This window comes from Carcharhinus amblyrhynchos, chromosome 6, assembly GCF_965287045.1.
Source record: "Carcharhinus amblyrhynchos chromosome 6, sCarAmb.v2.hapA, whole genome shotgun sequence".
In the NCBI taxonomy this organism is placed as follows: domain Eukaryota; kingdom Metazoa; phylum Chordata; class Chondrichthyes; order Carcharhiniformes; family Carcharhinidae; genus Carcharhinus; species Carcharhinus amblyrhynchos.
Window position 1 is genome coordinate 91,812,285 of NC_137329.1, and position 106,052 is coordinate 91,918,336.

Sequence of the window (106,052 nt, forward strand, 5' to 3'; positions counted from 1 at the left end):
CCCCACTTCCCTTCCTGCCCCTTGTTCTGCCCCTCAACCTCTTCCTTCCTCCTTTCTTCCCCACTCTCCTAGCCCCTGTTCGCCGTCCCCCCCCACCCTTGATGAAGGTAAGGGGGCGCGGTGGGGGGGGCGGGGGGAGGCAAGAGGAAACATTGAGGAGACGCACTAATGGTGAGAGATGATTCCAATAGCATTAAACTGAACTGAGAATTTGACATTCTTTGTACCAGATCAGTATCTGGATATACATGGTTAGTTGTGGGAGTATTTTGTTAAACTTTTAGTAGAATTGTGAACCCAATGTCAACAATTTAAGCCACACACTTTTCTCAGAATAGTTTCACACCACAATTTGATAGGTCAGAATTTTCAGTGCTGTCTGGTCAAAGTTCAGTTTTGATCACACGTGTATCCTGAGGCATTGGGAAGGTAGGTGATACAAGTGAGAACCTTTTCTTTGGCAGGTTTAAGATTTGGAAAATTAGATTTACAAATCTCTGAGTTGACAAATGCGTGAGGAAGACAGTGACCTTCCCAGAGTGGTTTATTTCACGTACATACAGGATTAACTGCTCACTCTGCACAAGTTTATCAGCGCGGTAAAATAAATAACCAGTTAACTAATGACAGCGATTCGCCAGATCATTTAACCCGTACACCCGGGACGGGCGCACTGTTAAAATCATTGCTCAATAACTGGACGGAAACATGCAAAGTCGAAAAGGGGGCGGTAGTGGTGGAGCGGGAATCGTGTTCGGGAAGAGACATGAACACAAGCTGAGACATTTCGATATTGGAGCCTGACCCTCAGCACACTCATTGCCAGCTGATAAACTCTGCAACAGAAAGGAAACCATTGTGTTAGGGTTAGCTTGTAGTTAGTTACAGGTCAACTCATAGTTAGTTACAGGTTAGCTTGTATTTAGTTACAGGTCAGCCTGTATTTATTGCTGCCTCTTTCTCCTGTTCACCCAGTGTTTTTTTGTTAAACAGGGAAGGGGCGGGGTTGGTTGAAGCAGGGACATCCCTCAGGGTTCCCTATACACTGGTTTTCAAATATCTCATTCCTATTACAGGATGAAAAATGAAAAACCTTCCATCTTAAAAAGACATTTCAATTTGGATTAAATTGAAGTACTGCCAAAAACATTTTGTATTTTCCGTTTTTCTTTTGTTACCCTTCGGGTCGTTGTGTTCCAGTCTTGGTTACATCGCAATGCTTCCTTGCATTTCCTGTTTTTATTTTTATCAGTTAAGTGATTGCCATATGCTTCATTCTCACAGACTATCTCATTTGACAGGCGACGCTGCTGAGGGGGTTGTGTGATGAAAATAGTTTTATACTCCTATATTGTTAGAGTGCAGCAACTTAAAGAACTTGGCTCTAAGATAATTCAAGCCTCATTAACTATATGGACTATCTACCCTGTGAACCAAGCAGTCCTAACACCCAGACTCAGTAAATAAAGTTAGCTTCTTTTTGCAAAATATACTTTATTCATCATATATCAGAAAGAACATTTCAATAATTTCAAAATGGCCATCACAAAGTGCAATAATATTCAGGTTCTCTGCAGATCATGTTGCACTCCTAAGCTGCTTCAATACAGTCAAAGAAACATTGGATATTTCAAAATGGCTGCCGCAAATGGTGTAATGGTACTTAAGTTATCTACCTACAGCAAGTTGCCTTCCAAATTGCTTCCGTACAATTGTGATACACATGTGTTCATCATATACATTCAATGTGAGTTTACAGCTCAAGGAGGTTCTGTACAATTCCCCTCCCCTCAGTTCACTATGGTTAAAGGGTCTTAGACAGCAAACTTCCCCTGCAGCAGCTGCCCCAAGCTTTAGTGCATCCCTCAGAATGTAGTCCTGGGTTTTGGAATGTACCAGTCTGCAACACTTGGTCACAGACAACTCTTTGTATTGGAAGACCAACAATTTTCAGGCAGACCAAAGAGCCTCTTTTATCAAGTAGATGATCCTTCAGCAACAGCTGATGTTTGTTTTGGTGTGTGAACAACTCGTAGAACATAGGGTCCTGTGTAACAGAGTTGCTTGAGATGAACCTCAACAAAACCACCTCATCTGTCTCCAGATCTTCTTTGCAAAGGCACATTCCACATCGAGGTGGACAACAATCTCTGACCCACCAATCAGCCCAGAGTTTCCTCCTTGCAAGTCAACGCAATTAGCTGAAACTGCTAATCAAAGGTGATGCTGTGTGGTGTAGCATGTTCTTGCTAATGCACCTAAATGTCAGTCTAGTCTTTGTGCTCTCAAGTCTTTCTCCTTGTTTGTTTTTCGAGGCAATTTTGTTAATGATTTGGAGTTTTACAGTCAGCAAGGGAGTTTAATTTAAACAGCCCTGATATTTTTCGTTTCACCACCCACCCATGAACAGAAAGGTGATTTTCCTTTTTATAAGCGGTGATGCATTTCCTGACCGCTCAGTGATCCAATTTTCTATTAATAGTGATTCTGGTGAGTGCCCCTTTAAGGGCAGCACAGCAGAATAGGATCACCTGGTTTAGAGGAGCAATTAGAGTGAGAGTGGGTAATCACTACAGGGGTGGAGTCCTATCTTAGGCAGCAGCCATCTCTAGAACAGCGGGGGGCTGTTAGTCTTTTTATAAGTTCTTTCTTGTAAATAAATACCATTTGTGTTCCTGACAAAGCCTGAAGTATGCACATTACAGCAAATTTGAGATAGGATAAACAAAAGGGTTAGTTTATTTGCACACAGTGTGGCATCCTTTATATTTATAGAGTAAAAGAGGAACAAAGAAAAGAACGGTTTACAGGGCAAAGGCCACAGAATAAAGACTTACTGTTTCATGTGAGTCCAGGGTCAGAGTTCAATGGTATATTCCTTCACAGAGGCCAACAAGCTAAAACTGATACTGGATAATCCACTTTTTAAGTAGAGATGACTTCCACAATGATGCAAATTAGTTTTGTGGGTGATGGTACAGAATTTCTAGTAGAAACAGTGAAGATAAGGCTGGGAATTAAAACCTCGAACAAAGCTCCAGTTCTGAGCTGCTACTTGGTTGAAAAAGATGGTATTCTAAGCTTTGCAGCTCCACAACACAACGAAACTGGTTCTCCCAGATAGGAGAGGGGTCTTCTGATACATAGAACATTACAGCGCAGTACAGGCCCTTCGGCCCTCGATGTTGCGCCAACCTGTAAAAACCAATCTGAAGTCCATTTAACCTACACTATTCCAATATCATTCATATGTTTATCCAATGACCATTTAAATGTCCTTAATGTTGGCAAATCCACTACTGTTGCAAGCAGGGCATTCCATGCCCTTACTACTCTGAGTAAAGAACCTACCTCTGACATCTGTCCTATGTCTTTCATCCCTCAATTTAAAGCTATGTCCCCTTGTGCTAGCCATCTCCATCTGAGGAAAAAGGCCCCACTGTCTACCCTATCTAATCCTTTGATCATCATGCATGCCTCTATTAAGTCACCTCTTAACCTTCTCTCTAACAAAAACAGCCTCAAGTCTCTCAGCCTTTCCTCATAAGACCTTTCCACTATACCAGGCAACATGCTGGTAAATCTCCTCTGCACCCTTTCCAATGCTTCCACATCCTTCCTATAATGCAGCGACCAGAACTGTACGCAATACTCTTAAGTGCGGGTGCATCAGAGTTTTGTACAACTGCAACATGACCTCAAGGCTCCGAAACTCAATCCCTCTACCAATAAAAGCTAACACATTGTATGTCTTCTTATCAACCTGGGTGCCAACTTTCAGGGATCTGTGCACATGGACACTGAGATCTCTCTGCTTATCCACACTACCAAGTATCTTACCATTAGCCCAGTACTCTGTATTCCTGTTACTCCTTCCAAAGTGAATCACCTCACACTTTTCCGCATTAAATTCCATTTGCCACCTCTCAGCCCAGCTCTGCAGCTTATCTATGTCCCTCTGTAACCTGCAACATCCTTCCACACTGTCCACAACTCCACTGACTTTAGTGTCATCCGCAAATTTACTAACCCATCCTTCCACACCCTCATCCAGGTCAAAAATGACAAACAACAGCGGCCCCAAAATAGATCCTTGCAGTACACCACTAGAAACTGAACTCCATTCCCCAATTTGGTGTGGACAAAGGATGTGTATTCCTATGTCTAGACTCTTGAGATGCTTAGTGTTAATAAGTTTAAAATTTCAACAATGGTTTCAGAGCTTTTTGCCCTATCAGACAAATAGTCTCTATTAGCTGGGGACTGGCCTTAAAACACAAACGTCCTTTGTACAATCCCCTTGGATTTGAACTTTGCAGTAACAGGGGTCATTTGGTGCATCTTCAGAGATAATGAGATGGATGCTATTCTGAATGTCAGGAAGTTCCTTTTGTTTGAGTCATAGCCAGATATGGCTTTAATCATTTTAAAGTCTTTGTCCAGATTTTAAGATTTCATAGATTAGCCATAATGATAAATAAATATTTTATAGAAACATGGCGTGAGGTCTTAACCGCCAATATTTTTGTTTATTCATTTGTAGGACATGGGCGCTGCTGGCTGACCAGCATTTATTGCCCATCCCATTTTTGGGCACCACAAGTCCTTGAAAAGCTAAAGTAAGGGATTTGATTGCTTCAGCACGTTGGAGTGGTGGAGAATGTATTTGGGTCCTGCAAGTAATTAAGAATATTGGGAATTGGGCAACCTTGAGTCACAGCTCAAGAACCAAGTTACTGACTTCTGTCATCCTGAGCATTTTGTGAAGGCTTGAGTGTTGTCAGTCTTGGCTCAGTGGCAGTATTCACCTCTGAGACAAAAGGTCACAAATTCAAACCCCATGAAATTTTTTCGAAAAAATTGATATATACATATAAAAATATATAATCATACATATTGCTTGTCTGATGCTGGCTGGAATTTGAAATTAATTTTTAGAGCAGATTTGATACTGACTTGGTCAGAATCGACTTGATCTAAAACTTCCATTGTAAAGAAAGCTGATGCGTAATTCTCAAACTAACATGCATTTTCAGGATGAAGAATTCCCTTTGGATTTAACTGAACTACTCTAATGACATCACAAATATTCCCTCCTAAACTAAGGTACAGTCATTTTAAAGTTGATCAGGAGGAATTAATAAGATGTTGATGACTGATCTGACTTTGCTTTCCTTCTCCTCAGTGCCTGCTCTCACTGGAGAATGATGTTTAAATGCATCTCTGTCTTGACCCACACACCTTGTGTGGCTCTGGGCTTTGCCATTGCTTGGAAACGTCTCCATGGTTCGTAAACAGTCATCACTACACAATTCCTTCTCTGCTGCTGAGCTTCTGCTGCTTTGGTTTTCTGTGCAATAGGGGTTTGTTTTATGATTGCAGTTGGTAATTTATTGTTCCTTTTTTAAATTCGCTAATTCTAGCTGTAGTTTTTTTTAGCTTATTTATCACTGTCACATGCAGGCTTACATTAACACTGCAGTGAAGTTACTGTAAAAATCCCCTAGCGCCACACTCAGGCACCTGTTTGGATTCACTGAGGGAAAATTTAGCATGGCCGATGTACCTAACCAACACATCTTTCAAATGGTGGGAGGAGACCAGAGTACCCAGAGAAAACCCACTCAGACACAGAGAGAATGTACACATTCTGCACAGACAGTGGCCCAAGCCAGGAATTGAACCCGGGTCTTTGGCGCTGTGAGGCAGCAATGCTAACCACTGTGTCACTGTACCAATGAACAATACATTTTTTAACCTTTAAAATTGGACCCTCTTTGGCAATTCAGTGTCAAAACTGTGGATTGTGAACTTGTTCCATTCTGCTCCAATTATTGTACCTTAAAGCACCCTGAACACTGGAATATGCTGATTATATTCTTACACCAACTATCCTTATTGTTATCTCAAAGGACAATGAGTTTGGGATACTTTGGTGATTTGAATCCTGGCTCTTTCAGATTCATCTCATATAGGATCCTTACAGTAGGCGGAGAGAGAAAGAGGATTATCAGTCTTGACTAGATGAAAGCAGATTCTGGAGATAGAAGGATTGTTTTCTATTCTAAGAAAAACCTACTCCAATTAGCAGGCCTGTAGTCACCTACACCAAACATACAGATGAGATGTTAACTGCTGTATTATGTTGCGTGCTGTATTAACTGCTGCTTAAAGATGATACAGCATCTTATCTTCAGGATGTCCCAAAACATTTCACACTAAGTTCATGGATTTGGAAGTGTAGTTTTAAAATGCAGGCAAATATGGGAGCCAAGCTGTGTACAATGTCAGAATATAAAGGTGAACTACATGATCACTTCATTTGGAGGTGTTGGTTGAGGAGGAATGCTGACCACATGAGAGGTCCTTAATGTTTAAATAATGCAATGAAATCTTTTATATCCCCTTGAACAAGCAGATGTAGCCTCTGTTTAAGGTTCTGTTGAAAACATGGCACCTCCAATAATGCAATACTCCCTCCGATTTTGTGCTCAAATCTGAAAATGGGGCTTGAACTCACAATCTTCTGAGTCGGAGATCACACTGTCTGAGCCAAATGGAGCTGAATTGATCAAGTCAGCAGGCCAGAGATGTCACCCAAACTGTAGTGTAGAATTTGGGGAGCAATAAGAACCTTGAGTCTTTCCTATCTCCACAGCAATCACTGTTGTAAATGCAAATTTGGGAACCTGTGTGACACAGGAGTGGTGTAACTGAGACTTTATACAATTTTAAATACATGAAAAATAATTGAAGTGTATTGCTCAATTGTTGCTTCATACAGATGGACTAGTTAAACTTCACCCAAAGGTCTCAGAAGCGATAGCCAATAAGAAGGCTGTGCTGGCTTTGGAGAGCACAATAATCACACATGGTATGCCACACCCTGCCAACCTAAGGTATGTGGACTGTTTCAATGCATTGGGTTCAGAGAATCTGGGGAACAGCAACTTTTGCATTTGGAATCATTAACTACTGCCAGGGACCAATTTGCCTCTTACTGAAATATTTTAAATGAGTGCTGTGAATGTCAGGCTTATTGATCAGTAGAGTTACTGAGCTGGGTTAATGTCAACAAGGCTACTATTTTGTGGTTTGTAGAATGTAATCCTCAAAACACCACAAAAAATCTTGGAAAATTCCAGAGTCCCAGTTAGTAAAAGTACAAATTGTTTGAGCACACCAAAGATTTGGTGGGCTGATTTTAATTTTCAGAGATGGCAGTGGATCAGCTGATTGACATTTCTTTTCACCATGGGGCGGAACATCAAGTTGTTTTACACACTCTTGTTGCTGGCCAGAATTTTTAGGCTATCATTAATAGGCTGTCAGTCTATGGCTAGGCGAACTGCAGAAGCTGTGAGTGGATTTTCTATTTGTCACTCTGAAGTGTGGAGGGACAGTGGGAAATGAATTTGATCCTTAGCAATTTTATTCACGCATATGAAAAGCAGTGAATCTTGAAGCAGGGCAGGCAGAATGTGGATGTAATCTCAGGGGTTCAGACCTCGGGGCACCATATTTACAGGGCTCTGGACAGGTATCCATTGTCTGTGACACAAACACAGCTCCCTTCATCTCCAAGCACTACCTTTGGAGGTTCACCATCGGTCTGGATAGATGTCTGAAACCAGACAGCCTGTGGCCCCATGTTTTAGTGACACTTCATTCCAGGCCCTCCAGCGTAGGAAAAGTGACTCCTCTCTCAGAGGCGGTAGCAGGGGCAAGACCAAAGTGGTTTGGATGGAGGTAGCAGCATGGGTGAATGGCCATAGATCCAGACGAGAATCTGGCTCTGGTGCTGCTAAAAGAATAACTGACCTGTTGTGTGCTGCTAGGGTAAGTGCCACTGTTTACACAATGCAAAGTCACACCGACAGGAGTATGAGACATCATATGTCTGCGACTGCAGAGAGTTGCCACACAAGTTTGGATGGCAGGCCCCATGTGGGCTGAATGTGTGCTCCAGATGTTCCACATCATTGTCAGTGAATCTCATACCTATGCAGTGGTTTAAAATAATAATAGAAAATTCTGGAAAATACTCCGCAGGTTAGTCACCATTGTGGAGAGAAACAGACTTCACCAGAACAAGGAAAAAATTGAGATAGAATAGGTTTTGAGAGGAAGATGGGTGGAACAAGGAAAAAGGTGAAAAATGTGACTTAACAGTTGAATAGAACAGAGAAATCCCATGTACAGAGATGAGATAACGTCTTCCATTTTCCAAGTGATTTAGCTTTTTGTGAAAACAAGAACAGCATGTATTCAACAGCCAGCACTGTTCAAATTCCCCCGAGCAACTCCTTCTCACCAGAAAGGCAGGCACAGGACAGAACCTTCTAGTGCTGCCCCACTGGCGGATGCAGAGAGCCGTTCAAACATCTTTTAACTTTAGCAGAACTGGAAGATCCTTCTGACAGGAGGGGCTGGAAAATCCCAGCTGCAGAAATTGATGGCTGTAGGGGCTGCTGGAGAATATGTTGTCCTGAATGGTGTGAAACTGCAGGTGTTCCCATTTCTCTGAAAGCTTTTGTCTGTCTGCAGGGGAAGAATGTGCACAATAGGTAGGAACATACACAGACAGGAGGAATGCTTGCTGTCAGGATCCTAACCCCAGTCGAGGAAGGAGCCACAAAACTGTCAGGAGATGAGGGTGACCTGCCCTTGCCCAAGGAGCATTTGGAGTTGTCCGGTTGTCTAGTAAGAATGCCTTTTGTCTGTTCTCCCCCTGCTGAATGTGAAGCAGCCTTATACATATTCTGTGTAAGCTTGCAACACCAATAATTCTTCATCTCCTTCAATGCAGTCTCTGAAGCCCACTCCCTCTCAGGTCATAAGAGGACAATACCTGTAATCCAGCCCCACCTCTGGAGGAGGAAGAGTTGGGACCTTCAGAGGGTACATAGGCATGATGTTCGTCCACAGTCTCTAGCAGCACAAATGTTCACCTTAACTGGTAATCCCCTCCAGTGTAGGCTCAGGCTCACAGTCTGGTACACATCATGGACATGGGTCCACAGCTGGCAGAGAAAATGACAGACCAGCTCTCAGAGGATTGCTGAAGACTAGGCCCTTTGCTGAGCCCCATCCAGATGATGAGCCTATGGATTCAGCCAGAAGAGACACATTGAGATGCAGAGATGGATGGGGAACATCAGGCAGCGATGCCAGAGACCATGTGCAGATTGGAGGAGTCTGTCCATGATGTCAGCTTGTGACACGAGAGTGCTTAGCTGCCTTCATGGAAAGTGTGCCTTGAAAACCCAGGTCTGGTGGAACGCAGAGATTGTCAGACATGCACTTGGATTTGCACTCTGTCACTCGTGCCATGAGTACCGTGCAGCAGTAGTTAGGTGAGAGGAGGAACGAGGCACACTGACTACCCTCCAGGTGACCCTGCTGCTCAGGGAGAGGTGTCATTTGGTACCCACAAGGAGAAGCACCAGCCAGGCACCCTGCGTACTTCGTCCCAGGACACTCCAAGGATGCCCTTCTTCTGCTTGTCAGTGACCCCATCCCCTCCAGCAGATCAGGCCAAGGAGGGTTCACCTGCACTTAAGTTGCAAGAGACTCTTAGCAAGCCAGAGCCCTCTATTCCTCGCATCAAGAGGACAACCACCAAATCATCAGACTCAACAGGACATAGCAGTCAACAGGCTGCCTCTATCTCAACAATGGGCATCTGGGCTGCACCTAGACATAAGTGGAATGGGTATCCAGTTATGATTCATACATTAATTCTATGTTTAATTGCATTGTGTTCAGGTTTGCTGTATTCTCATTATTCTGCTAGATTCTGCAATAGTCACAGATATTTAAAGGTATTGTACTTTGTTCCAATGTAGTGGTTCTAATGATACACCATTTAATGTCTCACATCATCAAGTGTGTCAATGAGTATTTGGGCATGAGTATGTTTCAGTCAGAGCATTGTTTGTGACTGTGCAGCCCAGGCACACATCGGCAAGCCAACAGACATTGCTCAGCCAGCTTTGAGCCCTCTGAGTAAAATGTCTGCACAACGTTCGCAGTCAATTCATTACATGTCCTGCTGGTGGTCTGATGTGAGAGGTGAGGACCTCAATGGGACAAGCTGGGTGAGTGGCCAGGAACGTGGTAGATAGAGTATGAGGCTCAAAAGCCATGAGACTGTCCACTGTGTTCTGAGGAATAAGTAGCAAATAAGAGTCTTTCCTAGATAGTGATATAATGGGAGCTGCAGATGGTCAGAGGAATCCCTGGCTGTCATTGTTCAAAAGTAGGTGTAAGCTGACATGCAGGTGCAGATGGCAAATATGGAGATAATTGCAAGTATCCCTTGCCTGTAAGAGGGATTGAGTTTAGGATTAAAGAAGTCTGGCAGCAGTTGGCTGTAGCCTTGGTGAGATCTTACCTGGAGTATTATCTGTCCTATACATTCCCTTACCCAGGGAAGGATTGACTTTGCATAAAAGTTCACCAGACTTACCAGGGACAGGTGGTTATTCCATGAGGTGAAATTACTGCAGCTCGCAATCTTGATGTTATGAGATCCATGAGTCAGAGCAAACTTGTTTCCATATGAGATTCACCATAGAGAGGGGAACCCAACAGAGCATCGGGGTGTCCCATGATTATTAGCATGTCCCTTTAGTTGACCAATTGTATTGACCTTTAACTCCACCTACAAAAAGACCCTCCTCCCAATTCCAATGATTCCCCCTTTCAGATCTGCTGTTTTTGACAAACTTTTAAAAAATGGTGCATGTCACATTTCAAACATGCTGCAACCCCTCCCCGTGTCACCCACCAACTTCCACCCACCATCATCCTTGACCCACTCAATTTAACCATTCCTCTTTGCTCTGTCACCCTTCAACCTTATCCTGTTAGCCTTGCACCTATAACCATCACCCTGTATATACCTGCTCTCCCTTCTGATCCTTCAACCATTACAATTCCCAAGCCCACCCTGACCTTCAGACCTCCTGGTATCTGACCCACCTGTCTATTCCATTTTTCTGACCTGTTAGGGTACCAGATCAAGGCAGACTAGACCCCAACAATTATCTATTTTTGGCATTGTTGTGAGGATAGGATGTTTCATTCCAGGCGCAATTCTTTTAACATACTTAGAAGCTTTTACCAAAGCAAGCTTTATTTAACAACTCAGTTTACTATAACAAATGAATTAGCTTAACTTTTAACAATTGAACAATACTTAAACATGACAGGATACAAGTCTTAACGCTAACCTATCACCGTGAATTCCAATCAAGCAATATTACTCCCGTAGACTTAAACCTCTCTCTAAAATTAGTTAACAAAACATAGATATACTTGCTTTGAGATAGGTTGCCAGGATTTAGAGCTTTTAGAAAGTTGTTGGAGATAGAGAGAGACATTGCTTTTTTTCTGGCAGCCCAAGCAGCAACTGCTTGTACTTTACAATGAAACTGGAACTCTTTATTTCCTGCAAGCTTAGCTCCTCCCATTAACTACATGACTCTATCTCTGTCAATCAACCTAATCAAAACTCTACTCTGAAACCCCAGGGGAACTTAAGTGAACATAAATTCATTAGCTCTGCTTAAACAAAGACTCCATGTCTAAAATGCATCCTTATCTTGTTCTCTCAGCCACTAACTTAAAGGTCTTCCAAGACAAATTGTCATCTTGCAAAACAGATCTCAATTTTAAATATATCCCTTACAAGAAGCATAATATAAATATATTTCTTAAAGTCAATGTATCATTACAGACCCCAGCTACCCAATCATTACTTTGGAGCTGTCACCCTACCACATCCCACGAACCCCATTGTGGATGTTACCTCTGTTGCACAGTATCCTCAGTTCAACCACTAGAACCCCACCATCGACAGCACTGACCCTGCATTTTAGGCCTATCTCTCTCACTATCTGTGCCCTGAAACTCCCCTCCACATGACTTCCACAACCAACATACAAGGCCCTTCCCTCCTTCCCACTTTTCTGCACCCTTTGTATTCCTTTGCTGCCTCACTCCCTGTTTTGGACATCTAGCTTCCTTCCCCAAATATCCTCCCACCCTGTCCCACTGACCCTCGTACCTCTACCCAGGCCCAGTTCCACCTTTCACTATTGAATCTTCTTGTCTTGTTCAGCTTCACTCAACCCAGGAACACCTAAATAACATAGTCACCTATGTCAGACTCCTATTTATTGACTATAGGTCAGCCTTCAACACTATTATTCCCACAAAGCTCATCTTCAAACTCCATGGCCCAGGCCTCGGCACCTCCCTCTGCGACTGAATCCCGAACTTCTGAAACCACAGAGCACAATCGGTAAGGATAGGCAACAACACCTCCTCCGCAATCATCCTCAACAGCCCCACAAGGCTGCGTTCTCAGCCCCCTACTATACTTCTTATACACCAATGAATGTGTGGCCAAATTCCCCTCCAATTCGATTTTCAAGTTTGCTGACAACACCACCGTAGAGGGTTGGATCTCAAACAATGATGAGACAGAGCACAGGAATGAGATAGAGAATCTGGTGAACTGGTGTGGCAACAATAATCTCTCCCACAATGTCAACAAAATGAAGGAGATTGCCATCGACTTCAGGAAGTATAGTGGAGAACGTGCTCCTGCCCCTGTCTACATCAACAGGGATGAAGTAGAAAGGGTCGAGAGCTTCAGGTCTTTATGTGTCTAGATCACCAACAACCTGTCCTTCCCCCCAAGCTGACATTATAGTTAAGAAAGCCCACCAACGCCTCTACTTTCTCAGAAGTCTAAGGAAATTTGATGTGTCAGCTACAACTTTCATCAATCTTTACAGATGCACCATAGAAAGCATTCTTTCTGGTTATATCACACTTGGTATGGCTGTTGCTCTGCCCAAGACCCCAAGGATCTACAAAAAGTCATGAATGTAGCCCAATCCATCACACAAACCCGCCTCCCAACCATTGAATCTGTCTACACTTCCTGTAGCCTCTGCAAAGCAGTCAACATAATTAAGGACCCCACGCACTCCGAACATTCTGTCTTTCACCTTCTTCCGTCAGGAAAAAAATACAAAATTCTGAGGTCATGTACCAACCGACTCAATAATGTCTTCTTCCCTGCTGCTATCAGACTTTTGAATGGATTTCCCTTGTATTAAGTTGATCTTTCTCTACGCAATTGCAATGACTGTAACATTAGATTCTGCACTCTCTCCTTTTCTTCTCCATGAATGGAGTCTGTATAACATGCAAGAAACAATACTTCTCACAGTATGTTAATACGCGTGACAATAATAAATCAAATTCCTTGACCTTTGCCTAATAGACTCCATCCTCCTTTCTTCATTTTCCCCAAACCTTGGACAACTGACACCTGAACTCAACCATAGTCTGCCATAGAAGAACGCTGTTGAAAGAAGGCCAGGTGTTAGAGGTTAGTCACTCCACAGTGCAAGAAAAAGCCTGCCTTGCTTGGTACACACCTTTTACATATGGTCAGATTCTGAAGGCAGGTTTTTCTCACTTATGATTAACAAGATGGTAACCATGCATATAATATTGGTGAGCGGGGGTTTTAATAAGCATGTGTAATGAATGCAAAAGAGTTTCTCCACCAATACCATTGGAAATATCAAGCCACCCTTAGCCTTCTTCCATCTTAATCCCAAATGTTTAACCCTCCCTCGGGAAAGTGAAAATAGACTCCAGTGTAATGAAGCTCCAGACAATCCTGAGAAAATCTTCCTTGTGTGAGAGCAAGATGAATGCGAGTGAGTCCAGCCTTAATGATGATACCTTTCACTTAGCTCATTCACATTGAAGGGATCAGTACGATTATCAGCAAGCATCACTTGGAACAGAAAAGTCATTAAAAATGTTTTAAAAGTAGCAGATTGAAAATTCAGTATTTAAAAAAAAAAATTCAATATAAAAATGATAAAAACATTTACCGGTGATCAGGGTGTAATGAGTAAATAAAATTGATTGTTGGAATGTGTAACTTTATGTGAGTGGCGAACTAACTAGAAACAGTGAACGTGCAAAAAACCAGCAATACGTAGCTGGATACAAATGGCTGTGTTAATGGCCCCATCCATATGGTGATAACAATTGTATAAACCTTTAAGTACACAAAATACAGCCATCCAAAAGACCACAGACAGAAGATGTTAAGCAAATTGTCCCACCAGCCACTTATACAGTTCCCCAATTCTGAGTCCAATCTGCCTGTACAGCTAATGGATCAAAGTGCAAAGTCCATCCAAAAAATGGAAAAGCCAACAGGCAATTTTGTGCTGGTGTTTTGTCTCAAAATACACGCAAATGTAATTTGGCTCGATGTTTCTCTGATTTGTTCCAGCACTGCTCAAGAGGTTGAACAGATAGTGAAAGAACATGGGGTGGTTCCTGCAACAGTGGGCATTGTGAAAGGCAAGATTCACGTAGGATTGTCAGACAGTGACCTGCAGTACCTGGCAGAAACCAAAGACAAAATCAAAGCATCTCGAAGAGATCTACCCTATATCATCACCAAAGTAAGGCTACAGGAAGTGTAGACAGATTCAATGGTTGGGAGGCGGGTTTGTGTGATGAATTGGGCTACATTCACGACTTTTTGTAGATCTAATTTCCCCAATATGGTTGTACATAGTAAATGGAGATGTTAGAAGAATGTTTATATGCCCAAGAACTCATTAGAGCTTAGAACTGGTGACCATTAAAGCAGAGACAATTACAACAGATTCCGTTTTTGTTACCCACAAATCTATTCTCATACACTTCCTTGATCCTCTTTTCTGTTTTCTCTGTACTTTCTGCACTCAGCTTGTTTCTCTACTGAATTATGAACCAAACTTTGAATGTAAACTTCCTTTGTCTGTTTAATTTTAACCTTTAATCACCCTGGGAGCTCTAGCTGAAGATGTCCTCCCTCTTCTTTTTGGGAACATGTCTATTCTGTGTGTGAACAACCTCCTCTGTGAAAGCCTCACACTGTTCACTTAGGCTTTTATTTGCAAATCTTTGATTCCATTTCTGTTTGGCCAGATCCTTTTCAAAATGATTTTTTTCACGTTTTATTTCCCCTTGTCCGTTGTCATAACTACTCTATACTTAATAATATTATGATCAATGTTTCTCAAATATTCTCCCACTAAAACATCTGTCCCACTTTATTTCCTAGAATCAGATCCAGAACTGTCTCCTTCCTCTTTAGGGTAGAAACTTTATCTTACTGCCATCTCTCTTGACATCTCCGCTGTTGCTAAGCTATTAGGCTGCTTATCCGATATCCGGAAATTTCCTCCAATTAAATATCGGAAAGACTGAAATCATTGTCTTCAGTCCGTGTAGTGACTGACTCTGTCCCTCTGCCTGATAACAATCGGAGACTAGACTAAGCTGTTTGCAACCTTGGTGCCATATTTGACTCCAAGATGCACTTCTGGCTATGTATCTACACCATCATTAAGACTATCTATTTTAACCTCCATAACACTGCCCGACTTGGCCCGTACCTTCGCTTATCTGCTGCTGAAACCTTCATACAGGCCTTTTGTTACATTTAGTTATTCCAAAGCACTCCTGGCAAGCCTCCCACATTTTGACCCTCTGTAAATCTGAAGTCATCCTAAACTCTTGCCACCCATGACCTTATTTACACCAAGCTCTGCTCACTGACCTATACTGGCTCTCGATGAAGCAATGTCTTGATTTTAAAATGCTCATCCTCGTTTTCAAATGGCTCCATAGTCTCACCACGCCCTACCTCTGTAATGTTCCCCAGCCCCACCATCCCTATGCTCAACTAATTCTAGCCTCTGGATCATTTCTCATTTTAATTGCTCCACCAATTAAAGCTTCCTTTAGCTGACTAGCCCCTAACCTCACAGAATCATAGAGGTTTACAGCTCGGAAACAGGCCCTTCAGCCCAACTTGTCCATGCTGCTCTTTTTTTTAAACCCTGAAGCTAGTCCCAATTGCCCGCATTTGGCCCATATCCCTCTATACCCATCTTACCCGTGTAACTGTCTAAATGCTTTTTAAAAGACAAAATTGTACCCACCTCTACTACTGCCACTGGAAGCTTTTCCAGACACTCACCACCCTCTATGTGAATAAATTGCCCCTCTGGACCCTTTTGTATCTCTCCCCTCTCACCTTAAACCTATGTCCTCTAACTCTGGGAAAAGATATTGACTATCTAGCTGATCTTTGCCCCTCATTATTTTATAGATCTCGGTAAGATTGCACCTCAGCCTTCTACGCTCCAGAAAAAAAGTCTCAGTCTATCCAGCCTCTCCTTATAACTCAAACCATCAAGTCCTGGTGGCATTCTAGTAAATCTTTTCTGCACTCTTTTTAGTTTAATAATATCCTTTCTATAATAGGTGACCAGACCTGTACGCAGTATTTGAAGTATGGCCTTACCAATGTTCTGTACAACTTCAACAAGATGTCCGAACTCCTGTATTCAGTGTTCTGACCAATGAAACCAAGTATACTGAATGCCTTCTTCACCACTCTGTCCACCTATGACTCCACTTTCAAGGAGCTATGAACATGTACCTTAGATCTCTTCATTCTGTAACTTTCCTCAGTGCTCTACCATTAACTGAGTAAGTCCTGCCCTGGTTCAGTCTACCAAAATGCATCGCTTCGCATTTGTCTAAATTAAACTCTATCTGCCATTCGTCAGCTCACTGGCCCGATTGATCAAGATCCTGTTGCAATCCGAGATAAACTTTTTCACTGCCCACTATGCCACCAATCTTGGTGTCATCTGCAAACTAACCATGCCTCCTATAATCTCATCTAAATCATTAATATAAATGACAAGTAACAGTGGACCCAGCACTGATCCTCCAGTTTGAAAAACAACTCTCTACAACTACCCTCTAGCTCCTGTCAAGAAGCCAGTTTTGTAGCCATTTAGATACCTCATCCTGAATCCCGTAAGATTTAACCTTATGCAACAACCTACCATGCAGTACATTGTCAAAGGCTTTGCTAAAGTCCATGTAGACAACATCAACTGCACTGCCTTCATCTACCTTCTTGGTTATCCCTGCTAAAAACGCAATCAAATTTGTGAGACATGATTTTCCACTCGCAAAGCCATGCTGACTGTCCTTAATCAGTCCTTGCAACTCTAAATGCCTGTAGATTCTATCTCTCAAAATACCTTCCAACAAGTTACCCACCACAGATGTGAGGCTCACTGGCCTGTAATTCCCAGGCTTTTCCCTGCAGCCCTTTTTAAACAAAGGCACAGCATTTGCCACTCTCTAATCTTCAGATGCCTCACCTGTGACTATCAATGATTCAAATATCTCTCTAGGGGACCCGTAATTTCCTCCCTAGCTTCCCACAATTTCTGGAAACCCTTCATCAGGCCCTAGGGATTTATCTACCTTGATGCGCTTTAAGACTTCCAGCACCTCCTTCTCAACAATATGTACACTCCTCAAGACATCACTGTTTATTTCCCCAAATTTCCTAACATCCATGCTTTTCTCAACAGTAAATACTGATGAGAAATATTCATTTAGGATCTCACTTATCTCTTGTGGATTAGCACATAAATGACTTTGTTGATCCTTAAAAGGCCCAACTCTCTCCCTAGTTGTTACTCTTTTGCCCTTTATGTATTTGGAGAAGCTCTTTGGATTCTTTTTTGCCTTATCTGCCAAAACAATCTTGTGTCCCCTTTTTGCCCTCCTGATTTCTCTCTTAACTCTACTCCTAGACCCCCTTTACTCTTTAAGGGATTCACGTGATCCCAGCTGCCTATTCATGTCATGTGCCTCCTTCTTCTTCTTGACCAGGGCCTCAATATCCTGAGTCATCCAGGGTTCTCTACTTTTACCAGCCTTACCCTTCACTCTAAGAGGAATGTGCTTATCCTGAACCCTGGTTAATACACTTTTGAAAGCCTCCCACTTACCAGACCTCCCGTTGCCTTCCCACAGATTCCCCCAATTAGCTTTTGAAAGTTCCTGCCTGATAGCATCAAAATTGGCCGTGCCCCAATTTAAAATGTTACTTCTGGGCCAAATCTATCATTCTCCATAGCTATCTTAAAACTAAGATTTCTGTTAGAGGCCCAGCAATCTTCTCTCTTTTCTCCCTCGGTAATCTGGGATAGATGCTTCTGGCCCTGGGGATTTGTCTACCTTAATGCTTTTTCATACATCTAATACTTCCTCCTTCCTAATGTTAACTTGTTCTAGAGGGTTTACACATCCCTCCATGACACCATCAATCAACGTGACCTTCTCCTTTGTGAATACTGAGCAAACTATTCATTAAGGATCTCACCCACTTCCTTTGTTTCTAAGCATAATTTCCCTCCTTTGCCTTTGAGTGAACCAACTCTTTCTCTAGCTACCCTCTTGTTCCTAATATATGTGTAAAATGTCTTGAGATTCTCCTTAATCTGGCCTGCCAAGGACATTTCATGACCCCTTTTTGCCCTCTTAACTCCTTGCTTGAGTTGTTTCCTAGGAAAATGCTTCATCTGTTTTTAGTCACCTAAACCTTAAGATGCTAGAAAGACTCAGCAAGTCTGGCAGCATCTGTGGAGAGAGAAATAGAGTTAACAGAGTCTGAAGAAGAGTCATATGGACTCAAAACATTAACAGTACGGATATTTCTCTCTCCGCAGATGCTGCCAGACTTGCTGAGTCTATCCAGCATATTTTGTTTTTATTTCATATTTCCAATATCCAAAGTATTTTTGCTTTTATAGTAACTGACATAAATTCTGTTTTTGTTTCAGACATAAGAATAGGATTAACCTTAGCGCAAATTCCAGGATTGCATCTTTTCTAGTCAGGTTCTTGCATTTTATTTTGCATGTTTTGAGGAATTTAACCAAATGCCAGTAACGTTGCTTTCCTTTGGTTTGTATCAGGGTTTATCTGCTGGTACCACAGTTTCAGCCACCATGATGATAGCACACAAAGTTGGCATTTCATTGCTTGTCACTGGTGGGATTGGAGGAGTGCATCGTGATGGACAAAACAGTAAGAGATTTGTGAGATCTGCTTCATATATTCAAGACTCAGACTCAGGCATAAACTCGGGTACATTGTTAAGCAAATGTAGTTACTTAATGAGACAGCCACACAGCATCTAACCTTTAGTTAAGTTAAAAAGCAAGCAGGAACTCAATCAATGGTATTACAGTAGAGTACTCTCAGTGCAGGGGAGGGCATTACAGTATGGATACAGAGATGCTGGTAGAAGGTATTACAATACAGATACACTCAATCTGGGAGAGAGCGTTACAGTACAGGTGCACTGACTTGGGGAGAGGGCATTACAGTATGCTTGCACTGACTTGCTGTTTTTAAAAGGCACCGTGATCAGACAAAGAAATAATCTCCCCCAACCCCACCACACAGATCTCAGGGACTCCTCCTCTCCTCTTGCCCACCCCCACACCAGTGATCAAAACATATATCCCCCCATATGCCTCACAATCAAAGCAGGCATGCCACCACCGCACCCCTGCACCCCCCCCCCACCCCCTGTGATCAGTGCCGGCATCCAGCATCATCCTCTATCTCTCCCCCCACCCACCAATAGTCAAAGCCAGCATCTCCCTCTCCCTGTCCCACTACACAATGCCCCCTCCCACCCCCACAAATGAGGCTCCTCCTAGGGTTGGCCCTGGTACAGGTTGGTACTGGCAGATAGGCAATGCCATCCTGTGCCAGGGCATTACCCCAAAATGTCCCTCTCCCCGAGGGCTGTACTCACCTTTACGTCCCGGGCAGATCCCCACAACAGATTGACGACTGGGTAAGGCTGTTGTAAACATCACGCTGGAGAGGTTTGGAAATATGGCGAGGGGGGCCTGTTAATTATACTAAAGTACGTTAAAATGAGGTTCTCGACCCTTGTAGGCGTGAACCTCACGACATCACCAGAGGGGAGTGGGGGGATTGTGGAATGTGACCTTTCCAGAGGGAATTGCGTTTCCTGACTCTTTTCAGATTTTCAGCCCACGTCACAGTTCTTTCTGACAGCAACTGTGTGCTGAAAATCACTCCATATAACTTTGTGTAATGCCTGTGATTTAGAATTGAGTTGAAGGGTTCCGGGGAATATATATTACCCATTACTCATTTGAGTTATAATTACTATTCTGTGAACAGCTGAAATATAGATTAAACAAACCTGGAACCTTTTGCCATCATGTTGGGGAGCTCCAACACGTAATTAAGCAGACTTTACATTAATAGTTATTAGGAATTGTTATGTGGAATATTCCACAAGACTGGTGTTGGAGTAGCCTCCATGAGCCTAACAGATGATACCATTGTTTTAATTTTACAGCATTGGATATAAGCACAGATCTGACTGAGCTGGGACGTAATCCTGTTACTGTGATCTCAGCAGGAGTCAAATCCATCCTGGATATTGGACGAACACTGGAATACTTGGTACAGTGGCTCATAGGTTGTCATTTGTAGAGAAATATTATCCCATCGTGGCTGACTTTGAATTCCGCCTAGTCCAGCTTTTTCATTCTTTATGCAATAAGTTTGAATCAATCTTGTAACAGTTCAGAGTAAGTGTAAATCCACAGTGGAAACAGCAAATAATTTAACACAAAATTAATATTAGAGCTGACACCGCAGTAAAAACAGGAAATGCTGAAAAACTCAGCAGTCTGCCAGAGAGACCTGCCAGAGAGCTGGAGAGATAAACAGAGTTGATGTTCCGAGTTTGTACAACCCTTCAGAGTTAAAGAAATTGTTGAGATGACTAGTTCGGTGTATGGGTGCTGCATGTTGTTGGAAAAGGTTTTATTTTGCACCTGACCTGGGGTACTTACTGCTGATAGTGGATGGTCAGGGGTGGGTGGGGGGAAGTTACATATGATACATACTTAGCCTTAATTGGCCAACACTTAACATTTTAAGTGGACTCTGTGATACCAGCAGACTAAGGGATACAAGTGAGAATGTGGACAGATGCCTCCTCATTTCTCCCAAGTCTTAATGTGAAGGTATGACCCAGCTCCCTGAAAATATTGCTGATCCTTGCTGTGTCAGTGACTGTCAGGTTTCTGAATCCCTCTCCGGTCAATTTCCCATGTTTTTATCATCCAAAGAAAGTGGTAGCCTCATTCTTATTAACCCTTCCCGCATTCCTTATATATTTTATTTTCTTCCTTTTCGATAATTCTTGGAAATTCATTTTTCCCGCTTTGCTATGTCTCCTTATACAAGTACAGCGTTGGAAGGTGTGAGTGCTCTCATTGAAATAGATCTATGGATGATGGGAAATGAAAGTGAAGTTTCAGCAAGCTTCTGTTATTTTGGCTAATTTTCTCTGCTTTGGTTGCTGTAGGAGACACAGGGGGTTTGTGTGGCAACATTTGGAGAATCACGTGACTTCCCGGCATTCTTTCTTCCAAAAAGTGGTTTTCAATCTGCTTTCAATGTCAGTGATGAAGAGGAAGCAGCCCAGCTTATTGGTATGATTGCTCGATTTTACATGGGATTACAGACCATATATTGTAAACTGTTCATAAAAATCTGCATTGCATCCATTAGAGTCTGTGCAGAAGGAGTCAAGAAATTGCCATGTGTCAGTGATTACAACTGTTCCAATTTGTTGATTTAGATCACAAATTGATGAATCTCTCCAGTAGGTGCAATGCCTTGTGTCACAATGAATTATGTAAACTGGAAAAATCCCTAATTCAATCCCCCCAGCCACTTTCTGTTGAGTTAACTTTCCAAAGCAGCCATAAGGGTATTACTGTTGGTTTAGGGAAAGGGGATAAGTCATGGATTCCACTCCATCCCTACAGTGCAGAAGAGACTCATCGAGTCTGCACCGACTCTGACAGAACATCTTACCAGGACCTCCCCTCTGTCCTATCCCCATTATCCCATTCTTTACCATGGCTAATCCACCTAACCTACATGTCTTTGGACATTAAGGGGCAATTAAGCAAGGCCAATTCACCTAACCCAGTGGGAGGAAAAAGAAGCACAAGAAGAAATCCGCGCAGACAGAGGGAGAATGTGCAAACTCCACACAGACAGTTACACAAGGCTGGAATTGGACTCAGGTCCCTTGCACTGTGAGGCAGCAGTGCTAACTACTGTGCCACTGCGTCACCCTGATCTGTGCAGTTAGTTTGGGCTTTGTTGTGTTTTCTGCCATGGTGGAATAGCCTCCCCACATTCAGTGTGAAAACTTTGCACTTGAGGAAAGTCACTTGGATGAAGTACCAGAAGACTGTAAACTTGATCCCAATGCCTTCAGGAGAAGAGGAGAGAAAAAGGAAGAGGAATTCCTTCCTTTAACATATTTATTGATGTCAGTGCACTTACCGAGGGAACATTTGTTGTTTTGCGTTTGCTCCTGCTCTCCTACATTGATGGAAAAGTTTTAAAGTTTAAGTTTTAAGTTTATTTATTAGTGTCACAAGTTGGCTTACATTAACACCAATGAAGTTACTGTGAAAATCCCCTGGTCACCACATTCCAGCGTTCGGTCAGGGATCCTGAGAGAGAATTCAGCATGGCCAATGCACCTAACCAACACATCTTTCGGACTGTGGAAGGAAACCAGAGCACCCGGAGGAAACCCACGCAGACACAAGGAGACTGTGCAGACTTCACACAGACAGTGACCCAAGCCAGGAATTGAACTCAGGTCCCTGGCTCTGTGATCAGCAGTGCTAACCACTGTACCGCCCATATCAGATGAGAAATGTGTGATTTCAACCAAAGCTGTCCTGACTATTACAACATTGGAAATAGTTCAATGATGAGCAGAATGGATAATCATCTTAAAGATTTGTCTCTTCCAGATAGAACAAGGCATGAGTAACTGACCAGCTGTGTATAGGTTGCAGAGTAACCGATGACCATGCCAGGGACCATTTGGCTTCAGTTGTCCAGCTGAGTTTGTTGAAATTCATGTAAATGTGACGTAGCCAATGCTGCCTTTAAGGTGATAAGTTTGAGAGGTGTGTAGCAATTATATCCAGTCTCCTTTTAAAAAACATTGAAAGGAAATAATTTCCCAACAGCCACCAGTAATGCAAGCAAATGGAATAATTTTAACCTGAATTCAATGTTCTAATGGCCAATTTATGTAAATCAGAGATTTCATAACTTTTTAAACAGCCAGTCATAGTTTTCCTGCATAGCTTTCTGTTTTTATGGCAAGACTGACAGCTCTAACCAACTGAGGAACTACGATGACTGGTAATAAAGTGAAAGTATTTGTTATTTAATTTGAATAGTCAATGCCCATAAATTTGGCCAAGGCAGCAGTGTTCTGATAGCTGTACCTATTCCAGAGGAGCAGACAGCATCAGGTCTTCTTATTGAAGATGCAATCCAGCAGGCTGTGGAAGAAGCACGGTAAGAAACACAAACAAAATTTTGACAACTCTTTGAGTCAGCAGTGATATTTTGGGGGTGAATTTGCACAGGGATTTCCCTCACTAGCCTGCATAAGAACAACCATGGAAACTCCCAAAAACTGGTGCAAAAGGTGCTTAATCCCAGTTATCTTTTGTACAGCTTTTTCTGCTGAATTTACAGCAATCAGAAAATTAATCACCTAAGTCTCATCTTCGTGCACTTTGTCTGGTTGGGTTGGTGATTACCAACAAGCCTTTGGGTGCAGGTCTCGCGAGGAGCCATGATTTAACTGTGGCAGGTGTAACCTAGCTGGCTAATCATCCCCAGCACCAGTAGGGAAACTGTTTGGGAATTTGATCGGATTGAAGGTTGATAAATCCCCAGGGCCTGATAATCTAATCCCAGAGTACTTCCTAAAAATAACACTGTCAAATGCAATGAAAATCTCCTTTGCCAAGAAACGAGGGGTTGGAAGGATCGAACTGGTTAATTCTGGCTTTGTTTTCAAAAGCTGTTGTTTCTTTTTTAAAACTGCAGTAACTGGTCTGTATTAAGAATTAAAGGCGATCATCCACCAAGATTCTATAAATTCTGGAACAGTTCCTACAGATTGGTGGGTAGCTAATATGACCCCACTATTTAAAAAAGGAGGTAGAGGGGAAAACAGAGAATTATAGACCAGTCAGCCCAATGTCATCATATTGGAAAATATTTAAAAGATTTAATAGCAGAGCTCTTGGAGAACCGAGGATTGGTCAGAGTCAGCATGGATTTACGAATCATGCTTGACAAGTCCATTGAATTCTTTGAGAATGTAATTACTAAAGTTGACGAGAGGGAACCAGTGGATGTGGTGTATTTGGACTTTCAGAAAGCTTTTGACAAAATCCCACATAAGAGATTAGCATGTAAAAGTAAAGTGTTTGGGATTGGGGATAGTGTATTGAGATGGCTGGAAAACTGATTGGCAGACAGGAAACAATGGGTAGGAATGTTCTATGGTTCTATAGGTCAGTGGGACTAGGCAGAAAAATGGTTCAGCATAGCCAAGAAGGGCCAAAAGGCCTGTTTCTGTGCTGTAAATGTTCTGTGGTTATCCTCGATCTGGGAGTCAGTGGTTCCATTTGCTTGAGTTATGGGGCTTCCTGTTCATAGCAAAAGTCATGTTGAAATCTTCCATCTCTTACCGTCTTCACTTATGAGAAATGCAATGAATAGTGCAAGCTGCATCTTCAGTCTTATGTTCTAAAGTGGAAACCCTCCAGCCACTGAATTTGTACAAACAGTGCAATCATAGGCCAGAATACAAACAGATCCTGCTAGAAACATTCCTCAGATCAGATCATGTCCAAAGTATATCCATCTGTTGGAGGCTTCTATTGAAGATTGCTTTCCTGATCTATTTTGTCTCTTTACTTTAAATGTAGAAATCATTTATAACAACTGTAGAAAGAGCTCTTGCTATGTAAGCTAAATCATAGAATATGATTCTGTATCACTATATGATTCTTTAGCATTGATTTCACAATAAGAACTTAGGTATCAAACTTCACAATCCCAGCCTGACCACAGCAAACAGTGGTTTACTCAAAACACACCAATCCTCCCTTTAATCTCTACTTTCCACGCATATGAGCACTAAATTGAAATATGTTAAAAAACAGAAAATCAGATAACATGAAGCCAAGAAGATACATTTCTGTTCATCCTAGTCTCTCCCATTGATTCTGTTCTCATGATTAAATAGTCCACTTCAGCTATTCAATCACATTATTACCATAAACAGTGACCAAATCAACATGTCCCACACCCTTAAGGTATGGATGAAGGCCTTTCTTCTCCAGACTTGCTTAGCAAAGGATCTCTGTCAGCAGAACTGAAAACTGTTTCATCTCATCACATGCTGATCACAAACAACGAGGAACATGGACAATGGGAACTCACATTCTGACACCCGAGAGTCAGAAATCTCCCTCTCAAAACAGGCAATAATTGAATGTTATGTTTATCCATATCACTTATTGATTGGTTTGTTCTGTATGAATGTTGTCAACTTGCAGGTTCAGAAAAAGCTTGTCCTCCTCACTCTTTCAATCAGAACAGCAATGTCTGTTAGTCTCAGCAACTTGAGAAATATGCTAATTTAAGGGACCATGAAATTAAACTTTTATATTTGGCCCCTGAAGCTCCACAGAGCTACTTGTAACTCTGAAAACAAAGGGCCCTGACTTTACCAGCACGGCCCTGAAATTGGGGTGGGCGAGGCTCGCAGAACGGCATTCCCCGTTGACATCGGGCGTGATCTTACGAGCCTCAGGAGGCCGTGCCAGTAAAATCAGAGCCAAAGAATTTGGACATTTCTGATTGAGAGAGGAAACTGAACATGACTATGACCTTTCTTGTTTCTCCTCCACCAGGGATAAAGGTATCCTAGGCAAAGATGTTACTCCCTTCATTCTGAGCAGAGTTGATGAACTCACCAAAGGAATTTCTTTGACTGCCAGTATCCTTCATATTTTGAACTATTTCCAGACTGCAGCATGTCTTTAACATGATTCACTTCATATGGACAAGAACATGAGCATAGGAGAATTATGTAGAGCCAGATATACAAATTGAACACTTTGCAGGATTAAGTCCAACACTTGATTTTTATGGTCATCCCTGTCAAGTTAGTCACCTAAGAGGAACACAGGTGATTTCAAAGACCATGCTCATTGAAGTACAAGTCTATTTGGAATAGTTATATGCATTAGAAGTGAAGGGATGAATCTTCATTCGCAGATACTGTCATTTAACAGGCATCTTCAGCCTCAGTGGTTGCAGTATAATTACAAGATTGACTTACAGGAACCAACTTTAAAGATGACAGCCAATGCAGTTACTGAATAGTTAAATATGGACTTGGTCTGGTACATTTTTATAATATGTTGGATGGGGCAGGCCTTTTGCTTTGGTGGAAGAAATAATAGAGATTCTGGGGTTATGTGTGCGAGTCAGATTATTCATTTCTTTTGTCAATAACTTCAAAGTTGTTAATTTACATCCCTTAGTAATTATGCCATTCAGTTAAGTGACAGATTTGCCTGGGTTAACTGTGTCAATCCCTTTCAGTTTTGCAAACATTGGGCAGGCTAATTGGAGGCTAAGAGGAGATTTAATTAAGGTGTATAAAGTTAGGCAGGGCTAGATAGAGTGGATAGGGAGGAACTATTTTCATGAACAAAGAGGTCAATAATCAATAAACTAATTGGTAGGAAGATTAGAGAGAAACTGAGCAATAATCTTTTGCTTTGAGATGGCAAGGGTCTAAAAGGGTGGTGGGGGCAGAATTCTTCATCATATTAAAGAAAACTATTAGCTATGCATCTGTAGTGCTCTAACCTACACAACCACACACCTTGAGCTAGAATTGAGGCTGGATTGCTTTTTGCCTGGCGTGGACAACATTGGCCAAATGATCTATATCTATGCCATAAATATTGTTTCAATTAAGTTATTCAGTGAGAATACAGATTCAAACACAGTTGTGTTTTCTCTTCACAGAGTGGTGGCTTTGTGAAAGTAGAGTTCCTGCTTTGATTAAGTTCAATGTAAATTCAACATTATATCTGTCCTCCTTTTTATAATCTTCATTCCCATTCCTAAACACATACTTTATGGAAAGTGTGTTTTCTGTATTTCCAATGGGAAAAAACTGTTTGAACCCATATTCTTATTTCCCAGTTTTTACTGTTCTTTCATTCTGGGCTGTCTCAAATGGAATGAAGATGGTTGAAGAGCTGTTAAGTTTGGATTGTGAGAGTGAATCAATATTGTGAAGGTTTATTAGAATATGGGGTGAGACAAGAATTTCACCAGCTGGTTGGGTGTTTTTCTACTATTCCCCTCACCTCCCTACGGATATTGTGGAATCACAATAGAACACTGGAGGGATTTGATTTGATGAGCCATACTTCTAATAATTTACCAGATAACAGCACTTGATTCACTTTTAATCCTTAACCATGGAAAAGACATTGCTCTCATCAAGAACAATGCAAAAGTGGGCAGCCGCATAGCATGTGCCCTCACTAGGCAGAGTTCCCACAGGTACAGCACCCTGTCACAACCACCAAGGGAAAAGCTTGATGCCCATGAACAGCCAGTAAGTTACAGTCATATTAAGCCACTTCCTCCTAACTGCTTATGTAATACCATAGCAAACATGATCATTTTGCCAAAAAAAACCACATAACCAGCTTAAAGAAGATGTATTTTAATATCCATTACAATGTCTGCAGTTGACCTGACCCATGTGTGATGGAGAAATCCAATGTGTAACATTGAGTCTCTACCAGAGTTGAAGGGAAGACATTGGGTGGGATTTTTCAGCCATGCTCGCCCCAAGAATAGAAAATCCCGCCCTAAGTCAGTGGATCATTACATAGTCCATGTCCCGCCCACTACGATTCCCGTGGCGGGTGGGACGGGAAAATTCTGCCAATTGTGTCTTCTTCTTCAGAAAGGACAGTAGGACTAGGGGGCACAGCCTCAAGATAAAGGGGGGGGTGCGGTTTAGAACGGAGTTGAGGAGGAACTTTTTCACTCAAAGGGTGGTGAATCTCTGGAATTCTCTGCCCGTTGAAGTGGCGGAGGCTACCTCACTAAATATTTTTAAGAAGCGGGTTGATGGGTTTTTGATAAGAGAGGGGATTAAGGGTTATGGGGAGGGGGCGGGAATGTGGAACTGAGCCACGACAGATCAGCCATGATCTTATTGAATGGCGGGGCAGGCTCGAAGGGCTAGATGGCCTACTCCTGCTCCTATTTCTTATGTTCTTATGTTCTTTATGTTCCCATGTTGCATTCGGGAACCAGTGGTGCCAATGGCCTATTTGTTGTTGGCAAATGTGCTCAAAATTAAAAACTTTGATTTCATTTAATGAATCAGTTACCATCTTACCCATGTAACTGTCCAAATGTTTTTAAAAGACAAAATTGTACCTGCCTCTACTACTACCTCTGGCAACTCCTTCCACCACCCTGTGTGTGAAAATATTGCCCCTCTGGATCCTTTTGTATCTCTTTCTTCTCACCTTAAACCTATGCCCTCTAGTTTTAGACTCCCCTCCTTTTGGGAAAAGATACTGACTATCAACCTTATCTATGCTCCTCCTTATTTTTAGACCTCTATAAGATCACCCATAAGCCTCCTAAGCTCCAGGAAAAAAAGTACCAGTCTATCCAGCCTCTCCTTATAAATAAGACCATCAAGTTCCGGTAGCATCCCTAGTAAACCTTTTGTCAAAATCTTGATTTCCGAGTTTGACTTTAACACAAGCACACATTAATACAAGATACTTAACCGACAGATTGTCTTTATTTTATTTGCTAGCAAGGGGTAGTTTCTCGATACAGTGGATCAGAGACACCACTCCACTGGACAAAGAAAATCATCTTGGTTTATACAATTCTGCAGCTCACAATCAGTTGGACACAATCCAATCAAAGGTGTTACAAACGACATACTTTACAGATTGATCCAATAGAAAAAATACTGCACCATCCTGATCTGTGAGATCACAATATCTCATGAGTACCCCAATATACCATCCCCGAGCCTGAACTCTAGTCTCTTAGTCAGATATCATATCTCTATTTTTGATAGCAGCCTCACAAAGCATCTTCACTAAAACAGTCTTACATGGGCATCTTTTAATTGATAAAGGTGGCTTACAAAAGCCATTAGTATTTTATGGCCTTATCAGTGAAGTTAACTGAATCTCTAAGGGATGTGGTCAATTCAACTTGCTGTCAGGATATTATAACCCTGAAAAGTTATATTATTGCCAACATAAGGAAATACTGCTTATCAGTTCAATGACTGAGCTTTTTATCGCCACCCACAGTTTCACGGTGTATCATCATGTTACCATTAATTCTTGCCAGTTCCCATTAAGTCCTTGATCATAACTCTTTCATTAGCTGAGATGTTATTATCTTTCTGACTCTGTTGTGATTAGAAACTTTGAAGGCAACTTCATTAAAACTCACTCTTGTATCAGTTGTTCCTGATAAGGTGGCTGGTGAGGCAATTAACTGTCTTTTATGGCCTTGTGATTCCAACAGTTGGGTGCTTTAAAGGGCTGTATCTAACATATGTTCAGTATCAAAGGGCACTCTGTAACTGTACATCAAAGTTTCTTTGTTTAATTTACATTTTTAGATGTATGGACTAATTAAAGGTATTACATGTACATTTAAAACTACAAAGTATTTAAAACACCTCATTACAATTACTAACAAACTTGGTCCCAATTGATTTAAAGTGAATTCTACATCTAAGTTGATTAAACAAAAACCCTAGTTTCTATCTTTCTACACTTTTCTACAATCTTTCCAGTTTAATAATATCCTTTCTATAATAAGGTGATTGAAACTGTACACAGTATTCAAAGTGTGGCCTTACTGATGTTTTGTACAACTTCAATAAGACGAACCAACTCCTGTATTCAATGTTCTGACCAATTAACCAGAGCATGCCAAATGTCTTCTTCACCACTGCTCACCTGTGGCTCCACTTTCAAGGAGCTATGAACCTAGATCTCTTTGTTCAATAACTCTCCCCAGTGCCATACCATTAACTGAGCAAGTTCTGCCTTGGTTCAGTCTACCAAAATGCATCGCCTTGCATTTATCTAAATTAAACTCCATCTGTCATTCATCAGCCCTCTGGCCCAATGGATCAAATCCCGTTGCGATCCTAGATAACCTTCTACGCAATGTTGTCTGCAAACTTACTAACCATGCCTCCTAAATTCTTATCCAAATCTTTAATATAAATGACAAATAACAGTGGACCCAGCACTGATCCCTGAGGTATGCCACTGGTCACAAGCATCCAGTTTGAAAAATAACCCTCTACCACTATCTTCTGTTGTCAAACCTATTTTTTATTCAATTAGCTACCTCACTCTGGATCTTATGAGATTTTACCTTATGGTACTTTGTCAAAGGCCTTGTAAACAATGTCAACCGTACTGCCCTCATCTGCCTTCTTGGTTACCCCTTCAAGAAACTCAATCAAACTCATGAGACATGATTTTTCACTCACAAAGCCATGTTGACTGTCCCCAATCAGTCTTTGCCTCTCTAAACGCCTGTAGATCCTGTCTCTCAGAATATCTTCTCACAACTTATCCATTGCAGACTTCAGGCTCACTGCCTTTAGTTCCCAGTCTTTTCCCTGCAGTCGTTCTTAAACAAAGGCACAACATTTGCCACCCTCCAACCTTCAGGCATCTTACCTGTTGCTGTGGTTGATTCAAATATCTTGGCTAAGGGATCTGCAATTTCCTTCCCAGCCTCCCACAACATCCTGGGATACACTTCATCAGGTCCCGGGGATTTATCTACCTTGATGCGCTTTCAGATTTCCAGCACCTCCTTCTCAGTAATATGTACACTACTCAAGATATCACTATTTATTTCCCCAAATTCCCTAACATCCATGCCTTTCTCAACAGTAAACACTGATGAGAAATATTCATTTAGGACCACACCCATCTTTTGTGAATCTGCACATAGATGACCTTGTTGAATAGGGCCTACTCTCTCCCGAGTTACTCTTTTGCCCTTTATGTATTTGTAGAAGCTCTTTGGATTCTCCTTTGCCTTATCTGCCAAAGCAATCTTGTATCCCTTTTTTGCCCTTCTGATCGATACCCGCCCAGCTGCTGAGGCATGTGAAATGCCTCCTTTTTCTTGACCAGGGCCTCAATATCCTGAGTTCATCCAGGGTTCCCTATTTCTACCAGCCTTGCCCTTTAGTCTAAAAGGAATGTGTTTTGAAAGAATCCAATTCTATGACTTGAATTCAGAGAAGGCAAGCATGATGCCCACAGATGTTCTCCCATTGGAATTTGATTGAGGTTGCTCACACATCATGCCCAGATGGTGCATTACAGCCTGATGTCCTATATGAGGAGTTGTGCTTATTCCTCTGATTTCCTGCTATTACCATATGGAATGGTCTGTGCGCTCATTCACAGGGAGGGAGGTAAAAATGAGGAAAAGAATCAATCTCATTCACATCCTCAGAGTAAACTTTACTTCTTACTGCCATTTATAACTGTTGGATCTACATTTTCTGTTGGTTCAGAATTGCTCAGGAAGAGGCCCTGTCACAGACATGCCCCAGCCCTCTCAGGTGTGGATCATACAGAGTGAGGAAAGAAACCTGACCCTTGTATACGTCCCTAAAGTACCAAGATAGTAAATCATCAAAAATATACAGAAACAGCCAATCAGTTTTAAATCAGATCATTATTAAAATCTCTCAGCAGACCCAACTAAAATGAGACACACTTTAATGAAGAGTACAGAATAAGCTCAGTCCATAATAGTGGTATGATAATAGACTCAGAGTGCATGCAGAGCCAAGTTGTAGGACTTTGGAACTGACAGATATAAAAGGAACATATTTAACAGCTTGTTCAAGGCACTGAATTACCCTGGATTCAAAAGACCAATTTAATGTTCAAACTTCAAGCATTTGAATTTCCTAAATTTGCCATAGTCTGTTCACGTATTTCCATCTCTCGTTTAGTCTCTGATGGGATAGAGAAATACTACCCATCTCATTAATTAATTAAGTGTTTGTAGTGGAAAAGGGGATTGGATATTTTTACTGTTTTTACAGACGAAGTAAATAAAGGCCCCTAAGATGTTGAATTTCCCAGATGGTTAATTCTGCTGAGTTGATACTATTCACTCTCACTGCTACAAGCAATGCCATGTCAGGAAACAAAATCAAAAAACAGTGGAATGTCTGGATAAGGAGCAGGATTCGGCCATTCAGCTCCTCAGGCCTCCTCTGCTATCAGATAGTAATCACAAATGTGCATCTATGTTACCCCTGATAACCTATCACTCCCTTGCTTATCCAGAATTAATCTGCCTCTACCTTAAAAATAGAGAAAATGTAACTCTTCTTAAACTGACACCTGACATTAATTATCCTTAAATTGTTTGTGTCTGAATGTATTAATCCATAATCCTCATGGTGTATTCCTGTTTTTTTCTGTATCTAAAGGTAGTGATTGGTGGCTGCAATGTTGACTTCATTGCAAAGGCGAAACAAGGCAATTTGATGGTATGTGAGTACAGCAGCAATATGTGAACATTGAACAAACTGTAACTCTTACACTCTGTTCTGGTCTTGTTTCTGAATCCAATGATCCAATCTGAAGTTTAATTTTTTAACCTTGTTGCCAATTCTATTTTTCTATTGATCTTTTCACCTCTTCCTCTTTCTTCAGCTTGTGTACTGCGTTTGTCTAACTTCACCATGAACCCCATTAGGAATTCTAGAGCAAAGCAACCAACTGCTCCTGAGGACAAATTCCCCTGATCCTTTCTTAGCTCCAGAGAAATGGCCACACCCTGCTCAGCAGCTTCCTGTAATGGACACAGAAAAAGTTAATTCAGTGTGTGGCAAATTGCTACAGGGCACAGTCAATGGGACATTGTAAAAGCTAAAGCCCCATTGGTGAACCCTCACTCCTGATATATTTTGAAGTCAGTTTCACCATTCAAACTGAACTAGAAATTCTAAATATTTTGTCACCTGATTAATATAAAGTCATAATCTAGAATAGTGGAATCAATCGAAATCCAATATAATATTTGATTTTTCAGCGTCAGATGATAATGTTGAAACATTTAGGCCTGAAATTTTGTAAAGATGGAGCATAGTGAAAATGGCACCAAAGACCACTCACTGCAATGCAGGGTTGCAGGGAGTCAGAGCCTATCCCAGACATTTTGAACTTTATTATATTTCATCCTAGCATAGGTCCTGTGGGCTGTCCAATTTGGATAATGGGTGAGTTGGAAAAGGATGGGGTATGGGTTGGCATAGGGGCTATGAAGAGCCATGGGAGGTGGATAGAGGATCATGGTTGGCATGGAGCATGTGAAGGGCCATCAGGGTGGGTAGAAATGTATTGGCTGGTGTGGAGGATATAAGAGGTTTTGAGGGAGTGGATTGAGGGAGTGGGGGTAGACGGGCATGGGAAGTGTTTGGGGGAGTGAAGCAGCAAGGTGGTGATTTGAGTTGATTATTGTCACATATTAATATACAGTGAAATGTATTGTTTCTTGTGTGCCAAACAGACAAAGCATACCATACATAGGGAAGGAAAGGCAAGAGTCATAGTATAGTGTTACAGTCATAGCTTAGAGCATAGAGAAAGATCAACTTAATATAAGGTATGTCCATTCAAAAGTCTGCTGGGTTTTTTTTAGATTGTTTTATTAGCTGTAAAATGCTGGAACACTGAGACAGGTCTTTCACCTCCCCCACCTCCCACCCCCAACCCCCGCCACTCACCGCCCCGCACACACACGTAACAGCCTCTGGGGGTAGCTCCAAGCTCTTCTGGCCCCCATTCTGTTAACGGTCCCACCCCCTCCCAAAAGAAATTCGACCTACTGGGGCACTTTGAGTGGGATTTGCAGGTTCTGGAATTTTCTTGATTCTGAGAGCGAAGATTCAGGCTTTAGAGATGATTAAAACCATCAAGGTTAGGTGCAGCTAAAGAGAAACAGCAAAGATGTGTGTGCTTCCCAGCTCCTGCCCAGCTCTGTGGAATGACCAAGTCTTGAACAATTGGATTATTTTGGATGTGTAATCAATTTTATAGAAACCAAGTTAACAGTAGGAGAGAGGTTCTGAGCATATACAAAGCATCCTCTGGAGTTCAATGGTAAGTGAAACTGAGACCAATTGAATGGATTTATAAAGGACTTAATGATTGACCAACTTTGTTAAGTGCATGTCCTGTTTAACAAATGTAATTATTTGTGAAAAGATGAATAATTGGATAGACAATGGAATCTAGTCGATATTTTGCTTTGGATTTTCAGGATGTGTTAGTTAAGGTGTTTCTTAAGAGACTTATCAGATATTTGATAGCACCATGGATAGGAATTTGGTTAAAGGACGGGAAAAAAAAGGTGTTGTTGGAAAAGGAAAAGGGTGCCTGCTGTGACCATTTTGGATTTGGACAAATGATGGAGAGTATAGACATGTAAGTGGAACAATTAGACGGCTAGCTAATAGGAACTGGAATAGATCATTCAGCCCCCTCATTAAGAAAGATAGTGGCTGATGGGTGATCTAACTCCATCATGGGGTGTATAGGGATGGAGAAACTGGGAAAGTGGAATAGAGATGTATCTCTGTCACATCTGCTTGAATGATTCAACCTTCCATACCAATGCTTCTGATGTGTCTTCCCTTCTCATATGTGGATTTTCCCACAGTGTAGATGGCCGTGTTCATTCTATTGCATAAACTTCTGCTCTAATCCCAGAACTATAATAGGGTTCCCCTTGTCCTCACCGCCAGGTCCACCAGCCTCCCTATTCCACCAGTCTGCTACCTCTGATCAAACACATCTTCTCCTCCCCTAAGCTTTCAGCATTCTGAATGCCCTGTTTCACAGAACACTTCCATTCAGGTCACAAGAATGACCTCAAGCTTCCTGTCGCCCGTTATTGTAATTCTCCAGCTTACTTCCACTCTGATGTTTGTGTTCTTAGCCTACTGCACTCTTCCAGTAAAGCTCAATGCAACTTTAAGGAACTGCACCTCAACTTTCAATGTGGCATTTCACAGCCTTTTGAACTCAATAATATTAGATTGTGACCTCTGCCACTATGTAGTTTTGTTTGTCTTTGCTGGTTTGTTTTATTCACTCTCATCTGTTTCTTATATTCTTGACTTTGCCTTCAATGGCAACTATTCAGGGTCCTGTCATTCACATCTCCTCTTGACATTCCATTTTCTTCATTTGTTCATTAGTCTTTGCATCATAGAATCTTTTGTCATTTAATCGCTCCTGCTTTTACTCTGTTTCTCTCACCATAGATACCACCTGACCTGCTGAGCATTTTCTGTTTTTATTCTTAGTTTGTGTGATCTCTCCTCATAATTTAACCGTTTGTATCCAGGTATCATTCTGATAAATCTATACTGCACTTCCTCTAGTCCCAATATATTGTTCTTAAGGTGTGATGCCCAGATGCAATTTTATATGGGTAATATTTTCAAATAAAATTAGAAATGGAGAAAAATTGAAATATGTGGATAAATAGAGACCTATAAATTTAAATACATAGTTCTCTCAAACTGCAAAAGTAGGTAATTAAACTTATAAAAATGACAATGGAATATTAAGTTTTGCCAATTACAGTCACAAAAAGTACTGAATTTGAGTAAAACTTTGAGTGGGCCGCAATTAGAGTATTTAGTACTGTTTTGGATTCCCCATTATATAAATGAAATTCAAAGCACAGTGTGTTTGGAGCATAGATTCATCAAGGTGAAGCCAAGAATTTAATGTATGCTGGAACATACATATATTAATGCACAGGGCCCTCTTCTTTGTAAACAGAAAGAACGTGTACATGCTTGGCATCTGTTCAGCTAAACAAGATAAGTTGCAGCCATTGGCTGCTTCAGTCCTCAATCAGAGGCAAGCTGCCTGCTTGAAATTTGAAAAGAAGCGTGGCAGTTAACTGTCAGTCACCATCAACTAGTGCATACTCTGTGGCAACGCGTCTACCAATCAGGGTTCACTTGCCAACCAATCAGCATTCTCTTCTCATACAGTATAATTTTGTTTTCTTCCTTCGATTTGTATTCTTGCGAAATGCCTTGATGAGTGCAAGACAAAAAACTTCAACAAAAGAATGTCTGTTTTCAACAAGACTGAAGAGGAGAGACTTAAAATGCTTAGGAATATTTAAACTGGAGCTTACTGGAGCAGAGAAAACAAAGGGGAATTTAATAGATTCTTTAAAATGAGGAAGAAATCTGTGATTAATAATACACCAGTGTTTGAGAATATGTTTGATAGGTGGCTGATTTAGAAAGGGATTTGGGGTCAGGCAGGCAAATGGAGTACTGAAGGAGTATGGCACTGATAGAGCTGTCAACTTTTGAGGAAACATTAAAGCCATGGACCCGCACATGGACGTAAAATATTCCCTGACACTATTTGAAGAAGAGCAGGATACCTTTTCCTTAACGTCAGTGAACGTATATTCTTCAACCAAAATTTAAAAGCAGATTATCCGACCGTTAGCTCATCGCTATTTGTGGGATCTTGCTGTGCACAGATTGGTGCTGCAATCTTCTATTATAACAATTCTCCATTATAACAATACTCTACTGCAGAAGTGTATCACTGCCTGTCAAGATTTTGCATTATCCCGAAGTCATGAATGGTGTAACAGAAATGCAGGTTCTTTTTGTCTGTCTCCCACGTGATAGGAGGTAGATTAGCTCATAACACGGAGGGAGAGAACTATTCCAAGAGTCCTCCTCTCTGCCTCCGTGGACCCGACTCAGCAGTAGTGGTAAAGGCTCAGGAACCGGATCAATGAGGCATGGCAAATCTGGCTCCTGAATGACCTGAGGGAGAATTGGTCAAAAGTCTCCTTTCTGATGCTGTTCCTTCTTCCCTTATAATAAACCAAACGCTACTGGGGTCACATGGGTCAGTTCAGTGTGATAGACACCTTGTCCTCCGGCTACAATAAATTGCAGATATGTGATTCTGATATTACACATTGTTTCCACTTTAAGTAGTTAGTCAAAATCAAAAGAACTAGCATATATCTCATGGAATGAAAACTCCTGAGTGTTGCTGTAGTACCTCATGTAATCACCAGAGGATATGAGCTGAGCTGGTGATTCTCCATCATTAGTTCACATTTTAAAATGCAGCTCCTCTTTCCCCAGCTCAGGCTAATGTGCTGCTTTAATCACAGTTGCCACTGGATGGCCCTGTTCCCTGACAATAATCACATGTTGCTCTTGCTGACCAGGGAGTTACATGACATACCGCAGGAATGAAGCAGTAATTTTATCATGAATAAGGAGGCATTGAGCAGCAAACTTGGGCTAACAGTGTCCACCAGTACCGAGGCATTGGACAATCAGAAACATTTCACTTTCGGCATGGACGCAGAGAACCCCTGAACTGCCACCATGAGGAACGGTCAGAAGTGGAGGAAATGTAAAAATTAGATTTTGAGTTGGGCAATCTGTTGCTCAGTTAAAGAACAAACTGACAGAGGGACAGAGTACAGGTTTGCTCAGTACTCAAGCTGAGACACAGACAGAATACAGATTCACTTAGGTATCGAGCTTTTAAAAATTCATTTATGGGATATGTGTATCGCTGACTAGGCCAGCATTTATTGCCCATCCCAAATTGTCTGTGAGAAGATGATGGTGAGCTGCCTTCTTGAATTGCTGTGGTTCATGTGCGGTAGGTACACCCACAGTGCTATCAGGGAGAGAGCTCCAGGGTTTTGACCCAGTGACAGTGAATGAATAATGATATATTTCCAAATCAGGATGGTGAGTGACTTGGAGGGAAACCTCCAGCTGGTGGTGTTCCCAAGTATCTGCTGCCCTTGTCCTTCTAGATGGTAGCAGTCACTGGTTTGGAAGCTGCTGTGTGTGTAAGATGCCTTGGTGAGTTCCTGCAGTGCACCTTGTGGATGGTACACATGGCTGCTATTATATGTTGGTGGTGGAGAGAGTGAATGGTTGTGGATGGGGTGCTAACAAACAGGCTGTTTTGTTCTGAATGGTGTTGAGCTTCTTGAATGTTGTCCGAGCTGTTTTTATCTGGGCAAGTGGAATGGAGGAGGAGGAGGGGGGGGGCCCTTGGTTTCTAAACAGTACAACATGCCCTCAGGATTGTACTGAAGTTTCAAACTAGACCATATACTCAGACTGGGGAGTGGACAATGAACCAACTCACTTCTGATTGCTACCACCACGCCAAATCTGACATCTAAACAGAAACTAGAAGCTTTGATCCACCATTCCAAAGTAAGCTGCTTTGCTGTTTGTCTCTTTTAGTTCAGTGGACCCACAAACCGTGGCACAATGAAGCAGTCAATCGGGGGAGTTGGCAGAAATCTCGCAGGTACAGAGACTTCTCGTTTCTGGGCTATTTAGGATTGAGAGATAAGGGAACAATTAAATGTAAGAAGTACAAAAGTAATCAGTTGGAAATCATTTCTTTACATTCCTGTGGTAATGCTATCAAAGACATTCATTTATCTTTTGCCACCATTTGATGCTATCACCCTGATGCTATAGAAGTTCCTGCACGCGGCAAATGAGCTGAGCGTGGGCTACCTGTTTTTGAAGTTGAAGGAATATTGGCCGGGATACCTGCAATTCAGATGGTGCCATGACAAGATCAGAGTTTTTGCAGCATAGAAAGAGTCCATTCGGCCCATCGGGTCGGTGCTGATGGTCACAGGAACAATTTACTGAGTGCCCCTTGTCCACATTCCCCACCCCCCCTCAAAGCCCCGCACATTCCTCCTCTTCACATAATAATCCAGTTCCCTCTTGGACATTTCCATTGATTCTATCTTCACCACATCTCAGGAACCGCATTCCAGATCCTGACCACTAGCTGTGTGAAGAGGGTTTTCCTCATGGCGCCATTACTTCCTTCACCAGTTACCTTCACTCTACGCCTCTTCTCCATACTTCCACAATGGGAACAGTTTCTCCCTATCTACTCCGTGCAGACCCCTCATGATGTTGAACACCTCTATCAGATCTCCTTCAACCTTCCTTTCTCCAAGAAAATAGTCTCAAACTCTCCAGCCTATCTATGTAAGTGAAGTTCCTCATCGCTGGAAACATTCTTGTAAATCTTTTCTGAACTCAGTAATTCCTTCACACTTTTCCAAAAGTGCGGTATCTAGAACTGCATGCAATACTTCAGTTGTGGCTGAACTTGTGTTTTTTATTCAGTTTTATCATAAGCTCCTTGTTTTTGTACTATTAATAACACCAAGATATTGCATGCTTTAATAACCATGCTGTCACCTGTCCTGCCACAATCAGTGATCTATGCACAGATGTACCCAGGTTCTTCTGTTCCTGCACCATCTTCAAAATTATACGCTTTCCTTTATATTGTCATTCCATTTTCTTCTTGTCGCTTCACCCTTCTCTGCATTAAATTATGTCTGCCACCTGTTTGCCCGCTCCATTAACCTATGGCCTTTTGAAGTTCTGTACAATCATCCTCTTACATCACAATGCTTCCAAGTTTCGTATCATCCACAAGTTGTGCCCATGGGCATGCCCTGTACACCAAGGCAAAGGTCATTAATATATATCAGGAAAAACAAGCGTTCCAATACCAACCCCTGGGGAATTCCACTACAAACCTTAGTCCAAAAAACATCCATTAATCATATTCTCTGTTTCCTATCTCTCAGCCACTTTTATATCCAGATTTTACTCTCCCTTTTATTCCATGAGTTTTAAATTTGTTCACAAGTCTGTCATGTGGCACTATATCAACTGCCTTCTGGAAGTCCATATACACTACATCCACAGCATTATCCTCATCCATCCTTTGTGTTACCTCATCAGGTTAGTAAACCTCATCCAGCAAGTTAGTTAAGCATGATTTTCCATCACAAATCATGCTGACATTCTTCAATTAACCTACATTTTCCCAAGCGACTATTAATTTTGTTCTGAATTGTCATTTCTAGAAGCTTCCTCACTGACCTGTGGTTGTTGGGCTTTTCCTTACAACCTTTTTTGATCAACAATGTAACATTTGCAATTTTTCAGACCTCTGGCACCTCCCCAGTTTAAAGAAAACTGAAAAATTATGACCAGTGTTTCTGCAATTTCCATTCTTGGATACATCCCAATTCGCCCCGATTGCCTTAATAACTCTAGCTGTAGATTCCTTATCCATACCTCCTCCATTTCACTTTTAAAACTTTAAGGTGTCTGAATCTTGTTGATCTTTCTCTACACCCTAGCTATGACTACATTCTTCACTCTTTCCTTTCCTTCTCTATGAACGGTATGCTTTGTCTAGAGATTGTGCAAGAAATAATACTTTTCACTGTATACTAATGCATGTGACAATAATAAATCAAATCAAATCACCTTCCCTTTCACTTGGTTAGTATCTTCTTCCTTGATAAAGACAGATGCAAAGTATTCAATGAGTACCTCTGCTTCTATGTATGGATCATGGGTTTCCTCCGGGTACTCCTGTTTCTTCCCAGACTCCAAAAATGTGTAAGTTAGGTTGATTGGTTATGCTAAATTGATCCTTAATGTCAGAAGGATTAGTAGGGAAAATATGTGGGGTTACAGGGATAGGGTGGGATTGTTGTCAGTGCAGCTTGATGGACCAAATGGCCTCTTGCACAGTCGGGATTCTATGATTCTGATTCATAATTTACTCCAGTTTTTCAATTAAAACACTTCTCCACTTGTTACACTTCCTGTCCTTGAGGACAGTTTGTAAACATTCAACGGACACACAAGATTAGTGATGTAAAACTACTAATTGAGTGCATTTACCATCACGATAACTTGGTCAACCCTTTTCAGGGCTTTTGTAAATCCACACGATGACCTGTTTAATTCATCAACTAGGGTTGGCAACAGAAAGACTTTATTGCAAAATTAACAATGTTTACACGACTATCTCGTTTTCAGACTGTCTGAGTCGCCTAGGATTGGATCCACTGTTCATCTCCGCCATTGGAAAAGATGTCAATGGAGACGCAGTCCTTCGCTTTTGTAGTCACATGGTAGGCCAACTTGCTATGTTTAGCTCAGAGCAAAGATTCTTTTCTAAATGCACCATGGGAAGGTATTACTCTCCTAGAAAACTTTTTGAAATTAAAATCCCTCATTCGTAAAGGGGTTTTTCTCCACCTACCCTTTGATTGGAGATGCCCAGGCTTCAGCTGAGAAAACTGGCACACTTCTAATTCTCTGGGAATGCTAAACTGAAATCCTCCACTAGATTACATGAATGCACACCCGGGGAATTCTACCTTTACCTAATCTATTGAAGAAGCAAGCATGACACCTCTTCACAATGGGGGTATAGGACAATGTGTGTGAGAGGCTGAGCAAACCTACCCTCCAGTGAGCTGGGTACATACTTCTCATTTCATAGCATCCCTCTTATTGTGTAGCTGTGTTGGCCTTTGTCTGTGACCGTCCAACAACTCATTGATATCAAGGTTGGTTTCATCCAATAAGCAGAACTGTTCTTATTATGCTTAATAACTCCTGTTGTGAAATGTTTTACAGGATGGCCAGTCCAGCTGTCCAATCTGTAAATTTGTAGCAAAACGTCCTTTTATACTCCATCCCAGTAAAGATAATAAAGGTAGTAAGCCTTTTTTGTTGTCCCAATTACTTGCTCTAACTGCATGCAGTTTTTAGTGATTGATGTACAAGAACAGCCAGGTCCCTCTACTGCAATGTTCTGCAATCTCCCTTCATTTCAATAACATGCTGCTTTTCTATTCTTCCTGCCACAGTGGACAAGTTCACATTTTCCCACATTACATTCCATCTGCCAAATCTTTTAGGGATGATCTTGAGCCCACGTTTGCTGTCTGTGCAAACGCTGGCAGGGACTCAAAATGTGCACGTCACAGTTCTCACTGGCAAGAACGCGATTTCAGCTCTTCCCTGCCCCTCATTGGCGACATCATCAGGTTCACACCCATACTGAGTATGAACCTACTTTTCACGGATTTGAATGGATTTTAATATAATTAACCTGCCTCCCGCCATATATTGACACCGCGCCAATGTGATGAGACTCTGGTGCGGTTTACAACAGTTTCAGCTAAACATGATCCTGTCATGAGGGTCTCCCCGGGAGCGTGAAGGTAATCATAACCCTGGGGGAGAAGGACATGGACAGGCTGTGCCCTGGCACAGCCCCCGGCACAGATTGGCACTGCAAGGTGACACCATGTCCATGTCAACTTGGCAGTGCCAACAGGGGGAGATCCATTTAGATGTGGTGGTGGTTGGGAGTGGAGGAGGAGGTAGGGATGCTGGCAATGGAATCCCCAGCCTCTGGATCTGCACATGTTGCCAGAGTATTTATGTGACTATTCTAGTTCAGTTTTTCACCTTTGGTGAGCCTGTATGATGTTGGTGGAGAATTCGCCAGTGGTAGTGCCATCATGAATACAGGTGAGATGATTAGATTGTGTCTTTTGGATATGGCCGTTGTCTTGCTCTTGTGTGGTACAAATGTTACTTGCCACTTATCAGCCCAAGTGACATGTTCCTGAGACATGAAAGGGATCATAAATTACGTAAATCAAACTTTTTAAACTTAATGAAATATGGGCCAGAATTTTCCAGTCATTCCTATGGTGGGATTTTCCAGTTTCCCCTATTACAGATTCCCCAGGGTTATAAACAATGGGAAACCCCATTGACAATGGTGGGACTGGAAGATCCTGCCATCGGCCAATAGCAGGCCCCCCCCACCCCCCCCCCCCCGCCAACGCGAAACACATCGCAGAGGGAATGGAAAATCCAGCCCATGAACTTTGCTGAACCAAATTATAGGTCACATGATCACAAGATTGGCCACAGTTTCTGGAAATTTCCAACAGTAGTTACAAGGACAAAGGAGCTCCTCTCTTATCCTTGTGGAATCTCACACCTCATTTTAAGACCACTGTATAATCCATAAAGTGAGAACATCAGCAGACAACTTGTCATTGCAGCCTGGTCTATAACAAAGTGGCTAAAAGCCACCAGAAAATCTTCTTTAGTAAACAATGGACTTTGGCCAGAAACACAGAAGCTGCTTGTTAAGCAGCAGTTAACTCATTAATGAGCATCATCACATGACCCAAGCTTTGGGCAGTTTTTAACATTGCCTTTCTAGCCTCACAATGCAGTCTACTGATTTAACTCCAACCCACGGACATCAAAAAGCAGGACTCCAGGCTGACAAAGTAGCCTACTACAAGTCTAAACCTCTTCAAAACTTGTTTATCTGGAAGCCACTGGGCACAAACTCCCCAGCAGACCAAGGTTTTGGCTATCAACCTTTTCTCTGTGTAATACCACCATCTTTAAAGGAATTCTGCATTTCTGCCTTCAGCCAAGAACTTGCATAAATTGGAATTTCTCCATGAGGGAATCTGAGTTTGGATTTTCTGGACAATGGAAATCACGTGAACTGATACCTATTTATTGTTCTTTTACCGTTGAGTTATTCATAGTTGTAAAACACCCTCCTTTCTATTTGCCTATGTGTGAATAAATTAAACTTCTGTTTCAATCCGGAGTTTGCTGCGAATCACTTTAAAACAAAGGGACTTTTGGAGTAAGCACCACAATCTCTTTTTAAAATGGAAAACACCTCTGCTAAGGGACAGACAGTGAACGGTTACAGAGTGTAGAGTGATCCCAAGTCTATTGACTGCCAGCCTGACTGGAGTTAAGTGGTTTTAACCCCCTCTGCTCCTTTCCTATTGGGTAAACCTACACTCCCCTAATAGAGGAGCTCATATTCAACGAGATCAATGGATGATCTCCCATGGCCATCATGACACCAGTCTATATCAGAGTAATTGTGTGAAGAGAATGAAGAATTTCTACACTGTGTTCAGGAGGATTTTCCACAGCAGTATGTTTCCTTGTTTTCAAATCTTTCTGTAGCCTTTCCCCTTCCTTCATCTTCTCCAGACTTACAACCTATATATTTATTTTATTAGGCAACAAGTAAAGCTTACATTAACACTGCGATGAAGTTACTGTGAAAATCCCCTAGTCGCTACATTCTGGCGCCTGTTCGGGTAAATGCACCTTCTGAGATATCTGCGCTTTTTAAATTCTGGTCTTTTGAGTATCTTGATTTTATCCATTCCACGATTGGTGGCCATATGTTAGGTGCCTGGGTCCTCTGCTCTAGAGCTCCTCCCCAAACATCTCTGTATCTCTGCCTTCATTTCTACTCTTACGATACATCTTAAACTGGCCTCTTCCACCAAACTTTTGGACATCTGCTCTAATAACTGCATTTGTCTCTGACAGACATATTTTGTTTTACAATAGCCGTGTGAAGCACCTTGAGTTTTTTGATGTTAAAGATGCAATGTAAATACTGTATGTGATTGTGGAAGAACATACCATCTGTTTCTGACTGTGTGTTTTGTCTGGTGCTAAAATTTCTCTCCCTCTTCCTAGGATACCAGTGCCGTGGTAATGTTACCAGAACATAGTACAGCTGTGTACTGTGCAGTGATCAAAGCGAATGGAGAGCTAAGCCTGGGCCTTGGAGACATGGACATTCACCGGCAAATAACAGAGCCGTATGTAAGGAAAACCGAGCTCCTCAGCCACTTACTAAACTAGATGTGGCAGCCCTTAAGTTTCAGAAACTATTAAAAAAAAGAGAAATCAGACTACTCTCACGTGCTTTCTTGGCAGATTCATGATGTGGAATTGAACCAGACAAAGCTGCAGGTCTGGTCTGTGCTGTCATTTGAAGTCAATGGGGATTAAGTACGCAAGGTGTCAATACAAAAAACAGTATCTGATTCAAATCACATAGTTCCTGCCACTTGTGTTGGATTAAAATCAGAATTAATAGATATGTATTACTGTCCCTAACATTGATGAATACAATCCCAGAAACACCCAACATTCTGAGGAATTGATATAATTTTTGTGAGATATCGATTCTTACCTCAGGTCTTTCCTATAACGCCATTCTGATCCTCTCTATTTCTGGATTGATTGTTATTTATAGGTTTCTAAGTTTAAGAAGCAACTCCAATCAGCCCCGCTTGTGTGTCTAGATGGAAATATCCCCACGTCGACTATCGATTATGTCTGCAGTTTTGCAGAAGAACATGGAATACCAGGTAATGGGCCGTACCAGGCACATAACTGAATCAAGCAGAGTATGGTGTTGCGATATGATCATTTTAAATGGTGGAGCAGGCTCGAAGGACTGAATGGCCTACTCCAGCTCCTAATTTGTATGTTTCTATGGCTGATCATAACCAGGTGCTGAGAGCACAAAGTTTATTTGCAGCTGGTTCCATTAAAGCAGAGACAGGAATGATATTCATTTCACCATCTGCACAGAAAGGCTGATGTGCTATAGGCAGCAAAAGCAGCATTTATAATTTTTCTGCTAAAGCCATGGAACGTTGAAGAAAGCTTCACCATGTTTTCACCTGTTGTTTTGTTTGCAGTGTTGTTTGAACCGACAGATAGCATTACAGCTTGCAAACCATTCAAGTCAGATAGTTGGAAAAGCCTCACTTATACATCACCCAATCTAATGGAACTACGGGCAATGAATGAAGTGCTCAGATTACCCGTCCCAGCAGGTGGGAATTTCCAATGGTTATATTGTTTACAGCTTGTTTCAAAACAGCTCGGAGCCAACATGGATAAAGGGCAGAATTTTAACCACCGAGAGCAGCCAGGTTCAGGGACAGAGCAGAAGGTTAAATCCCACAAAATGGTGCAGGTCAGAAACCTGACGGAATATCACCCACTTCCAGGTTTAACCTGCACAGCTTTGCTGGTGAAGCTTGGGGCTGTTGGGCAGGTAATTAAAATATTTAATTTCCCAATTAACTGTGAATTGAACCCAGCATTCTGGCTTGAACAGCTACTGGATGGGTATCTCCAGCTGTATGGAACTTGTCAGGGTCAATCAGGAGCATGTACAGCCAGGGGTGCTCCTTCAGTGAAACTGACAGGCTGGGAAGGTATTAAACATTGGAACTGGATAACTCCAGCCCTGGCTGGGGCTCATGGCACTTTTACTCAAGAATGTGCTGTTACTGCATGGCAGATGTTTTCCACCTTCTTAGAAGTCAGCTGACACATCTTTGTGCATTTCCCTGATGTCAGTCTTCACTGCACCATGGGGGCAGCGGATGCAGCTCAAATCCTGGTGCCTCTGATGAGGAACAAGAACAGCAGTAACACCAACAGCTTTGGAAATAACAGGAGCAACACCAAAAGCAATTGCTGCTGTCTTCTCTGTCCACAGTGCTCCAAAGGACAGCGGGAAGGGACACAGAGTCACAAGACGGGGGATAGGTCCCTCAGTATGTGAGCGCTGGTTTCTTAGGAGGCATTGGTTTTCATGCTCAACCGTTGCTGACATCTGAGACCTCTGGGAACTGGACCTCCTTCCCTCCGGAGCAGGTGGACTCACAATGCTGGTAACCAGCAGTATGCCTCTCTGGCGAACCACTCAAGTCTCTCCTTCTCTCTGAGATTGTGCTCTGCCTGCCGACAGAAACAGAAGCAGAGAGTTGTGAGTGTGAGTACTGGCTTGTCTGGATAGATCGGAATAACAGCATTTATGGAGGGCGAGTGAAAGGCATGGGTGCGAGAGACATTCGGCTGAGAGTAAGTTGGCTGTTCAGGTGGGGACGTGAGATCCCTGAAGAGAAACAGATGAAAGAAACTGTAAAATGTGTTGTTCTGAGAAGTGCTGTGTGGGAGAATGCTGGGAAAGTCAGAGTGTGGGGCTTGCCACCTGAGTGTTATCACACTCAGCTTAAACCCCCTTCCCGGGGGTCCTGGATTCCCTTGGTGCACTTTTTCCCCACTGAACAAGCCATACCTCTGCTTCTCACTTTCTTCATCCACATGTGTTTAGTTAGAGACACTGGCCTCTTCCATCCTTCACAAACATCACCTCACTCCATCCCTCAGATCCTCAGGGGACAGTGGCAGTGTGGCTAGGTCTACTTCCTATTCCTGAGGTTGCTGAAAACACAGAGATCAGTGCACAATTCAGGCATCCTGAACCCCTCTGATTCTTGGCAGATTTGATGTGTCATCTCTGTCCTCTCTGGAAATACATCTCCCATTCTTGAACTTTGAAATCTTAACCGACGGACAACCTACCATAGCCGCTGTTTTATTCTGCTTCTGATTAACTGTTGCATTTGAATGCAGGGCAAGATAATCAGAGCCAGTGACAGGAGACAAAGGTAAATGTAATTGATGATTTTATTCTAACAATGTAGATGCAGTGTGTGTAGGATGGGGTGTGCTGCCACTATGAAGGGACATAGCTGTATGCCATATGTTGGATTGGTGAGCTGCTGCACTCAGTTTGAACTTTCCTTTAATGTCTTAAAGTTACCATCCAATTTTGTACAGAGTTGCCCTTGGCGATGGGAGATGTCATTGATGTTGCACTGGAGATGTCACGGCCACTGTTGAAACACTTGCATTGTGTGATTGTAACTTTGGGTCAGCAAGGTGTACTCCTCTGTGGTAAAAGTGAAGAAGGAACTATTTGTCTTCAACCAAAGAAATCCCCTCAGGTTAGCAGTAAAATTGGAATGTTCACACGCTGGCGAGTGATCTGTCTACAGCTCCTGTTTGTTGATTCATAAAATGTTGGCATGAATTTTGGTTCCTTCTCGAACATTCTACACATTGTTTTGCCAACAAGGCAAACAGACATCCCAATGCAAGATCACCAGTTACTTGTGAACGGTCACTATGAGGTAGGAGATAAGTCAAGTAACCCAATATATACCACACTGCAGTGTGTTATCCTGGGTCACTAATGACCACACCGCCCTTGGCCATTGCTGCATGATGGGAAATATGTGTTGCCTTGAAAATACATAGAAGTTAAAACACAGGAACAGGCCACTTAGCCCTACTACTCTGTTAATATTTCCATCCACACAAATGAATAACTTGAACCCTTATCCTCTTTCTCCTGCATCTACCTATCCAATCTAATTACTTACTAGCACAGTTTATCTATAACTGTAACAAATGAAGCAGCCCAACTATTAACAGTTGAACAATATTTAAAAATGAAAAGAAATAACTTTAACTTTTAACTAATCATTGTTGTTCTAAATAAGCAAAGTAACATTCAACGTACAGACTTACAATGCCACTTTAAATACAATTAGAACCCATAAATATAGTTGCTGTGAGACAGTCTTGAAGGTTTCAGAGTGAAAATGAGTTTCAGAGCAATTTGTAAAATGTTTTTCAACAGACTCCAACAAGAACTGAAAAGCTATTTTTTTTCTCCTACAGAGCTAGCTCCTCCCATTAACCACTTTATCACATGACCATCTGAATCAGACTAATCAAAAAAACCCAGGGAGAATCTTCATGCATAAATAAAAATTCATTCGATCCATCCTAAGTATACATAATGGCACAATGGTGCAGTGGTTAGCACTGCTGCCTCACAGCGCCAGGGTCCCAGGTTCAATTCCAGTCTTGGGCCACTGTCTGTGTGGCATTTGCACATTCTCCTTGTGTCTGCGTGGGTTTCCTCTGGGTGTTCTGGTTTCCTCCCACAGTCCAAAGATGTATGGATTTGATGGATTGGCCATGCTAAATTGACTCTAGTGTCGGGGGATTAGCAGGGGTGAATGCATGGGAATGTGGGGATGGGGCCTGGGTGGGATTGTGGTCAGTACAGACTCAATGGGCCGAATGGCCTCTGTCTGTACTATAGGAATTCTATTAAAATAACAAGGGCAATTCTTCAAAAAAAATTCTAAGTGTTGAATTCATATAAAAACTGGAGTAAATCAGACTTTTTTTTCAAGCGGGATTTTCAGAATGAATCTCCCACTCTCTGTGCACTGCAGAGTGCCTCAGTGTGAATCATGCTGAAATTCTGGGAATGGGGCCTGTTCTTGCTGGAGAGGCCGGCAGCATAAAACTGAGTGGGCCACTGCACATGCGCCAATCTGTCAATGCTGAGATCGGCGCATGCGCAGTGACTCCTGACTGCCGGCCTCCCAGTCGCTGAGCCTCACCCACCCTGATGGCCAGCCCCAATCATTGGCCTCCCTCCCTCTGTCACTGCCAAGTGCAGAGCAGCAGTGGGACACCCCCACTTCACTGATCTCCCCTCTGAGGCTCTGCCCTATTAGGCCCCACCCCCATTAGGCCCCTTGGCATTGCATGGTGCCCAATCCTCTTCTAATTATCCCTATCCCCACCCTTCAGATAGTCACCCATCATTCCTCCTCTCAATAGTGTGATTATTTTCTGCAACTCACTCGAGTTCATCCAAGTCACACAAAATTGAATTGACACCTAGCTAGTGAGCCTCTTACAGCAGGCGGGGAAAAGAATCTGAGTTGGGAACTGCCATTAGCCTTGCCTACACCTCTAAAACTGAGAAAGGCCCAGGAGGACCCAGTCTCTGGCTTCCCTTACTCCCTGAGTGGGGAAGTGCTGACCCTTTGATTGGCAACTCCATCTATGGAAGTCCATTACTCAATACCATGGACAACTGGGGCTCTAACACATGGTATCCTATGTTTAGATGTTTTTGTTTTCTCCCAGATTGAACCTGATAAGGTTTGTGCTGTCCATTACCCAGCAATTGCCATTAAAGAAGAAGAAATACTGAATGTATCTGGAGCTGGTGACAGGTAAGGCACTTTAAAGTTTATTCATTAGTCACAAGTAAGGCTTACGCTGCAATGAAATTACCGTGAAATTGCCCTAGTCACCACATTCCAGCGCCTCTTCAGGTCAAAACACCTAACCAGGGTGTCTTTCAGAATGTGGGAGGAAACCGGAGCACCCGGAGGAAACCCACGCATACACAGGGAGAACGTGCAAACTCCACACAGACAGTGACCCAAGCCGGGAATCGAACCTGGATCCCTGACACTGTGAGTGCTAACCACTGTGCCAACATGCTGCCATTAGCTATCTTCACCAACCTGTGTACCTTATAACCATGAACTCTGTCAGTGAACTAAGATTGTAATCTTTATCGGACTAATAGCATTTATTCATGGAGTTTTTCTGTGATTTTGACTCTAGCTGTGGAATGTTGATGTGTAGAGGTTGGATACGAGTTCACAAATTCTGTTTCCTACCTGTAACTGTCCAAACTTAAACTATGTTATTAGAGGAGGCAAATACTGTAGATTACAGTGTATAGGTGAACTCAGTGTATAAGACCCCATTTTATCAGCCCCAAAAACCTTGTATTTGCATTACTGGCATCCCAGTTGACCCTACTTCTCAGCCATAGCATTCTGTACTCGCGTTTGTAGTCAGCCTTCATTTTTCCCACCACATGCTTTATTTACTGCAGCACAAAGGATCAAGCAAACAGGGAATCTCAAGCTATAAGGGCCTGAAGGGTCACCAGAAATGCAATGTATATCTATGCATTTAAGCGGGCCAAATCAAATCCTAAGTCCAGGAAACTTTTCAGAGCAACAGATATTTGATGTAGCCACATTATGGAACAAAATTGTCTGGTGTTGCTGCAGAAGACCAAGGTCACTCAACAACTACAAAAAGAGCAATGCCTAAATTGCCAATTCCAGCAGCAACAACATTGATATCCTTTACATTACATCGGCAGCATAGATGAAATGTGCATGGATTTCAATGTGCCCAGCGAACTAACTGTGGAGTGGAAATGGTCAAAAACACTTCTAGTGAAAAGTTAAAAGTTTATTTATTGGTCACAAGTAAGGCTTACATTAACATTGTGGGATGCTACCACTACAATAAGCATCATCAGATGGTTCAGAAAATGCAGAATATCCAATTCAGTGGATGGAAAGGAGATGATTTGTTTCGGAGAGGTCATTCTGAAACCGAAAACATGGGGCAGGACTTTCAGCGCCTCGAGCTGCATGTTTCACATCAGTGGAGGTGGCCCACCATTGGCTGGAGGTAGGATCTTCTGGTCAATAGGGTTTACTGTTTTATGCACTTCTCACCACAAGGAAACTCATGGCGGGGGTTCACGTCAGTGGGATTGGAAGATCCCACTGGTGGGAATGGGCCGAAAATTCCGGCCGTTGTACCTGATCCAGAGTGGGGTCCTTAGCCAAATGACTGAATGAATTTGATGAACTTTTTGCTTCAGATGCCAAAGACAATTTGACAATGACTGGTTTTAAAATGCTTTGATTGTGGTTAAAACTATCTTTGTAGAATTAATCAATGCCACATTAATATGAATTTTCAGTGTTGTGATTTTTTTCACATTTCAAAATGACGACCACCCACACTGGCAGTTCACATTTTATACTCGGTGTAAGAGTTGACCCTTGTCAGTGGGAGAATTTTTGAGGGTTCACTGGCTCATTTAAATGCAATGATGTCTGGTAGCTGTGTTCCCACCAGTGACAATATTGGATAAGATAGCGGAGCCAAATGGCCAGGATAACCTTTTGAGTTCTCAGCTGTGTTGAGTAAACTGCATCCCTGGGGTGGGGGGGGGGGCGTTGTTGTTGTCCCAAAAGTGCTGAATTGGCAGGAAAACTGTTCTAGATCACGCCAATCCTGACAGTTCAGCTTCTCACCTGAATCTCATTAAAAACCTAAGGGAAGCAGGCCCTAATCGCTCCGGAGTTTGACAGTACTGGAGCTCTGTGCATGCACAGTGGCCCCAAACTGTCAAACTCCCATTTGTTGGGCATCAGTACCTGCAATCTGACCCCCAAGGGGGCTCCGATTGCACCCCCTCTTCATTCCAAAAGGTTCTCTCTCTAGCTCCCTGAATATGAGGAGCTAGTCTGAACTCTGCCAGAATGAAATACCCCTGGCGGGTTGGGAGATTCGACCGGGACCTGAAAGGTCACGATAATTAACTATATATATATTTAAAATAGATTTTAAAAAGATTTAAATTACTTACCTGCCTTCCTGCCAGTTTCCAGCATGTCTGACCGCCGACTGCTCGCCAGCTCCGGGAGATGCACATGCATTCCCCACGCATGCGCAAATCCCAGTTCAACGCCGCAAATGCACATCTCCCGGCTGGACCCGCCAGAAAACTGGCGGGCCGCAATAGGAGAATCGCGGCCCAGGTTGCTATCCTGCTGGAAGTTTACATGTTTGGTCATCAGATGGGGAGAGGTTTGGGCCCCTTGACCCACCCAGTGATAGAATTGTTTGCTGACACTCACTCAGCACCTAGGTTCCTGTATGATAATGGGAATGTTGGTGAGGTTTGGCAGTTTCTTGTGGAACCACATTCTGGCAAGCAGGTAACTTCTTCCAGGAGGAGATGGAATCTGCAGAAATAGTTAGATTGGAAGATCTTTGAACTGGGCCACGAGAAATGATAATTGGCTTATGGTTTATGCCATTAGTCAAGTCATGTAGTCACATATGCAGGCTGTGACACATCCTTCATTTATCTCACGTTGAGTCAAAACATTGTGACTGGAGCAGTCACGAAGGTAGCTCACTTGAAACTGCGTTGTCAAGTCATGTGATAAAAGATGTGGGATTCTGTGCAGACATTGTGAAGGAAGCCTGATTGTAACAGACTCTTGCGAAGTAGAGTTTCTAGGTTTTGCCATTTGTAAAAGCATGTACAGAAATAATGGAAATAAATGCATCTCAAAGGCGGTGACAAATCCTTCAACCAGCCCTCTAATCTCACTTGATTCAGTGGTAGTTACATCTCTCATCCACCCACCCTAACCAAACTACAGTAACAATTTGGAAAGGATTAGTTCAAAGAAACAAGGGATTTCCTTTGATTATACAGATTAGCATAGAATATATGAACGAAGAAGACACGAACGATAATGTTGAACAGAAATAAATTAACTGAAAGACCTTCAGTGAGTTATTTATCTCCGCAAAGATATTAAAAGACAAAATCAATTCCAGAGTGTTTTTTTCCATTTTTGAAAACAACTAATCCAGAAATTTAAAGAAACGCAATCGTTTATGGTAGGAGAACGATTCCAACTAGCCAACCTCGCGTGCGTGAAATGGTGACTATATACTGCAAACTTGTTCTTTCATGTTTGTCGCGTTTTTCCTACCAGCAGCGAAATTGCAAAGCGTGCTTTCCACTTTGATCGTAAACCGCTAACCCACCCTTGAAAGGAATCTTCCTCCCACGCAGTTCATTGGGGAGGGAGTGCCTGTCCATCTGCTTGGGGACATCTTAAACACAAAACCTTTTCATTATAGTGTATTTCATCAACCCCCGCCCTTCCTCCCGCCAATTCCCATTCATATAAATTCATTTTTCTGTTTAAAAACCTTTGGTGCTTCTGTGAGCAGATTCTTGTTTAGTCTGAAGATAATGATCGCAGTGTTGAAATGATGACCAGTTTTGTTCCAATATTCTAACAGCTAACATTCTGCAGTCCCTCATTAAATGCAAAAGCTTCTCTTGTTATTTAGATATGAATTGAACTGTGATGTTGAGCAGACTTCCATGAAGAGAGAAGTCTGAGAAAGAGTTAAACTAAGTTGTCTTGGCTTGTAGAATACCAGTTGAAAAGAACTGAGTGAAAATAACTGGAGTCTCACTGCACAAATTCAAACTGACAAGTAACTGGAAAAATATATACAAACGCTCTGCTTCAATGTTCAAGAACAGGATGATTCTGCAGATGTTTGTCATGGTGTTGCTGTTTGCTTCATCAATGGGATTTCTCAGATATTTCAACGCAAAATTGTAGAGTTATGGGCAAAGGCAGAGGAGTGAGACTAATTGATAACTCTTCCAAAAAGCCTGCACGAATATGATGGGCCGAAAGGCCTCTTTCTGTTGTAATGTTATATGGATCTCTTCTCTCTTAATTTTAAAGTCAATCAAAATCTTACTTTTGTCTGGTAAAACTATTTTCCACAAAGTTCAAACCAAATTTAACTGGACAATCATGTCTGCAAAATGTCAGTGCGTCTTAGGAATGCATGACAAGCATTGTCAGCTACACGTACAATCAGTAAATGATCCAGCGTTATCAAACTACTACTGATTCACTTCAACCATATCTAATTTCAGTGGATAAAACCCTTTTGCTTCAATCATGTGGTTCATGTAACAGTTCCCAGGATGATGGCTCAAGTGTTTCTCAGGTATCCATCTTTTGACTGCTCAGCGCATGAAGTGCAGTGCACAGATATTCCCTTTCCTGTCGGTGCCTGTGTTAAGGCAGGACAGCATTTCCTGAAAGATTATGATTGGGAAAAGGCTACATGAGGAAAAGTATCTTTATGCAGCGAGTGATTTGGATTTGGAATGCATTGGAATTGGCTGATAGAAGCTCATTCAGTTGCAGCTTTCAAAAGGAATTTTGATAATTACTTGAAGCAAAAGAAACACCAGAAAGAGGAACTAACTAGTTTGCTTTTCTGTAGAGTCAGCACAAATCCGCTGGGCCAAATAGCCTCTTGTGCAGTAGTGTTGTCTGATTCTATGACAGGTGCAATATCAAGGCACAATGATATTAGTATTTCAGTTGAGGAGTTACTGAATGAATGTTTAGATGGAATACAAAGATTTTTAAACGACTGCTAAATGTTTGTTTTTGTTTTGTTGATTTCTAATTGAGGATTCGACCTAAAAGTTTAATTTTAGGTAAAAACACAAAAGCATTTATCAGGAGTTATCTGCAGGTCTCTCAGCGGCTGGGGTGAGTAATCATTACACTACCCCGGAGAGATTCCTTCTCTCTACATAATGGCAGTCACAGTGATTCCCATAATTGTCTTCACTCTCCCAGATCTATTTCACAGGTATCTCACTGTCTTCAGAGACTCATTATTATCTTCCTTGGCTTCTATAAAACAATGAAGTTTGTGGACAAGATGCTGTGCTCCTGTTAATTGTGTGACTGGATTGCATTCTCCAGCAAAATAACCCAATATATCCTAAGTGAGCTTGAGACCCCATAAATCTCCATCATAAAAACTGCCTACTGCCACCACTATTGTCTCAGCCACTTGCTGCTGGTGCCCTTATCCATGTCTTTCACGCCTCCTGCCTGAACTATCTCAGTGCTCTCCTGGCTGACCTCAGGGATGGAAGGAAGCCCCTCTTTAAAACAGCAGCAAAATTCGTGCAACTCCTACCACAACAGGAGCACAATGGGGATGGTTTTATACTTCTAAACATGCAGCAGCTGATGTAAAGAAGTGTGTTCTCTCTCCATCTAGCTCTCCTAACTGGAGTTGAGCATCCCTTGATTGTATGTTCAAAATAGCTACATCCTAACTTAGACTTCTAATGTTCGGTGGATCAGAACAGCAATGGATGATAATCCAACAGACTGAAACAAATTAGGGGGGTTGTAACTTCATCTGATCCCGATTAAAATTGATTAGGTTCCTGCCATTTCCACACGTAAGCTCGGATCTTTCTAGGCAAAGGTCAGAGAGGGAGCCATACAAAAAGCAGTAACTTTGCATTTAAACTGATCATGTTATTTTGCTCTCACAAGCAGGGCAAAAGGGAATTGAAAATCACTGTACATCTAGGGGATCTTCACAGTAACTTCATTGCAGTGTTAGTGTAAGCCTACTTGTAAATAAGCTTAAACACCTGATGCTTAAGTCAGGAAGTACTTGATGGGGTAATGAAAGTACTGCTTTATCAAGTCTCTAACTCAAACTGTAGATTAAGTATTTGCTGGGTATATAAAAAAGGAAAAGTATTCCATTCATAAACACCCCTATTTCCTTACAAGTTCATAATTTGAGGGAGTAAGGTTTCCGTTGCTATAATCCAGACAGCCTAATCAGAGCATTCAGCAGCAATCCTACTCTTGCCACTAGACCTCAGGGAGCTTTGAACAGGGTTTGTGCAGCCTCCTGCTTTCCCTTAGTGTGACTTGACTAGGAATGACCAGACATCATTGTGGGGGCACATGTTTAGCTGCTTGCTAGGGGAGATGTGTTCCTTTATTCCCCACAGACCTTCTGGCTCCACAGGCTCAAAACCTGGCAGCAGTTCAGAGTGAATTTACACTGGATTAATGGAAGCTGTACTGTTAAGCTAACTGACAAAAATAGCGTCATCAGGACCTATCTAAACCGGTTGAATTGTAGATAATTGCGTAACATAAAACAAACATTCTAGAAAATTAATTAGCCAGCCCAGCTGAATTCCCTATTGTATAAACAGCCTCTGGTCATGTGCAGTTGACCAAAGTGCATTAAAACAAATCTTGCCAGAAGGTATTCCATATTTTAAATAAAGAAGTATTAAGAATTTATTTTCATTGATAACTGAATTCTTGATGAACGAAGAGTTTTGTGATCAGTTCATATTAAATGGAATTAAATATTTGAAAATGAATTGGAGGGTTACCCCTTATTTGGATGTAAGCCTTAATGCCAGTGTTAGGCTCCTGTGATATAATGTAACAAGTTTGTTTTTCCTGTATAAATTCTATTCTTCTTTCCCATGATTCCTATACCTTCCCTTATTCTCTACCTTACTGTCTCATTTGTCTTCCTCAATTTCTTCTTGCACCATTTTTGGTTCCTCCTTATTCCTAAGAGTCATTGTTTTTTTACTGTTTGTCATCATGGTAATAGCAACAGATCTTGCTGTGCTTAAGTCTGCACTTTGTGCTAATCGCTCCCAGCACATGAGTACATTCATTGGATGCAGTTTCAAACATGTGAAACTCAGCAACTTAAGCATACATTTGTTAAATCCTGAGGCAATGATCTTAGATCAGTGATCTCCACATCTCAAATCTAGATTTTTTAACATTGATGATCAGCTGCAGTTGTCACATTTTTAAGTAAATTATTTTTGGAAAATGAGGTAAAGAAAGGTTATGATATGTTTCTTCTTCGACTCTCAGCCCTGCAAAATCCAACCTGAGAGTTAGAAAGAATGAATGGAGACAATGGCTTCAGTTCCCTGGAATAACTTACCCATTTCACGAAAATAAATGAAGTGGGCTTCCTGTTCAGTGAGTGGCTGGGGGCGGGCGGGGGGGGGAGGTGGCGGGGGGTGGGGAGGGTGCGGTGTGGTGGATGTTAGATAGTCTGCTTCCCCTTTGAAGTTCTCTCAACTCCTGCAAGTGCAAAGAGTTCGCAACATCTTTGTTCTTTGAAATCATCTGTTCAAATTCCCCTGCTGCTTCTCCTTATCCATGAAGCTGGAAACTTCCAGCTAATTCCCCTCCAGCCACAATCCTAAATTCTAATTTCTTTCTAATTTCTATCCCATCTCCTTCCATGCCTTCTTTACCATCTCACAAAGGCTGTCTGCTTTTACCTTAACATTCCCTATATCTGTTCTCACTTCAGTCTCCATGATGTGGAGATGCTGGCGTTGGATTGGGGTAAACACAGTAAGAAGCATATAACAGCTGTTATATGCTCTGTCTGAGGCCAGAACTCTCCATTCACCTGACAAAGGGGCGAACCCCAAAAGCTTCTGAGTTTACTATCAAATAAATTGGTTGGACTCTAACCTGGTGTTCTTATTGTGTTCAGTCTCTATGTCACTGAAACCTTCGTTGTGTGCTGTTAGCTCCAGACGCAACTATCCAATGCTCCCCTGGCCAGCCTTTCATCCTTTACCCTCCATACATTCCATATCTCTGTCAAAATAACTGGGCAGGCAACTGGTCCTTTAATTACAACCCCGAGTTGCTGGATTATGACTTAGTGTGATAAGTGTAAAGTATAGTACATGTGCCAAGGTGACTGATATTCAACTCAGTATCAACCTCTAAAAAGCACATTGGTCCTTAAATTTCCAGCATACATGCTCTCTTTTTCACACAAAAGTTACAGCTATATTAAGCACATAAAGGGAAATAACAGTGGGCCACAGTTCAGACTTGAGATCTATTTTGGTCAATTTTGTAACCTGAAAAATTTCCTGATCTTGTCTATCATGGAAATGCGACTAGAATTGTTTCTCATTGAATCCTCTGGGAAAAGGATGTTGAAATCTCAACAGAGAGATCCAGTAACTGTTCCAATCAAGGATTTGTTCACAGTTGCAGAAGAGAACTGTAAGATAGTAGGAAAAGAAAAGTCTTTGGAAAACTGTCAATAGAAAGAAAGAAAGAAAATGAGAGAGAAACATTATGTTGCAATAAAATGAAATGAAACAACTGACCCACCAAGAGAACATTGTTTTGATAAAAAGAACTGGTGAAGGTGGCTGCTACATTGGCTGGATGGGCAATGCCATTAGCATGTAATTTCATAATACAGAATACATAAACTATCTGAGCTAAAGAGGCAGCAGTGAAGTACTGTTTAATGTTTGTAATTCTTATAACTCAATATCAGAGTTGTGTGGTTTTCCATTTTCAAGGGAAAACATAAATTGAATCATGTGCTATGAGTGGTACTACATTGAATGGGAAATATAACAGGTTATTGGAAGACATTAATCTAATAAAACAAAATTTGGTGTTTGTATAATATTCCCTAAAATGTGAGGTTAAACTGTATTAAGTAGATCAGTATTGCCAATATTTTTGAAGAAGCACTGAATGAATATAGGATTCCCATAGGGACTGATCATTTAAAAATTAAATTAAATCTTCCAGTTAATAGCTGAAAAAATGATACGACAGGATTTTGCTTTTTAAGACTTTTACTGTAACAAATTACTAAGAACACTATTGAATAAATAATATATAAACAATTTCTACTTTAAACCACAAAACAGATCATTCCCTTGTGTGTCCTTTAAGTAGTTCAAGGTGATTTGTAGCTTCTGAGGATTTACTTCTGTTATTTTCCTTTCTTAGCCTGGGACTTTTAATCTTACAACTGTCTTTCAAAGTGAGGTTTCTTCCTGCTATCATTCCCCGCCCCCCGGCCCCCATTTCCATTTCCAGGAGATTAATTCCTTCACTAATGCAAACCAGGTGGATACTCCAGCCTTGTTTTAACTTCTCAAGAATTTGATAATTTAAACCTGAGCATGAGATCCCAGCCAATTCTTGCTTTTGATGAACAATAGCTTCTTGCTGCCCATAGCTGCACGCTTTCTCCCAGATCCTGGCAGAGTAACCACGTCCGTGAATTTTCAGGAATATCTCAGATCCTTCTCCCCTCAAAACCCATTTCAATGATGAAATAAATCACATGGGATTTGTTTCCTGGTTGAATTGCTATCCTTGAGACCTCAACTTTCTTACCTGGAAAATAAATAAACAGTTTAAAGCATAACTGTTTACAACCTAATTTTCTCAACACTTCTGGGACTTGAAATTCACAGTCTATCCATTTTCAGTATGCAGGCTTCTGCCATTGCCTCCAGGCAACATCTTGTTTCTTGTCTCCAAGCAACGCCTTGCTTCTTCTCCAGTAAAGCAATCTGAGCCTTCTTTCACTTCTAACAATCAAACCACCCAGGCTTGCTGTCAATGAGTTCAGAACAGGTTACATGACCCCTTCATTTTACTTTAAGGTCACAGCCCCAGTATAACAATTCTATAAATTCATAGTTACAACACCCCCAACACCCATCAAAGAATAGTCATAATAAATTTTCATAAAAACTACACAAAATAAAGCAATTCATAACAATCTATACACTTTAGCAATTAACTAAACTACATACAGTATGAATAACATCCCCCCCACTTCTGTTACATTTCTCTCTTAAATAGTCCATTTTGGCAGCATCACCATGTTTAACCTGTGTCAGCCAAACACATATTAGAACATTCTCACTACCTATCTTTCCAGAAGATAGTTTCTTGCCATTAATGCCTTTGCAACTAAATTCTGCATCAATATTGACTCACTTGATGACTTCACAAGTCTTTGCAGATGCAACATGGACTGAAATTGCCTTTTCAAAAGCCCATCGAATCTGTACCAACTGTCCAAAAGTGCACCTTACCCTCCATCCCATACCCTTGTGCACTTACCATGGCTAATCCACTGAACCTACATATCACTGGATACTTAGGGGCAATTTTGCATGACCAATCCACTTAACCTGCACATCCTTAGACTGTGGGAGGAAACTGGAGTACCAAGAGGAAATCCACGCAGATATGGGGAGAACGTGCAAACTCCACACAGTCATCGAAAGCTGCAATCGAACCTGGGTCCCTCGCACTATGAGGCAGCAGTGCTAGTCACTATGCCGTACTTTAAGATTATGAAAAGGTTCACTGAAGTGGACCCAGAGAAGACATTTCCATATTGTTGGGAACCAGAACCTGGGGCCATAAATATCAAATAATGAATACAATAGGAAATTTAGGAGAAATGTCTTTATTTAGAGAATAGTTAGAATTTGGAACTTATTACTGCAAGGACCCGATGAAGTGGCTAACATAGATGCATTTAAAGGGAAGCTGGATAAACAATAAGGGTCAAGGGTATAGGTTATGAAGCAAGAGATGATCAAGTATAAGAATCCTTGGCAATAAATATTTAAGCTCCATGTTGCTTTGGCAACCTGATATAGTTTCAAAACACCAGTGAAAACCACATGCTCCCTCTCTCAGGTGGACATAGCCACTGAAGAGAGACAGGCAACTGGGGCGACTGGAGGGGTGGCACCGTGGCACAGTGGTTAGCACTGCTGCCTCACAGTGTCAGGGACCTGGATTTCAATTCCAGCCTCGGGTGACTGCCTGTGTGAGGTTTGCACATTCTTCCCCTATCTGCATGGGTTTCCTCTGGGTGCTTTGGTTTCCTCCCACAGTCCAAAGATGTACGGATTTAGTAGATTGGCCGTGCTAAATTGCCCCTTAGTGTCAGGGAAACTAGCTAGGATAAATGAATGGGGATAGGGCCTAGGTAGGATTGTTGTCATTGCAGATTTGATGGGCCAAATGGCCTCCTGCACTGTAAGGATTCTATGAACTCAATTATCAGTTGTGTTGAATAATTTGATCATGCTTAACTTTCTCAATCTTTTCATTCTTCTTAGTGTAGCTGTGTCATATATTTGATTGCACAGATTACCTCAGTCTGTTTCTCCATTAATAAAATTCTAAGCTTTTCTATCTATTTGCTAATACAGGTAAGAGAAGCTCTTGTGGCACAGTGGGTAGCATTCCAACCTCTGGACCAGAAGCTCGGGGTTTGAGTCCAACACCTGGATTTGTTAACCATGGAAGGAGCATTCATAATGCAGTTCATTATAATGATTAATGATAATTAGCTCAGGAATCCTTTCACCACTTCCCCACTATTCCCCAAAGGGAAAAAAGTGTGTATGTGAGGATCCAATTTTGAAAACTGATAGAGGTTGATGATGCTAGAAACAGATGGCTCATACAGTTGTAAGCTGCTCTATACATTAATATGTAAAGTATCCATGAGCAGATAGTCTTATTAGATGGGGTGTTAGATTGACCTCAGCAACATTAGGTGTTCTGAAATGGTCCTTCCATCTCGGATTCTAGTGGGACCTGGTTCTTTATCAGAATGAAAACATATTCAGTTATCTGTTTAGCATTAGTTTATTAATGTTACTCTTCTTTAGTTTATTAATACTATATCTTAACAGGCTATAGAGTAAATGCGATGCTCCAAGGCATAATCCCAGCCTCTCTCTCGAGTCTAACACATGACTGACTGATGTCAGACAAACATCATCATCTATATCATACATTAATATACCCATCTGTTAACCCTTTCTGCTACACTTGGGACAGCTTCCCATTGTGATTGCTTTCTTGTGATTCCTGTTGAAATCGCATTTCTATGTTCTGCCCATCAGAAACTTCACTATTGCAATGCACTCCTGGCTGGCCTCCTACATTCTACCATCAGTAACCATGAGGCAGTCAAAAAATGCTGCCTCTGTCCTTTATCACACTAAGTCTCCATCACCCATCATCCCCAGTCAAGCAACAATTTGATATTAAAATTCCCATCCTTCTTTTCAAGTCCGTCCATGGTCTTAACATTTCCTATCTCTGTAATCTCCTCCAGCCCCACAATCCTCATACCTGCACTCATTTAATTTGAGCCCCTTGAGCATTCCTGATTTTAAAAGCTTCTTCATTGGTGGCCTTACCTTCAGATACCTAAGCTCTGGAATTCATTCCCTAACCCACTAATCTCCTTTTGTCAACATCTCTTTTAAGATGCTCCTTTCAGTCTGTCAACGTTGTGGTCAACTGCCCTCATATCACCATATTTGACTTGGGGAGGGGGAGGGAGAGGGTGGGGGGTTCCTGTCCTGCTCAAATTAGGAATCGTAGTGGGTGGGGGGTATGGGGATGCTGTTGAACCATGCCCAGGTCCGTTGCCCTTGGGCGGGATTTTCCGGTTTTGGGGGCGAACACAGCCAGAGAATCCCACCCTTGGAGTCAAATTCTGCTTTATACCATTCCTGTGCAGTGCCTTGGGATGTTTTATGTTATAAGTGCTATATAAAATGTAAGTTGTTGTTCACACATCCTGTCCCCTCCTTTTGTTCAAATAGATCATTGGTTCTCACTATCTAACATGTTACGTGAAGAATGCCTATTTGAGTGAGGGAGAGAGAAGGCCAAAGGATATACCTCCGAGTATTACCACCACAACAACAGGAGAATGGTGGAACAAATATTGATAAAATCGGATACACTTTGGTTACTCTTCACAGAGGAAATAGATGGGTTTATTTATGTTAACTCCTGTAAAGATTTCCTTTGCGTCATTGATGGGCTTAGAAAGTGGAAGCAAGTGTTGCCTGCCCTCAGGGAACTGAAATCATCCAATTATTGCCACAATGAATGATGAATTGGTAAACACCTAGATACAAAATATTAAATTAAAAATCCCATCACAATGTCCTTAACTACATGTAATAGTCGATATAATCACTTGTACAAACACTGATGTCATATTTTCCTACATTTCAGCTGTATCCCGTGCTCCGTGTGCCGTCTTGCAAAGATCACAGGGCCCCAAAAAGTGGAGACAAGAAGTTACAAAATTGTGAAAAAAAATTGGAAAGAAATAAATTTCTTGGCTTTGGTTCTGCAATTTCTATTTTATAATTTTAAAACATTTTAGGAATAGCTGCTTCAATTAAACTCACCAGCAAGCATGAAATAATGTAGAAATAATGTAGAGAAGAGAACCATGTTCTTGAATGAGTGGAAGAGCCCTCTGTGTATGAGTCTCTTACTCATTTCTAAGTTAAAAATTGTGTTTAGTATGTATCATCTAGGAGCTGAAACGATTTCAGAGAAATGTGCAAGTCTGTTATTATTAATCTATTGTTTGTAAGAAAGGTCAATGTTACCCATTTCTGAATGGCTTAAATCTCTGCTGCCGGTGAAGGGACAATGCTAACTCAGATATCAGGTGGAAGTCCCGTTCACATTGTTGTGTGAAGATGGATTCAGGGGAATGGAAAGCTTGTTCACACCATGCTGTAGTCTGCCACAGAGTGCAGGGATAGGTGTTCTTTCACTCCTGTGATTTTCCTACATGTTAACATCTCAAAGTAGCCCCCGAGACTCCTCAGTTTTATCATCAGGAGTAAGCACTGTGTGGATTTTCTCTGGGCGCTCTGGTTTCCTCCCACAGTCCAAAGATGTGCAGGTTAGGTGGATTAGTCATGCCAAATGCAGAGGGTTGGAGGGGATAGAGTGGGGGATGGGCCTGGGTAAAATGCCCTTTTAGCGAGTAAGTGCAGACTTGATACGCCAAGTGGCTTCCTTCTGTGCTGCAGGGATTCTATGGTTCTATGATGCCTCTAGTTACACTCGTTTCCGTAAGAGAAAGCACTCTCTTTGCATGCAAGACACCTACTTTAACCAGATTTTCAACCGGCCCTGCCACCTTCAACAACTTCAACTTCAACAACAACTTGGGGTGGCACGGTAGCACAGTGGGTTAGCACTGCTGCTTCACAGTGCCAGGGATCCAGATTTGATTCCTGACTTGGATCACTGTCTGTGTGGAGTTTGCACGTTCTTCCCCGTGTCCGCATGGTTTTCCTCCAGGTGCGCTGGTTTCCTCCCACATTCTGAAAGACATGCTGGTTAGGTGTATTGACCCGAACAGGCAGCATAGTGTGGCAACTGGGGGAATTTCACAGTTACTTCATTGCAGTGTTAATATAAGCCTTACTTGTGACTAATAAATAAATTTTAACTTTAACTTGACAATTTTACCAGTGTGAAGACAAAGAAAGGGAGGAAGAGAGGAGAAAATAAATGGAAAGATCTGTGACAGGATGGAAGACAGGAGAGATTAAATAATAAAAGGAATAATGGTGTAAAGCAGAAGGAGGTGGTATTGGAAGTAGTATTTTCAGTTCTTTTCATTTCATTATAACAGGATAATCGTAAGGACCGCCTACTGTTGCAAAATTAGTGAATTTTTTCAACTTAGTGTTGAGTGTAGAAGGCTGTAAAAGGGCCAAGTCAAAAGATGAGGTGTTGTTTCTCAAACTGCTGTTGAGCTTCATTGGAACAATGTCAGAGGATGAGAACAGAGAGATCAGAGTGGCAGTGAAGCAGAGAATTAAATTGTCTGATAGGGAATTCAGAGAATGCAGTACTCGTTGCTACAGGGAGTGGGAGAAGTGAATAGTATAGATGCATTTAAGGGGAAACTAGGCAAGCATGAGGAGAAGGGAATAGATGGTAAGGTATGAGGAGACCTGAGTGGAGCATGAACACTAGGCATGATCTGTATGGGTCAAATGGCTTATTTATTATAGATTATTCAGAGTCCATATTGCTGTAGCAACATGTATTTTACATGAATGTTGTAGTCTGGAGCTTTGGACAATGATGTCAAGCACCGGGATGATTGGGAATCTCTCCCACTTGTCACTGGTACGTGTTGTAAGTATTTGCATGTTGATAATTAACCTGTTTGGCTGTGTTATGAATGAACTTGACCATCAAGTCCTGACATGGGACTCAAACCCCTAATTTCTGGCTCAGAGGTTAGAATGCTACCCACTGCGCCACAAGCCTTCCTTCTATATCCCATGCAATCCTATGTAAAATGACTTACAGGATCTTGGGCTTGATAAATAGAAGCAGAGAGTACAAAGTAAGGAAGATGTGATGAACTTTAATGATTTGACCTCAACTAGGATAATTCTGGGTACCACATTTCAGGGAAGATGTGAAGGTTTTCTAGAAGGTGCAGAAGTGAGATTAATAGAATGGTTCCTGGGACGAGGAACTTCAGTTATATGGCTAGATTGGAGAAGTAAAGGCTGTTCTCTGAGAAGACTACGAGGAGATTTGATAAAAATATTCTAAATCTTGAAGGGTCGAGATAGATTAGTTAGAGAGAACTTTCCATTAATGGAAGGGTTGAGAAGCAGAGGACACAGATTTAAGGTGATTGCCAAAACAAGCAACTGCAACATGAGAAAAAAAACTTTTTTTTTAATGCAAAGAGAGTGTAAGATCTGGAATGCACTACCTGAGAATGTGCTGGAGGCAGATTTAATTGTGGCTTTTAAAGGGAATTGGATAAGCAGATGAAGAAATTTGAGTGCTACATGAATAGGAAAAAGTAATGGGACTTATTGCTCCAGAGATTAGACATTGATACAACAGGGGGAATTTTCCCATCCTACCCACCACAGGAATTGTAGCAGGTGGGGGGGGTCAAATGGCCAACTTCTTCACTGTAACCATTCTATAATGGTAAGAAAGAGTCAAAACCCATAAGGTTAACTCTGTTTCTCCCTCCACAGATGCTGCAGGACCTAAGTATTTAGTATCAAGTTTTTATTTCACATTTCTACCACCTGCATTATTTTGCTTTTATGTTATATTAGAAACTCAATACTGGATGCTATCTTGTGGTAAAAACTTGGCTATATTTCCTCTTGTTCCTCACATGTCTCTACCACCTCCCAGGCAGTGCTTTTCAGACTGTCATCACTCTCTGGGTAATAAAGTTTTTCCTCACATCCCCCCTAAACTTCCTGAACCTCACCTTGAACAAACGTCTCCTTGTGATTGACCCTTTAATTAAGGGAACAGCTGCTCCCTATCCAACCTGCTCACGCCCCTCATAATCTCGTACACCTCAATCTGGTCACCCCTCAGTCTTCTCCGCTCCAATGAAAACAACCCAAGTCTATCCAACCTCTCTTCATATTTGTTATTCCCACACCAAAGTTGGAGAGAGGGTGCATTTGTTTTGCTTTTTGCTCTTGATGTGCAGGTAATTTTGAAATAGTTCGACAGGAAATGCATAAAATATCCCACGGGGAAGTGAGACTCCACTTCTGATTTTTTTCTGTTCCTTCCAGAGAAACCCCCAATCTTCACATACTATCCCATCCTCTCTATAGATGTGACTCAGGAGAGGAACTTGCAAGATTTTAGTGCCTCCCTATAGTGACACATCCTGCAGCACACTACAGTACAAGTCTATATTTTCTCCTAAATCTCCATCTCTGCTCATCAAACACAGTTTGGCAATCCCTGAACGACAATTTCTGTTCTTTCCATTTGTTCACTGGCTCTTTTTTCCTTTAGGGATATATTTGCATCCATCACAAACCTCTCATGTCCCAGGTTAGTCTTTTCCTTTCATTTGAGAGTCACCTGGGTCTGCTTGTAAATAGTTAGCCTTCTACATTCATCCATTTCTAAATCACAAGACTTAGCAAAATTCCCACAAGAAGAGTTAGTTTGTGTTTGAAAAATCCCTCTTGTACATTTCAGCAATGGACAGCCATTCCCCAGGTGTGCAAGATGTCCCATTGTCTGCACCACACCAAGTGGGATGTCATAGCTCACTGACAATGTGACAACCAAACAGCTATCACAATGCTAGGTCTATTTTTTGGAATTTCTTTGCTGAGTAATATCTTTCTTTTTTACAGCCTGGCTGCTGGAATTATAGCAGGAATTCTGACTGGACAAGAAACTCACACCTGCGTCAGGATGGGGTTGTTGGCTGCCAGCTACTCTCTCAGGTCACAAGAAGCCATCTCTGCATTAATCAGCACAGACAATGTGAACGCACAGAAGGTCATTGACAGAGTGTGGCAGCAGCCAACGATATATCATCCCAAGAGTGACCTATAACTCTCCAGATATTTGATCAGGTGGCAGCCTTCTCATTTAGGAATTGATGGAAAATAACTGGATATTAAACTTGCCCAGAATTGGAACTATTATTTTATATGATAGTCTAGTAACTTTGTCACAATGTCCTCAGTTCCTCCATCTCGATCATTAATGTATAAAAGTGTTCTCTGAAGCTGGCTGAAAGGATCCTTGATTAAAAAATTATGGACAATCATTTTCCAATTCCTATTGTACCACACCATTAAATGGCCCAGAATTTTACATAAATTGCTAACTGTATCAAGAATGGTTCTGTGCTTGGTATGGAGCGCTGTTACACCACTCACAAGGTATATTGGGGGCCATTTTCAATGGGCAGTAACCTAGCATCCCTTGTGAAATCCCTTTTGTTCCAATTCAAAATCCAGAGCAATGAAATTGAAGATTTGAAAATGACCCCATTATTCAGGCACAATTGCAGAATTGTTACTTCATACTTGATCCCTGCTATGACGAAGTTACAGAAACTCTGGCAGCAATATCTGGAAGAGTTTATTTTCCCAACATTGAAATCCTTACTATGAATAAACACAAAAATATCGCTTCAGAACACGGTGTCACCTATTTTACTCGACCTCATTTAAATCTTTATCGTTATTGAGGAATGGCATCGCCATCATCGACAGATGCAAAATGTTATAGTCCACCAGTGATTTAGGGTTAATAATATTGCTCATCAAACTCACCAAATAATTCAACAATTATTGCTCTGCTATAGGTGATGAAATAGACTATTGTGTTGAGCTGAATATGGATTCACCATTCCGTAAGCAGAAATTTAAACAAGTTGAGATTAATTTTAAATATAACTTGTTGATAAATGTGATAATCGTGTGGAATTTCTGAACTTTTCAGTGCCCCTTTGGTCCAGACAGATATTGGATAACGTGTGAGACAGGAGCATTATATTAAGTTACACTATTATAATACTTTGTCCATATCTATTGAATAGATTTTATTTGTGCGATATTCACATCCATTGACTTCCCATCAGTTCAGAGGTTCTCACCATTCAATCCCACACACTCTGACCAATAACTCCTATCCAAAGCCATTCACTTTTTACAGGTTACAGCATTACAATATATAGAACTTTATGCTTTTAAATAAATTACAAAACCTTCATGTCTTCCTAAACTTGTATGGATTAATAAAAATGTTGTTACTTTTAATCTTTTAAATAAATATTTCATTTTATATCTAACACAAAACCAACTAATGGCTATCACTTTGGACCTTTGAAGCTTTGCACTTATCCTGATTTTTACTCCAGCCTCGAGGGAAAGTGTAGTGCCCACTTAGTCACTGCTAGTGTGAGGTCTGAACCATTTTAATAGGATCACTTCGCAAACTTTTAAACGCCAATACATGTTCAGTCTGTCCAACATTTCCTCATAAAATAACACCACCCATTCCAGTTTCAGTCATGTGAACCTTCGCTGAAATGCTTTAACTCATTTGTATCCTTTCTTAAATAAAGATACCAAACCTGTGCAGTATTCCAGATGTGGTCTCACCAATGCCTTGTACAACTGTAACAAAACATCCTTACTTTTATATCCCATTTCCCCTTGCAATAAACAATAACTTCCACTTGCCTTCTCAATCACTTGCTATACCTGTATACTAACGTTTCCTGATGGATGTATCAGGACAGCTAGATCCCTCTGTAACTCAAGAGTTCTGCAATTTCCCTCGGTTTAAATAACATATACTTTTTTTATTCTTCCTTTAAAGTGGACAAGTTCACATTTTCCCACATATTTCATGTGCCAAATGTTTGTCCACTCACTTACATCTGTGTTCATTTGCAGGCTCCTTATGTCCTTTTCATAACTTACTTTCCTGCCTATCTTTGTGTCCTCAGCAAATGTAACAACCGCACATTAAGTCCCTTCATCTAAGTAATTGATATAAATAGTTGATGCCTGAGCATTGATCGCTGTGGCACTCCACTCAACACATCTTATCAACCTGAAAAAGACCCACTTATTCCTACTCTCTGTTTCCTGTTAGCTGTAAGGGCAGCACAGTGGCACACTGATTAGCATTGTTGCCTCGCATCCACAAAGACCCAGGTTCAATTCCGGCCTCAAGTGACTGCCTGTGTGGAGTTTGCACATTCTCCCGTGTCTGTGTGGATTTTCTCTGGGTACTCCAGTTTCCTCCCACATTCCAAAGATGTGCAGGTTAAGTTGATTGGCCATGGTAAATTATGTCCCAAGATGTATAGGCTAGGGGAATTAGTGGGGTAAATATGTAGGGTTAGAGGATAGGGCCTGGGTTGGAGAGTTGATGCAGACATCATGAGCTGAATGTCCTTTCTGCATTGTAGGGATTCTATGATTCTAACCAATCCTCTATCCATGTTAATGATTTCAGTGTTATCTCCTACTCTAATTTTGCATAGTAATCTTTGATGTGGCACTTTGTCAAATGCCTTCTGGAAATGTAAGTACACCACATCCACAGGTTCCCTTTTATCCAAATTTATTTATTTATTCATGGGATGTGGGTGTTGCTGGCTGGGCCAGCATTTATTGCCCATCCCTGAGGGCATTTAAGAATTGATCACATTGCTGTGGGTCTGAAGTCACATGTAAGCCAGGCCAGGTAAGGACAGCAGATTTCCTTCCCTAAAAGACATTAGTGAAACAGATGGGTTTTTGCAGCAATCAACGATGGTTTCATGGACATAATTATATACACTATATTTAAGACACTACAGTTAAGAAAGGCCACCAGCACCTCGGCAAAGCAACCAGCTTAATTAGGAATACAATGCACCCTGGACATACTCTCTTCCACCTTCTTCAGTGGGGAAAAAGTCTGCGGTCACGTACCAACCAAGTCAAGAACAGCTTCTTCCCTGCTGCTGTCAGACTTTTGAATGGACTTACTTCACATTAAGTTGATCTTTCTCTACAGCCTAGCTATGACTGCAACACTACATTTTGCATTGTCTCATTTCTTTCTCTATGAACAGTATGCTTTGTATAGCATACAAGAAACAATTATTTTCACTGTATGCTAATACACGTGAAACTTGAGAAAAGATATACTGGCATTGGAGGGGGGTGCAGAACAGACTCACTAGGTTGATTCCAGAGTTGAGAGGGTTGGGTTATAAGGAGAGACTGAGTAGCCTCGGACGAGACTCATTGGAATTCAGAAGAATGAGGGGAGATCTTATAGAAACATAAGATTTTGAAGGGAATAGATAAGATAGAAGCAAGGAAGTTGTTTCCACTGGCAGGTGAAACTAGAACTAGGGGACATAGCCTCAAAATAAGGGGAAGCAGATTTAGGACTGAGTTGAGGAGGAACTTCTTCACACAAAGGGTTGTGAATCTGTGGAATTCTCTGCCTAGTGAAGCAGTTGAGGCTACCTCACTGAATGTTTTTAAGGCCAGGATAGATAACTTTTTGAACAGTAAAGGAATTAATGGTTATGGTGAGCAGGCGGTTAAGCGGAGCTAAGTCCACAAAAAGATCAGGCATGATCTTATTGAATGGTGGAGCAGGTTCGAGTGGCCAGATGGCCCACTCCTGTTCCTAGTTTTTATGTTCTTATGTGACAATAAATCAAATTAGATTTTTAATTCCATATTTTATTGAATTCAAATTTCACCATCTGCCGAGGTGGGATTCAAACCTGGTCCCCAGAACATTACCCCATTATAACTAATGGATTACTAGGCCAGCAACAATACAAGTTTGCCACCGCCTTCCACACTGCTTGTTACTTCCTCAAGGAATCCCAATAAATGAGTCAAACATGATTTTCCTTTCATATAACCATGTTGACTCTGCCTGATTGCATCAAAATTTGCTAACTGCCTGATTCTCAATAACAGATTCCAGCATTTTTCATATGATAGATGTTAAAGCAGGATACAATCCAGCTAGTTTATGTTTCTTTCCTTCCTTGAATAGAGGACATATCTGCCAGACTTGATCTCATCCCCACTGAGCTGCCAGTCATAGATCCACCTGATCATATTGCTATCAATATGAATGACCACCGCTCAGTCCTGTGGAAACAAAGTTTCATCTTCATACTAAGGATACGCTCCAGTGTATTCTGTGGCACCACAATCGTGATAAGTGGGGATAGGTTAAGAACAGCTCTGGCAACTTAAATTGAACATCCACGATGTGCTGTGTGCCATCAGCAGAATTGTATTCCAGAGCATGGCCCAACATAACCCTCATGCTACCATTACCAAGAAGCCAAGGAACAAACCCTGCTTCAATGAAGTGCATGTCAGGAGCAGCACCAGGCATAGCTAAAAATGGGGTGTTAACCTGGTGACGCCACAGTATTGGATTATAAACATGCTAAGCAGCAGCATGATATAGATAAAGCTACATAATCTCATAACCAATGGCTCAGGTAAAACCTCTGCTGTCACAGCACATACAATCATGAATGGTGGTGGACAATTAAACAAATAGCAGAAGGAAGAGGTACCACAAACATCAGCATCCTCTAAATTGGGAGTGCTCAGCATGTTAGTGTAAAGTATGGGGCTGAAGGAGTTGCAACCATCTTCAGTGTCAAGTGAATAATCTCCCTGTTTCTTCCTGAGACTCCCATTCTCATGGATGCCAGTCTTCATCTAATTTGATTCACTTCATGCAATATCAATAAACAAATGAAGGCACTGGATGCAACAAAGTCTATGAGCCCTGACAACAGTCCAACTGTAATACTGAAGACATGTGCTTCAGAACTATCCAAATTGTTCCAGTACAGCTACAACACTGGTAAACTTGAAAATGCAAAATTGTCCATAAATGTCCTGTACACAAGAAAACTGTACTCCTGTACAGTTAACTGTAAAATGGCTTTCCAGGGTTAATCTGACTTTTGTAACTTCAACAGCCTAGCTTTTGGAAAGTTCCAAATTGGGTTATAATGAGCAGACATCTCCCTTGATTGGACATGTCTAAACAACACTCTCCTGGGGAATTTCACACCCACTATTGTCAAGGCTTACTCCAAAACATAAGGACAAGACAAATCCCAGTTCCTGTGATTGTAGGTCTGCCATGTAACAAAGGAGAGCTACTAACACTGCATTTTGTCATGGATATTAAAAACCACTATTGACCTTCCACTGAACATTAATGGCTTTTGCTCACATGACTGAAACTCCTTGACTCTGAAAGATCATCATTTGCTTTTCATTCTGTATCAATCGCTCTGTATGCATCATGTGATAGAAGCTGCCCTCTGAGTTTGAAATTCTTTTATCCAAAAACTTGAGGGGCCAGGCAGGACACTAGCAACAGCATCATAATTTCAAAGAAAGATAGTTAATCATTTTTGCATAAACCTGTCTTCTTTCCTTGGTGAATCTATTGCTGACTCCTATGCCATATTGAGTTTGTGATTAGCCTTTTCATGACTGTCCTTGTGCATGAATTGATTCTGAAATGAATTCAAAATATAAAGTTTTTAATGTTTTAGTCCATCCTTCAAGTTACAAAGCCAATGCTCAGAATGGCCCAGGCAGACCTGAATCCATTCCTTGTTTGCTCCAAAAACCAAGTTCAAATTCCAATTGAATCCAAATCAAAATCCCCACAAGGGAGATAAACAAGATCCAAGCTGATAATGATAAGGCATTGCACCTCACCTTTGGCTTTATCTGACGCTTGATCTTAGCCAAAAGGCTGAGAAGCTATTGTAGTGTTCCATCTTGTGTTTGATTGAAGAACTACAAAAACCTTGTCTAAACAGCAAACAAGTGTAGCAGCAGCAAAACACAGGCTGCAAAATTAGATTATACTTAAGATCCTGATAAGCAATTAATGTTTTATATTTTCCTGGTAATGCTACTAAAACCATGTTAACAAAAGGAATAGTACTGAAAGCTTTCTCAGTTTAGTACTCAGTAACACGTTAGGTAAATGCACGGACCTCTAGAATTTAGGACAATATCCAATTCAGAATTCTACTGCCATAGGAATGGAATAAATATTAGCTGTTCAAATATACCCAGGACACAAACCAATATGCTCTACTTGCATTGTATCACTGAGACACGGTGGACATCTTCTTGTATAACATTCCTCTATATTAAATTATTTATTTCCTGATCATGACACCCCTTATGTATGTATAGCTGATTCTGTATTACACAGTCATAACATGCTGTAATTTATTTACAATTCACTTTACAGAATGAGAATAGATCATGGGTGGCACAGTGACAGAGTGGTTAGCACTGCTGCCTCACAGCGCCAGGTATCCGGATTCGATTCCTGGCTTGGGTCACTGTCTGTGTGGAGTTCGCACATTCTCCCCATGTCTGCGTGCATTTCCTGCAGGCGCTCCAGTTTCCTCCCACAGTCCAAAGATATGCGGGTTAGGCAGATTGGCCATGCTAAATTGCCCCTTAGTTTCAGGGGACTAGCTAGGGTTAGTGTCGGGGGACTTGCTAGGGTTATGGGGATAGTGCCTAGGTAGGTTTGTGGTCAGTGCAGACTCAATGGGCTGAATGGCCTCCTTCTGCACAATATGACTCTATGATACTCTATGATGTATTATGTTCATCCTGACATGAAAGGAGCTACTGTAGAAATAGTTTGCACAAATGTATTCCAGGCCGAGATTGGCAACCCCAAATCTAAGAACAGGGGTACTCTACATTTGAATGCATTTCAGAATCAATACATATACATGTACAGTAATGACTCGGCTCATCAGCCTGACACAGGAGCCAGCAATAGACCCACCAAGCAAAAGAACCACTTACAGAAAAATCAGTCAGGAAAGAACAATGCAAGCAGTACCATTGCACAACTTCATTAAAACAATAGAAAAAGAAAGTTAACCATTTCCAATTTAGAGAAACATCCAGGGACCATCCAAAAATAACTTCAAATTGATGTTAACAGTCAAATGTAAAAAACATTATTTTTAAAAAAGCTATCTGATATTTAGTTGAGGACCTTGTTGAGAACTAGGAACTTATAAACTAAGGAAGCTGCTGCAATTACATCCTAGGTCTAACAGGGACACATTGTCAATTGCAGGGATTGAAAATTGTCTTCATGGAGATACTTGATGCTTCTGGAATGTTGAAGCAATTTTCAAAATGGGGTGGGGGGATCAACAAACCATTTCCCTCCAATTAATTGACCAATAAATTCCTTGAGGAGCTTGCTAACTGGCTGGAAATGGTGAACAAGGAGACAATTTTCTTTCAAAAGTGCAATCAAAATTTGCCACCAGGGATTTTGCTGTGAGATCGGGCAGAACACCTTTGGTCAGGGCATTTGGCCTGTTCTCTGTGTGGTGAGGGAGATGGCTGTCAAAGATTCCTGACTCGTACACTGCATGAACGGGTCCCATCATGGCTGATGTCTGCCTTTGATTCTTCTACCTTCCAGCACAATTCAGCATCACCAAGCTTGTCTTCAACCCAATTTAGAACGTTAACATTGGTAGATAGCATCATGTGAAAATCAAACCCACCAAGTCACAGGTGTATTACATAATTCTTCTGTGTTAACGTAACAGCATATCTTCTACCATCAGTGAGCATTGCTACCTATATTGAAACAGTGTCAAAACCATTCAAGAAAAATCTCAGATTACCCTAACATGGGACAAAAGTAAAATTAACTTACCAGCTCATTTTAAATAAGCAGCAAATGTTAATTTACAATGAAATGATTTTCAAATAAGTAAGAAGTGTATGATTTTTAACCAGTAAATTCAACTCCTTGGAGGAAATGGAAATATTGTTTTTAGCTATAAGTATCTGGTAACTAACAGTAAGTCATTAATCTGAAATAGACAAATTGTGGACACGATAAAATTGTTTCCCTTGATGGAAAATTCTAGAACTGGGGGAAGCATAGATTCAAGATAAGTGGTAGAAGGTGTAGAGGGGACATGAAGAAGAACTTTTTTGTGCAAAAAGTGTCTGGAGTTCACGACCCAAGTTGATGGTGGAGGCAAAGACCCTAAATTCTTTCTAAAAGGTATCTGGATCTGCATGTTAAGTGCTGAAAGCTACAGGGCTATGGGCCAGGTGCAGGAAGGTGGGATTAGAAAGGAGTGTCCTCAGGCTGGCATGAACAAGATGGGCCAACTGGAGGCCTGCGCTGTAACTTTTCTATGGTTCTCTCATTCTATATAACAAGGAATAGCTGATCGGAAAAAGGAAAAATATCAATTACAGATACATGCTGACCGAGAGATGAGTTTAACATGTCATTGACCCATTCTACTTTTGCATCCTTATCAGTTAAAATGCACTTATTTCCATAACCTCAGTCTGTCTATCCTCTGACCCCAGCCCTGAATGTGCAAAGTGAATTTACTGATCCACTGCACCATATATCACAAGCAGCTTAGCTTTAACTATACCAAACAATAGAATTAGCAGGTATTTTGGTGACATCATGCAAATAATATCAGTAGTGAAGGGAACAGAGAAGTAATATAGTAAATACCAGAACTAGAGTTTTACTAGCCATATGCCCAAGGTGATCTTTTGCTATTTACTGCATTTCTTTACCTAACATCTCATACCTACTTCACCTGAGTTTTGACAGTTAAGGGTTAAAAGGGACTGTTTTTATATGCAGCGTCTGATGAAATTTTTCCTATTTGAAGTGCAGAATGTTGATGTGAAAGGGAAAAAAAACATGTAAAATGTTAACTCCCCAAATTACTCCAAAGTTAGAGAGCACGGAAATGTTCTAAAGATGAGAAATTGTGGTATTTTACTGACGGAACATCATTTAATATAACTAATTGCCATCTAATTTCTGAGCAATGAGGATGCTGCCAAAACTCTGCCTCATCACAGACCTATGGTGGAGGAGTTTAACCCAAGGTTCTGACAGATCTTTACAGAACTGCTTTGCTGTCCATTACAGAATGTCACATTTTACATTGAAGAACATAAGAAATATGAGCAGAAGTAGACCATTAAGTCACATGAGCCAGTTCCACCAATCAATACAATTATGGCTAATCTTTGACCCTAAGTTTACTTTCTGGCCCACTCCACATATCCCTTGGTTCCATGAAGGACCAAAAGCCTGGCTATCCCAACCTTAAATGTATTCAACAATTACACAGCCTTTTGGGTTCTGAGAATTCAGAGAATTCTGAAGATTCTTCGGAGTGAAGAAATTTCTCCTCATTTCAATCCTAATTGACCAGCTCCTTAACCTAACATTGTCCTAAACTCCCCAACCTGAGAAAACAACCTGTTAAACCCCTTCGGCATTTTGTATGTTTCAATGAGATCATCTCTCGTTCTTCAAAACACCATAGTATAATAGGCCCAATTTACTCAGCCTCTCATTATAGGAGAACTCATGCTCCAGGGACCAATCTAGTGAACCTTCAAAACTGCTCAGTGCCCTAGGTGTGTTCTTACCAAAGTTCTGTACAACTGTAGTAAGACTTCTTCATCCTTGTACTCCAATCACCTTGAAATAATGGTCAATATGTAATTGCTTTCTATCCCTTTATATATATTCTATATACAGAATAATAAGGTATGTTGCAGCAAAAGACTAAGCACCATCATTTTAACTCTGAGGTGTATGACTACCTTTAACATATTGTTTTATTGTATGTAATAGTTATATAATAATTTGTCCACAGCTGTGGGGGTTTTAGTTCATTTTTGCTCTTTTTTTCTGCCACTGAGACCTGTTCTGTAGATAGTAATTGAGCAGAAACTATAATAACCTCTCAGGTTTTAAACGATAAGTTTTGGAAGGCATTACCACATAAAAACAGCTACTCATCTACAAAGGTTTAATGTTCATTGTGATTGGGTTATAGAAGGGCAAGCTGCAAAAGTTCTCAATGTCCAACTAGTGAAACAGCCACCTGGCAGCGTTTGGAGGGTTGGCAGGAGGATCGTGCCATGCAGTAACCTTTTCACCTTGAATCCCAGTGTTGAACACATATCGTTCATACATTATGTTCGCTTGGAGTTCAAAGTGACTTTTCAAAATCTTAGTGGTTTGCTTTTTCAGTTCTTCAGATAGAGGGCAGAATATACTTTGTAGCAGTCTCTCGCCAACAATGTTAATAATGTTGCTACTTGTCTCAGTTCTAGCTTGTTAATTAGGTCTGTTGCAATGTTGTAGTTTTGCCATTACAAATGGAAACATTGCCAGTTTCACCCCATATCGCCTTTCAATTTGACAGTATTTTATCTGCAGCCTTCAGCTTGTGTTTGCTTTTCATTGTTGTGTTCTTTATTCAGCAGGTTTCAACATTTCTGTGTTCATTATTCATTAGCTGTGGCTCCTCTTCAACCTCAGCTCCACTTCTGACACCATGTTACCATTTCAAAGTCTTACTGTTTCTAATGGAATACTTTGAACTGAATGCATCGTGGCTGCGCAAGATGTCCCGGCATGACGGAGGTCACATGAGCATGGCAAGCCAGGAAGGACGTGATTGCATTTCAAAATCCAAACATACTGTAGCACTTCAATGCATGTGTTATGATGGGGCAATCAACGCTGCTGCCAAGGATTGGCTACTTCTCTCACCAAGCTTCAGATTTTAAAGGCTGGAATGGAATCAGTGTGAATTTGTGCTAATTACCCACTAATGACTTTTAAAATACTTAAGAAGGTTTATTGTACATTTTATTGTTTTAACATTAATACCTTTTAAATAAGATTTAATAGATTTTTTTTCAATGGTTTACTGCAAATTTATTTATAAACAAATCAGATCAATCTTGTTGCAAGGTCAATTTTTAAAAATTATTTTTTCATGGGATGTGAGATTAGGCTGGTATTTATTGCCCATCCCTAACTGCCGTTGAGAAGGTGGTAGTCTTGAACTGCTGCAGTCGATGTGGTGTAGGTACACCCACATGGACTGCTGTTAGGAAAGAGGTTCTAGGATTTTGACCCAGTGACAGAACAGTGATATGTTTCCATGTTAGGATGGTGTGTGGCTTGCACATCCAGGTTCTAGTTTCCCGGGCATCTGCCACCCTTATCATTCCAGGTGGTAGAGGTTGTGGTTGCAATCCGCAAGGTGGGAACTTTAGTTTGAAGGAGCGAGGATTTCTCCTGGTGTTGGTTTCAGCAAGACCAAGCAGCCTTGTATAATGCAAATGCCAATGGCAATAGGTGTGAGCATGGCTTACTATTACAGCACCATAAAACCTGAGTAAACCAGGTGGCTTCAGTGAAAGGCATTGGCACAAAGGATAAAATCAGATTTACTTTATATGTTTCATTTTACAAAGTGAAAGATGTAAATATATTTTTAAAAAGTGGAATAATTTTGATCAGAGCAATTTTGATACATATTTTGAGAAATTCCATAAATCCTTGTAAAAAGTGATGTACAAAGAAACATTTAGGAAGTGTAATAAATCATTTTCAGTGAGATTTATTGGACTTTTAAGAAGGTTTCACTTGCCTGGAAATGTGCAGCTTCTACAACACTCAAGAAGCTTGACATCATCCGAAACAAAGCAACCCATTTGGCTGGGACTTCATCCACACACGTAAACATTCACTGCAGCAACTCACCAAGGCTTCTTCCACAGCACTCTCCAAGCCCACAACCTTTACTGGTGGCACAATGGTTAGCACTGCTACGTCAAAACGCCAGGGACCCAGGTTCAATTCTCGGCTTGGGTCACTGTCTGTACGGAGTCTGCCCATGTCTGCACAGGTTTCCTCCGGGTGATTCAGTTTCCTCCCTCAGACTGAAAGATGTGCCGGTTAGGTGCATTGGCCATGCTAAATTCTCCCTCAGTGTACCTGAACAGGCAGCGGAGTGCGTTGACTAGGGGTTTTCACAGTAACGTCATTGCAGTGTTAATGTAAGTCTACTTGTGATGAATAAATAATTAAACGTTAACACCTAGAATGACAAGGACAGCAGAGTGATAATACAGGACTTTAATTATTCTAATGTAGATCAGGATGATACTAGTGTAAAGGGCAAAGATGCAGAGGGATTCCTGAAATATGTACAAGAGAACTTCCTTGATTTACTGTGTTGCCAACAAGTTAGGAAACAGTGCTCAAGAAGTAATTGAATAATGGGAAGACTTGAGTGCAGCTACAGAGTAGACATGCTTGCCTGAGGAGAAAACAAGGGCGTCCAAAGCAAGAATTCTCTGAGGACTAAAGAGAGAGATTAAAATTAAATAAAAAAAGGTAAACGTCAGGCCCATAATACAATAGAGAGTGAAGCTAAATGTAGAATGTATGAGGACATCTATAAAAGAGGCATATGAGGATATATCAACAACTAACATAAAAGGAACCAAAGTGTATTTTATGAATTTTATTTAGTGGTTAGTACAGTGGCACAGTGGTTGGCACTGCTGCCTCACAGTTCCAGTTACTTGGGTTCAATTCTGGCCTTGGGTGACTCTCTGTGTGAAGTTTGCATATTCTCCCCACATTTGCATGGATTTCTGGTTTCCTCCCACATGCCAAAGATGTGCGGGTTAGGTTGATTGGCTATGCTAAATTGTCCCTTAGTATCAGGGGGATTAGCAAGATAAATACGTGAGATAATAGGGATAGGACCTGGTTGGAATTGTTGTCCGTGCAGGCTCGATGGGCCAAATGACCTTCTTCTGCATTGTAGGGATTCTATTATTCTAACACATCAATTGAAAAAGGAAGAATGGGGTGGATTAAGAACCAAAAAGGAGATATTATTTTGCAGGCAGAGGGCACGATTGAGATACTGAATGAATACTATTGTATGTGTCTGCATTACAGAACAGGATACTGGTCATGTATCAGTGAAGGAGAAAACAGTGATGAATTTGGATAAGATACTAATAGATAAAGAGTTCTTAAAAGTTGGCAGTACTCCAAGCAGGAAAGTCACCCGGTGCTGATGGAATGAAGCCCAGTTTACTGAGGGAAGTATTTCGATGAAATTATAGAACCTTTGGCCACAATGCTTCCAATCACTCTTGGAAATGGAGTCATGCCAGAGGGTATTTCTTTTTATTCTTTCATGTGAAGGGAGCATCACTGACTAGACCAGTTTTTGTTGCCCATTCCAAATTTCCCTTGAGAAGATGATGATGAGCTGGTTTCTTGAGCCACTGCAGTCCATGTGGTGTTGGTATACAATGCTGTTAGGAAGAGACTTCCAGGTTTTTGACCCAGTAACTGAAGAAAGAGTGATATAGTTCCAAGTAAGGATAATGTGTGATTTGGAGGAGACTTTGCAGGTGGTGGTGTGCCCCTGTGTCTACTGCCCTTGTCCTTTTGGATGGTAGAGATATTGACAAAGGTGCCCTGGCTAGTTGCTGAAGTGCACATTGTAGATGGTACACACTTGTACCATAGTATGGTGGTGGTGAAGGAAGTGAATGTTTAATATAGTGGATAAGGTGCCAGTCAAGCAGACTGCTCTGTCCTGGATGGTGTCAAGCTTCTTGAGCGTTGGAGCTGCACTCATCCAGGCAAGTGAGGAATATTCCATCACACTCCTGACTGATGTCTTGTAGATAGTGGACAGACTTCGAGGAGACAGTATTGTAGAATTGCAAATATTACACTCCTATTTTTAAAAAAGAGGAAAGTGATAAAGACAACTAATACAATTCAGTCATCTAAATGAGGTGGCGCTATAGGGGTAAAGTTTAGAGACAATAAAACAGGACAAAATTAATTGGCATTTGGAAAATTATGGGCTAATAAAGTCAATACAGATTAATTAATGCAAATTGTGTGTCAGACTAACTTGAGCAACTTCTTCAGTGAATAGGAAGGGTGCTTTCGTACATTTGTACAGCGCTGTCTGATTTGAGTCTGAACACAGAGAAAGCAAGGATCCATTTTACCTACCAGTCTTCTTCACATTCAAAGTAGTCAGTTCTGAGGAGGGATCCTCCAGACTGGAAACGTTGGCTTTATCTCTCTCTACACATGCTGTCAGAGCTGCTGAGATTTCTCAGCATTGTTTCAGCAACCGCCGTCGTTTGCTTTTATTTTAATATCTGGAGAACCTGTTGTATCAAAGTCAGCTGTAAACACTGCTAAATGAAAAATCACTCACCAGGAATGATTACACAACTAGAGCAAAAAGTTAAATCATAGGAAAATTACCAAGCAACTATCTAAATATGAAGTTCATATGGTTCTAGCGACATAATGGGGAAAGTTATAGGGAATCATTGAACAGATATCAGGGACAGATCAACTCTTCCTAGACCAATTGCTTTTACTAAGAAAGGATATGGCCATTGGATAAACGTGGGATTTAGCTGTGATGATTTCCCACGGCCCTGAATTGCTCTGACTGCACTCACACACCAAGTATAGCCATGTGGACAAAGCATCCAAAAAAAACTAGAACGAAGGAGAATGTATTGAAAGGTGGAGAAATCGAAGCCTCTTTTGTGGCTCCAACAACTTTCACATCTCTGAGTGCGCACTGAAGACATTTCACAGGCCTGCACAGGAGTTCCAGGAAGACTTTTACAATCTTTACTGCTTCTGTCCTCACTGTCCGTATCTCACAGATACATGAACAAAATGATTACATTTATAATTCCCATTTGTCCCAGTAATTCCATCAGCGGTGACAGATTGGGAACGCGGATAAGATTGCTGTTAAATCTTATTTAATTGACATTTAAAAGGAGCATTTCTCGTCCGGTTGCCGCAGTTAGTAGTGTGACATTATTCATGCGGTCTGTGAGTAACATGTCAGTAAGTCTCTTGTCCCCAACACCCACAATATCTCCACTTTTCTGCTGTCTAACTTCCCACTAACAAGATTATTTTTACATTCTCGAGCCTCAGAGAGAAATGAACTGTAAACTTCGAAGACCAGAAAGTTCCTTGCATCCTCCTAGCGATTCAAACCCTAATTTAAATGACAAACTGAGATTTTTTGGGGTATAAAGTGCCAAGCGCTTTGGGGTGATTGGAATGGTTGAGTGTTGTTGAGGTCAAACACTTCAAACAGACCCTAGCATTAAATATGACTTAAAGGACCCAAAGTAATCCAGAATCACAGTGCCCACGGTATTTCACCAGATTCTCTGGAACCTTTTTCACTGAGGGATACGCCCTGCTCATGAATGGAAAAAATGAACACGAAATGATTGCTCCATGGGCATGTCAAATGGGATTATGTTTAAAACCTGTTGCAAAACAATTATCTAATGATACAGTGCTATGTGGAGCCATTAGGAATGGAAGATCCTGGGTAACGCTCAGGTTGTCCTGTCAGACTAGATGAGTGACATGGGGAGGAGCAGTCCTCACACCTATATCAGAGATAGCAGCACCTCAGCCATCGCTGTACATCAGGACTGCCAGAGGTACAAACACTCCTCACTGCAATTCGAGTTCCCTGAAGTTTTCCTCAGTTTCCCAGGATTTGCTTGAAGAAGATGAGCAGCATCAAGTTGTACTCTCACATCCTGGCGCTCGTCCTCCTGCCTATCGCTCTGACTGTCAGCTCCCATCTCAAGCTGCCGGCTGCAGGCGATCTTGCCTCCACTCAGCCCCCTCCGCCTGGCCCCCGGGAGCTGCTCAGTGAGCCGACTGGGGACAGGATGAACACGACAAGGAGCAGTGAGGAGGAGCCTCACCTGGGCAGCGTGACCAGGAATCAGGAGCATGAAGCAGGACATCAGCAGAGAGTTCTGGCCTATCTGAAGGGACATGGCAGGTTCAACTCAGACACGGTAATAAGCACATTCACCAAGTCTTCCTGCTGAGTTTGTTTGCTCATTTAACAAAGAAAATTGAATGATTCGAATATATAATTCTAATAGCCACAGTATAATTCATTGATAGTTTACTACTAAAATATCTCAATGCAAATTACATTAACTTTCACTGCGTTTTTTTTTATCTTTTGAAGTGTTTTAAAGTAATTTTCTTCCCATTCTGTTCCTGACCTGGCCAAGAAGTGGTAAGAATGAAGTTCATCTCAGGCAGAGATGCCTTTCCTCTTCCACTGGCCTCAGCAGGTTCTGGTTTGTATCAGTTTTGAATACATAGAGAGATGGACCTGAAACTTAGGAGTGTGGCACACTGTAATGTCTAAAATAATACTTGTTCTTCATTTTGAAGGTAACAGTGTCATTTGCTCCTCTGAGCTGGACTGTGTCTGTCTATGACAGTCTCAGCTATTGCAGAACAATTATCCTTCACATCTTGAGCAAGAATATTACGTCCTGACTGATCTTTGTTCAGCATGTTGTATTTAATGCAAGATCACCTCCAGATGATGTAACAGCAACAGATGTGAAGTCAAACTTTCATTTTAAAAAAGAACCCAACCTCTCATGTTGATTTTCACTTTTTAAATGATCATATGGGTTTGAGATCAATCTCAGTGACAGAAAGTTGCTGAACATTAATCCCAGAGCCCAGAATACACAAATAGACAGAAAATCCAGGGCCAGGCAATGCAGTTTGAAGGAGTAAAGCTGCAGCATTCAAATACAAGCATCTTGTTTAATCTTTACAAGATAAAATAACTGAGTAACATAGCAGAACAGAGACTAAGGGATACAAATCCTGTATGCAAAGTAGCAATTAAAGTTGGTAAGTTTGGGGCGGTATGGTGGCACAGTGACTAGCACTGCTGACTCATGGCAGCAGGGACCTGGGTTTGATTCTGGCTTTGCGTCACTGTGTGGAGTTTGCACATTCTCCCTGTGTCTGCATAGGTTTCCTCTGGGTGTGCCAGTTATCTCCCACCGTCCAAAGATGTGCAGGTGAGGTGGATTGGCCATGCTAAATTACCCCTTAGTGTGCCAGGACATGTGTAGGTTAGGGGGATTAGTCAGGTAAATACATGAGGTTACGGGGTAGAGCCTGGGTATGATGCTCTATTGGAGAGTCAGTGCAGAATTAATGGGCTGAATAGCCTCATTCTGCACTGTTGGGATTCTGTGATTCTTTGGTTGTGCAGCTAGAGGGGAGTACAGAGATCGAAAGGGGTAAGGACACAGAGGGATTTGAAAACAAGGACTGGAATTTTAAAATCAGTATGTCGTTTGATCAGGAGCCAATGTAAGTGATAGAGGAATGAGATTGGTTCAAGTTAAGACATGGGCAGCAGCACTTTCAATGAGCTCAAGTTAATGGAGAAAGGAATGTGGGAACCAGTGAGGAGCACATTGGAGGAAACTAAGGCAGGAATGAGGAATTCAGTAGCAGATAAACTGAGACAGGGATGAAGGTGGGAGATGTTACAGAAGTGGAAATAGGCAGTCGTGGTGATGGCTTGAATATGTTGTCAGAAGCTGATCTCAGCATTAAATGCAACACCAACTACCTCTCACCAGGAAACTGCTGGGCTCAGAACTCAATGGAAGGTCATTCCAATGCCAGGAACATTCTTACAGAATCCTCCCCATCTCCGTCTATAGTCTCCGATTTGGTCATTCTTGGCCAACTGCTGCTGTTGGCTAGCTGACTCATTTCCATTTTGCTTCTGCTCTTGTTTTCAAGCTCACTTCTATGAGATTGGTAAAGTCTTGCTCATCATGAATGGGTGTTAGAACTGAGTGCTGTGTACTCACACCACACCAAAAGTAGATGCTGGTGTGTGAATGTAGGGTGACTAGCACCTGAAAAGAATGCAGAATTCACATAAGAAAAGATAATGAAACCGTTCACCAGACATTCAATCTCCCTATCTTCTACATGGTCAGCATGTCCTGTATAAAATGGAGTGTGTTCAGCACATAATCCAAAATAGTTCTTCAGCTAGCTAGATGCAGAGCAGATGAGGACTTGGCATCCCTTTGTCGTGGATCTCAGTTGAACAAGGCTGAGCAGCTTCCTGTCAGTTCTGGTGTATAAGCAGATATCCTCTGTGAATGATCTGAGAGCACAGGCCAGCAGCCAAGAAACGAATAAACCAAAGAGTATCAGTTGCAGAACACAACCCTGTTTGACCCACTGCTAATCTGAAAGGCTTCCAATGTTGCACCATCATAACCATCCGACCCATTATGTTGTCAGGGAAAGAGGAGATCACATTGAACAACTCCACGGGACATACAATTGTCTCCAGCTGCTTAAATAGACTGGCTCTGTTCACATGGTCAGATGCCTTGGTGAAATCATGAAGGCGACATCTAATGGTCTGTTTTGTTTATGACATTTCTCTTGCAGCTGCCAGACTGAGAAGGTCATGTTGATTGTAGACCTTCCAGTTCTAAAGTCACACTGGGATTCGGGGTAGATACATTCAGCCCAGGTTCTACCACCTGGCAAGGGCAACATAGGGTAAAGACATTTCCCACAATACACAGCTGAGAACACCTTGGTAGTTGCTGCAAATTCTGAGATCATCCTAGTTCTTATAGGGTCACAATCTTTGCATTGTGCATGTCCTGGGGCCCTGCATGTCTCTGAACGAGACAGAGAAGTTTGTGCAAATGCTGCAGGAGTGCCAGTTTCTCCGGCTTGATGCATCCAGGTGGTATAGCGTCAGTATCTAGAGCTTTGCCCATTGTGGATTCAGTGTTCAGCTCTGCAATGACAGGCAGACTCTCTAAGGTGTCTATAGCTCCTCTGGTGACAGTGCTCACCTAGGGACACAACTTCCACCCGTCTCATCAACTGTTTATTATTGTCAGTGACAATCTCTCTGCCTTTGTTTTCAGTGGAGTCATTTTCTTTGCTGATGGCCTTGTTGCTTTATTTTATCCCTTCATACCTGACATTCCATGTTGAAGAACATCTGGATATGGTGCAGTATTGGATGTGAGCACAGTGCGCCAACTAGCAGCTCAGTGAACTTTACTCCGTGTGGCTGTTAGCTCAGAGGTTTCTTGCTTGGATCTCTGTAATATTTAATGGGAGAGGACTGCTCGACCTCAATACAGGTTCTATCACAGTGCCAAAAACCTTTAACCAGCCAGTACTTTCTTACTCTTGCTTCTCGTACATTGAGAGTGCAGTGTTAGTATTGTACATGATGCCTTGAAGCATTTCTATTTTGCTTCTGCAATCTGTATGGGAATGCCAGGGAGAATCTGTTCACAAGTCACAGGTTTTTCCCTGGCTAGGCAGTATGGCTGATGTTAATACAAACAGCGGGAGAGATTTTCCCAAAAGTGCTGAATTGGCAAGAAAACTGGTCTCGGTCACGATTGTTTTCTCAGTGCAATTTCAGACCGGAATCTCCCCACTCTTAAATGGAGAAGTCACAATCGTGAATCTCATAAAAAAACCCAGCGGGACGGGGCCTATTCGTGCCAGAGTCTGACAGCTCCGGAACTCTGCACACGCGCAGTGGTCCTAATCTGTCAGTCTCCCCATTTGCTGGCCAACTGGATCGCTGGGCAGCCCGGAAGCCCCGCAGTGCTGCCCCTCCAGCCTGCATCCCCTCCCCACCAGCCCGATCATAGCCACCGCAACAATTCCCTCCCCCCCACCATCCTGGAGCACCCTAGTGTCCAGCCCTGTCCCCGCCCCGCCCCCAGCAGTGGTGATCCCCCAGCTCTCCCATCACAGCAGATCCTCCTGGCAGAGCATCACCCCATCCCCCCAGCCCATCCTGATTGCTAGCCTCCCTCCAGCTCAGACTGATCCCCATGCAGAGTGGCAGTGGGACCCCCACCAATTGCTCCATAGGCCCTGCCCATAATAGGCCTCACCCCCTTGGCACTGCCTGGTGCCTGATGGGCAGTGCCAAGGTGCCCCCTGGACATGAGCATTTTGCCCCTTGAGCAGTGCTGGAGGCACAGGCTGGTACTGCAGGATGCCCATGCCCAAGGGGCACCACCCCCCACCACCCGACCCTGGGGGTCCCAATTGCCCCTCCTTCACTCGGGCAGGTCTCTCGCTAGTTTCCTGAACATCAGGAGTCACTCTAAACCCCGCCGGAGTGAAATATTCCTGGCGAGGTGGGAGATGCTATTGGGCCTGGCAAGTTCCGTGCCAGGTCTGATAATCATACGTAAAATAGATTTAAAATGCTTTTAAAAAAATTTAAATCACTTGCCTCTCTTCCCATCTGTTTCCAGCGCAGTTTTTACTGCAACTGTTCCCTGGCTCTGGGAGACGTGTGTGCGAAATGGCCGACACGTGGTTCTCTGGACCGGACCTGCCAGAAAATTTATGGGTCGCAATGGGAGAATCGCTTCCAGCAATCCTGCTTTGAATGAAAACTTTAAGGGTAGCATCCTCATCCCAGTGCACACCAGAGAGTAATCAGCATGACAGTCAGAGCTCTGGTAGCTGTAAGTGTTGAGAATCGTGATCAGAGAGTCACACCTGATGTTTAGATCCAGTTGCTGCCCATGTCTTGATCTTGGATGTTTCCAGGACACTGCCCATTCCCATTTATCTTTCCCAAAGCAGCATGTCTGAGGCAGGAGGGTCATGCTTTATGTTTGAATTGACTGCTTCACGTTCTGAACCAGTTGTGGGGGGTCGAACATCAAGAATAGTGAGTTCCTTCCAGCAAAGCTGACACCTTGCTCGTACATTTCTTCTGAACTATGGAAGCTATGTCAATGCTTAAGTTTCACATCGATCGCAGTTGTCTTGTGTGCATTATTGACCACAGCAAGTCATTTGTCAAACCTGTACACATGCTCCTCACATTCCAGCTTGCCAGCTGAAAAGTTGACATCTTTATTCTTTTTGTTTGTCAGCCTGGTGTGACGGATTCCGTCCACTTGTTGATCAGAGAGACTTGAAGCTCCAAGCGCCCACTGAAGCAGATGAATCATGATAGGTCAGCACTTTGCTAGTTGGAGATACCCAACTTGAGGTGGGCCACTAGTGGTCCACTGGCCAGTGGGACATGTTGGTACCTCACATTGTCAGAAACAGCCTTTGGCATTTGTTCTCCACGTCAGTCATGTTGGAATCAGCATCACTTGTATCTGTTGTCTCCCAGTTTGTGTTTATATTGTGCAGAGAAACTGGAGTGTCTGCATCAGGGTGCAAGCCTGGGAAAGTTGTATGGAGACCCAGGACTGCTCAAAGGTCAGGGTCCCCAAATCAATCTCCCCACTGAGTCCAGAGGAATACAAAGCATTGATTTAGTTGCAGGAATTGCCAGAAAGATGACATATTTAGAAATCAGTCCACCCTTAGATTCCACTCCAGTTTTTTGTCATGATGTATTCTGTTAACCTTCAGTTTCCCTAAGGTAGGTCACAGGATGGCGGAAGTACTCACCCATAGCTGGTTGATGGGTGCCAAGGTTTGTCCACATGCCAGTGAGCATTGTCCAGAGGACAAACCATCTCTAATTACTTCTGGAACTTCAGCCTGGAATCATGAGGGACCCTGTTTCTGTATGTCAACGTGAGAAGGCACAGTAAAAGACTTGCTGATAAAGTTAAAGTTCATTTCTTAGTCACAATGAAGTTACTGTGAAATTCCCCTAGTCGCTACACGCCAGCACCTGTTCAGGTTAGTGCACCTAACCAGTACATCTTTCGGACTGTATGAGGAAACCAGAGCACCTGGAGGAAACCCACACAGACATGGGGAGAACATGCAAACTCCACACAGACAGTGACCCAAGCGAGGAATTGAACCCGGGTCCCTTGCGCTGTGAGGCAGCAGTGCTAACCATTGTGCCACCGTGTTGCACATGATGGAAAGGCTTGTGTGCTGACAGGGTGAGACTTACACATTTGGCTCTCATTTTCCTATTGATGTTAGGCAGTGCCAGAGGCTGAAAATTAGAAGCACATCAGCACCCAGTGGATAATATGCTAGCTCTTTTCATCAACACACTGGATGGATCACACTGACCTCTTGGACACCCTATTGGTGTGAAAATAAGTAAACCATACCCTCATGCGTATTCTGTTTTACATGACTAAAAACTGCTTCCAGTTGCAAGTTCTTTTTGATTCATTCATTATATTTCATTTTATTCATTCATGGGATATATGTGTCACTCTCAAGGCCAACATTTATTGGCCATCTCGAATTGCCCTTGAGAAGGTGCTGAGTTGCTATCTCGAACTCCTGCAGTCGTGCGCTATAGGTACTGCTACAGTGCTGTTAGGGAGGGAACTCCAGGGTTTTGAAACAGCAACAGTGAAACAGAACCCTAGAACCCTACAGTGCAGAAAGAGGCCCTTTGGCCCATTGAGTCTGCACCAAACACAATCCCACACAGGCCCTACCCCCATATCCCTACATATTATACCCACTAATCCCTCTAACCTACGCGTCCCTGGACACTAAGGGGCAATTTGTTAGCATGGCCAATCAACCTAATCCACACATCTTTGGACTGTGGGAGGAAACTGGAGCACCTGGAGGAAACCCACACAGACACGAGGAGAATGTGCAAACTCCACACAGACAGTGACCAGAGCCGGGAATCGAACCCAGGACCTGGGAGCTGTGAAGCAGCAGTGCTAACTATTGTGCTACCGTGCCGCCCCAAAGCTGCAATATTTCTCCAGATCAGGATGATGAGTGGCTTGGAGGGAAACTCCCAGGTGCTGGTGTTCCCATGGACCTGCTGCCTTTGTCCTTCTAGATGGTAGTGGTCATGGACTTGGAAGGTGCTATGTAAGGAGTCTTGATGAGTTGCATCTTATAGATAGTACACACAGTTGCCACTATGCACCGGTGGTGGAGGGAGTGAATGTTTGTGGATGGGGTGCCAATCAAGCAGGCTGCTTTGTCCTGGATGGTGTCAAGCTTCTTAAATGTTGGTGATGCACTCATCCAGGCAAGTGGAGAGTATTCCATCACATTCTTAACTTGAGCCTTGCAGATAATGGATGGGCTTTGGGGAGTCAAAGGTGAGTTATTCGCCATAGGATTCCTGGCCTCTGAACTACTTTTGTAGCCATAGTATTTATATGAATAGCTTAGTTCAGTTCAATGATAACCTCTAGGATGTTGATAATGGGGATTCAGCCATTAAATGTCATGGGGCGAATGTTAGATTCTCACTTATATATGGTCATTGCTGAGCACTTGTGTGGCATGAATGTTACTTGCCATTTATCTGCCCAAACTTGAATACTGTCCAGACCTTGCTGTACATGACATGAACTGCTTCCGTATCTGAGGAGTTGTGAATGGTGTTGAACATGGTGCAATCAGTGAACATCCCCAATTCTGACTATATGTTGGAAGAAAGGTCATGGAAGAAGCAGCTAAAGATGCTTAGGCCTAGGACACTGTCCTAAGGAAGTCTGCTACACTGATTTTAAAAAGCAATATCCAGTTATGGAATAAAGATTTCTGGGTCAATGTTGGTGTTAATGGTTTCTGGAACACTATAGCTGTCTGGCTGTGACTGAGAAAAGTGTAAGCAGTTAGGATTAAAAATATTGTCGGAATTCTCCCATCCTGCCTGCTACTGGAACTCTAGGGGGTGGGGAAGTGCGGGTGAGGGGGTACCATGTAAAGGTCCATTGAAGTCAGACGGGAATCTCCAGTTTTCAGGTGAGCATGGCCGGACAATCCTGCCCATTGACTATAAGAGCAGGTGTAGATATTTTGAAGTTTATGCTGCATTGGTTTAATGAGGTTTTGCCTTCTTGAAAGATATCTTTCTTATTAACATTTTGTTTGCCCATAGCCCTCTGAAGGTGGAAAGGCGGGTAATTAGGATGATAAGAAAGGCATGTGGCACACTGGCCTATATCAATTGGGATTAGATTACAGAAGCACAGAGGTCATGTTTGGAGTTGTATAGAATTTTGGTGAGATCACAGCTGGAATAGTGTGTGAAGTTCTGGTTGCCACATTATAGGAAGGATGTGATTACACTGGAGCGGGTGCAGAGGAGATTCACCGGGATGCTGTCTGGGATGGAACATTTAAGTTATGAAGAGAGATTGGATAGGCTTGGGTTGTTTTCGTTGGAGCAGAGAAGACTGAGGGACAATCTGATTGAAGTGTTCAAGATTATGAGGGACGTGGAGAGGGTGGATAAGGAGTAGCTGTTCCCCTTAGTTGAAGGGTCAGTTATGAGGGGGCACAAGTTTAGGGGGAATTTGAGGAAAAACTTTTATTCGGAGGGTGGTGATCGTCTGGAATGCATTGCCTGGCTTGGTGGTGGGAGTGGGATGCCTCACATCCTTTAAAACGTAACTGGATGAGTACTTGGCACACTATAACATTCAAGGCTATGGGCCAAGTGCTGGCAAGTGGGATTAGTGGGCAGGTCAGGGCATTTCATGTGTCAGTGCAGGCTCGATCGGCCGAAGGGCCTCTTCTGCACTGTAGTATTCTGTGATTCTGTGACTCTTCAAGTGACTAAGTCAGTTGGTAGGGGAAGGGTTGGTGAATCAGTCCATGGCTTTCGATTGTTCTTAGTCTGTTGGGAAGAGCAAGCCAAATGGATTGAAATACTTTGTATTGTTTCATACTTTGTTGTGGTTGAAGTTATAAGAAATACCAGCACTCTTGCATTTTTAACAGTTTTAAGAAAACAATGGATATATATATTTAACTTTTCTTTTCCAGTCCCAGGATTCCTATATTCTGGGGAACCCTCCAAATGGCTTTGTGGATACATTTTATCCTAGAAGCATAAAAACAGGAGCAGGAGTAGGGTGTGTGGCCTCTCACACCAACTCTGCTATTCATTAAGATCATGGCTGACCTTTGACCTGATTTCCACTTTCTCACTCAATCCACACATCTCACAGATCCCCTGGAGCCCAAAAATCTATCTCAGCCTTAAATATGCTCAATGACTGAGCATTCGCAGCCCTTTGGGGTAGATAATTCCAAAGATTCGCAACCATTTCAATTAAGAGATTCTTCCTAATCTCTGTCTTAAATGATCAGCCCCTTAGCTTGAGACTGTACCTCTACCTACAGCCCCCAGTTCTGGACTCTCCAGCCAACTTCTCACTATTTAACCTGTCAAATCTCCTCAGGATCTCAGAATCCTGTCACGTTTCCTTAGAATTAAACAAATTTCAATGAGAATACCTCTCATTCTCCTAAACTCCAAAGGTTATAGGTCCAATCTACTCAACTTCTCAGCATTGAACAACCCTTTCCTCCAGGAACTAATTTAGTTAACCTTCACTGCACTATCTCCAAGGCAAGTGTATTCTTCCTTGGATCAGACCAAGACTGTGCGCAACACTTCAGATATTGTCCAATAGGCCCTGTACAACTGTAGCAAGTCTTCCTTGTTCTTATACTTAACCTCCACGCAATAAAGCCAATATGCCATTTGTCCACACAATTGCTTGCTGGAACTGCATTTTTTTTACATCTCTTATATAAGGACACAGAAATCTCTTCAAGCATCAATATTTAAAATGTTCTTACCATTTAAAAAATTCTGCACGACATATAGATTAGAAAGGTTTCAGCTTCAATCTGTCGTCTGAATTTCAATTTGAGCCACAGACAAGATGCTATGATTGCTGTCAGTATCTTGGTTAAGGGGTGAAAACCTTGCTTTTAAATATTATTCAGAATTAGTTTACATGGTACAAGACACATGATCACTGTGGTACTGAAAAGCATCTTGTCATTCCAGTCAACAAAACTCCAAGCTCACTGTGCATGGTTTTATCATGTTCCAACAGAGCAGCTGTGCAGACATTGAATCCCGATCCTGCAGCAGAATCTCAGAGTGTCGAGGCTGCCTTGGACTCTACACATGCAATATCCCATTGGCAAAGTGTGAACTCAAAGGAGTTTCAAGAAAGACAGGTAGAGTACCTTTCTAAGCCAAGGCAAAAATTCTCCTTCATCATAAGAGAGTCCATTAAACAAGAATCTAACCTTAACAGAAAGAATGTAGAAAGTCTGCTGAAGAGGTGCGAAAGGAGCTGAGGAGAGCTATAAAGGAACAGGAAAAAGGCTGGTAATGTGGATAAACAGCCTTTCCACTATGTTAAGAATCTTATAAGTACATTTATAGAAGTAAAACATTTCCACTATAAATGTCAGGAGTATGCAGAGATTAGTAACACCCGAGTTGTTCAATGAACATATTCAATGAGAAGTCCCATTGCCAAGTAATAGTCAGTTAGTTAATCTCAGCAGGTATGTGGCTGAAGGTCAAAATTGGCCACAATGGGCAGAATTTTATGGCTCACTCGTCCCAAAACCATAAAATCCTGCCTGAGGTCAACAGATATTTCCATTGTCCATTCCTCGCCTGTTCTGATTCCTGTGGCGAGCGAGATGGTAAAATTTCAGCGAATGTCTCCAAATTAGATTGCAGGAAAGAATAAAATCATCAAGGATGACCATATCTAATCATGGTCTCTGCTAGAAAGGTGTAAGTGTGGATGTCTATGAAGGTAAAGGTCAACTTGGCTATGAGACTATAAAAGTTTCTATTAGCACGTAAAAGAAAAAAGATTAGTGAAGACAAATGTAGGTGCCTCCCAGTTCCAGATAGGAGAAATTACAAGGAAATGCAGGAGCAATGAAACAAATACTTAAGTTCTGTCTTCACAGAGGAAAACACATAACTTCCCATAAATGCAAGGGAACCAAGGGTGTAGTGAGAAGGGGGAGGTGAAGGAAATTAGGTATTACTAGTAAATTAATGCTGGAGAAATTAATGGAATTGAAAGCTGATAATCCCATCCCAGTGCTTGATAATCTACACCCAGGGTACTAAAGGAGATGGCCATCAAAGTGGTGGTTGAGTCATTTCCCAAAATTCTGTAGATTCTGTAACAGTGCCAGCAGATTGGAAGATGGCAAATGTAACCCCACTATTTAAAAAAGGAAGGAGGGAGAAAACAATGAATTACAGATCGGTTAACCTAACATCAGTAGCAGGGAAAATGCTTGAGTCTCTCATAAAGGGTGTGATGACAGAACACTTAAAAAAAATCAACAAGGTTAGACAAAGTCAACACAGATTTATAAAAGGGAAATCATGTTTGACAAACTGGAGTTTCTTGGGGATGTAACTAATTGAATAAATAAAGACAAACCAGTGAATGTGGTGTATTTAGATTTTCAAAAAGCTTTTGATAAAATCCCACGTGAGGTTAATGTGCAAAATTGAAGCACATGGAATTGGGGGTAATATATTAGATGGATTAAGAATTGGTTAGCAGACAGGAAACAGACAGTAGGAATATATGGGTTGTTTCTGGTATGGCAGGCAGTGACTAGTGGAATCACATAGGGATCAGTGCTTGGGCCCCAGTTATTCACAATATACATCAATGATTTAGGTGAAGGCACCAGAAGTAATATTTCCAAGTTTGCTGATGACACGAAACTAGGTGGGAATGTGAGTGGTGCGGAGGATGTTAAGAGTCTTCAGGACAATTTAAACAAGTTGAATAAGTGGGCAAATACGTGGCAAATACAGCATAATGTGGATAAGCGTGAAGTTATCCACTTCGGTAGGAAAAACAGAATGAAAGAGTATAACTTATGTTGCAAAATGTTGATGTACAAAGAAACCTGAGACTTTGTATACCAATCACTGGAAACAAGCATGCAGGTATGGCAAGCAATTAGGCAGACAAATGGTATGTTGGCCTGCATTGCAAGAGGACTTGAGTACAAGAGCAAGGATATCTTACTGCAGCCATACAGGACTTCGGTAAGACCACATCTAGAGTATTGTGTCAGTTTTGGTTTCCTTACCTAAGAAAGGATATACATGCCGTAGAGGGACTGCAGTAGAGATTCAACAGATTCATTCCTAAATAGTTGTATGAGGAGAGATTGGACTAACTGGGACTCACTGGAATTTAAAAGAATGAGAAGGGATCTAATTGAAACATGTAACATTCTAACAACATTGAGCGGGCTGAATGCAAGGATGCGATTTCCTCTGGCTGCAGGGTCTAGGACAAGGTGTTACAGTCTCAAGCACAGTCCATTTAAGACTGAGAGGAGAAGTTTCTTCACTCAGAGAGTGTGAACCTATGGAATTCTTTATCACAGAAGGCACTGGAGGTCAAGTTATTGAATATATTTAAGCAGGAAATATACTTCTGGATTCTAAAAGCATTGAGGGGATTGGGGGAGATTATGGATATATTGCATTGAGATAGAGGATCAGCCACAATTGTATTGAATAGCAGAGCAGGGAAGAATGGCTTGCTCCTGCTCATACTTTTTGTTTCTATGAGACACCCGATTGCCAAATGGCCTGTTGACACTCACTGCCAAGGCTCAATTATAATGGCCACTAGGTCACAGTTTAATTAGACTTTTCTTCCTCTTTCCACCAGGTGGATTTATTCAGAATGCCTGACAAGACTGGATGGCTGAAGTGTCTGAATGAGCTTCGACAATTGAATTTAAGACTGTACTTGTTCTGGGGAAAGAAATTGAATGGCTTGCTTGTAAGACAATGCTGCAACGTTTGCACAGAAAACATTGTGTCTAAGTTTGTAACTTTTAACACTGAGATACCCTTGTAATGGAAATGACTGCCAAAAAACATTCAATTCATGTTATGGAGATTGTGTAATGCTCAAGTTCCTGCAAAAGGACATTTTTGTTAACTGCTTTGTACTGTAAAATACATTTAGCTGTTTATTTTCAAAGTAGAGGGACTTAAAACTTGATACTAAACGTATTTTTTAACAGTTTTAAATGCTGTCATGCATTAAGTAAACAATGGGGAACACTTTTCCGTATTGGATTGTGGATGCCTGTAAAAATGACTATATATATTGTCAAAAAGCATGGAATGAGAAAAAGTAATTGAACCATAAACTCTACTCCTTTCATAATGTGTACAAACTGCCCCATTATGGACTCCTGCCTATTAATTACCTAGCAAGCCTGTTTCTGCAAATTTCTCATTGACTCTCAAAGATATTTGAATAAAATACCTTCATATCAGCCTACATTCCTAGCTCCATTAGGCATGCTAACATTGTATTTTCATTAACAACGTTTTCTTTAAATCAAAAACGGTCATTTTTTTATGAAGCATTTGATCATCTCAATTCAAACTCACCTACAGAACATTCATTCCAGTCAGGCATTTAGGCAATGGTACATTCCAGTAAATGATGGCATTTTTACGACATAAAAGGGTCATTCAGTCCAAGGAGATGACTCCTCTAATATGATTTCCCTTGTTCTTATATAATTATTTTTTCACACTTATCCTATTCCATTTTAAATGCTATTAGCCGTCACCACAATAATCACCTATAGTAAAGTATTTTTATAATCCATTGCGTGAAAAGAAACCAGTCAGCCTTCCCGCTCCTTCCCACCCGCCCCACCTTTATTCTTTTTGTGAGATGTCTGTATCTTCACCCACTATATGCAATTTGAAAACCAGTAGAAATAATTGGGCAGAGATTTTCTGGTCCCATGCAGTACAGTTTGAAGGAGCTGTCTCCTTCACTCCTTCACCATGGGTGTCAGCTCAATGGGCCAACACATTCCTACCTCCAGGTGAATATGCTTTAGGCGGCAGAACAACAGCACTCCATTGTTAGGGAGAGCTGGGTAGCTGATGATGCTCAGTCAAATGCTAAATTAAGAAGATGGAAGATCCTCCAGGATCTTTCCAGAGTCAAAGTGGACTCCGACTGAGTCTGCTAGTTCTGAGGAGGTGACCCCAGCCCTCCAGCTCTCCCCCACAGCAGCAGACTGGTCACTGTCAGAGCCAGGATCTCCATGCCCCAAAGTTGTGACCATGCATAGGCCACCCACATGTCCCAAACAAAACCTCCAGAGGGGTTTCCCCTCTGGTGTGAGCGGCCTATGAGCCCTGTCCCTATTCTATTTGAATATTTTATCTGTTCTCCCAAGGAAAGATCCATGTTAAGGTGCTGTCTTGCTCTCCATACTGCCTGAACAGTGCCCACTTCTCCCAGTGGGATTGCCAGCTGTCCAAAGCTGTATGGGCCTCCGGAACTCTTCAATCAAGGCCAATTAGGGATGAGAAGTAAATGCTGGCCTAACGATACCTACATCCCATGAATGAATGGGAATGAAAATCATCCTTAATTGGATGGTGGGCGCTAAGGTAGCCAAATACAAGGCCTCATTCCAGAAAGTTAGTCCAGAAGGTGCACTGCAGATGTGTATGGGCCGGGAGTCAGAAATGGTCCCAAATTCTGAAAACAAACATGCCCATTTCTTTACTATTCCGCTCCTTTAAAACTTTTCCTATTTAGAATATTTCTGTTGGATTCACTTTTAGCTTCTATAGTGGGGAAAAAGTTCCAGTTTTTCAAGCCTTTCTTGATAACTGTAAGCTTGTATTCCTGGCAAGTTTTGCTGAACTCTTCCACAACTCTACAATTATTCCCACTAATGGAACGGAGAGAGCTACCTTTACTCCTGGATCAGTATTGCGTACAAATGCAACATTGTCTCTTCTTTATTGTATTTAAGCTCACTAAATACAAAATGCTGAAAACCTTGGTACTTTTGTGGCTTTTTCCACACGCACTCCCACCTTTAAAGATTGATGTACCAGCATCTTGTTTAGTAACATTCAAATCTGACTGTGCTCACCTTGGCTATTGATCTGATTCAAATCCCTGAAACTGTTCACTCAGACAAATAGCTTGCCAATTTCAGCAAATGTTGTGACATTATTACAAAGATTTTTCTCCAAGTAATTTCTGAATGTGAAGAGCTGAGATATGGGTCAGTTGTGTGAAACTCCGTTCCCACTGCCCTGCACAGCGTCTCACTTTCCATTGATGATCTGCTCCTGATTGGCCAAGCTAATTCTCAATCCATATAAAAGCAAATTACTGCCGGAATCTGAAACCAAAAGAGAAATTGCTAGAAAATCTCAACAGGTCTGGCAATCTGGTTCTCAATCCAGCTGCTATAATTGCATAATCTTTACAAGCACAAGTTTATCTGATGCCTTCTGACAAGCCATGTAAAGTGAAGGGTTCATTTCTGGTGCTTCTAATACAAGGCTTTGTAAACAGGACATGCAGCTGGTGAATCTAATTCCTAATCTCCATGATTTCCCTTTATTCATTTTAATCAGCAGATAATCACAAGTGCCATGTATCTGACATGAAAGTGAATTCCCAACCTGTCCCCTGATACAGGGTTTGCCAGGGTTATGGTAAAAACATGAACTGGTGGTGAATGAACAATGTAGGATGTGAGACTTGGTTGATTCTTGGAACTTCCTAATTTACAAGTTTTTTCTTTAAAAAAACAAAATCAAAAATATATCATGAAACCTAAAATGCAGAGTAACAAAGTATTTTACAGGAACAGGCTCACTCCATGAGAACCCTCTCACTCTTTCTTGATTAATTCCATTAACATATCCTGCTATTTCTTGCTTCTTTATGTGCTGATTTAGTTACCCTCTATGTGCATCTGTGCTATTTGTCTAAATTACTCCCCGTGGCAGCAAGGTCTATTTTCTCATCACTCTCTGGTTAAGGAGGTTTTCCTCAAATGCCCCATTGGATTTATTATCTTGAATTTTTGCCCCCTAATGTTGGTCTTGCCTGCAAGTGGAAATATCTCCCCCACAAAACCCTTTCATCATCTTACACCTCAATCAGGTGACCCATCAATTCTCTCTTCTAGAAAAAAAAGACCTGTCCTGTTCAAACAATCGGTTAAATCAATCTATGTTCTCAGCTTTGCTCAATTCACATTCTGGAAAGCAGAGACAAAAATGCAGATCATTTACTGAGGATAGAAAATGGTCAAGGCCATGGGTATATTGTATATGGAAGGACTGAAGTTGGGAGACAGAATTGTCTTTTCTCAGACATTGATCAGACTGGCAAAGACAGTAATAGAATAACAGACAGGAAATGAGTAATAAGGGTAATGATCCTGCCAGGAGTGACTTGCTTCAGCTCGACTTTCCGATCATTAGTGACTGCTTTCTCCAAATTCCTCCCGTTTATCAGTCAGAAAGTCTGAATTTTAACAAGCTGAGCTTTGTATGGATAGGAGTTAACACTGAGAAATACATAAAACCAGCAATATCAGAGAGGATTGTTAGTCACTTACTCCAAACACTGACACTGCAACACATACAATCCATAGAGTAGCAGATCAAACAAATTAGCTGCTTGAAGATCCATCGTATACTGAATGTGTATCCCCAGCCTCATCCCATTCCACTGTATACTGAATATACACCCCCAACCTATCATATACTGTATATAAACCCCCACCCCAACCCATCATATACCCCCACCCCATCATACACTGAATAAACACCCTCAGTCTAACATATACTGAATAAACACCCCCACCCCATCATATACTGAGTATACACCCCCAGTCTATCATATACTGAATTTACACCCCCACCCCCATCCCCACCCCCACCTATCATATACTGAGTATACACCCCCAGTCTATCATATACTGAATTTACACCCCCACCCCCATCCCCACCCCCACCTATCATATACTGAGTATACACCCCCAGTCTATCATATACTGAATTTACACCCCCACCCCCATCCCCACCCCCACCCCCACCTATCATATACTGAGTATACACCCCCAGTCTATCATATACTGAATTTACACCCCCACCCCCACCTATCATATACTGAGTATACACCCCCATCCTCACCCATCATAAACTGAATATACGACCTCACTCCATCCTATCATATATTGAAATATACACCCCTAACCTCACCCCATCATAAACTGAGTATACACCTCCACAACTGAGTATACACAAGAGAAGGCCATGAGCATAGGTAAGGGTCATGGGTGGAGGGGGGAGTGATAGTTAAAATGGCAGCGCAGGCTCATTGGGCCAAAGGGCCTGTTTCCTGGGCTGTTTTTGTTCTTTGTTCTTTGCTGTTTGAGTGTAGGAGAGCAATAGTTATTGGGGACTTGTTTAGAGGGACAGATAGGAGGTTCTGCGGCAGTGAAAGAGACTCACGGATGGTATATTGCCTCCCTAGTGGCAGGGTCCGTGAAGTCTCGGACCGTGTTTTCAGGATCCTTAAGGGGGAGGGAGAACAGCCCCAAGTTATGTTACACATCAGTACCAACAACATTGGTAAGAGACGGGACAGGGAATTAAAACAGGAATTTAGGGAGCTAGGGTGGAAGCTGAGAGCCAAGACAAAACATGTTGTTATCTCTGGTTTGTTGCTGGTGCCACGTGCTGGTGAGTTGAGGAACAGGGAAAGAGTGCAGATAAACATGTGACTGCGGGGATGGTGTAGGAGGAAGGGTTTCAGTTATTTGGATAATTGGAGCACATTCTGGGGAAGGTGCGACTTGTACAAACAGGATGGTTTGCACCTGAACTAGAGGGGCACCAATAACTTGGGAAGGAAATTTGCTATGGCTATTTAGGGGTGTTTAAACTAATTTGCCAGAGGTGTGGGAAAATGAGCTGTAGTCCAGAAGCCAGTGTTGAGTATAGTGAAGTACTGAGGAAGGCATCAAGGTCGCAGGAGTGTACTGGCAGACAGGAAGGTGGGTTGAAGTGTGTCTACTTCAATGCAAGGAGCATCCGGAATAAGGTTGGTGAATTTGGAGCGTGGATTGGTACTTGGGACTACGATGTTGTGGCCATTACTGAGACATAGTTAGAACAGGGACAGGAATGGTTGTTGGCAGTTCCAGGGTATAGATGTTTCAGTAAGAGTAGGGAAGGTGGTAAAAGAGGTGGAGGGGTAGCATAGTTAATCAAGGATAGTTTAACGGTTGCAGAAAGGTAGTTTGAGGGGGATCTGCCTACTGAGGTAATATGGGCTGAAGTTAAGGAAAGGAGTGGTCACATTGTTAGGAGTTTTCTACAGGCTCCCAAATAGTGATAGAGTGGAAATAGTGGAAGAAGAAATTGCAAAGCAGATTGTGGATAGGTGTGGAGGTCACAGGGTAGTTGTCATGGGTGACTTTAACTTTCCAAATATTGATTGGAACCTTTATAGGTCAAATAGTTCAGACGGGGCAGTTTTTGTACAGTGTGTGAAGGAGGGTTCCCTGACACAATATGTGGATAGGCTGACAAGCGGGGCCACATTGGACCAATGAACCAGGCCAAGTGTTAGATTGTGGGTGAGCACTTTGGAGATACTGACCACAATTTGGTGTCTTTCATTATTGCAATGGAGAGGGATAGGGCCATACGGCAGGGCAATGTTTATAACTGGGGGACGGGTAATTATGATGCAATTAGGCCAGAATTAGGGAGCATAAGATGGGAACAGAAACTGTTAGGGAAAGGCACAAATGAAAAGTGGAGCTTCTTCAAGGAACAAATACTGCGTGTCCTTGATAGGTATGTTCCTGTCAGGCAGGGAGGAAATGGCTGAGTGAGGGAACCATGATTCACAAAAGAGGTCGAATGTCTTGTAAAGAGGAGAAAGGAAGTTATGTAAAGATGAGAAAACAAGGTTCAGTTGGGTCGCCTGAGGGTAAAAGATAGCAAGGAATGAGTTAAAAGAAAAGGGCTTAGGAGAGCTAGGAGACAACATGAGACGTCCTTGGCGGATCAAGGAAAACCCCAAGGCTTTTTACACTTATGCGAGAAATAAAAGAATGGCCAGGGTGAGGTTAAGGCTGGTCAAGGATAGGAGTGGGAACTTGCGCATGGAGTCAGAAGAGAAAAGAGAAGCAATGAATGAATACTTTTCTTCAGTGTTCACCAAGGAGAGGGGCCATGTTTTTGAGGATGAGAGTGTGATACAGGCTGATAGCCTAGAGGAGGTAGATGTTCTGAGGGAAGATATATTAGCAATTTTGAAAAACCTGAGAGTCAATAAGTTTTCTGGCCCAGATGGGATATATCCTAGGATTCTTTGGGAGGAGATTGCAGAGGCTTTGGCTTTGATCTTTGTGTCTTTACTGTCCATGGTGTTGCTGCCAGAGGACTGGAGAATGGCGAATGTTGTTCCTCTGTTCAAGAAAGGAAGTAGGAATGATCCTGGTAATTCTAGGCCGGTTAGTCTTACTGTGGTTGGTAAATTAATGGAAAAGGTCCTAGGGATAGGATTTATGATCATTTGGAAAGATGCAGCTTAATCCAGGATAGTCAACATGTAACGTGAAGGGTAAGTCTTGCCTCACAAATTTGATTGAATTCTTTGAGAATGTAACTAAGTGCATAGATGAAGATAGAGCAGTTGATATCGTCTTTTTTTGTCTTTTTATTCCGCAGGTGGCGGTCCACCTTGTTGTCAAACGAGGGGCATGCACACGGTGGGTCGTGTGTGGGCTGCTCTTGGAGGTTCCGGGAGTGGCCTAGTATTTTGTGTCGGTGTGTGTGCTTGATCCTGGACCGGTAGACGGGAGCCGCAACAGCTCAGTGACTAGCACTGCTAGCTGTGCAGATACATGGATTTGGGCCTGTGTCTGTGGGAGTTTGCGCATTCTCCCTGTGGTTGCGTGGGTTTCCTCCGGGCGCTCCGGTTTCCTCCCACACCCCAAAGATGTGCTCTTAGGCTGATTGGTGTACCAAATTGACACTATTCTCCCCTGAATCTGGCTAAGTTAGGGGTTCCACTCGCATACACGCAGGGCAGGGTAGGTGTAGGAGGATGCGGCGGCGTGGGCTCGTTGGGCTGAAGGGCCTGTTTCCCGTGCTGGGTTGTTCTTTGTTCTTTGTTCTTTGTATGCATGGATTTTAGTAAGGCATTTAATAAGGTTCCCCATGGTCGGCTCATGAAGAAAGTAAGGAGGTGTGGGATAGAGGAAAATTTGGCCAACTGGATAAGTAACTGGCTATCTCATAGAAAACAGAAGGTGGTGGTAGAGGGAAAATTTTCAGATTGGAGACCAGTTACCAGCAGTATACCACAGTGATCAGTGCTGGGTCCTCTGCCATTTGTGATTTTTATCAATGACTTGGAAGAGGAGGCTGAAGGGTGAGTCAGTAAATTTGCTGATGACATCAAGATTGGTGGAGTAGTGGATGAGGTGGAGGGCTTTTGTAGGCTGCAAAGTGACGTTGATAGGATGCAGAGCTGGGCCAAAAAGTGGCAGATGGAGTTTAACTCTGATAAGTGTGAGGTGATTCATTTTGGTAGGACAAATTTGAATGCAGATTACAGGGTCAATGGCAGGGATCTGAGGAATGTGGAGGAACAGAGAGATCTTGGGGTTCATACCCACAGATCTCTGAAGGTTGCCATTCAAGTGGCTAGAGCTGTGAAGAAGGTCTATAGTGTGTTAGCATTTATCAACAGGGGGTTAGAGTTTAAGAGTCGTGGGGTTACACTACAACTGTACAGGACCTTAGTGAGACTGCTTTTGGAATATTGTGTGCAGTTCTGGTCACCTCACTGTGAGGAGGGTATGAAAGCATTAAGGAGAGTGCAGAGGAGATTTACCAGGATGCTGTCTAGTTTTGAGGGTAGGTCTTATGAGGAAAGGTTGAGGGAGATGGGGCTTTTCTCTTTAGAGCAGAGGAGGATGAGAGGCGACTTAATAGAGATTTATAAGATGATGAGGGGGATAGATAGCGTGGACATGCAGGGACTATTTCCTTGGGTGGATGTAGCTGTTACTAAGGGGCATAACTATAAGGTTCATGGTGGGAGATACAGGAGGGATGCCTGAGGTGGGTTCTTCGGTCAGAGAGTGGTTGGGATGCGGAATGGACTGCCTGCTGTGATAGTGGAGTCGGACACTTTAGGAACTTTCAAGCGTTTATTGAATAGGCACATGGAGCACACCAGAATGAGAGAGAGTGGGGTAGCTTGATCTTGGTTTTGGACAAAGCTCGGCACAACATTGAGGGCTGAAGGGCCTGAAATGTGCTGTACTGTTCTATGTTTTATGTCCTATACATTGAATATGCACCCCATCCCCATCCCATCATATACTCAATATACACCGTGACCCCATCATATACTGAATAGACCAACCCACCCCCACCTCATCATATACTGAATATACACCCCTGCCCCATTCCATCGTATGCTGAATGTACACCCCCACCACATCATATACTGAATATACACCCTCACCCTCCCCATTCCATCGTATGCTAAATACCCCAGCCCTATCATTTCTGAATGTACACTTCCCCCACCTCACACCCACCCCATCATATACTGAATTTACATCCCCACCACATATTACACTGAATATACACACCACCCCTCCCATCCCATACTGAATCTACACATTCCCCACCCACACATAGGAGAGACATATGGAGCAGGATCTGGAAGATCATTAACCACTTTCTTCAAACAATGTTTGAGGGTCTTCAAAGTTCACCAGAACAGATAGACAGAATCTCTGACAAAGTACAATCTTCTAGATAGAATGGAAGACTGAGATTCTGTCTATCTGTTCTGGTGAACTTTGAAGACCCTCAAACATTGTTTGAAGAAAGTGGTTAATGATCTTCCAGATCCTGCTCCATATGTCTCTCCTATGTGTGGGTGGGGAATGTGTAGATTCAGTATGGGATGGGAGGGGTGGTGTGTATATTCAGTGTAATATTCATTGTCCAAAGTACAATCTTCTAGATAGAATGGAAGACTATGAATACTTCATTTCTATCGCAATGGAGACTCAGCCTGGATTGTGTGGTTAAACTCTGAAATGAGGTTTAAACCCCCTAAATTTCTGTTCCAGAGAGAAGAGTCCCAACAATTATGTCAAGCTAAGACATCTCTGATGTGTTGGTGCTCCTCCAATTCAAAAAAGCTTCCCTTTGAAATGATAATGTCAATCATTTATCACAAATTCAAACCTCTGGCCATTGTATTAGAAAAATCAAATACAACTATTTTACACTGTGGGCTGGAGTTTAACTTACCGGAGCTGAAGGGAGCAGTGCAAGAGGGGAAGGGGAGAAGACGTTTGAAAAAGTGTTTGGAACCTTGAAGTCAGGGATCAGATGGGTCATTGGCGGTCTTGTTGGGCTGAGGGTAATTTGGAAACCCGGTTGGTGATGAATTGGAGGCCCAGTTGGGGGTGATTGAGAGGCCTAGTTGGGGTTAATTTGGAAGTCTGTATGAGGTGATTGTGAGGCCTGGTTGGGGATAATTCAAAGGTTTGCTTGGTGTTAATTTAGAATCCTGTTTGGCCTCTTTTAAGGCCAAATAAAATAAACAAACTCAAGTTAAATCAGGACAAAGTAAAAGGGGCAGCTCCCCAAAAGGAGGGGGAACAGCCCGAACAAAATCAAAGTACAAAGAAAACTTGAAAACATCAAATTAAAATGTGATTATTAGGGTCAATAATGCTCTTCAGTCCCTGCTGTGCCCAATAGGCGCGGAAGGCGTCAACTGTGCCCGCGGACACCGCATGCTCCCTCCCCAGGGACACCTGGCCGTGAACATAGTCGCGGTACAGGGGCAGACAGTCAGGATGAACTCAATTGCCTGCTGCCTGGACCTGTAAATGGCATGTTTCACCAGGCCAAGGAGCAGGTTCATGAGGAGATCGCCATCCCGACCCGCCCCTCTCCGCACCGGGTGTCTGTTTGGGGTTTGGGATATGGAAAATTAGCCAGCTTTGTTGGGGGTAGGAGTAATTTAGAGGTCAGATAGAGGTAATTGAGAGGCCTGTTTAAGGTAGGGGTCAAAGTCTTGCTCAGGGGAAATTCAGAAACCTGACCGGAAAGCTTAGGGGGAGATTCGGAGGTTTGAGGATGTTGTCCAATCAGAGAGCACTTATCTCCGGGATCCAATAGTCTCACATGGACTTAGCCATATGGAAATACGAGTTTCTGTATTTAAATTCTCAATGTTATATAACCATGAAACAATACCAACTCATCTCCTTGCACCAGTTTGATCTCCTGTACCCATTGATCCCCACATCCCCCTCCCCACTCCAAACCCCATTAAACCAGAATTAGGTGGGTTGGATAACTCAAAACGTCTGGACTTGAAAAATCAGCTCTTTCATTCCCTTACAGATGCTGCCAGACCTCCTGAGATTTTCCAGCATTTTCTCTTTTGGGTAGGTGGGTTGGAGGCAGGTTTGTGACGGAATGCAGATTTTTAACTCTTTAACCTCTCACCTGACTGAAATCCACTTTAGGTGTTATGATTGCCTCTATTAGTGTGTGCTGGTCAGCATTCTACAGTGATGTCCACAATCACCACTTTCAACAAAGTTTAACAAAGTTATGCAAGCCATCAAGGCAATCA

The 106,052-nt window shown here is 42.0% G+C and overlaps 1 protein-coding gene across 1 annotated transcript; it reads left to right on the forward strand.

The window, feature by feature from the left end:
• Positions 1-371: 371 nt before the first annotated feature.
• On the forward strand, positions 372-67,120 carry LOC145344101 (uncharacterized). The gene is made up of 20 exons (XM_080190931.1): positions 372-429; positions 5,037-5,106; positions 5,186-5,286; positions 6,785-6,899; positions 14,339-14,513; positions 18,894-19,005; positions 20,324-20,430; positions 21,344-21,470; positions 23,259-23,379; positions 25,800-25,885; positions 27,399-27,529; positions 32,459-32,518; positions 38,312-38,378; positions 40,952-41,046; positions 44,477-44,605; positions 45,042-45,156; positions 45,493-45,630; positions 47,432-47,598; positions 49,610-49,698; positions 66,816-67,120. The coding sequence occupies exons 2-20, from the start codon at positions 5,075-5,077 to the stop codon at positions 67,018-67,020; spliced, it is 2,172 nt and encodes a 723-aa protein (XP_080047057.1). The 5' UTR covers positions 372-429; positions 5,037-5,074; the 3' UTR covers positions 67,021-67,120.
• The last annotated feature ends 38,932 nt before the right edge of the window (positions 67,121-106,052 follow it).

Bases quoted from the DNA above. Each gene is read 5' to 3' on its own strand.
- LOC145344101 (XM_080190931.1), top strand. From the start codon at position 5,075: ATGACATCACAAATATTCCCTCCTAAACTAAG. The intron at 38,379-40,951 runs GTACAGAGACTT...TCTCGTTTTCAG, and splicing joins AGTTGGCAGAAATCTCGCAG to ACTGTCTGAGTCGCCTAGGA. The intron at 47,599-49,609 runs GTTAGCAGTAAA...GTTTTCTCCCAG, and splicing joins AACCAAAGAAATCCCCTCAG to ATTGAACCTGATAAGGTTTG.